The sequence below is a fragment of the Bubalus kerabau genome, chromosome X (assembly GCF_029407905.1).
Source record: "Bubalus kerabau isolate K-KA32 ecotype Philippines breed swamp buffalo chromosome X, PCC_UOA_SB_1v2, whole genome shotgun sequence".
Lineage (NCBI taxonomy): Eukaryota > Metazoa > Chordata > Mammalia > Artiodactyla > Bovidae > Bubalus > Bubalus kerabau.
Window position 1 is genome coordinate 129,495,538 of NC_073647.1, and position 144,179 is coordinate 129,639,716.

At 39.6% G+C, this 144,179-nt stretch overlaps 1 protein-coding gene and 1 pseudogene across 5 annotated transcripts; both read right to left on the bottom strand.

Annotated features, from left to right (window-relative positions):
* Nucleotides 1-9,294: 9,294 nt before the first annotated feature.
* Nucleotides 9,295-9,401, bottom strand: LOC129640514 (uncharacterized; annotated as a pseudogene).
* A 25,415-nt stretch (nucleotides 9,402-34,816) lies between these two features.
* GK (glycerol kinase) lies at nucleotides 34,817-109,740 on the bottom strand. 5 transcript variants are annotated; one of them, XM_055564280.1, is made up of 22 exons: nucleotides 109,435-109,739; nucleotides 97,615-97,688; nucleotides 95,150-95,256; nucleotides 87,549-87,626; nucleotides 79,410-79,493; nucleotides 75,632-75,708; nucleotides 72,947-73,084; nucleotides 70,768-70,877; nucleotides 70,082-70,148; nucleotides 68,948-68,965; nucleotides 67,170-67,205; nucleotides 66,727-66,794; nucleotides 60,314-60,356; nucleotides 59,542-59,622; nucleotides 45,431-45,509; nucleotides 44,258-44,354; nucleotides 43,378-43,462; nucleotides 42,393-42,513; nucleotides 42,140-42,283; nucleotides 39,887-39,967; nucleotides 36,827-36,913; nucleotides 34,817-35,004 (listed from the first exon to the last, which is right to left on the bottom strand). In XM_055564280.1, the coding sequence occupies exons 1-22, from the start codon at nucleotides 109,510-109,512 to the stop codon at nucleotides 34,994-34,996; spliced, it is 1,764 nt and encodes a 587-aa protein (XP_055420255.1). In that variant the 5' UTR covers nucleotides 109,513-109,739; the 3' UTR covers nucleotides 34,817-34,993. The 5 variants fall into 5 exon arrangements, with proteins under 5 accessions (XP_055420255.1, XP_055420258.1, XP_055420256.1 ...); XM_055564283.1 differs by lacking the exon at nucleotides 36,827-36,913 and having other exon boundaries at nucleotides 109,435-109,740; XM_055564281.1 differs by lacking the exon at nucleotides 68,948-68,965 and having other exon boundaries at nucleotides 109,435-109,738.
* Between the last annotated feature and the right edge of the window lie 34,439 nt (nucleotides 109,741-144,179).

A 144,179-nucleotide genomic window follows, 5' to 3' on the forward strand; every position in this document is an offset into this window, starting at 1 on the left:
GCTGAGTCCTAGCCTGTACATTTCTCTGATTGGCTGAACTCTAGCATACATTTTCCCCTGATTGGCTGATTCCTATCTTGTATTTTTCTCTCATTGGCTAACTCCCATCAGGTAGTTTGATTGTCTGACATTGCTCTGATTGGCTGACTTCTAACCAATACCTTGTTCTGATTGGCTAGGCTATACTTTGCTCTGATTGGCTGACTCCTAACCTGTTCTTTTCTCTTATTGGCTGAGTCCAAGCCTATACTTTGCCCTAATTGGCTGAGTCATAGCCTGTACATTTATTTCTCTGATTGGCTAAACGCTAACTTGTACTTTGCTGTGATTGGCTGACTCCTAGCCTGTTCCTTGCTCTGATTGGCTGAGTTCAAGCCTTTACTTTGCCCTTAGTGGCTGAGTCCTATCCTGTATTTTTCTCTGATTGGCTAACTCAAATCAGGTACTTTGCTCTGATTGGCTGTCTACTAGCCACTTCCTTATACTGAATGGCTGAACTCTAGCCTATACATTTCTCTGATTGGCTGACTCCTAACTTGTCCTTAGCTCTGACTGGCTGAGTTCAAACCTGTACTTTGCCATGACTGGCTAAGTCCGGTTAGAACATTTCTCTAACTGGCTGAACTCTAGCCAGTCTTTTGCTCTGACTGCTGCTGCTGCTAAGTCACTTCAGTTGTGTCCGACTCTGTGTGACCCCAGAGACGGCAGCCCACCAGGCTCTGTTATCCCTGGGATCCAGGCAAGAACAATGGAGTGGGTTGCCATTCCCTTCTCCAGTGCATGAAAGTGAAAAGTGAAAGTGAAGTCGCTCAGTCCTGTCCGACTCTTAGCGACCCCATGGACTGCAGCCTACCAGGCTCCTCCATCCCTGGGATTTTCCAGGCAAGAGTACTGGAGTGGGGTGCCATCGCCTTCTCCGTTTGCTCTGACAGGCTCGGACTCAGCCAATTAGAGTAAAGAACAGGTTAGGAGTCAGCCAGTCAGAGCAAACTGCCAGTCAGAGCCAGTCAGTTTGCTCTGACTGGCTGACTCCTAACCTGTTCTTTACTCTTATTAGCTGAGTCCGAGCCTGTACTTTGCCCTGATTGGCTGAGTCCTAGCCTGTACATTTCTCTGATTGGCTAAACTCTAGCCTGTACTTTGCTCTGATTGTCTGACTCCTAGCCACTACATTGTTCTGATTGGCTGAAGTCTAGCCAACACTTTGCTTTGATTGGCTGAATCCTAACCAGTCCTTGGCTCTGATTGGCCTAGCCGGAGCCTGTACTTTGCAATGACTGGCTGAGTCCTAACCTGAACTCTAGCCTGTTTTTTGCCCTGACTGGCTGACTCCCAACCTGTTATTTACTCTTATTGGCTGAGTCCGAGCCTGTACTTTGCCCTGATTGGCTGAATACTAGCCTGTACATTTCTCTGATTGGCTAAACTCTAGACTGTGCTTTGCTTTGACGCTGACTCCTAGCCACTACATTGTTTTAATTGGCTGAAGTCTAAACAACACTTTGTTTTGATTGGCTGACTCCTAACCTGTCCTTGGCTCTGATTGGCCTAGCCGGAGACTGTACTTTCCCATGATTGGCTGAGTCCTAACCTGAATATTTCTCTGATTGGCTGAACTCTAGCCTGTCTTTTTCCCTGATTGGCTGGCTACTGACGTGTACATTGCTCTGATTGGCTGGCTCCTAGCCAGTACCTTGTTCTGATTGGCTGACTGTAGGCTCTAGTTTGCCCTTGTTCAGATCAGATCAGTCGCTCAGTCGTGTCCGACTCTTTGCGACCCCATGAATCGCAGCACGCCAGGCCTCCCTGTCCATCACCAACTCCCGGAATTCACTGAGACTCTGACTCCTAACTTGTATATTGCTCTGATTGGCTGATCCTTAGCCTGTGCATTGCTCTGATTTTCTGACTCCTATCCTGTACTTTGTGCTGAGTGGCTAAGTCCTATCTGGTAGTTGTCTCTGATTGGCTGAGTCCTGGCCTTGCCTTGCACTGATTGGCTGACTTGAAATTGCTCTCTGCTCTGAATGTCTGACTTGAGCCTCTACATTGGTCTGAGTTACTGACTCCTAGTCAAACCTAGAGAAGGCAATGACACCCCACTCCAGTACTCTTGCCTGGAAAATCCCATGGATGAGGAGCCTGGTAGGCTGCAGTCCATGGGGTCTCTGAGGGTCGGACACAACTGAGCGACTTCACTTTCACTTTTCACTTTCATGCATTGGAGAAGGAAATGGCAACCCACTCCAGTGTTCTTGCCTGGAGAATCCCAGGGACGGGGGAGCCTGGTGGGCTGCTGTCTATGGGATCGCACAGAGTCGGACACGACTGAAGTGACTTAGCAGCAGCAGCAGCAGCAGCAGTCCAAACCTTGCTCTGATTGGCTGTCTCGAGCCTGTACTTTGCCCGGATTGGCTGACTCATAGCCCCTACTTTGCTCAATTGGCTAACTCCTTGCCTGTACATTGCTCTGGTTGGCTGGCTCCTAGCCTGCACTTTGCAGTGATTGGCTGACTCAAAGCTTGCATACTGTCCTGATTGGTTAAGTCAGGCTTCATATTGGTCTGGTTTGCTGGCTTATAACCAGTACTTTTCTTTGACTGGCTGACTCCTACCTGGTTGTTTGTTCTCATTGGCTGACCCCCAGCCTGTCCCTTGGTCTGATTGGCTACCTCCTGGCCTTTTTCTTCCATGATTGGCTTACTTCTTGCCTTTATTTTGTCCTGATTGGTTGATTTTAGCCTTGCATTTCTCTGATTGGCTGGTTTCTAGCATGTACTTTGCTCTGATTGGCTAACTCTTATCTGTTAATTTTTTCTGAATGGCTGACTCCTGAATTGTATTTGCTCTGATTGGCTAACTCCTAACATATATGTTGCTCTGATTGGCATACTCCAAGTCTGTACTTTGCACTGATTGGCTGACTTGAAACTGGTATTCTGCTCTGATTTTCTGACTCCATCCTTTGCTTTGGTCTATTTGCCGACTCCTAGACTGTACCTCGGAGAAGGCAATGACACCCCACTCCAGTACTCTTGCCTGGAAAATCCCTTGAACAGAGGAGCCTGGTAGGCTGCAGTCCATGGGGTCGCTAAGATTCAGATAAGACTGAGTGTCTTCACTTTCACTTTTCACTTTCATTCATTGGAGAAGGAAATGGCAACCCACTCCAGTGTTCTTGCCTGGAGAATTCTAGGGATGGGGGAGCCTAGTGGGCTGCCATTTATGGGATCGCACAGAGTCAGACACGACTGGAGCAACTTAGCAACAGCAGCAGCAGCAGCCTGTATGTTGTTCTGATTGGCTGACTCCTAGACTGTACCTTACTCTGATTGGCTCATTCTAGCCTTTACTTTGTCTTGATTGGCTGACTCCTAGCCCAGTTTTCTCTGATTGGCTGACTCAAAGCTTGTTGGGGGGCTGAACTGATTAAGTCTAGCCTTTATATTGGTAGGATTTGCTGTTCCTGCACTTTGCTGTGATGGTCTAAGTCCTTTCCAGTAGTTTGCTCTGATTGGCTGGCTCCTGGCCTGTATTTTTCCCTGATTGACTGATTCCTAGCACCTACTTTGCTCTGACTGGCTGGCTCTTGGCCTATTCGTTGCTGTGATTGGCTGACTACAGGCCTATACTTTGTTCTGATTGGCTAACTCCTAGCCTGTACATTGCTCTGATTGGCTAACTCCTTGCCTGCACTCTGCTCTGATTTTCTGACTCTATCTTGTGCATTGGTCTGATTTGCTGACTCCTAGACTGTACCTTTGGAGAAGGCAAGGGCACCCCACTCCAGTACTCTTGCCTGGAAATTCCCATGGATGGACAAGCCTGGTAGGCTGCAGTCCATGTGGTTGCTAAGAGTCAGACATGACTGAGCGACTTCACTTTCACTTTTCACTTTCATGCATTGGAGAAGGAAATGGCAACCCACTCCAGTGTTCTTGCCTGGAGAATCCCAGGGATGGGGGAGCCTGGTGGGCTGCCATCTACGAGGTCGCACAGAGTCGGACACGACTGAAACAACTTAGCAGCAGCAGACTGTACCTTAGGCAATGGCACCCCACTCCAGTACTCTTGCCTGGAAAATCCCATGGACAGAGGAGCCTGGTGGGCTGCAATCCATGGGGTCGCTAAGAGTCGGACACGACTGAGCGACTTCCCTTTCACTTTTCACTTTCATGCATTGGAGAAAGAAATGGCAACCCACTCCAGTGTTCTTGCCTGGAGAATCCGAGGGACGGGGTATCCTGGTGGGCTGCCGTCTTTGGGGTCGCACAGAGTCGGACACAACTGAAGCGACTTAGCAGCAGCAGCAGCGACAACAGACTGTACCTTATTGTAATTGGCTGATTCAAGCCTATACTATGCCCTGATTGGCTGACTCCAGCCCCCTACTTTCCCCTGATTGGCTGACTCCTAGATTGTTCTCTGCTTTCATTACTGATTCCTAGCATCTCCTTTGCTGTGATTGGCTGCTTCTTAGTCTGTACCTTGCTCTGGTTGGCTGACTCCTAGCCTGTGTTTTAGTTACCGAAATGTAAAAATTTCAACATTCAGAAAACTAGGATCATGGCATCTGGTCCCATCACTTCATGGCAGATAGATGGGGAAACAGTGGAAACAGTGAATGACTATTTTGGGGGGCTCCAAAATCACTGCAGATGGTGGTTGCAGCCATGAAATTAAAAGACACTCCTTGGAAGGAAAGTTATGACCAAACTAGATCAGATCAGATCAGTTGCTCAGTCGTGTCTGACTCTTTGCAACCCCATGAATCGCAGCACACCAGGCCTCCCTGTCCTTCACCAACTCCCGGAGTTCACCCAGACTCACATCCATCGAGTCAGTGATGCCATTCCAGCCATCTCATCCTCTGTCGTCCCCTTCTCCTCCTGCCCCCAATCCCTCCCATCATCAGAGTCTTTTCCAATGAGTCAACTCTTCGCATGAGGTGGCCAAAGTACTGGAGTTTCAGCTTTAGTATCATTCCTTCCAAAGAAATCCCAGGGCTGATCTCTTTCAGAATGGACTTGTTGGATCTCCTGCAGTCCAGGGGACTCTCAAGAGTCTTTTCCAACACCACAGTTCAAAAGCATCAATTCTTCGGGGCTCAGCCTTCTTCACAGTCCAACTCTCACATCCATACATGACCACTGGAAAAACCATAGCCTTGACTAGACGGACCTTTGTTGGCAAAGTAATGTCTCTGCTTTTGAATATGCTATCTAGGTTGGTCATAACTTTCCTTCCAAGGAGTAAGCGTCTTTTAATTTCATGGCTGCAGTCACCATCTGCAGTGATTTTGGAGCCCCCCAAAATAAAGTCTGACACTGTTTCCACTGTTTCCGCATCTATTTCCCATGAAGTGATGGGACTGGATGCCATGATCTTCGTTTTCTGAATGTTGAGCTTTAAGCCAACTTTTTCACTCTCCTCTTTCACCTTCATCAAGAGGCTTTTTAGTTCCTCTTCACTTTCTGCCATAAGGGTGGTGTCATCTGCATATCTGAGGTTATTGATATTTCTCCTGGCAATCTTGATTCCAGCTTGTGTTTCTTCCAGTCCAGCGTTTCTCATGATGTACTCTGCATAGAAGTTAAATAAATAGGGTGACAATATACAACCTTGATGCACTCCTTTTCCTATTTGGAACCAGTCTGTTGTTCCATGTCCAGTTCTAACTGTTGCTTCCTGACCTGCATATAGGTTTCTCAAGAGGCAGGTCAGGTGGTCTGGTATTCCCATCTCTTGAAGAATTTTCCACAGTTTATTGTGATCCACACAGTCAAAGGCTTTGGCATAGTCAATAAAGCAGAAATAGATGTTTTTCTGGAATTCTCTTGCTTTTTCCATGATCCAGCGGATGTTGGCAATTTGATCTCTGGTTCCTCTGCCTTTTCTAAAACCAGCTTGAACATCAGGAAGTTCACGGTTCACATATTGCTGAAGCCTGGCTTGGAGAATTTTGAGCATTTCTTTACTAGTGTGTGAAATGACTGCAAGTGTGTGGTAGTTTGAGCATTCTTTGGCATTGCCTTTCTTGGGGATTGGAATGAAAACTGACCTTTTCCATTCCTGTGGCCACTGCTGAGTTTTCCACATTTGCTGGCATATTGAGTGCAGCACTTTCACAGCATCATCTTTCAGGATTTGGAATAGCCCAACTGGAATTCTATCACCTCCACTAGCTTTGTTCATAGTGATGCTTTCTAAGGCCCACTTGACTTCACATTCCAGGATGTCTGGCTCTAAGTCAGTGATCACACCATCGTGATTATCTGGGTCGTGAAGATCTTTTTTGTACAGTTCTTCCGTGTATTATTGCCATCTCTTCTTAATATCTTCTGATTCTGTTAGGTCCATCCCATTTCTGTCCTTTATCGAGCCCATCTTTGCATGAAATGTTCCTTTGATATCTCTGATTTTCTTGAAGAGATCTCTAATCTTTCCCATTCTGTTGTTTTCCTCTATGTCTTTGCATTGATCGCTGAAGAAGGCTTTCTTATCTCTTCTTGCTATTCTTTGGAACTCTGCATTCAGATGTTTATATCTTTCCTTTTCTCCTTTGTTTTTCGCTCCTTTTCTTTTCACAGCTATTTGTAAGGCCTCCAGAGACAGCCATTTTGCTTTTTTGCATTTCTTTTCCATGGGAATGGTGTTGATCCCTGTCTCCTGAACAATGTCACGAACCTCATTCCATAGTTCATCAGGCACTCTATCTATCAGATCTAGGCCCTTAAATCTATTTCTCACTTCCACTGTATAATCATAAGGGATTTACAAACTAGATAGCATATTAAAAAGCAGAGATATTACTTTGCCAACCAAGGTCCATCTAGTCAAGGCTATGGTTTTTCCAGTGGTCATGTATGGATGTGAGAGTTGGACTGGGAAGAAAGCTGGGCACTGAAGAATTGATGCTTTTGAACTGTGGTATTGGAAAATACTCTTGAGAGTCCCTTGGACTGCAAGGAAATCCAACCAGTCCATTCTAAAGGAGATCAGTCCTGGGTGTTCATTCGAAGGACTGATGCTAAAGCTGAAACTCCAATACTTTGGTCATGTCATGTGAAGAGTTGACTCATTGGAAAAGACCCTGATGCTGGGAGGGATTGGGGGCAGGGGGAGAAGGGGACGACAGAGGATGAGATGGCTGGATGGCATCACTGACTCGATGGACATGAGTTTGAGTAAACTCTGGGAGTTGGTGATGGATAGGGAGACCTGGTGTTCTGCGATTCATGGGGTTGCCAAGAGTCGGACACAAATGAGCGACTGAACTGAACTGAATTGAACTGGTGTAGGTTCCAACTGCTTGCTTCTCAAAAGCCAACAAACAGGCCAGATTGGTGGAAAGGAAATATTACTTAATTTAGATGCTGGCAACTGGAGTGGGATGAGGAATGTCAGGCCCAAGGCCAACTCCCCACCACTGGCAACCTGTGGGGTAAGAAAGAGCTTTTATAGACAGAAGGAGGGGGCTATATGCAGAAATAGCATAGTCAGCTCTGATAATCATCTTAGAATGGTCATCAGTGGTTTGAGTCATCTTGGTTGTTTTAGGTACCCTTAATCTTCAGTTCCAGGGTCCATTTGTTCCCATTTCTTTGAGGCCGGTTCTCAGAATTGTGGCACCTTATGTCATGGGTATAGTATGGTCATCATGAAGTTAACTTCTTCACCCTAGTGTTTGGTATCTATATGACAGCTCAGAGTATTATCTCAAGTGTCTCAGAGTATTATCTCAAGGCTTTGAGAAAGATTTAAAGGTCACTGTCTATGCTTGATTGGTATATTATTCTTATTTGATCTTTTTTGAATGTTTTCCTTGTTTTCCACATGTTCTCATTTTTCTGATTAAACTTATTCTTTGACTAAAGTTTTCTACACACAAAAGACTGGCTGAGGACATGTTGCAGGGTGCCAGAGGGCAAGGATCATAGGGTTCTGTTCTGTTTCAACCCTCCCTTTTCTTGGATACTCATCAGTCTTGTATAGGGACAGGTACAGAAGAAGAAAGGGAATATTACTTAGTCATAGTACCTGGACAAACACTTGAAAATTACTAGACATGACAATGAGGATAACAATCAAAATGCATCTTTGTATTATTTTCTGAATGTATTTTTTCTTAATGGTTAAAGCATATGTACAATATATGCTTAATAGGCCATAAACAGGCTGTATTGGTTAGCCTAAAGTTCAAAATAAATCACATGCAGGCCAGAATTATTTCCCTATACCTCAGTAGGTGAGAATTTCTTCCAGCATTTTTCGCTTTTAATTATAACTCCTTTCACAGAATGTGTCAATAATCAACATATTTTTCCCACATTGGCAGAGTGGAAATCTTTTCCCTGTTCTGGATCCATCCATGTCTCTCAGTTCTAGTCCTCACTTTGATCTGATTGGCTGACCCCCAGCCTGTGATTTTCCCTGATTGTCAGAGACCTAACTTACTTTGCTCTGATTGGCTGACTCCTAGTCTCTACCTTGCTCTATTTGGCTTAGTACTAGCTGGTACTTTACTCTAATTGTCTGTCTCCTAGCCTGTACCTTACTCTGAATTGGCTCTCTCCTAGTCTTTGCTTGATTTGCTGACTTCTAACTGGTATTCCTTAAATCCTAAGCATCAGGAGAGATAAGAAGGCCTTCTTAAGTGAACAATGCCCCCTCCCCCCCAAAAAAAAAGAAGAAGAAGAAAACCATACAATGGAAAAGGCTATAGATCTCTGCCAGGAAAGTGGAGATACAAATGGAACATTTCATGCAAAGGTGGGCACAATAAAGGACAGAAATGACAAGACTTAACAGAAGCAAAGAGAAAAAGAAGAGATGGCAAGAGTACACAGAACTATGCAAAAAGGCCTTCATGAACGAGATAACCACAATGGTATAGTCACTCACCTAGAGCCAGACATCCTGGATTGAGAAGTCAAGTGGGCCCTAAGAATCGTTATTATGAAGAAAGCTAGTGGAGGTGATGGAAGTCCAGCTGAAACTGTTTCACATTCTAAAAGATTATGCTGTTAAAGTGCTACATTCAATGTACCCACAAATTTGGAAAACTTACCAGTGGCCACAGGACTGGAAAAGGTCAGGTTTTATTCCAACCCCAAAGAAAGGCAATGCCAAAGAATGCTGAAACTACTGTATAATTGCACTCATTTCATGTTCTTCAAGGTAATGCCCAAAATCCTTTGAGCTACCTTTGACATTACATGAACTGAGAACTTCCAGATGTACAAGCTGGGTTTAGAAAAACCAGAGGAACCAGAGATCAAATTGCCAATGTTCAATGGATCATAGAAAAAGCGTGAGAATTGCAAAACACATCTGCTTTATTGAGTAAACTAAAGCCTCTGATACTACACTTGATCTTAGCCAAAAGGCCGAGAAGTGATTCCAATCCCAAAGAAAGGCAATGCCAAAGAATGCTCAAACTACCGCACACTTGCACTCATCTCACACGCTAGTAAAGTCATGCTCAAAATTCTCCAAGCCAGGCTTCAGCAATACGTGAACTGTGAACTTCCAGTTGTTCAAGCTGGTTTTAGAAAAGGCAGAGGAACCAGAGATCAAATTGCCAATATCTGCTGGATCATCGAAAAAGCAAGAGTTCCTGAAAAACATCTATTTCTGCTTTATTGACTATACCAAAGCCTTTGACTGTGTGGACCACAATAAACTGTGGAAAATTCTTCAAGAGATGGGAATACCAGACCACCTGACCTGCTTCTTGAGAAATTTGTATGCAGGTCAGGAAGCAACAGTTAGAACTGGACATGGAACAACAGACTGGTTCCAAATAGGAAAAGGAGTGCATCAAGGTTGTATATTGTCACCCTGCTCATTTAATTTATATACAGAGTACATCATGAGAAACGCTGGGCTGGAAGAAACACAAGCTGGAATCAAGATTGCCAGGAGAAATATCAGTAACCTCAGATATGCAGATGACATCACCCTTATGGCAGAAAGTGAAGAGGAACTAAAAAGCCTCTTGATGAAGGTGAAAGAGGAGAGTGAAAAAGTTGGCTTAAAGTTCAACATTCAGAAAACGAAGATCATGCCATCTGGTTCCATCACTTCATGGGAAATAGATGCGGAAACAGTGGAAACAGTGTCAGACTTTATTTTTGGGGGCTCCAAAATCACTGCAGATGGTGACTGCAGCCATGAAATTAAAAGACGCTTACTCCTTGGAAGGAAAGTTATGACCAACCTAGATGGCATATTCAAAAGCAGAGACATTACTTTGCCAACAAAGGTCCGTCTAGTCAAGGCTATGGTTTTTCCAGTGGTCATGTATGGATGTGAGAGTTGGACTGTGAAGAAAGCTGAGCCCCGAAGAATTGATGCTTTTGAACTGTGGTGTTGGAGAAGACTCTTGAGAGTACCCTGGACTGCAAGGAGATCCAACCAGTCCATTCTAAAGGAGATCAATCCTGGGTGTTCATTGGAAGGACTGATGTTGAAGCTGAAGCTCCAATACTTTGGCCACCTGATGTGAAGAGCTGACTCATTTGAAAAGACTCTGATGCTGGGAAAGATTGAGGGCAAGAGGAGAAGGTGACGACAGAGGATGAGATGGTTGGATGGCATCACTGACTCAATAGACATGGGTTTGGGTAGACTCTGGGAGTTGGTGATGGACAGGGAGGCCTGGCATGCTGCGGTTCATGGGGTCACAAAGATTCAGACACGACTGAGCGACTGAACTGAACTGAACTGAACAGGGTTGGTAAATTTAGGCCGGCCACCACAGTCAGACAATGTACCCAAATTAATAGAAATCCACTGTAAAGCGTGTCAGAGAGTACCTCAAAATAAAGTCCTAGCTGTGCTACCATAAGCCAAATAAAAATAAATAATAAAATAAAATATAAAATATATAAACTATGCTATGCTATACTAAGTCGCTTCAGTCATGTCCAACTCTGTGCGACCCCATAGACGGCAGTCCACCAGGCTCCGCCATCCCTGGGATCCTCCAGGCAAGAATACTGAAGTGGGTTGCCATTTCCTCCTCCAATGCATGAAAGTGAAAAGTGAAAGTGAAGTCGCTCAGTCTTTTCCGACTCCTAGCGACCCCATAGACTGCAGCCTACCAGGCTCCTCCGTCCATGGGATTTGCCAGGCAAGAGTACTGGAGTGGGTTGCCGTTGCCTTCTCTGATATAAAATATAAATAAAATAAAAATAAGTTGTAAAACTGACCTTAACATTTCTGATTACACTACAGCCAAACTGGGGTTAGATATCCCACTCTGTTTAGCCCTAAACCCAAATGATTCTAACAACAGCATTATTTACTAGAGTACTACTGGCGGTAGCCTAAAACTCAAAGGACTTGGCAGTGTTTCATACCCTTCCAGAGGAGCCTGTTCTATCATCGATAAAGCCCGATAAACCTCACCAACCCTTGTTAATACAGTCTATATACTGCACACCCTAAAAGAAATAATAGTAAGTGTAATGATCAGGCATAAAAACATTAGGTCAAGGTGTAACCTATGGGATGGGAAGAAATGTGTTATACTTTCTACCTCAAGAACATAAAATATTTTCTAAGAAAGCTTTTATGAAATAAAAAGCCAAAGGAGGATTTAGTAGTAAATGAAGAACAGAGCACTTAATTCAATCAGGCCTGAAAGCACGCACACACTGCCCTTCACCCTCCACAAACGTCAAAAACTTCTTTTAACTTATTAACAACTATCAAACATATCAGCAGAGATTAAGTCACAAGGTAAGCATACTGGAAAGTGGGCTTGGATGAATCAAAAAGTGTGGCTTAAACAAATGCACTTACTTTATACCCAAGAGACTGCATGCTATGTGAACACTGGGAACTAAAACTAGCCCAAACTTCCCACCAAACTCAACTATTAAAAGGAAATTAAATAAAACACTTATTCAATATCTTAAGTATAGGAGACAGAAATTTTAATTTGGCAGTTTAAAGAAAGGACTGTTAAAGGAATGACGCCAAAAAGCAGTAAAAGTAGCAAAACCCAAAGTTTACCCCCTTTGACCTTTTGTACCGAATATGATGATTTAACTAGAAAACTTGAACAAAGAGAACTTCAGTTAAACCCCCTAAAACCAGAAGAGCAATTTATGAACAGTTTATAAGGACAAACTCACCTAATGGACAAAACAGTGAGAAGATCTGAGAGTAGAGGCGACAAGCCTAAAAGCCTGGTGCTGGCTGCAGTAACATGATGTTGTTTCCCCAGAAGTCAAGATCAGAGGGGAGAGTAGCTGAACGTCCTCCTTCCACTGACTCTTTCCTCCTGGATCCTCCACCCATACCTCTAAAGCACGGATTCCCTAGCAAGCTCTCCAGGCCCTGCAGTATTACTTCCGGTTGGCTTTGGGCTTCTAAAGAGGAAAGCTTGAATTTTTTTTGGTCTCCATTCTCTTGTATTTGACCCAAAGGGTTTCTGGGATCACTGTACATTTGCTTATGTCAGATTTCCATTATAAAAAAAATAGCCCAACAGACACAGCTATTGTATTGGTCAGTTATTAGCATGTAATTGATGAAACAAAATCTGTTGCATACAATCAACAGTGATTGTGCTCACAGGGCTGTGAGTCAGCTGGGGAGGCTGTTGATCTAAGAGCATCTGAGTCAGCTCCACGTCTCTTATTGTCCTGGATCCACAGGGTTAGCTAATCAGGATTTTTCAGTAATGACATCTTTTAAATCTACTGGCCATACTGAGTTCCCAGGTCGGTTGGTTTGCTTGTAGGTTTTTTCATTTGCCTCTTTCCCCTTCCTTCTGCCCCTAACCCGACTCCCCTGTGTTTAAAATGTGGCTTTATAAAAGTTTTAAAACACAGTAGCTTGTTTCTCTGACTTTTAAATTCCAATTTTTAAAAAGATTTTTAAAAAGATGCCTTTTCTTTTATCTACTACATTTATGAAATTTACAGAGACATTTTAGTTTATTATTTCTACACCTGTCAATTCCCAGAACAGGTGGGTAAGAAATCTGTTTATTACACTAAGATATCAAGGGCTCTTTTTATTACAACTATATCAAGACATTCTTTTCTTTTCTGGTATTATTATTCACAGAAGAAGGATCACCTTCTGTCCTTAACTTGAAATGAAAGTTCTAGCTAGACATTTATCAAACATCCAGCACTTTCAAAGGCTTCTCAGGCTATTTTGCCAGTTATCTGAGAAGGAATGGTGATGAAAAGAAGCTCTGAAACCTCCCCAGAGAATCAGTGATGAAAAAATAAATTACTCCTAGAATGGATAAATCTTCTGTGGTTGATGGGATGGGAGTTTGCTAATTTAGGGTCACCTACTTAGGAATGATTTCATATGGTTTACGGATTAATCATAAATATTAATGGCAGAGGTTACTGAAGTAGAAAATAAAGGCTTACAAATACATATATCTGCAAATATTCATCATGGAAACTTTATTGAATGAAAATGAACCACATTTCCAGCCTGGATGGGAGGGGGATTTGGGGGAGAAACAATACACGTATATGTATGGCTGAGTCCTTTTGCTGTCTACCTCAAACTGTTACAACATTGTTAATTGACTATACTCCAATACAAAATAAAAAGTTTAAAAGAAAAGAAAATGAGCCACATATCTAGGAAGCAAGCCTACATTAAAGACTAGAATATGGAATCAAAGTTCACCCAGTATAACTGCAGGGCATGTGGCTCAATTGCACGTGACCTTCTACTCTCCCACCACCATTTCTTGCTAACACTTCTGAATATGTACATCACCCAGCTTTAGGCCCCAGAAATGCATATGGAAGGACAACAGTTAATTGTGATCTGAAGAGACTCAGTCATGCTAAGAAGTCTGATAGTGTGGTTCAGAGCATCAGCTCTGGAGTCTGACATACTCAGACCTGTGTCTTGCTCTTAGACTTTGGGCAAATCACTCAACACCCCTGAGCCCCTTCTAGGGATTCAGAGAGCTTGTCTCTTCTGGGGAAGATTCTAGTCCTGGGATCAGCCTCCTTGAGCACCACTCCATCTGCTCCTCCCCACTCCTGCCCACCCATGAGGCCTCTGAAATTCCCTCCTGGGATTTTTGTAGGGAAAAGAACCTGAGCCTTCCCTCTGGTGGAGACTTGGGGCTCTGGGCCCTTTATTTCCTAACTCACTGCCTTTAGAAGCATTTATCTTTGTCCCTCACACCCCACCCAGTCAAGCATAAAGGCCTCCAAGCATTAAAAGGAAAAAAAACAGCAGAAAAACACTCAATAAATTATCTAGTCAGAGTTAAATAGTATTAAATAATTTTAAGGATATTGATGAGAATTCAACGTGATAATGTATGACAAAGCATATAAAGCACTTAATGTGGATATACAATAACATCTCAATTAATATTATTATTATTATTGTCTACTGATCACCTTACAAGAGCAACGTTTTATAAACCAGAGGATCAACACTTGGTACTGAACCTCTTGGGCAGTTTGCCTTCCCAGGTGGCTCAGTGGTAAAGAACCTGCCTGCCAATGCAGGAGATGCAGGAGACATGGGTTCGATCCTTAGGTGGGGAAGATCCCCTGGAGTAGGAAATGGCAACCCACTGCAGTATTCTTGCCTGGGAAATCCCATGGACAGAAGAGCCTGGCACGCTACAGCCCATGGACTTGCAAGAGTCTGACACAACTGAGCGACTGAGCACTCAAAGCACACACAAGACAGACTTAAATTCAAATTCAGGCTCCTTCTTTTTAAGGACACGCAAGGGCTTCCCTGGTGGTTCAGACAGTAAAGAATCCGCCTGCAATACAGGAGACCTGGGTGCGATCCCTGGCTTGGGAAGATCCCCTGGAGTAGGAAATGGCAACACACTCCAGTATCCTTGCCTGGAAAATCCCATGGACAGAGAAGCCTGGCGGGCTGTCGTCCATAGACTCACAAAAAAGTCAGACATGACTGAGCACACACACACACACACACACACACATCTTATCATGACTATTTTCCCTATCTACTAAAAGATAATAATAGTTAACATTTATTGAACAGTTACTCTGTGACACCCCTGTTCTAAGCAATTTGTTTAACCCTCACAACTCTTAAGAAGTGAGGATTGTTATTATTTTCTAGATGAGGCAACAATGCAAACAAGTTAAACAACTAGACGAACAGCACACAACTAATTATTGTATGTCAAACCCAGGCAGAGAGCCCAAAAGCTTAACCATGTCATCCTTGTTCCCCTTAGTTTTCCTCTGATGTTTTAGAAATGAATTTTATTTTCCCTCAAGATTCTTGCAAGTTGAGATTTGCTTTCTATTTGTTATCTATACAAGCTGCAATTCTTATAAAACCTTTTAAAAAGTCAAACAATGTAAATGTATATACAGTAAAAGGGAAGGGACTTCCCTGGTGGTCCAGTGGGTAAGGCCTCACACTCCTCATGCAGGGGGCCTGGGTTCAACCCCTGGTCAGGGAACTTGATCCCATGTGCCACAGCTAAAGATTCCCACATGCTGCAACAAAGATCAAAGATCCTGCATGCTGCAATTAATACCTGGTGCAGCCAAATAAAATAAATAAAAATAAATATTTAAAAATAAATTAAAAAAGGGAAAGTCTCCTACCCCACACTAGGAAAAGTATGGTCCTCTTTACACACTAGGAAAGCACCATAAATTGTTCAGTGTAGACCTTTCTTAAAAATCTCAATAGCATTCTCTACTGACATCACAATGGCCATAGTAGGACAAAACCAGTGTCATGAGTTTATAATAGCATGACAATAATATGCAGGAACTATGTCCAGAATTGCTTTCTGACTTCCGATCATTTGTTAAACTTTCTTCACTTTACCTCAACCTTTAAGGAGAATTTGGAAGAAGAAAAGTGACTCTGGAGGTAACTCCTAGGAGATAAAATGGCAACTGAGCCCTCCTTCAGACAAGACTCTGGGAAACTGAACACTCCAGTGACCAATCACCATATACATGATGAAAAATTATTACCCAAGCCACCAGAAGGCCCATTATTCATAAAGCAGCATTCAAAAATGGCCATTCCCAAACCACCAGAACAGTCTTTTGAAGCTAAAGGTAAATTCTTAGAATGTGATTCATTCATTTATTCTACACATATATATTCAGCATCTACTGCATTCTACACACTCCTATGTAATATGACTTAAGAAACAGACTTAATCAGAAAATTAGAAAAAAAACTCTTCATGGAGCATACATTCTAGAGAACGGTAAGAGAAACAAACAAGTAAAGTCATTTAATAAAATATATGATGTGTCAGAAGGTAATAAATATTATGGAGGAAAAATATCAGAGTTAAAAGTGTTGGATAGGCCCAAGATTTTATTCATTGCTTATTTCTCATTTAAGATATTTTCTTCTATGGTCTTAGCTATGTTTTAAATTTTTTGGCTTTCTTATTGTGAGATAGAATTGACATACAGAAAAGCACATAAAAATATAAATAGGCAATTATAAAAAGTATATATTATTATAAGGTGAACACCATGTACCCACAACTCCATTCATGAGATAGAATGGCCTGCTATACACTGAATATTTGTGTCCCCCCAGAATTCATATTGTTGAAGCCTCATTCCCAATGTGATGGTGTTGGGAGTTGGGCCTTTGGACATGATTATGTCATGAGGGTGAAGCCCTCATGAATGGGAGCAGTGCCCTTACAAGAGAGACCCCAAAGAGCTCCCTTGTCTCTTCTACCTTGTGAGGACAGAGTATAAAGATGGTTGTCTATGAACCAGGAAGCAGGCCCTCTTGCGACATCAAATCTGCTGGTGCTTTGCTCTTGGATTTCCCAGTCTCCAGAACTGTGAAAAATAAATGTTTGTTGTTTAAGCCACTGGTCTATGATATTTTTGTTATCACAACCCAAGTGGACTAAGACATGGCCCAATCACAACACCCTCCACAGACTTTCAGAGGTATCCACTATTCTGATTTCCACATTAGTCACTCCCTTGCATTTTAATAGTTTAACTATTATATATACCTTCCTGGGCTTCCCAGGTGGCACTAGTGGTAAAGAACATGCCTGTCAATGTAGGAGACATAAGAGACTTGGGTTCGATCCCTTAGTTGGGAAGATTCCCTGGAGGAGGGCATGGCAACCCACTCCAGTGTTCTTGCCTGGAGAATCCCCATGGACAGAGGAGCCTGTCAGGCTACAGTCCATGGGGTCACAAAGAGTTGGACATGACTGAAGTGACTTAACACACACACACATATACTTCTCTAAAAAAAGACAGTATAGCCTTTGGGATTTCCTCTGTGATGAGGTGCTTCTTCCATTCCTCTAACCATTTTTCTAAATTGGGTTGTCTCCTTTTTTCTTATTGATTTACAGAAGTTTCTTTCAATTCTGGACACAAGTGCTTGGTTATATATATATATATATATATATATATATATATATATATATATATATATATAATGCAAATATTTGTCCCTTCTCTGACTGGTGTTCTCACTTCTTACAATGTCTGTGACAGGCATGGAAGGGGCTCTGACCACCTGCGAGGAGGGAGGTTAGCTGATAGCCTCCTGCTGTTGGGTCCTCTGGGGTCCTTCCCAGTGTCTGAACTGCACTTAGGCTTTTTGGGGTGGCCACTGGCCCATGACTGAGCATGTGGTGGTACTCAGGTCTGGCCATTTCTTTCTCTTTTAAAAGTAAAACAAAAATTATTTTATTTATTTACTTTTGGCTGTGCTGGGTCTTTGCTGCTGTGAGGGCTCCTCTCTAGTTGCAGCGAACGGGGGCTACTCTCTAGTTATGCTTCTCAGACTTCTCACTGTGGTGGCCTCTCTTGTTGTGGAGCATGGACTCTAGGGCCCACGGGCTCCAGTAGTTGTGGCTCAAGGACTCTAAAGCTCAGGCTCAATAGCTGTGGCATATGGGCTTAGTTGTTCCATGGTATGTGGGATCTTCCTGGACCAGGGATCAAACCCGTGCATCCTGCATTGGCAGGCAGATTCTTTACCACTGAGCCACCAGAGAAGCCCCTCAGCAGGTTAATTTTCATCATGTCTTGTTTTCCGGTGGTTTCATGAACTCCAGGCTGGTAGGTGCCTTAGGAAAATTATTTCTGGTGGCTTCCAATGGCCTCGGATCGAGAGGCTTTGTGGTTTGATTAGGCCAGACACCTTGCAGGCATTTCCTGTCCAGATTTCATCAACTAAGTTCAGGGCTTGAGGGACCCAGCTCATTGAAGCTAGGAGTTCTGGGGGTACAAATTTGCATGAGACAGGCATGTGCCAACTTCTCAGGGGCTCTTTTCCTTCTCTCTTCTACTCTAGCTGTGCTCAGAGTCAAGGCAGACTTCTCTCTAGTCTCCTGGGATAGGGAATAAGGGAATGGATCCTGGAGGTTCAGTCTTCTTGGGTCCCTTCATAATGCTGCAGAATCACAGAGACTCCCTTTTATTGTGACTGTGTCCTGGTCCTGGACATCTGGATCCCAGGTGTAAAGCTTATTCATCTTCAGTGCTCTGAGAACCTATAACATGGACTACAGGCTACCATCCCCATGTTAAACATTAACCTGGGAGTTCATATATATATATAAACTTTATATATATATATATATATAAACTTTATAAAAGTTTATAAAGTTTATAAAACTTTATATAAATAATAAACTTTATAATATATAAAGTTTACACACACATATATATATATATATATATATATATATATATATATATATTTAGGTCTTCCATAGTTTTAAGATATTATTTCAATATTTCCAATGAGAGGGTTGATCCAAATCACCTAGTGTGATAAATATGGCCACGAATTGTTTGCAGCTCTTTCTGTCAAGAGACAGGAACTATTTTCCCTTCCTCTGACTTCAGGCTGGCATATGATCTGCTTTGACCAACAGAAAGCGGCAGAAGTGACACTGTAGGATTTCCCAAGCCGAAGCCTCAAGGGGCCCTACAACTTGCAGTTCTGCTCAGTTGGAACCCAGCCACCATGAGCACAGTGAGCAACCTAGGTGCCCTGGTTGACAGCCTTAGCTAACTGTCAGATGTGTGAGTGGGGTCAGCCAGGGCCAGCCAGCTCCCAGCCAACTTGTCATCTGACTGGAGGCCCATAAATGATCCAAGCAAGATCAACAAAACTGCCCTCAATGAGCCCAGGTCAAATGGATGGTCCACAGAATTGTGATCAATACAATTGTTGTTGTTTTAAACCACAAAGCTTTGAGGCAGTCTCCTATGCAGCAATAGATAACTGACACACCCAGCTCACCAGTTATTAAAAACTGCAACTACCCTAAACTGAAATTTTGATGCTAAAAACATAACTTAAAAACATAGTAACATAATTAATATTTTGAGAAGATATTTATGCAAAATTTGGTAATAAGCTAAGGATATTCTACTTTAGGAAGCACATTATTTGTGGCAGAATTGGATTTTTAATCTTTTTCCTTTTGATTCCAGAAAATCTTTAAGCATACATGATTAGAATGGCCAAGTCCATTTGGATATACTAAAGCCAATTAATCAATAAAATATAATAAGAAAAACTCTACCTTACTTTCTCTAATCCCTTCCCCAAGTGGCCTAAAAGTAGCTCCACAAAAAGCAACTTTAAAAATAAAAACCACTGGACCTAGAGTTTATCATACTAAGCGAAGTAAGTCAGAAAGGGAGTGACAAATACCATAGATATCTCTTGTATGTGGAATCTAAAACACAACACAAATGAACATATCTATGAAAGAGAAACAGACACACGGACACAGAAAACAGACGTGTGGTTGCCAAGATTGGGTGGGGGAGGGAAGGATTGGGAGTTTGGGATTAACAGATGCAAACTAGTATGTATAGGATGGATAAACAACGATGTTGTACTGTATGGCCAGAGAACTGTAGTCAATATCCTGGGATAAATCATAATGGAAAATATATGAAAAAGGATATATATGTATAACTGTATCACTTTGCTGTACAGCAGAAATTAACACACTGTAAATCAACTATACTTCAATAAAATAAACAAAACTCATTTTTTAACCTAGAAACCTGAGTGTAGAGAAAGGAATAGTCTAACTCTAAGGCCATTCACTTTGTTTCAAGTGAACATCCTAGTCACGTGTTTTGGATAAAATCCTTCTTAACATCTTTCCACAGCAAAGTGCAAAATATTTTGGGGAGCAAAGAATCTTTCACTATGTCTTCTTACTTCAGTATTTTTTTTTAGCATCTATGCATCTACAACTAAATTTCTTACTTATACTATATTGCAAAGCAGAATATCATTACTTCTCTTTGGCAAAAATTAATTTGGATGACTAAGTTCTAAAGTTGTTTATGATTCTTTTTAGATTAGTACATTCAAGGAAACTTTTGAAAAATGTTTTATTTTACAGAAAAAGAATTCCATTTAAAATACAATTTATTCAAAAGATACCTAAGGAATAAATTGTTAAAACAGTTGGCTCAACAACTATTTTATGATTGAAGGAATTTAATCCTATTTGTAGCTTATTAACAACAATATGAGTCTATTTTGATTTTTTTCAAAGTATACCCTTTATCTCATGTAATTGTATGTGGAAAGTGTTTACAAATTATTCTATAAATTATTCATCAATTTCCAGATGAGTTGTATTTTATTAGATTTGGATGCTAAAGTGCTATAGTGGATATACGATCAAAGTGCTGATGGACTACAGTAATAAAAAACATTTTCTTAGAAATTTTATAAAACTCAATATGTACAAAGCTAATGAAAATGATAATGGAGATTTTTTCCATTTAAAAATTATATTTTTTAATGAAAATCTTAAAGTTTATATTCCACTTACAGTGTTTACAAAATACTGGCTATATTCCCCATGTTGTACAATACATCCTTGTAGACTCTTACCTCCCACTCCCCCACCCCTATATGGCCCTCATCTCCCTCCCCAAGGATAACCACTAGTTTGTTCCCTATATCCATAAGACTGCTTCTTTTTGTTATAATCATTAGTTTGTTGTATATTTTTTATTTTTTAATTGAAGGATAATTGCTTTACAGAATTTTGTTGTTTTCTACCATACATCAACATGAATCAGCCATAGGTATACATGTCTCCTTCCTCTTGAACCTCCCTCTCATCTCCCTCCCCATCCCACACCTCTGGGTTGACGCAGAGCCCCTATTTGAGTTCCCTGAGTCATATAGCAAATTCTCATTGACTATCTATTTTACACATGGTAATGGATATGAGAGTAACTATATCTCACCCTCTCCTCCCCTCTCCCCATGTCCATAAGTCTGTTCTCTATGTCTGTTTTTCCATTGCTTCCCTGCAAAAAATTGATCAGTACCAGCTTTCTAGATTCCATATATATGCATTAGTATACAATATTTATCATTCTCTTTCTGACTTACTTCACTCTGTATAACAGGCTCTAGGTTCATCCACCTCATTAGAACTGACTCAAATGCATTGCTTTTTATGGCTGAGTAATATTCCATTGTGTAGATGTACCACAACTTCTTTATCCATTCATCTGTCAATGGACATCTAGGTTGCTTCCATGTTCTAGCTATTGTAAATAGTGCTTCAATGAACAATGGGATACATGTGTCTCTTTCAATTTTGGTTTCCTCAGGACATATGCCTAGGAGTGAGATTGTGAGGTCATATGGCAGTTTTATTCCTAGTTTTTTAAGGAATCTTAAAAAATCTTCCATAGTGGCTGTATCAATTTACATTCCCACCAACAGTGCAAGAGTGTTCCCTTTTCTCCACACCCTCTCCAGCATTTATTGTTTGTACACTTTTTGATGAGGGCCATTCTGACTGGTGTAAGTTGATATCTCATTGTAGTTTTGATTTGCATTTCTCTAATAATGAGTGATGTTGAGCATCTGTTCATGTGTTTGTTAGCCATCTGGATGTCTTCTTTGGAGAAATGTCTGTTTAGGTCTTTTTCCACTTTTTGATTAGGTTGTTTCTATTTCTGGCATTGAGTTGTATGAGCTGCTTGTATAATTTGAAAATTAATCCTTTGTCAGTTGTTTCATTTGCTATTATTTTCTCCCATTCTGAGGGTTGTCTTTTCACCTTGCTTATAGTTTTATTTGCTGTGCAAAAGCTTTTAAGTTTAATTGGGTCCCACTTGTTTACTTTTATTTCCTTTACTCCAGGAGGTGGGACATAGAGGCTCTTGCTTTGATTTATGTCATAGAGTGTTCTGCCTATGTTATCCTCTAAGAATTTTATAGTTCCTGGTCTTACATTTAGGTCTTTAATCCATTTTGAGTTTATCTTTGTATATGGCGTTAGGAAGTGTTCTAATTTCATTCTTTTACATGTAGCTGTCCAGTCTTCTCAGCACCATTTATTGAAGAGGCTATCTTTGCCCCATTGTATATTCTTGCCTCCTTTGTCAAATATAAGGTACCCATAGGTGTGTGGGTTTATTTCTGGGCTTTCAATCTTGTTCCATTGGTCTATATTTCTGTTTTTGTGCCAGTACCATAGTGTCTTGATGACTGTTTCTTTGAAGTATAATGTGAAGTCAGGAAGGTTGATTCCTCCAGCTCCATTCTTCTTTCTCAAGACTGCTTTAGATATTTGGGGTCTTTTGTGTTTCCATATGAATTGTGAAATTTTTTGTTCTAGTTCTGTGAAAAATGTCATTAGTAATTTGATAGGTATCGCATTGAATCTGTAGACTGCATTTGGTAGTATAGTCATGTTCACAATATTGATTCTTCCTACCCAGGAACTTGGAATATCTCTCCATCTGTTTATGTTGTCTTTGATTTCTTTCATCAGTGTCTTATAATTTTCTGTATACAGTTCTTTTGTCTCCTTAGGTAGGTTTATTCCTAGATATTTTATTCTTTTTGTTGCAATGGTGAATGGGATTGATTCCTTGATTTCTTTGATTTTTAATTGTTAGTATACAGGAATGCAAGTGATTTCTGTGTCTTGATTTTGTATCCTGTGACTTTGCTAAATTCACTGATAACTTCTAGTAATTTTCTGATAGTATCTTTAGGGTTTTCTATATATATTGTTATGTCACCTGCAAACAGTGAGAGCTTTACTTCTTTTCTGATCTGGATTACTTTTATTTCTTTTTCTTCTTTGATTGCCATAGCTAGGACTTCCAAAACTATGTTGAATAATAGTGGTGAGAATGGATACCCTTGTCTTGTTCCTGATCTTAGGGGGAATGCTTTCAGCTTTTTCACCATTGACAATAATGTTTGCTGTAGGCTTATCATATATGACCTTTACTATGTTGAGGTAGGTTCCTTCTGTGCCCATTTTTTGAAGAGTTTTAATCATAAATGGGTGCTGAGTTTTGTCAAAGGCTTTTTCTGCATCTATTGAGATGATCATATGGTTTTGATCTTTCAGTTTGTTAACATGGTGTATCACAGTGATTGATTTGCCTATATTGAAGAATCCTTGCATCCCTACAATAAACCCAACTTGCTCATGGTATATGAGCTTTTTGATGTGTTAATGAATTCTGTTTGCTAAAATTTTGTTCTGGATTTTTGCATCTATGTTCATCAGTGATATTGGCCTGTAGTTTTTTTTGTGTTGTCTTTGTCTGGTTTTGGTATCAGGGTATTGGTGGCCTCATAGAGTTTGGAAGTGTTCCTTTCTCTGCAATTTTTTGAAAGAGTTTTAGAAGGATAGGCATTAGCTCTTCTCTAAATGTTTGATAGAATTCATCTGTGAAGCCATTTGGTCCTGGTCTTTGTTTTTTGGGAGATTTTTGATCACAGTTTCGATTTCAGTGCCTATAATTGGGTTGTTCATAATTTCTATTTCTTCCCGGTTCAGGCTTGGAAGATTGAACGTTTCTAAGAATCTGTCCATTTCTTTCAGGGTATCCATTCTATTGCCATATAGTTGCTCATAATAGTCTCTTATAATCCTTCATATTTCTGCATTGTCTGTTGTCAGTTCAGTTCAGTCGTTCAGTTGTGTCTGACTCTTTGCAACCCCATGAATCGCAGCACGCCAGGCCTCCCTGTCCATCACCAACTCCCGGAGTTCACCCAGACGCACGTCCATTGAGTCAGTGATGCCATCCAGCCATCTCATCCTCTGTCGTCCCCTTCTCCTCCTGCCCCCAATCCCTCCCAGCATCAGAGTCTTTTCCAGTGAGTCAACTCTTCACATGAGGTGGCCAAAGTACTGGAATTTCAGCTTTAGCATCAGTCCTTCCAAAGAGATCCCAGGGCTGATCTCCTTCAGAATGGACTGGTTGGATCTCCTTGCAGTCCAAGGGACTCTCAAGAGTCTTGTCCAACACCACAGTTCAAAAGCATCAATTCTTGGTGCTCAGCCTTCTTCACAGTCCAACTCTCACATCCATACATGACCACAGGAAAAACCATAGCCTTGACTAGACGGACCTTTGTTGGCAAAGTTATGTCCCTGCTTTTGAATATGCTGTCTAGGTTGGTCATAACTTTCCTTCCAAGGAGTAAGCGTCTTTTAATTTCATGGCTGCAGTCACCATCTGCAGTGATTTTGGAGCCCCCAAAAATAAAGTCTGACACTGTTTCCACTGTTTCCCCATCTATTTCCCATGAAGTGATGGGACCGGATGCCATGGTCTTCATTTTCTGAATGTTGAGCTTTAAGCCAACTTTTTCGCTCTCCACTTTCACTTTCATCAAGAGGTTTTTTAGTTCCTCTTCAGTTTCTGCCATAAGGGTGGTGTCATCTGCATATCTGAGGTTATTGATATTTCTCCCAGCAATCTTGATTCCAGCTTGTGTTTCTTCCAGTTCAGTGTTTCTCATGATGTACTCTGCATATAAGTTAAATAAACAGGGTGACAATATACAGCCTTGACGTACTCCTTTTCCTATTTGGAACCAGTCTGTTGTTCCATGTCCAGTTCTAACTGTTGCTTCCTGACCTGCATACACATTTCTCAAGAGGCAGGTCAGGTGGTCTGGTATTCCCATCTCTTTCAGAATTTTCCACAGTTTATTGTGATCCACACAGTCAAAGGCTTTGGCATAGTCAATAAAGCAGAAATAGATGTTTTTCTGGAACTCTCTTGCTTTTTCCATGATCCAGCGGATGTTGGCAATTTGATCTCTGGTTCCTCTGCCTTTTCTAAAACCAGCTTGAACATCAGGAAGTTCACGGTTCACATATTGCTGAAGCCTGGCTTGGAGAATTTTGAGCATTACTTTACTAGCGTGTGAAATGAGTGCAATTGTGCAGTAGTTTGAGCATTCTTTGGCATTGCCTTTCTTGGGGATTGGAATGAAAACTGACCTTTTCCAGTCCTGTGGCCACTGCTGAGTTTTCCAAATTTGCTGGCATATTGAGTGCAGCACTTTCACAGCATCATCTTTCAGGATTTGAAATAGCTCAACTGGAATTCCATCACCTCCACTAGCTTTGGTTGTAGTGATGCTTTCTAAGGCCCACTTGACTTCACATTCCAGGATGTCTGGCTCTAGGTCAGTGATCACACCATCGTGATTATCTGGGTCGTGAAGATCTTTTTTGTACAGTTCTTCTATGTATTCTTGTCACCTCTTCTTAATATCTTCTGATTCTGTTAGGTCCATACCATTTCTGTCCTTTATCGAGCCCATCTTTGCATGAAATGTTCCCTTGGTATCTATAATTTTCTTAAAGAGATCTCTAGTCTTTCCCATTCTGTTGTTTTCCTCTATTTCTTTGCATTGTCTGTTGTAACCTCTCCTTTTTCATTTCTGATTTTGTTGATTTGATTCTTCTTTTTTCTTAATATGTCTGGCTAAAAGTTTTTCAATTTTATTTATTTCCTCAAGGTTTGTTGTATATTTTAGTTCCACATATAAGAGATCTCATACAGTACTTGTCTTTCTCTATCTGACTTGTTTCACTTAGCATATTGTTTTTGTCTTAGTCACTAAGGTGTGTCCGACTCTTTTGTGACCCCATGGACCCCACCAGGCTTCGCTGTTAATGGGATTTCCAAGGCAAGAATACCGGAATGGGTTGCCATTTCCTTCTCCAGAATAATGGAGTTTTAAGATACTTGCTTGGTATTGAGACAATAATGTTGTGATCAATATCAGGTACAATTAACACAATTTTGTCTTGATTTGGTCGTATTTGTGGATTGCTATAAACAGATTCTTTATAATGTTCTAGAACCACATAAGTGAGGCAGAAACAATAAAATAAAGAAGAATGTAAAGAATTTGGTTGGTATTAGGGAAAAGAATCAGTGCACAATTTTTCCTTGGAATTGGTTGATTCTACTATGTCATCCCAAGAGTCAACTATGAACAGAGGTATTTTAAAAAGCTTCTTTACATAAAATAGGCTAACTATGAAGACAGTACAATGCAAAGCAGAATATCATTACTTATCTTAGATAAAAATTAATTTGGATGACTCGATTCCAAAGTTGTTTATGATTTTTTTCTATGATTCTATTTTTATGACTGAGTAAGTTTAGGAGAGTAATAATGTGTAATTAGCAGAGATATTTAAGCTTTAAATTGTTAAATGTTAAATTATAGATGATGAAGAAAATTATCTATAAATCTTGAGTTTTTTCATGAGCTGAAAAGCCTAAGAAATATTAAAACAGTAGGAAAGTATAAGTGGAGTAATGGCTTCACTGAAGCCTTTGGTTTTTTATGATCCTAGCATGAAGGCCAGAGAAGGCACTGGCACCCCACTCCAGTACTCTTGCCTGGAAAATCCCATGGACAGAGGAGCCTGGTGGGCTGCAGTCCATGGGGTCGCTAAGAGTCCGACACGACTGAGTGACTTCACTTTCACTTTCCTGCATTGAAGAAGGAAATGGCAACCCACTCCAGTGTTCTTGTCTGGAGAATCCCAGGGACGGGGGAGCCTGGTGGGCTGCCGTCTATGGGGTCGCACAGAGTCGGACACGACTGTAGCGACTTAGCAGCAGCAGCAGCAGCAGCATGAAGGTGGAGAAGGCGATGGCACCCACTTCAGTACTCTTGACTGGAAAATCCCATGAACGGAAGAGCCTGGTAGGCTGCAGTCCATGGGGTCGCTGAGGGCCGGACACGACTGAGCGACTTCCCTTTCACTTTTCACTTTCATGCATTGGAGAAGGAAATGGCAACCCACGCCAGTGTTCTTGCCTGGAGAATCCCAGGGACAGGGGAGCCTGGTGGGCTGCTGTCTATGGGATCGCACAGAGTCGGACATGAATGAAGTGACTTAGCAGCAGCAGCATGAAGGCATCCTGGACATCATTGTAGTGATCGGACATGATCACTATAATGCTATCATGTAATTATGATTACCCCAAACAAGTATACCAGCCACTTCTGCAGCACACAATGATGGAAAGGAAGGCTACCTAAGAAGACAAATGCCTTGAGTGTTGAAGACAGCGCCACCTAGCGGTTTAATTTGTTTCTAACAAGCCAGCTTCTTTCTATTCCACATGACCTTTAGCAAGCCGACAAAAAATTTTAGACTTCAAGTGATGGACTTTGAAAACATAGGGGAATCTTGTATGGTACACACTGTGATTGTATATCTGAGACAATTCAGTAGAAATGGCTCAGCATCCTTCCATCTTCCATGTTATAATTACTTAATATTGCCATTACAGCTTCCAAAGTACAACTCAACTAAAGGAAAAAAAACACATTACATTTGAAATCCTGTCTACTATGATCAGATGAAAGAAATACATGTTAACACTTGTGCCTTCACCAGTTCTTCCAGTTGTGGGCCACAAATCCTTAAAAAATCTATTAGATAAAGTGACTAAATATCAGTCTTACCTCCCAGTGAGTAAAGAGAAGTGAAATACCCAGCCACAATGGGGAAAAAGAAATCCAGCACAGGTGAACAGCTCCCAGCAACCCATCCTCTCTGCTTCGCTGGCACCCTTCCCTCAGTGCAACACCTCCTTGGTTCTTACTGTGTATGACTTACTTCTCCAGACAGACCGCAGGGTCCTTGAAGGCAGGTCAAGCCCTCTTCTCTTGGGTGCCCTTGTGCTGCTGGTGCTGGGCTGAGCACCCAGCGATGGCTTATTGGTTGACTAATGTCATGGGGGGATGGGCTGGAGGGGCGGGCGATTGATTCCAGCTGAGGAACCTGAGGAACGAGGCAGGTGCAGGCTTGAAGGGAATGGGTGCCAAGAATGGAATGGTGGTGTCAGGAAGCTCAGTAGCTCTAAAGGAGTCTGTCCCCACCCCCCAAGGCTCTGACCTAGGAACTTGGGTTAAAAAAAAAAGTTCACAGAAGTAATCCCAGAGTGAATAAATAAATTACCGCAACTCCCGAGATGAAATATGACAGCCATTAAAAGTTCTTTGAATATTGTGGGGATAATTGTTCAGTTTCCAAGCCCAATTTTCCCTCCACAGAAGGTGTTAATCATTTCGATTGTCACTGCACCATTTTATTTTGCCCATGTCTTTGTGGTCTTTTAAACACGTTTGAAAGGAAGCCAATTTCATCCAATTTTATAATTAAGTGCTTTCTTTCAACTGTAATGAACTAGAACCTGAAATAGAATAAAACAGGTCTTGTGCCCAATTTGAAATCCAGTATAATGGCAGTGCTCTTTCTCCCTTGATATTAAAGCTATATCTAGAATGGAGACTTTCTGGCCCAGAAATTTTCTAGCCTTAATATATTTCTGAATGTGGTGGGCTGACAGTAGTACAATTCAAATTTGTTGGAAGGTTCTATACTGGAAATAAGACAAATAAGTATTTTTTTCTGAGTCGTGGAATTCACAACAAATGGATGGTTAAGGATATAATTTCTAATATACATTATTTATTCTGAATATTGATGCTTTATATGAGGTGCTTGAAATAATAGTGCCAGAAGATCAGTAAGATTTCAGCCCTTTTAATTGGGAAAAGTGTCAGGATAAACAAAATTACACTAATGGACTTTGATACATATAATTAGGATGATGATACATTGTCTTTTTTTTCACCTTATCTTTTTACTATGAAATAGTTAAAGCATACAGAAAAGTAGAGGATATAGTAAAAAAAAAAAATCCATACTCCCATCACTCAGTCAAATCTTAAGATTTTGCTATATTTGCTTTAACTCTTTTAATTTTTTAAGAAACACAGCTTTTCAGGTTCCAGTGAAGTCTCTTGCCTGATTCCATGCTCTGCCTTTCAGAGGTAACCACCATCCAAAACTTGGTTATCTACCATCCCTCTCCAAGTTTCATACTTCTAGTTCAACTGTATGTGTTCACATACATGATACGTTGTGTTGTTTTGCAGGTTAAAATTTTTATACAACATTTATGAACATCCAAGATCTGTGAAAATACCACCTTAAAGTTTAGGGAAAAAATAAAATAACCACAAGTATTATTTATGAGTCTGGATGATTTTGTACCCTTCTTTCTAACCTCTTATTTTCCAATTTTTCTAAGAACAGTATTATTCATTTCCAACAAAGAATTTGATCAAAAAATTAAACGGACAAGAATGCTCATTTTACAAAGAGGTCCCTTGGCTGTTGAGAAACCAGTGATGTAGAGAATGAACTTGCAAATATTCACTGTCATTTGAATTAGATTTACAATTATTTGAAGAGGTAGGTGGCAAACAGACATTGTTTTCTCCTATACACACTGTAGTAAAGAGAGACGTGGTGGTAAATTAATAAAAGGCTGAAGGTTTAAAATGAGCTTGAGGAGAAAGATGAGATTAAACCTTCAAGAAAAATAAGACGCAGCACAGTTTCTAAACTACAAGTTATTGGTAATTATTGTAATATGTTTTACTTAATATGTTCAGAAGACTGCCTCATTTACCAAGTCTTTGGGGAAAATGAGTTAGCTGTGTCCTTTTGATCAGTATATTCTATTGGACAAACCATGAAATTCCCTGGGAAGCTGAATGGGAGCCCAGATCTTCTATTTCTTCATAATCTTTTATGTATTAGTGACTAAAGGATTTTTCTTATTTCCAATATTAGATACTTGAAAAAGAGTTAGTGAAAGTGAAATAAAAAGGAGATATATTTATTAACCTCCATATTTTCGAGGAACAAATAAAATTTATTTCCTTCAGAGGGTTCATTTCAGGGACTATAAGCTCACATGCTGTCAGGGACTGGTCAAATGTATTTATTTTACATAAATGCAAATTACACTTTCGTTGAGGTATAATTCATATACCATAAATACACTCCTTTAAAGTGTATGCTTCAGTTTTTAGTATATTCACAAGGTTGTGCAATCATCAACCCAAAAGAAATCCTGTCCATTAGCAGTCATGTCCCCTTTCCCCTCCCCACACCCCAACTCCTGCCCCAGACTCTGGCAGCCACTAATCCACCTTCTGTCCCTGTGGATTTGTCTATTCTGGACATTTCATGCAATCTGAATCATACACTATGTGGCTTTTTGTATGACTTTTTTCACTCTGTGCAGTTTTCAAGATTCATTTATGTTGTAGTATGTGTGTGGTACCTTATCATTTTTACATGTGAATAATATTCCCTTGTATGGATATCTCACCTTTAATTTACCATTCATCAATTGATAAGACAGTTGTTTTCTCTTGCACTATTATGAATAATGCTGTCATGAACATTTGTGTACAGTGGCCTCTGAATTTAAGCTCAAAAATTTAGATTTGCAGGGGCTTCCCTAGTGGTACAGTGGTTAAGACTCTGAGCTTCTGCTGCAAGGGGTGAGATTTCAATCCCTGCTTAGGGACCTAACATTCTGCACCGCAATGTGGCATGGCCAAAAATTAATTAAAATTAATTGAGCAACTAGTTTTTAAAAACTTTGTAAAAAAACCTTTTTATTTCATATTAGGGTATAGCCAATTAACATGAGCAACTTGTTTTTAACCTATCTTCTGCTTCTCAGAATATTTATCTTTATAGTCCCCAAATTTAAGTTAATAGGTCATTTTCACTAAATCTGATGACAAGGAAATCTTTAGAAACACTGGTGAGAGTTCTTTGTCTGTGATACTTAACACATTTTATCCTTTAATGTAAGACCAGAGCTAAGATATGTACCTATAAAGTATAGATCAAGTAGCAATCAAGTTGGTTTTGAAACTCACTCGGTTTTCCAGTAATGCCTATTATGTGACCTGATGAATTGTAGGTTGCAAGAACAGATCAAGTAAACTTCCTTATTTAAAAAGTACAGTTAAAACAAGCTATTACAAAGTTCTAGTTAAAAACTAATTCTTGGAACACTTTTACACTGTTGGTGGGAATGTAAAATAGTGCAGCCACTATGGAAAACCGTATGAACAATTCCTCAAAAAATTAAAAATAGAACTACCATGCTGCTGCTGCTAAGTCGCTTCAGTCGTGTCCGACTCCGTGCGACCCCATAGGTGGCAGCCCACCAGGCCCCACCGTCCCTGGGATTCTCCAGGCAAGAACACTGGAGTGGGTTGCCATTTCCTCCTCCAATGCATGAAAGTGAAAAGTGAAAGTGAAGTCGCTCAGTCGTGTCCGACTCTCAGCAACCCCATGGACTGCAGCCTTCCAGGCTCCTCCGTCCATGGGATTTTCCAGGCAAGAGTACTGGAGTGGGGTGCCATCGCCTTCCATATGATCTAGCAATTCTACTTTTGAGTATATATCCCAAAGAATCGAAATCAGGATATCTACACTCCCAGGTTCACTGCAGCATTATTCACAACAGCCAAGATAATAGATACAACCCAAATGTCCATTGACAGACGAATGGATAAAGAAAATGTAGTATATACATACAATGGAATCTTGATCAGCCTTAAAAAGAAGGAAATTCTACTGTTTGCAACATCAATGTACCAAATTTGAAACATTGGTACAAATTTAGATTATGCTAAGTGAAATAAACTGGACACAAAAAGAAATATTGTGTAATCTTACTTTATGTGTGGAATCTTAAAAAGTCAAACAGAAATAGGAGATTGGTGGTTAGCAGGGGGTGGGGTGAGAGGGGAAATGGGGAATTGTTCAATGGGTATGAAGTTAGTTACACAAGATGATTAAGTCCTAGAGATTGCTGTACAACTTTTAGTGCCATAGTTAACAATACGCTATTGTGCATTTAAAAATTTAAGAGGGTAGATTTCATGTTAAGCATTCTTAAACATACAAACACAGAAAGCAAAAGGGACACAAGGAAATTTTTGGAGGTGATTGGTATGTTTATAACCTTGATTTTGGTGATGGGATAATGGGTGTATGCATGAAGTCCAAGCTAATCAAAGTATATACTTTAAATATGTACAGTTTTCTATATATCAATTATACCTTATTAAAGCTATAAAAATAGTAATTTTTGCACTTCTCTTTATGATTAGACACTATGAGGTAAAAACTACCTACGTGACTACCATTGCTGTTATAGTGTCTGTGCTATGACATCTTTTGTTTCATGGTTCCTCCTAAATTGCAATCATTCTTCATTCCCACAGGATACAAAATACCTATAAGCCAAAGAACTGAGACTTAGGCATTTTAAAAGAAACACACTAAAAAAAATTCTAAGATATTATTACAGAAGCAAAAATGCATTATTTATGTTACTGATTACCTGGAGAACAAAAGATTGAGGTGTTGGTGATTGAGTTCAGGGAATAATGGCATACTTGACTCCACCAACTCACCCAGGTAGACAGGAACTGAAGCATAGAGTGGAACCAGTAAGTCATGGTTAGCCATGACTGCAAGACCCTATTGAGAACAGCTGCTGACCTCACTGGGGCATTTTCTGGATGCTGAGATGGGGCAATGTAGTCTTTTTTGACAGAACAAGTAAGGTGCTCATCATCCCAGAAACTGCTTCTTCAGCTGTTGGCTAATTCTTCAGTGTGTGCCTTATCAAAGGCTAACAGCTGAGCTGAACGTGTCCTGAACCATCTTTCTCAATTAACTTTGATCTAAGTTCTAGTCTGTAAATGAGAAATGCAAGTAAGAATGAGGGTCAATTTATTTTAAGTAAATTTATCATTAAATATCAACGTGTATCATTTCAAACATTTATAAATATCACAATTTATAGAAAATTAATTAATCTTAAAATTATCAGAACAATGATTTTCACAGTTATTTACATTAACTCAAACTACCTTTGTAGAAACAAACAATGTTTAAAAGTGTCCTTGCCACAAAGTAATAATTTCATAGTACCTTTCTGTAACATTTATGTCACTCAAGTGGCAGCTGCACCAATAAAACCCAGCAGATTCAATAATTTACAAACAGCATAATCAGAACTGAAAATGCAAACTACCATTCATTCCAAACAAAACAAAACCTTTTATATTAATATATATAAATATATTAATATATAAATATTTTTCCATTTTCATCACTGAAGAAAATAACTAGGAGGCAGTATTTTCTTGTTTGTAGTAAAAAAATTAATCTTAAGATTATTTTAAAATTGACATTGAGAAGCTAGATTAGGTAAATTGTTATAATGCCTCACATTAAATTTTTTGAGAATTTCTTGGTTGTGGGTGCAGCGAGAAGGAAATTCTTGGGTTTACTGGAAGCTTTTTCTATCAATTAAACCATTTTTCTCTTGTATTAATAATATGTCCATAAGCAGAGATAACTACTTGTCATCTCAAACAGAAATTTTAATTGCTTATCAGCAATTTATAACACACTTAGATGGAAAGAGATTCTTGGCTTTTTTTTTCTACTTAAGTTTGTAAACTTTTTTGATATCCCCTCAAAAGGATCCTAAATAGATCTAAATATATGTCAAAGGAAAAGCAAACTTTATATGGACTCAGTGCTTGTATTTGAAAACAATATTTGCTATACTATTCCACAGGTTTTTTTTAGCATATAAAAGTATGGTATAAGAAATTATAGTCACAATAAAGTACATTTTCTTTTATTCACATAGAACATATACTTAAATTTTAAATGTTGGCTCTTCAAGAAAGCTTCTCCTGGTAAATAATATGTATAACCGTTGCCCAAAAATGTACACAGCTGTTTTCCCCAAAATATTTATACACATAGTGGTCCACTTAAGACCAGCCCCATTAGAATCCACTGAATACAATGTGTTCTTAATTTATAAATGGGCTACCCTCAGTATATAAAATATAAACGCATGTATGTTACACATACAAAGTAAGAAATATAAAAAGGAGAGATGAAAAGAAAAGGAAGTGTTCTTCCCTATAAGATCCTGACAGAAATTCAGTGTAATTAGTGAGAACATGTACTCTTAATTTATAAATGGGCTACCCTTATTATACAAACTATAGAGGCATGTATGTTATACACAATGTAAAAAATATAAAAAAGAGAGATGAACAAAAAAAGAAAGGAAAGTGTCCTTCCCTATAAGATCCAGATAGCAGCAATTCAGTATAATTAGTGAGACCATGTAAAATACATGAAGAATTTTCAGTTTTGGCAAATATTTTTTAGAAAAATGCCTAAGGAATGAGAGTACTAAATTTCTATTTTAAGAATTTAGTAAAGGCTTCCATTTAAACATTTAGTGAAGATGTTGTGGTCTCCCTAATAAGCAGAAAAGAGGACTTTGGGTAGGGGAGTCTGTTAAAAAGAAGCAAACAAAAAATCACAGATTTTTAGCCGGTTAGTAATAGCCCCTTAATGAAGTGTGTGTAGTGCAGGAATCAAATCCTGGCCCATCAGAGTCTGAATATATGTGATAAAAAATTCCAATGGACAGGATCTGAATTCTTCCTAGATCTTACAGGGAATGAGGCAGGAAATGATTGCAAAGGAGGGGGTCAGCCCCAAAGGTGGCTGGTCCAATCTTAACTAGTGCTGTTAAAAAAAACACCCAATGTTTCTATAGCATTCTTTCTGCTGCATTTTCTTTATTTCAAGCCACAGGTCTACTTGGAGGATCATGCAGCAAGTGGCTTATAAATAAAACCAGTTTATGAATAGTGTCATCACATTAAGAGACAGAATCACTGGATTCTCTCCATAGGTAAAGAGCTCGCATCTTTGGAATCCATGAGTTGGTAGTATTTACGGCATACCTAAAATTGGACAAAAACCATATATGTCAATAATAATATACATGCAATTTAGGAGTTAAAGCAATGAAGATGATTCAATCATTATTGAGCTAGAAATTCCATATGGTTCCTAAATATTGCTTCACAGGTAAAATGCAACAAATATAACTGGGCCAATTTCAAAATTAGCAAATGAACACTACTGCTAACTGTTTACCAAGACAAGGCATTCCAATTTTTCTCAAATCTCAGCATATGTTACCAAGAGAGATCCTAAAGATGGCAATCATATGTATTTTGGAAGTCTAGGAATTTGGACATTTACTGTATCCTTCAGCTTAGAGATATGTTATATATCCTATTTTTTTAAAGACCAAGCTTTTTCATTCTGTACTGGTATCAAAGGGAAACAGAAGGGGAAAAAATATCAATGAAAATATTCAGCTGCAATGCTATTTTCTTTCCTTTTCCAGACCACCATAATGCAGCCAAAAACAAACAAACAAAAAAAAAAACAAAAAAAACAAAAAAAACCTCAGGATAAAGAAAAAAAATAGAACTTTTTCTAAAACAGAATTTTTAAAAAATTAAATTACAGTTCTTCTGGGGAATACTCAGACAATTCCACCAAACATTCCTGAGAAGCAGAAAGGAAATAAGCATCTGCTAATTCTGTACAGATTTATGTATACAGAAGCCTTTTGTAGTGTGTAAAGCACTAATACCAACATAAGGAATGGTTATTACGGAAGAAAAATATTTGAACAAATTTATTATAAACATGAAGAATACAGAAAATGGTAAATCTAATTTTAAACTCTCATGTATGTAACTGAAATTTTATCATGATTTAAAAGATAATTTAATGTTCTGCTAATGTAGATAATTTTTATTCCCTTTCTAATATAAATAACTTTTCATTCCATATTTATATATAGTGCTTTAGTGATGATGCAAATCTGATTAATGCTTGTCAGACTTCTAAAAACAGATGTTCTCCCATATCAATAAAAAATTTTTACATTTTAAACCCAGGTCATCTTGTAATTAATTAAGAGAAATAATTCAACTTCCTAATTAAGAAGATTTTTTAAATGTTTCACTTTCTTAGCAACATGAAATACATCATTTCCATTTAGGCCACTAATTTGAAGAAAAACTGAACTATCATCAGGAACAACTTCCAAAAATGATTATTATATTTAAATTAATGCTGGTTACGCAGTGAGTTTTATAATGTACTGAGCAATTTTACTTTTATAAGAATATTCAGAATATGCAAAAATAATAATTCAGTTTGAATTTCACCAATTTATTTCAGCAATAATTAAAAAAAAATTTCAGTTCACCAATGTATTCTCTTAACTAAAATAAAAGTAACGATAAATTCCCCCAGGTTTAGAGTTTTACAGAAACTCTGCTAACATACTCTGGCCAAAAGTCTTACCAGGATTGAAATATTAAGACTTCTGTAGCAGATTTTCATAAGTATGAAAAACAACTTAGGTACATTTAAAAGACAGTTCAATTGATTTCAAATACTATACATTTCATCTACCACTCTGAACATCCTTTCATTTAAGCATGAACAGTAGTGCTTACTGCTGCACTTGCCAGCAGAATGTAGCCCCTCAAAGAAAATCATCTACTAAAAATCAAAGAGAATAAAAGCAGAGTCACAGTCCTTAATTCTGAATTAAATGGTCTATTAACTAGACCTTTAATAGATTTTCCAGGTTCCTAAGAACAGGAAGAAGGAAAAATACTGAAAACTTTCTGTTCATTTATACACAAATACATTAATGCTAACTCATATAATTGTCTAATTTAAAGAGGAACTGACCTGAGAGGTACCTTGCTCCGATTAACATTACCACGCTACTCACTATAAAAAAGCCCAAGGGCAGACTACAGAAGATACTAGGGTCACCTGTTGTCATCCGAGTAGGAGGGAATTCCAGTCAAGCAAACCAAAAGAGAGACACATAATTACAATATTTGTGTTAAGAATCACATGATAGCAAAAAAAAGTTATAAAAATAGTATATTCATAAAAGCTAGCAAAGAGTTATTACTTTAAATCAAAACCAGAATCAAAATTGAGGGCTTATGACAGTTAACAAACAATACAGAGAGCATGCCACAAATAGCAAGAACGTAGAGCATATAGACCAACATAAACCTTCCACTGGCAAAGCCAAAGAAAGCTGAAGGAGAACTTTCTTTTTGGGAGGCTGCTGATTTTAGCTTTCTTGGTTCTTTCCCAAAAGATACTAAGTGAGCAATACCATTCCCCATCCAGATTAAAATTATAGATCCTTTGGCTATCAGAGAAGAGTTATATTAGTCCAATTCATTAGTTTGAAAATGAATTTCAAACCCTGTTGGTTTCATTTTCTTTTTTACACACAGTTGGTATAACAAAATGAACCTGAAAATTAATGTTACTATATAATTTGAAAACTAAACTGTATTATCTATATTTAAAATATTGTCTGAGAATACAATTGTTTTGATATTTTCTAACCTGATTGAAAACATTTCCTTTAAAGAATAGCTAGATAGATACAGACATAGGCTTTTCTTGAATTTAAACATTATGTATCTGGAACATTTAACATTTTTTGAAAAAAAAAATGTTATTTTGGTGGGTTTAGAGTACAAAGTCATGAAGTCATTATTTATCATAAGCTCTCTCCAAAAAATATTAAATCTTCAATCATTTCTACATTTTAAACATATTAAATGTATGTTAAAAATTCTTTACACTCCATTCAAATATAGTTACAAACAAGAAAATAAATATGAATGCTTCAAAATTGGCAATATGCTTTGGAAATTAAGCTAACATAATATTCTTCCCATAAATTAAAACTATTTAAAGAGGATAAGAGGCCAGGTAGCAATTTGAATAGCCTTATGAGATCATCAAAATAGGATTCTATCTGTACTATTATTACATAGCTTACATTGGTTGAGGAACAATCAGCATTTCACTAATTGAATATTGTTATCTGGATTATTATACAGTTTTAGAGACTCTCAAAATGTTGTACATGACTGCTTTTCATAAATCTACTACAAATTGTTTTCACAGTTTGCCTTAAATACACTGCAGCCTAACTGAAACAAACACCAAGTTTGAAAAATCGAAAGCTCTCAAAAAATCAAATTATTTTATCATCAATTCTGAAGGCAGAAACAAAAAAATCGTGTAATTTTCTTTTATCCACTTTTTCTTGGCATTATAAGTTCCCTGACAGTAAGGTAAAGCAAACAGAAAATGATCAATTGGCTTTGTGGAAACTTGGCAATTAAAATTATATCCTCAACTGCAAGTAAGGAAGAAGTATGTGTGGCATTGACATGGAGGCAGATATGGCGAGGGAGGGGAACAGGTTGAACTGTGCCATTTTATTTATTTATTTAGCCATATAATATTTTTTTGGCCATAAAATAAATAAAATACATTTTATTTATTTTTGGGGAGCATGCGGGATCTTGTTCACTGACCAGAGATAAACCTGTGCCCCATGCATTGGAAGTTTGGAGTCTCAACCACTGGACTGCCAGGGAAGTTTCTATGCCATCAAAAAAAATACAACTAGTCAAAGAAATCACAGAACTCATTTTCATCAGCTTTTAATTGAGGGCAACCAGAAAATAAATCAGAGTGCACGGCTATTGCATCCTTCAAAGCAACAAGTACTGTGCTACAAAAAATACCTATGATTGAGAAGTTTAACTATAAAAGGTCTCAAAACTGCAAACAGTCTTAGCAAGAAAGGCTTTATCACCATCTTAGAAAGAAAGGTGGGTCTCAGAACAAAAGATTTAAAGACAATGGATATTAAGCCTAAAGCTTATTTAGGAGAATAAACAAAAGCTTCAAGTAGAAATAGGATGATCCCAGAAGCTTCTCTGAAAAGCTAGATACATTAAAAGTGGTTCTTGGGACTTCCCTGGTGATCCAGTGGCTAAGACTCTGGGCTCCTAATGACGGGAGCTCGGGTTTGACCCCTAGACAGGGAACTAGATCCCACATGCTGCAACTAAGCACCGGTGCAGCCAATAAATAAATAATTTTTTTAAAAAGTGGTTCTATACTCACTTTGGGGTTGGAAGGCAGGCTATATTTCATTTATAAACTCTTCTCTCTTAAACTATATGCTTCAAAATATTATTGGCCATTGTTTCATTCATTAAATTCCAAATCTTGTATTTAGCAAAGGATTATCAAGCCATATTAAAGGTATGTTAAAGGCTGTTTCAATATTAAAGGCAGCTCAGAGCTGTTTACAACTAAATATTTTATTTATGGTAGATACCTTTCCCACCTAAGTGATTAAAAACAAAAATCCTCTAATTTCTGCCAAGAGCATTTCCCAATTATGACATTTCTAATTTACTATGTTTGGTACTTTTCTTCCTCTGATTTCAATGAATTCTTACAACATACACTCACTAAGGACTTGGGGGCAGTCTAGGAAGTAGTGAAATGTATTCTGAAATCAATATAGCTTTTGGTTGGTTCCGGTCATGAAGACAGCCCCCCAAAAAGGCAAAGTCAGTCACGAAAAGGAAAAAAAAAAAAGTTTAGTTGATTTTTTTTTCATTAGGAAGAAACTAGAAATACTTTTACTTTTAGAAAATTAAGTTATCAATCGAAGTACCAGGAATAAACTAATAAGGAAAGGTATGGCAGGACAGGAGTTAAGCACATATATCAATCTGATAATTTACATTTTATGTTTAGAACTTTAAAGTGTTTTCAAAATGTTAGGAACTATGAGCATATGATAATGCTATTCTTCAGAGCAGCCTTGCTAAGTATAAACAGATACTTAAAGAAGCTACTTAACATACTAGGACAAAGTGGCAATAACAATAAAAACATTTTTACCACTTTCTGAAGACTGAGTTGTAACCCAACCCATTGACTTCATCACAGCTTTCTTCCATGTAGAATAACGAATTTCACTTTCTAGAAATAGAAGGTAGGAAAACCATACATAAGAAAGACAGTTTACTCAATGTTATGTGGCAGACTGGATGGGAGGGGAGTCTGGGGGAGAATGGATACATGTATATGTATGGAATAATCTGCCAGGAGACCCCAGTTCGATTCCTGGACTGGGAAGATCCACTGAAGAAGGGATAGGCTACCCACTCTAGTATTCTTGGACTTCCCTGGTGGCTCAGACAGTAAAGAATCCACCTGCAATGTGGGAGACCTGGGTTCGATCCCTGGGTTGGGAAGATCCCCTGGAGAAGGGAACAGCTACCCACTCCAGTATTCTGGCTTGGAGAATTCCATGGACTGTACAGTCCATGTGGTCACAAAGAGTCGGACACGACTGAGTGACTTTCACTTTCACATGTATGGCTGTCACTTTGCTGTACACCTGAAACTATCAATAACAACTGTTAGTTACTATACTCCAATACAAAATAAAAAGTTTTTTAAAAAAGAAAGTTTACTAAGATGTTCTAAGTACTATACTTATATTCACTCATCATTCTTGATAAATTGTTTCACTTATTAAACTGACGCTTATTACACTGTATTTAACTGACATGGAGCTTTACCAGGACTCAGATCCCGGTATGGTTGCCAAAGACTGCCAGTGACTGCCGAGAGAAGCTTGTGTGGAAGTTGGAGGGAAATTCAGCCTGGTCTGCAAAATGAAAGGAGATGCGGAGACAGGCTATCTGCTAAGACCAGGTCATTCATAAGCAGGTGGTGATGAATTAGAAAGGAGAATCCTATTTGATCTGCTTTCTCTTTGGGGGAGGGCAGAGGACCTTGGAAAGTAAGTCGCTCAGTCGTGTCCAACTCTTTGTCACCCCATGCACTGTAGCCTGCCAGGCTCCTCTGTCCATGGAATTCTCCAGGCAAGAATACTGGAGTGGGTAGCTGTTCCCTTCTCCAGGGGATCTTCCCAACCCAGGGATCAAACCCAGGTGTCCCGCATTGCAGGCAGATTCTTTACCATCTGAACCACCACAAAATCCACTATTATGCCATTTTTTAAAAATATAAATTTATTTATTTTAATTGGAGGCTAATTACTTTACAGTATTATATTGGTTTTGCCATACATCAACATAACCCTGTATGAGACAGCAAAAGAGACAGAGATGTATAGAACAGTCTTTTGGACTCTATGATGCCATTTTATACACAGCTTTTTAAAAAGGTTTAAAACCAAATTGAATATATAAAACCTGACTTTTGTACACAAACTTAATTACAGGTATTGGGGCTTCCCAGGTGGCGCAGTGTTAACGAATCTGCCTGCCAATGCAGGAGATGCAAGAGGCATGGATTTGATCCCTGGGTCTGGAAGATCCCCTGGAGGAGGAACTGACAACCCACTCCAGTATTCTTGCCTGGAATGGTTCATGGACAGAGGAGCCTGGCGGGCTACAGTCTATTGGTCTGGCTTGTGGCTTAGTTTTGTTTGTTACAACAGTGAGTCAAATATTTAATGCTCATTGATTTAAATTGTTGCTGCTTTTGTCAGGCTAGCCCTGCTGTGCTTAAAAGTTACCAGAATGGTCCTTAGCCAAGTTAATCCTGTCCTAAAACTGGTCATTGGCACTAAAGATGACCCAATGCAGACATGATGGGTCAGTGGTCTATATATCTCCCTTGTCACTGTCAGAAAAGGTTACACTAACAGGCTATTAATAAAACTAATAATGTGGCAGTGTTATCCTCGTACATGAAGAGACTATAAACAGTAGAAGTGAATGGTAAAAAAGTGATTATAGAAATTTGTTTTTTTTTAAAATAGGGAACTATTTCTCTTATTCACATTCATTCAGATATGAAGCCAAATATGTTTGGCAGCTGAATATGAAATTACCTTCACATTTGCAATCTTATTTCATTTCTTGATTTGTGACTAAACCACCAAACTCTCTCTCCCTTTTCACAGTACACCAATTTTCAGTCTTTACGAGTACCCTCACTGAAAAAGATAACTGTAGAGCACAGGGAACTATACTCAATATTATGTAATAACTTATAAGGGAAAAGAATCTGAAAAACATAGTATATATAACTGAATCACTTTGCTGTACTGCTGGAACTAACACAACATTGTGTTAGAAATCAACTCTACCTCAATAAAAAAATAAATAAAAGTACCCTCAGCGTTGATTTGAGGTTCAAATCGCTCCATTGTGACAGCCGACAAGTCCTCAGGCTCCAGACTCCAGACGCCAACCCCTTCTGCAGCCCCTGCAGCCATGGCAGCTCCCAGAGCAGTTGTTTCAGGCATGGATGGTTTCACTGAGGGGAGCGAACAACATCACTATCTTAGCAATTACATATGCCTGAAAACTCAGTTCTTCAAAAAAAACTTGACTATTGGGGTTTGAAGGAATGAGGGCTTACTGACCTACTGGAATATACAGAATGTCTGCTTGTAACTGCATAAGGATTTTGTTGTTGGTCATTCCACCGTCTACCTGCAAATGGCTGAGTGGAATTCCACAGTCACGGTTCATGGCGTCCAAAATCTAAAAAAAAAAACAATGCAATGAACATCATCAAAGTACCACACAGTAATATCTCAGAAAATAGTCATCTTCTACTTAAAAACATGCAAAAGCTCCCCAAAGCCTACAGAAGGAAAAAAGAGATTTCTTCTAGGTCCTCCTTGGTCTGGTTACCACCAACCTTTTCTCTTACCACTCCTCTGCACTCACCTCTATATCCAGGCAAGCCAGACAACTCTATTTTGCGCCCTGATTTCCTGCTGTGGTGTCTATGTTTGTGCTACTATTCAAATCCTTTGCCTAATATGTGTCACTCAGCATCCCCTCAACTGTAAAATGCCCAGTGCCCAGCAGCTAACAGGAACTTAGAGAGTAATGACAGCTGGGAGAAGAAAACAAACTTGCATTTATTACATTACTGTTTAGGCAGGCTTAATTAAAAAAATTTTTTTTTTCTTTTGGCCTTACTGTGCAGCCCATGGGATCTTAGTTCCCTGACCTGGGATGTAACCCGTGCCCACTGCAGTGGAAACATGAAGTCTTAATCACTGGGCTGCTAGGGAAGTCCCCAGGCTTAATTTCTGATTATGCTGGGAAGATTGAGCGCAAGAGCAGAAGGGGGCAGCAGAGGATGAGATGGTTGGATGGCATCACTGACTCAATGGACATGAGTTTGAGCAAACTCTGGAGATGGTGAAGGACAGGGAAGCCTGGCGTGCTGCAGTCCATGGGGTCACAAAGAGTCAGACACGACTTAATGACTGAACAACAAGAACAAGCTTATTAAATTTTCATAAATTTCTGGCATATATGTATATATATATATAATTTGTATAGGAATAATAAACATGGATTAAATACAGGAAAAAGGCCCATATTGATTACCTCTCGAGTTTGGAAACAAACAGCTTCTAATGCAGCAAAAGCAATATGGCATTTATTGGTGAACTGAGTGAGCCCACAGATGATCCTAAAAATACACACAAAGGTTTTTAAGATTAGAGCAGAATAAATGAGTTATTAATCGGGAATGTTCTAAATATGGAAAGGTTGAATTTGGTACATAGAAGTGTATGGGGGGAAAAAGACATTAAAAAGCCAAAACTGTACACAAACATTAAGTAGCTGGCAAAATCCTTATAGTCTACAATGTTGCATCCACATATGAAAAAGTTCATGATCTATCTGAATAGATGACAATAATATAAAACCAAATCAATATTCATCTAGATGATGGCCTTTTGATACATAACTTACAGGTGCCTTGAAGATAAAAGATAATACTAACATGAATAGGAATATAGCCAGGGCTTATCGTCAGATGACATAACTTCATGGAATTTTTTCTAATATTTATTTATTGATTTGGCTGAACCAGGTCTTAGTTGCGGCAGGTGGGATCTAGAACCCAGGTGCTCTGAATTGGGAGGGAGGGCAGAGTTCCAGCCACTGAACCACCAGGGAAGTCCCTGGAGTTCTTCTTTATATCATGCCATGGGACATGCAGTGCAGTAACTTAGTTCCTCAACCAGGGATCGAATCCATGCCTCCTGCAGTGGAAGCGTGGAGTCCTAACCACTGGACAGCCAGGGAAGTCCCAACTTCTTGGAGTTTAAAGGTTCTAAAATTATACTTCCCAAGTATAAAAGGTTTCCTCCATACTTCAAAATCATTTGAAAATAGAAAACTATTAACCAATAAGTTTTTAGCTAATATAGTAAATAAATCAAGACAGACAAAAGCATACCTTATTTTCAATTCTTACCCTCTTGCACTGGGCTCCCAATAAGGTGCATACAGCCCCGAAAATGCTGGGACGAAATAGCAGCCATAAGAAGTACCTACTTCTTTAGCAAGTTTTTCTAACGTTAAAAACAAACAACAACAAAAAAACACACAAAAAATCATTCCAATATATACTACTTTTTTTCATCAACAAGCACACATGTTTAAAAAATTAGGACAGGACTTTTGGTTTCCTAATATGCAGTACAGCAAAATGTTGCTAATTGTAGCAGAATATGAGGAACAACAAAAGCAAATTTCTCCACAAAATATAACCCAGTCCAAGAATGAAAGGAACAGGATTAGTTTTGTTAAGGTATTGTAGCTCATTTCCACTTTTTTTTTAAAAATATTTAATTTATTTTCGGATGTGCTGGGTCTTTGTTGCTGTGCACAGGCTTTCTCTAGTTGTAATGCCTGGGAGCTGCTCTCTAGACATGGGGCACAGGTTTCTCATTGCAATGGCTTCTTTTGTTGTGGAGCACAAACTCCAGGGCACGTGGCCTCAGTAGGAGTGGGGTAGGTAGGGGCTTAGATGCCCCACGGCATGTGGAATCTTAGTTCCTGGACCAAGGATTGATCCTGTGTCCCCTGCATTGGCAGGCGAATTCTTAACTACTGGACCATCAAGGAAGTCCCCGTTTCCACTATTTTTAAGGTTGCTGACTAGCAGATGAAGAAGTGGCCTTCACTGCATTCCTAATCAGAAATGTGTCCCTGATTATCTCACCTGAAATGAAACAAGCAGAAGGAGAGTGGGTAGGGAGTTCAAAATAATTACCAATCGTTTGAAAATAGCCATAGTAATACTTAAATTACAGGTTCTGGAGTTTTAATTCTCACTCTAATAAGAGTTAAAGCGCTTTCTTATCAGATAAATTTAACTGCAGATTCTGGCAATCTTCGGTGTTCAATTTTACACTTGGGTAATTTTTATGGCTTACCGTGCCTGTTTATGAATAAGCACCACTAATTATGTCAATTTGTTGTTTTATAAATCTTCACAAAGAGTCTTTTATATATAAATCAAACTCATAATAGGAATCCATATAGTTTAATGTCAAATACAGGGCAAAGCATTAACAGACTGCAAGGGTAAAATATTTACAATTTTCATTATTTAGATTCCAGCCCTTTGTTAGAAGATACTCACCAATTTCCTCGGAGCTTTTTATAATTCCAAGATTGTCTCTAAGCCAGCGAATAACAGCACCAGCTATAGCTACTGAACCCTATGGAAAATAAGGAATCCGAGAGAGAATATATTAAATATGTTATCAGTATATAAAGTTCTTATTGAGCATATTGTCTGTGTATGATTCTACCAGATGGATACAATTCAAAAATTTCAACTTTGGGACTTCTACAAATGTCATAAACCAGGTCTTTTAATATAAACATGGTTTTATCTAAGTCATTATAGAAATTTTTCATGAGGCAGAGAAGAGAGCCCTCCAGTAGACCTTGGACCTGTTCCCATAGATGGACATCACTGTGCTGAGCAATCTGTTTCTTGAACAATTGTTCTGTTGCTAAATGACAAAGGTATATTATCACCCAGAATACATTCCCATCGTAGCCACAAAGTTATTGGGAAATGTTACCCTGAAAGTTTTTTAAGCCCATTTCCCAAATTAAACAGTATATTAAATCTAGCAACCACACACAAAAAAAGTCAGCAAAGAAGGCTAACTGCAAAGTAATTATTCTTAGATAACTAATGAGGACCTAACTGTATAGCACAGGGAACTCTACCAAATGCTCTGTGGTAACCTAAACGAGAAGGACATTTTTAAAAGAGCAGATATGTGTATAACTGATTCGCTTTGCTATACAGCAGAAACTAACACAGCTGCTGCCGCTGCTGCTAAGTCACTTCAGTCGTGTCCAATTCTGTGAGACCCCATAGACGGCAGCCCACCAGGCTCCCCCGTCCCTGGGATTCTCCAGGCAAGAACACTGGAGTGGGTTGCCATTTCCTTCTCCAATGCATGAAAGTGAAAAGTGAAAGTGAAGTCGCTCAGTCGTGTCTGACCCTCAGCGACCCCATGGACTGCAGCCTACCAGGCTCCTCTGCCCATGGGATTTTCCAGGCAAGAGTACTGGAGTGGGGTGCCATTCCCTTCTCCGAACACAGCATTGTAAAGCAATTATACCCCAATAAAAATTCATTAAAAAAATAATTATTCTTTACAACAAAATCACCAAGGGATGGAGTGGAGGGGGAATGTATGGCTGTGGCAATAAGGAAGAAAACATACAATTTGGAGTCAGATGAACCGGGTTTAAGGCTGAATTCTATTTCTTAATAGATACATAATTTTCGGTAAATTAGTTGGGCTTTCCAAGACTCCATTTATTCGCCTATATAATGGTAATGACTATAATAATAGTTACCTAAAGAAATTACAAGGAGGCTTAATATAGGAAGTATACAGGAATATACAGGAAAGTTATTACTGAATGTAAATACTAGTTTCACTAGTTCTTTAAGTGTTAAAAAAACATATCAGCCAAATTCCATTGACTGATGTATGGATAAATGTAGTATATCTACACACTGGAAAATTATTTGACCATGAAAAAACATGAAATTCTGCTACAACATGGGTGAATGTTGAAAACATTATGCTAAATGAAAGATCATATATTGTATAACTCAATTTATATGAAATGTCCACAATACACAAATCCATAGGCACAAAGTTGATTAGTGCTTGCCTAGGGTTGAGGTGATGGAGTTAGTCTTTGGGGAAATAAAAATGTTCTCAGTTTAGACTGTTGTGATGACTGCAAAACTCTGTGAACATACTAAAAACCACTGAATCATACATTTTTAGAAGAGTGAATTGTGTGATACGGGAAGGACATCTCCATAAAGCTATTTATAAAAAAAAAAGATTCTGGGGCCAAAAGAAGTATTAGCACAAACCATTAGGAGTTCCAAAAAAGGTTTCTTGGTTCTGATGTTTCATTCATACACATTTGTTCATCTTCTGTGTTTTTTTTTTCATATAGATTACTAATGTAAATTACTTCCATAGCGTCACTCCAAACCAAAACATCAGGTAATACAGTAAGTGTAGGAAACAGAACTTTTTTATACGTTGCTTGCCTCTCTATCCTCAGTAAATTGAATTGCAAATGGTTATCCCTTCTTGCCATCAGTTTTCAGGATGTAAACAAACTAGACGCTGAACATGTTGCTATTAATACATTCTACCATTGATAGCTGCTATGAGAACAAGTCACTATATTCTACTGAAAAGCTGGCAAAACACCAGTTGCTCTTTTTACACAGTGAATTTTCAGCTATAAAAATCATTTGAGGAACTGATTTGACATCTCTGTGAAGATAGAACCAGATTTTAAAAGTAGGACAATAACAATTTAGCAAACATCTGACAAGGGACCCTAACCCAATGCCTCTCCTCAAAGAATACACTTCCTAACTTTGATATATTATATACTTAGGTAGAGAGGAGGACCATTAAGGAGAACTAAGTACATTTTTTGCTTCTGGAGACAATTCAACTCTGAAACATCCTTTGGAAGCAAACAGTTCAGAGATACTAGTTGCCAAAGACTAGAAAACACATAAGATTCTCTAGACCAGTGCTGTTAACAGAAATATAATGTGAGTTGCAGATATAATTTAACTTTTTTAGTTACCATAGTTAAAAAGGTTAGATTAATTATAATATATTTTGTTTAACTCAATATATTAAAAATATTATCATTGTAACATGTAACAATATAAACATTGAGATATTATATATATATATATATATATATATATATATAAAATTCACTAAGTCTTGGAAATCAGGTATATATTTTCTACTTACAGCACATTTCAATTTGGACTAGCCACATTTCAAGTGTTCAATAGTCAGGTGTGGCTAGTGGCTACTATACTGGACAGCACAGTTCTAGATCTACATGGAAAAACAGATGTTCTTTCTCCTTATACACTCAAAAAGACACTGGTCCTACATGGCATCTAACCAAGAAATGTGTATGTTTCCAATGGTTTTAGGTGAGTAAACAACGAATTTTAAAAAGCCATTAAGCTGGAAGTCTAGTGGAGTGGTCTTATGGCTATGAGCTAGTGGAACTTCATATTTTGGGAAATCAAATGTTGGTGTACCTCCTTTCCACTGATGAGGGCAATATGTTACACGCTCAGATAATTTTTTTTCAGAGGAAGCAATGTGGTTGTAATAAAAGGAAAATCAAGATTTTCATTAAAGGTAACTGATTGAGAACATTATTGAAGACATTATTTAAAGCCACTGTCAAGCTTCCAGAAGAAAATTATTTTAACTTTGGTCATCAGGAGTATAAAGGAGTGTTCTATTGTTGGGCAGAGAAGTAGGTTTAATATGAAAAACACTTATCTGAAATAAGTATATAATTTTGGTATCATGATATAATACTTGGTATAGCTCTTTACAAATTAATAAAAATAAGAGAAACCTCCAAATTCACAAAAGATGTAGTCTTCTGAATTCAAAGGCAGGAGATAAATTGGAAGGTGGTATAATGCTTTGAAGATGGGCAGGGAAAAGAGTACAGGAATGGAAACCTAAAATGATAGATAGAAGGTGACTGTCTACTTGTGATCAAATAAGTTACTGTCAATTATATCATAAATATAAAGATTCAATACTTCAGCTCATCAACTACAAATATGAATCAACTCTTATTCTAAGTCACAATCCACTGGGAAAGCTACACAGAAGCCTAACTGAGGTGTAAAACATAATAGAAATGAGAGGGCTTTCCCAGTGGCTCAGCGGTAAAGAATCCACCTGAAATGCCAGAGACGTGGGTTCAATCCCTGGGTCGGGAAGATCCCCTAGAGAAGTAAATGGCAACTCACTCCAGTATTCTTGCCTGGGAAATCCAGTGGACAGAGGAGCCTAGCGGGCTAAGGTTCATAGGGTTGCCAAGAGTCGGATACGACTGAGTGACTGAGCGCGCACAAAGAAAAACATAATAGAAATGGGTAAAAAGAAGAAGTTCAATGATAAATGGACAAGAGAAATAAATTACTCAAAACTAGACAAACAGCCTGGAAAGTGAAAAGCTAAGGAAAAGGCTATGTGAAGATTAGATTAAAAATAACCAGGTAGCTCCAATATAATGTCATAGCAGGCAAACATACGTTCCCTCGAAAGTTCCTTGAGATGAATGTTACTGCCATGAACAGTATTATAAAGTAGATTATTTCAGGATGTAGGATGTGTCTCACAATGCAGTTATGGTTAAAATCAGTACATGTGGAGAAAAATTATGTAAAATTTAGGTTATCCTTAAATTGCTCACAATCAACCATTAGGCACAGGAAATAGTTTTGTGTATGCTACAGTAATACACAACACTATATAATTTATACTGTACTTAATTTATATATGATTACAATGCAAAAATCTAACTACAGCATTTTTAATTGCAAAGAGAAGACAACAGGAGCAGAGAGGTGAATTGGGGAAGCATTTTTGAAATGTAATCTGTATCATTAATACTTTGGTAACAAGTTAGAGAATTAAAATTAAAAGCACTCATTTGTCAGAAATTATACACCTGTGGCAGATTCATGTTGATGTATGGCAAAACCAATACAATATTGTAAAGTAATTAGCCTCCAATTAAAATAAATAAATTTATATATATATATATATATATATATATATATATATAAAGAAAGTATACTTTCTAAGAAAGTACATTAGAAAAGTCCATAAACAATGTTTACAGGCTCCCATGATCCTCAACTCCTGCTATTCATGCTCTTCCATGATGCTTTCCCTTTAAGTAAGGTGGGATCTATGACTTGCTTTTAACCAACAGGACCTGTCAAACGTGACAGGATGTATGTGGCAATATATATGTGATTACGTTGCATAACATTATCACACCTGTTTTCTGGACTCTCTCCCCGCCTTGCTGGTGTTAAGTCCTCACATAGGAAGGAACTGCAGGTGGCCTCTAGGAGCTGAGGGCAGCCTCTTGCTGACTGCTAGTAAGAAACTGAAACCTCCAGTCCTACAACCACAAGGAACTAAATTTGGTCAATAACCTGAGTGAACCTAGAAACAGATGGAGTCTCAGATGAGACTGCAACCTCAGTCTACACCTTGTGCAATCTCAGTCTAAATCTTGACTGCAGCCCAGTAAGACCCTGAGTAGAGGATCCAGCTAAGCTTTGCACGGAATCCTGACCCAGGAAAACTGTAAGATAATAAATGGGTATGGTTTTAAGCCACTTGCATCAGTGGTAGTATTGTTATGCAGCAACAGTTAACTAATAAATAAGGCTTATACCTAAAATGAATATCTGGCTCAAGAGAGATGAAAAACTCCAAAAAAGAAAAAATTTAACACCAAAAATCACAAATCACATCAAAGAGATGAGAAAAAGGACTTTTAAAGAAAACAACAGGTGGGGGGTGTTAGCCCCTATGGAAGATGGTATGGAGATTCCTTTAAAAACTAGGAATAAAACCATCATATGACCCAGCAATCCCACTCCTAGGCATACGTCCTGAGGAAACTAAAACTGAAAAAGACACATGTGTCCCATTGTTCATTGCAGCACTATTTACAATAGCTAGAACATGAAAGAAACTTAGATATCCATTGACAGATGAATGGATAAAGAAGTTATGGTACATATACACAATGGAATATTACTCAGCCATAAAAAGGAACACATTTGAGTCAGTTCTAATGAGGTGGATGAACCTAGAGCCTATTATACAGAATGAAGTAAGTCAGAAAGAGAAAGATAAATATCATATACTAATACACACACACACACACACACACACACACACACACACATATATATGGAATCTAGAAAGATGGTCTTGAAGCATTTATTTGCAAGGCAGTAATGGAGAAACAGACATAGAGAACAGACTTATGGACATGGGGAGAGGGGAGGAGAGGGTGAGATGTATGGAAAGAGTAACATGGAAACTTATATTACCAAATGTAAAATAGATAGAATTTGCTGTATGTCTCACAGAACTCAAACAGGGGCTCTGTATCAACCTAGAGGGATGGGAAGGGGAAGGAGATGGGAGGGTGGTTCAAGAGGGAGGGGACATATGTACACCTATGGCTGATTCATGTTGAGGTTTGACAGAAAACAACAAAATTCTGTAAAGCAATTATCCTTCAAATAAAGAATAAATAAATTTAAAAAAAACAATGGGGTTGTTATAAGGAATCCTCTTTGGAGCTCATGTTTAAATAGGCAAAAATGGCATAATATAGGATTTGGTATATAAACAATACCTATTGAGTGTCTACTATATGCCAGACTCTGGGATAGAGTGGTGAACAAGAGAGGTAAGTCTTCTGACCACAGAGAACTTATATCCTAGTGACAGTATACAGAACATGGAAGTATCAAACCCATAGTATGCTCAAGTTCATAATCAGATCAAAGCTCCCCAAAAGCATTTTGTTTTGGGAAATAACATTTAGAAAAAGAAGATGAACGAGGAAGGGAGAAGCACAGCTTGGGGAAGATGGCACACAGATGGCAGAGGGAAGGTAGAACTACTCACTCTATTTTGGTAATTCTTGCTCTATTTTGCTTCAGTATCTTCCACCACTAATAAAAATTTCCAACTAGCAACAGTGGGACAAATTTAAGCAGTTTAATATGAGTTTAAAGTCTCAAAACAACTGAAGGATCATGTGTCCCACTTCCTTTTTACTAACAATGAAATAGGGACCCAGAGATGTTAACATTCTTAGTGATAAAATCCCTATCAACAGAGATAGTTGAGTTTGCACTTTAAAAAAAATCACCTGTGTCCCTAACAGAGGATAACAGGCAAAATATAAAAAGAGAAAAACAAAACAACACATGCTAACTCAAGAAGAGAATAGCACCAATGTGGACAGAAACAGAAATGCACAGTCAAATAGGGTTTGAGGCCACAGGCATGATGGATTCTGATTCATTGTTCTGTATGTGTCAGGCAGCAGGAGGGGCTGGAACTGACTCCTGCAGAGGAAAAGAATTCAGAGTGCTTCATGTAAGACCAGGAAGAGTGTCAGTGCTTGAAGCCAGGGGCTCGGTGGCACTCTCCTGCTTGTGTAGGGGTGCTGGAAAACAAGCAGTTGTCTTCCTGCTGACTAAGGCTATTGGCTTAGTGGAAAATGAGACCAGAAGGGAAAATTTCAAAATACATGAAGAAATCCAGTATTAAAACATCAGACATAGTGTTCGGAAAACAGAACACCTACATGCAAAAGAATCAACCCAGACTACTTTCTCACACCATATATGAAAATAAACTCCAAACAGATTTAAAATTTAAATGCAAGATCTCAAAGTATAAAACTTCTAGAAGAAAACATAGGCTGTATGCTCTTTGACCTCAGCAATATTCTTTTTGTACTGTCTCCTCAGGCAAGGGAAACAAAGGCAAAAATAAACTAAAAAGCTTTTGCACAGTGAAGGAAGCTATCAACAAAATGAAAAGGCAGCCCACTGAATGGGAGAGAATATTTGCAAATGGGGTTAGTATACAAAATATACAAAGAACTCATATAACTCAATGTCAAAAACTATCTGATTAAAACATTGACAGAGGACCTAAATAGACATTTTTCCAAAGAAGACATATAGATAGTAAATAGCCCCATGAAAAGGTGCTCAACATTACTAATCATCAGGGAAATGCAAATCAAAATCATAATGCAATCTCCCCACACCTGTCATGATGGCTATTATCAATAAGACAAGAAATAACAAGTGTTGGGGAGGATACGGGGAAAAGGGCACCCTTGAGCCCTGGTGTCCACTTCTGAGTAATTTTTCAAAGGAAACAAAAACACTAGGTAGAAAAGATATATGCACCAGCATGCTCATTGCAGCATTATTTACAATAGCCAAGATATGAAAGCAACCTGAATATCTCTCGATAGATGAATAAAATGGATACTTTTATAATATATATAATGGAATATTACTCATCCATAAAAAGGGGTGACATCTTGTGATTTGTGAAAATATGGGTGGACCTAGAGGGTACTTGCTAAGTGAAATAAGCCAGAGAAAGAAAATATAGCATGGTATCACTTGTATGTGGAATCCAAAAAATAAAACAAATGAACAAACAAATTAGAAAATAGACTCACAGAAACAGAGAACAAAATGTTGGTTGCCAGAGCGGAAGAGGGTAGGAGGATGAGTGAAAGAGATGAGGGAGATTAAGAGGTACAAACTTCCAGTCATAAAATAAACAAGGCATGGGACTTCCCTGGTGGTCCAGTGGTTAAGACTCCATGCTTCTAGTGCAGGGGGTATAGGTTCGATCAGAAGCTAAGATCCCACAAGTGGTGTGGCCAATAAATAAATTATTTAAAAAATAAACAAGTCACAGGGATATAATATACAGCACTGGGAATATAGTCAATATATTATAATAATTTTGCACGGTGACAGATGCTAATTAGACTTATTGTGGTGATCATTTTGTAATGTATAAAAATACTGAGTCACTACGTTGTACACTTAAAAGTAAGTTAAGTGTAAATTAATTACACTTCTATTAAAATTTGATTAAATTAAAATATACAGACTTTTTAGTAAATTAGATATTACTGCACATCATATGCTAGCTTAGAAGCATCACTTCTAGTAAAAATGTATGGAAGGGGAAGAAATGACATCAGTCAACAAAACTTAGCAGTTGGAACAGATTCATTCCAATCTGACAAATAAGTCTTTAAAATAAGTATGTGCTAAATGTATTCAAAGGAGTGAATTAGGAAACTTCCCTGGTAGTCCAGGTTAGGACTCTGAGCTTCCACTGCAGGGGTACAGGTTCAATTCCTGGTCAGGAAACTAAGATCCTGCATGCCGTGTAGCATGGCCAAAAAAGAAAAAACAAACAAAAGCCAAAGAGGTAAATTAAGGTATGATTTCCATGAAAATAAAATGAATTACAAACAAAAAGAAAAAGAGAAATAAAACAGAATCAGGTGAAAACTAACCAATTAAAGATTCTAGAAATGAAAGTACTGAGTGAGATTAAAAAAGGTAGTAGTTGAGATAAACCATGTAACAGACAAGAGAAAACAGGTAAATTATTGTTCTTATACACTGCTGGTGGTATTTACATATGGTAATGAAAAAGAATGAAACAATAGTGGTGAATCTCACAAATAGAATGTTGAGTGAAAGAGACCAAAGTTTGCATACTGTATTACTCAGGCTCACTCTTTTGTATTATTAACATATAAACTATTAAAAACATGCAAAACTAACTCTGGTGTTTAGGGTTGCACATTTAAGTGTTAGAACTATAAAGAAAATAAGAAAGTGGTTATGATAAAACTCAAGGCAGCGGTTACCTGAGGGGAAAGGAAAGAGGCTGTGGTTGGGAGTCGCACATAGTGGGTTCTTGGCAGTTCTCTGTTTTTTGACCTGGGTGAGGTTACATGGGGTCTTCATCTTTAATATTTCTTTTTTCTGGCTGTGCAGCATGTGAAAACTTAGTTCCCTGACCAGGAATCGAACCTGGGCCCCTTGCAGTTAAAGTGTGGAGTCTTAATCACTCGACTGCCAGGGAAGTCCCACATGGGTCTTCTTTAATAATAATGTGCTAAGCTGTACATTGATGGTTTATGCATTTTTTTCTACATTTTACATTTCACAATTAAAATGTTTTTGTTTTGTTTGTTTTAAAGAGAAAATTTTGAAATGTAGATACTGAGAAACTCACCAGGGATACAGCACAGAGATACAAAGAGATTAAAAATATATAAAATGGCAGTTAAGAGACATGGAGGGAAGTTCCAATATCCAGACAATAGCAATTCCAGATGAGGATGGAGGCAGTGGTAGAGAAGCAATATTTGAAGAGATAATTGCTGAGAATGTTTCAGAACTGAAGACTTGTATCCAAGTACCTAACAGAATAAGTAAAAATAAATCTAAACTAAGGCATATCATAGTAAAACTGTGGAATGTCAATGATAAGGATATAAAGTTTAAAAACTTTTATATCAGGGCAGCCAAGGTCTGATTGGCAGCAAAAAACGGACGGAAGGGATGTAGCTACAAAAACTGAGATTTTTATATTCACTCCAGAGAGAGGGCACAATAAAGAGAAACCTATAAAGAATAGGCTTATTACCCCAGATTCTATGAACTTTGAAAGGTTGTCCCTCAGCAAGAAAAACCTGGGGGTGGTGAATGGGGACATAAAAGGTCTGGGACCAAAGCAATGATACTGGACACAGAAATTGATAAATATGTCAATTAATATGATTTATGATTGATTGAAAATAGTATGAATTACTGTATGTTTAAGAAAAGGGGGAAATGAAAATTGTAAATTCCATGACTGCTGGTGGAGGTGGTAGGTATAAAGCATTCAAGGTCCTCATCATGGTTGGATGGTTATTAAAAATATTAAACAATTATAAACACTCTTGGAAAAATATATAATTATTATTTTGAAAGTACTACTAAAAAACCCCCAAACAACAATTAGAAATGCCTATGTTGCTTCCTAGTCAGCAGAGGCATAATGAAAGAAGACTAAAAACTAAGAGGGGTAGGCATAGTTTCTGTTTTCAAAGAGGGCACTTTTAAAAATTTTTATTTATTTATTTATTTTGGCCTCACCAGGTGGCTTGTGGGATCTTTGTTCCCTGACAGGAGATTGAAACTCTGCCCCTGGCAGTGAAAGCATGGAGTCCCAGCCACTGGACCACCAGGGAATTCCCCAAAGAGAGTACTTTTGAAAGTAAAGAAAGTTACTTTTTGACACCTCAGATTGCAAAGCCTAGCCAAAATCTGTCAAATTACAGAAATGAGTATTAAATACCTGCTTTATAAGCACTTTCCCCAAAAATGAAGCAGGGCGACTAGATGGAATTTGCATGAATTCACTGAGAAAAAGTTATACCAATCTAGCTTAATTCTCTGCATTCTTTTTTGATTTTTAAAAAAAAATTTTTTGTGAAAAGAGTTAGAAAACATGGAAAAGAAATTCTCTCTGTCATTAACAAACTAGTGTGTGTGTGTTATGGCTGAGTTGCTAGGTTAGCAGAAGGGTGTGACATATGGGGGATGCAGTGAGAAGAACACTGGACTGGGGAGACTGAAGCCCTGAATATTCAGATATATAAGGAAGGAGATGGTCCAGTGGGGCAGCCTAGGCATCTAGACTCTGATGTCCAATAATGTGGATTTGCATCAAACTACCTTGGCCAAATGACTCCAGTTTCACTTGCCTTCTTCATGCATGAAACAAGGGGAGAGCAGGGTGTAGCAAAGCTTGTTGTCATCTAATCCACTGCTTCCCTCAGCTTTAAAATTCTATGAAACTAAAAAAATTTACATGAATCAAAAGAAAATCATATGGTAATATGTAAGCTGGTGCTCTGTGACAACACGGAGGGAGACAGTAGGGAGGGAGGTGGGTTCAGGATGGAGGAGACACATGTATACCTCTGGCCAATTCATACTGATGTATGGCAAAACCCATCACAGTATTGTAAAGTCATTATCCTCCAATTAAAAGAAATAAATTAAAAAAAATCATAAAGCTAATGTGTTAAGTCTCCAGATAAGACAAAACTGGAAGAGTAAGGGTGAAGAATGAAAAAGCATTCAGACTTGTGTCAGAATTGGCTGAAATCACTATCATGAAATTTAATAGGAAGAAACAAAGACCTCAATTTAGATGAACAAAAGATGGTCTGTGCAAATATTAATACAAAATGGCATAGACGTGGCTTGATAATTCATTCAAAAAGAGCTAGATATTTTAATATATGCTCTTGGAGCCAATGATATGATGGGATGATTAGATTAAATTAATGAACTCTCAGGCTAGAGTAGCAGAAACAGTATTTATGGTCATGGAGGCACAAATCCCACAGTGGGCATATTTCATTTTATTATTTTTTAAACATTTATTTATTTGGCTGCACAGGGTCTTAGCTGCAGCATGTGGGATCTAGTTCCCTGACCAGAGTTAAACCTGGGCCCCCGGCATTGGAGCATGGAGTCTTAACCACTGGACAACCAGGGAAGTCCCAGGAATACCTTATTTTACTGTGCTTCCCAGATACTAGGTTTGTTTGGTTTTTTTTCCCCCACAAATTGAAGGTTTGTGGCAACCCTGCACAGAGCAAGTCTACTGGTACCATTTTTCTAACATTTGCTCACTTTGTATCTCTGTGTCACATTTTGGTAATTCTAGCAATATTTCAAATTTTATTATATTTGTTAAGGTGATCTGTGATTAGTGATTTTTGGTGTTACTACTGTAATTGTTCTGGGATGCCACAAATTGTTCCTATATAAGACGGCGAACTTAACGATAAATGTGTATGTATGTTCTAACAGCTCCACCGACTGGCCATTCCCCATTTCTCTACTTCTCCTCAGACCTCCCTATTCCCCGAGATGGAACAATATTGAAATTAGGTGAATTAATAACCCTACAATGACCTCTAAATGATGCTCAAGTGAAACAAGGAGTCCCATGTCTCACTTTAAACCAAAAACTCAATAGAAATAATTAAACTAGTGAGGAAATAATATCTAAAGCTGAGATAGGCTGAAAGCTAGGCCTCTGGCACCAAATGGTTAGCCAAGTTGTGAATGCAAAGGAAAACCTGAAGTAAATTAAAAGTGCTATTCCAGTGAACACACGAATGATAAAGAAGTGAAACAACTTTACTGCTGATATGGAGCAAGTCTGAGTGATCTGGATAGGAGATCAAATGAACCACAACATTCCCTTAAGCCAGAGCAAGGCCCTAACTCTCTTTAATTCTATGAAGGCTGGAAGAGAAGAAGCTTCAGAAAAAAATGTTTGGAGCTAGCAGAGGTTGGTTCACGTAGTTTAAGGAAAGAAATTGTCTCTGTAACATAAAAGTGTGAGGTGAAGCAGCAAGTGGTGATGTAGAAGCCACAGCAAGCTATCCAGAAGATCTAGCTAAGGCCATTAATGAAGGTGGCTACGAAACAACACATTTTCAATGTAGATGAAATAGCCTTATATTGGAAGGAAAGGCATCTGAGACTTTCACAGCTGGAGAGAAGAAGTCAATGTCTAACTTCAAAGCTTCAGAGGATAGGCTCTCTCTCTTGTTAGGGGCTAATGCAGCTGGTGACCTTAAGTTGAAGCCAATGTTCATTTACCACTCTGAAAATCCTAGGGTCCTTAAGAATTACAGTAAATCTACACTGCTTGTGCTCTATAAATGAAACAAGAAAGCTTAGATGACAGCACATCTGTTCACAACATGAAGTGCTGAATATTTTAAACCCACTGTGGAAACATAATGCTCAGAAGAGGATTCCCTTCAAAATATGAAGGGAACTGACAATGTATCTGGTCACACAAGAGCTCTGATGGAGACCTACATTAAGATTCATGTTGTTTTCCTGCCTACTAATGCAACATATGGGCTTCCCTGATGGCTCATGGATAAAGAATCTGCCTGCCAATGCAAGAGATATGTGTTTGATCCCTGGGTTGGGAAGATCCCTTGGAGAAGGCAATGGCAACCCACTCCAGTATTCTTGCCTGGAGAATCACATGGACAGAGGAGTCTGGTGGGATACAGTCCATGGGGTCAAGAAGAGTTGGACACGACTAAGTGACTAAACAACAACAACAACTCAGTATACATTCTGCAGCCCATGAATCAAGGAGTAATTTTGAATTTCACCTCTCACTGTTTTAAGAAAGACAACTTGTATGGCTACAGTTGCCATAGACAGTGATTTCTCTGATGAATCTATCCTGGGCAAACTATAATGAAAACCTACTAGAAAGGATTCACCATTCTAGATGCCATAAGAACATTTGTAATTCATATGAAGAGGTCAAAATTACATTAACCAGAGTTTAGAAGAAGTTCACTCCATCCCTCATGGATGACTTTGAGAAGTTCAACACTGTTTCTAGGAAGTAACTAAAATTAACGAGAACTAGAATTGGAAATGGAGCTTTTTTGTGACTGAATTGTTGCAAAGTCATGATAAAGCTATAGCGACTGAGAAGTTGCTTTTCATTCTTACAGATAACACATTCATTTTGATATATGGCAAAACCAATACAATATTGTAAAGTTAAAATAAAATTTTAAAAAAAGAAAATAAATAAAAAGGCATATTTATGAAAAAAAAAAAAAAAAAAAACACTGATTTTCCTTAGCTTTGAATGTCTGTCATATTATCTATACTGATTGAAATGTACTTACTTCTAATGCATAATATACGGGTTTATCTCTGCCGAGTTTGTAAGCCACTGTGGTCAGAAGGCCATGTTCAGAAAATACACACTGTAGGAAAGAGAAAAAGAGTTAACAGCCAGGAAAACAAAAAGACAGCATAAGAAGATTTTTAAAGCAAAAATGATCTAGTTATAATTCAATAAACATGACAATTTAGAAAATATATCTTAAAAATAAAAATTACCAGTATTAAGAACAATACACTTGGGAGACTGGGATAGAGATATATATACTACTATATATAAAACAGATAACTAATAAGGATAACTAATAGCAAGGAAACTCTACTCAACACTCTGCAATGACCTACATGGGAAAAGATCTTTAAAAAGTGGACATTCTTTGCTGTACACCTGAAACTACCACAACATTATAAATCAACTATTAACTTCAATAAAAAATTATTTTAAAAAGAACAATACACTCAAATAGTAAAAAAAGTTTATCCCTTGTTGGAAATTGGACTTGAATTAAGAATCTGACAAGCTCCTAGTGAGATATTCTACTAACACAATTAAAAACACACATATAAAAGTTAAAGAACCTAAAATGGTTCTTACAAGAATGCTTCAAATGTAGTGATACTCATCATTTTTATTGAGCTCTAAATTAAACCCTGATAAAAAATTTTTAAAAAGCTGCTGACTCAAAAGTTACTTAATAGCAAATTATGTTCAAGTATTATTTATATGAAGTTAAAGAAGACTTCCATTAATCTTTTAATTTGAAAAACACCAACCTTACGGCCTGTATTACATAGTAAGAAGCAGCCTGTTCCATACCTACAGTTAGGGGAAGAATGAACAGTAGGACAATTTTATTAAAAGTAAATGCTGAAATGTTAATAATACAACATTGACATTTAACATAGAACAATAAAAGAAATTAAATTTTTGGAAAAGTTTCAAAAGTTAACAAATATCAATACACTCTTGGAATAATGTTTTAAAGAACAGTCTAGGGACTTCCCTGGTGGCCCAGTGGTAAAGAATTCTCCTGCCAATGCAGAGAACACTGGTTTGATCCCTGGTCTGGGAAGACCCCACATGCCACAGGGCAACTAAGCCCATGTGCTACAGCTACTGAGCCCACATGCCTCAAAGCCCGTGCTCTGCAACAAGATAAGCCAACCCAATGAGAAGCCCAAGCACCACTAGAAAGTAGCCCCCACTTGCCACAACTAGAGAAAGGCTGCACAGCAACCAAGACCCAGCATGGCCAAAAATAAACAAAATATTTTAAAAATATGTGCTTCCTTAAAGAAAAAAGTCTAGAATAAAATGTACTTAGTGGAATCCTAATGGAAAAACTCAACATTCAAAACACTAAGATCATGGCATCCAGTCCCATCACTTCATAGCAAATAGATGTGGAAAAAATGGAAACAGTGACAGACTTTATTTTCTTGGGATCCAAAATCACTGCAGATGGTGACTGCAGCCATGAAATTACAAGAGGCTTGCTCCTTGGAAGAAAAGCTATGACAAATCTAGACAGCATATTGAAAAGCAGAGATATCACTTTGCCTAAAAAGGTCCATATGGTCAAAGCTGTGGTTTTTCCAGTAGTCATGTACGGATGTGAAAGTTGGACCATAAAGAAGGTTGAGCGCCAAAGAATTGATGCTTTCAAACTGTGGTGCTGGAGAAGACTCTCGAGAGTCCCTTGGATAGCAAGGAGATCAAACCAGTTAATCCTAAAGGAAATCAACTCTGAATATTCATTGGAAGGACCAATGCTAAAGCTGAGGTTCCAATACTTTGGCCATCTGATGCAAAGAGCCAACTCATTGGAAAAGACCCTGATGCTGGGGAAGATTGAGGGCAGGAGAAGGGGACGGCAGAGTATGAGATGGTTTCATGGCATCACCGACTCAATGGACATGAGTTTGAGCAAGCTCCAGGAGTTGGTGATGGAAAGGGAAGCCTGGCATGCTGCAGTCTATGGGGTCGCAAAGAGTCGGACACGACTGAGTGACTGAACAACAATGAAAAAATGCAAGTATAGTATTTGGAGCTTAGTCGTAACCCAGGTTCATGTTTATATTAATAAAATAGCACTGAGTTACAATAAATCCTAAATTCTCTCACAGTTACATCTCTGCTAATCCACATGGAGTGAAACATCATGGCTAATAGCCATTCAGCAATGGGGCAGGCCAGCCTAGCTCCATCATTGAAAGTGAAAGTGAAAGTGAAGTCACTCAGTCGTGTTCGACTCTTTGCGACCCCATGGACTGTAGCCTATCAGGCTCCTCCATCCATTGGATTTTCCAGGCAAGAGTGCTGGAGTGGATTGCCATTTCCTTCTTCAGGGGATCTTCCTGACCCAGGAATCAAACCTGGGTCTGCCGCATTACAGGCAGACACTTTACTGTCTGAGCCATTAGCTCCATAATTAGGCAGTCGTAAACCTCTGGCATGAAGAGGGTGTAGGTCCAGCATGGGTGAAAAGTGTAGCTGGACTTTGGCACAAGAGTAGCTAGGAGGGAAAAGCTATTGCTGATCTATCTTCTCCCTTCCCTACGCAGGATAGGGTGTTCTAACAGTGTTCCGAGAGTCAGAGCCAGCACGTAGCACAGCTGCCGGGGAAGAACTGAATTTACTTTGTGGCGGCCTTATCAGCAAAAGCTTTGGACTCTGCAACAAATCTGGCACTTGGACACGCACGAGTGGTTCTGAATTGTGCCGAGCAGATAAGTGGTTCAAGCTGATATCAGCAAGGGTCCCATGGCAACACTTTTCAAATAAGTTGGCTGTCATCCCTGGCTCACCACAGCTGTCCTAACCTGCCTGGGATTCCCTCCCCACAGGCCTTGCTGCTGTGCTCTGTGACATTCATTAGCCCAGGTGGGAGAAGGGGGAGGCCTCAGCCCAGGGGTGCGCAGACAGATCCCAGCAGATGCTGCTATTAATATTAGTCAGTGCTAAGCCAACAGACCCCACTGGCTGTGTTTGTCTTATGGAGCAAACAGAATGGAGGCAATTTTTTCTGAAAAACATCTTTCCAGGAACCACTGATGTGAAGAAGAATTCGCCCAAGACCATCCATCTCTTTTGCTTGATTCAAGCATGATTGTGGGCTGCTTGATGACCAGCCAGCACATTCAGGGAGCATGGCATCCATCAGTATCTACCTCAGTTTTCAAAGACACCAGTAGGCGAGAGTACTGGAATGGGTTGCCATTGCCTTCTCTGCAAGTAACACTAGGTTCAGGTAATAATACATTTATGAAGTCAAAACACATAAATCTCTACGGACCTTTTTACTTCTGTGATGCTGAAAAAGCTACATGTTTTAAGTCAATCTCCGTGAACAAATATTCATAAAAGTGGAAGTTAATTATCTGTTCCACACTTTATAAAGGAGAAATCTGTACTGATTTAGTCCCCATATAAACACTACGTATACTGAATAGTAGTGTACAAGTCCTAAATTACAAAATTGACACAGAGGCTCAAGGTACTTCATAGAAGTAAATTCTTAAGTTCATGTACACTTAATAAGTAATTAATGAGCATTATCAACACATGAAGAGACTTCTTTGCTACATTTAGGCCACAGCATTTTTTTTTTTTTTTGTGGCCAAGCAGTATGTGGGATCTTAGTTCCCCAACCAAGGATAGAACCCAAGCCCCCTGCAGTAGAAACTTGGAGTCTTAACCACTGGACCAAAAGGAAGTCCCTAGGCTACTGCTTTCAAAGCCATATATAGCCAATTATTTTCCTCTCAAATGTTGTTTTTTTCTTCCCAGTCATCAAAAATATATGGGTTTTTCAGCATTTATATGATCTACCAATCCTTTCTCAAGACAGTGGGGGTGGTGGGGTAGGGGTGTGTGAGTGAGTGGTCCTAGTTGAATCTGTGGAAGAGACAGGAGGCCTCTGCTACTATACTTAGAGCCTCTGGGAGAGAGGAGGCGCTTAAAACACAAGCTTAAATTAAAAACACAAAGAAACAAAATTCCCCAAAGTTGGAAAGATCCTATTAATCTAACTAACTGTCTACTTCACTCCCCCTTCCTGGATGGTTGCCTTTTTGCATAGCACATTCTGTCCTGCTGTCTCTATCATCTACTTACCTGCATCTCTTCCGACCATTTGTAACCTGGCTTCCATCTTGAGCATTCTATTAAAGCTTCATTCTTGGAGGTCACTACAGAAGACCTGATTTCTATGTCCTTTTTGTTCTATTTTGCACTGCTGACCAGGCCCCTCTCTTAAAGAGAGACCCTGGATCTCCACATTAATGACTCACTACATTCTATTTGTCTGAATTCTCCATCCAGTCATCTCTTCCTTCTTCTAAATATCTCCTCTACCTATATACTTTTTCTTGGTAATTTCATCAATTCTTATTGCTTAAAAAATCACCTCTAAATATGGGAAAATAAAAATCTATACTTTTATACTACATTCATTCCCCATGACCATGTATGTATAATGTATAGCCTACCAGTATCACCAACGTATCCCAAACACAAAGTCTTCTACTTGAACCCATTCCATACTTTGGCTACATCTAACCACTGGGATCAGCTGACTAGACTCCATACCTGCTTCCTGTCTCGTGTTCCTCTGCAGTGCCATGGACATCCACCCATACCTCCATCTCAGTCCTCCTCATCCTTCATAGTCCTTGTTGCTGTTACTGAGATGCTGTAGCAGCCTCCATGTCCTCTCTGCCTCTAGTTTTTCCTCACTTTATTTTTTAAAAAATTTTAGTTATTTATTTTTGGCTATGCTGGGTCTTCATTGCTGAGTGGGCTTTACCTAGTTGCAGCAAGTGGGGGCTCCTCCCTAGTTACAGTGCTAGGGCTTCTCATTGTGGTGGCTTCTCTGGTTGTAGAGCACAGGCTCTAGGTGCGGGAGCTTCAGTTGTTGCAGTATGTGGCTCAGTAGTTGCGGCTCCTCGGCTCTCGAGCACAAGCTCAGCAGTTGTGGCACAGGGGCTTAGTTGCTATGCGGCATGTGGGATCTTCTGGGATCAAGGATCAAACCGTGACTTCTGCATTGGGAGGCAGATTCTTTACCACGGAACCACCAGGGAAGCCCTCTCCTCACTTTAACCCAGGACTGCCGTATCATTAATGAACAGCTCCAGTCATCTCTGAATAGAAGCCCCCAAACCTTCAGGAAGTATCTCTTACTCTGGAATTTAGGGTGTCACACCAACTTAGCCTTATTTCCCCACAATCACTTCCCTACCCAACTGTTCTCTACATTCTCTAAATAAATTTTCCATTTCTTTCTCTAAATAAGTTTTCCATTTCCTTATTTGCATCTTGGTTCAGTGTTCCACGTGTTCACCAATACTGCTCAGTCTTCAAAATGTCTCACTACTAACAATCTTTGTGATTTTTCTTCCCTCCCTTTGAAACCCAACAGCAGTACTTCCAAGTTTCTTATGGCACATAAGTTCTGATCTATACTATGATGAACTGTATATCTGTGATCTTTTCCTTCAGGAAGAGAAACATGAGCCAAAGATCTTACAATTCTTCCCCTCTTTCAACCTGCAGGGGCTGCTGAGGCACTCAGCCTGCCCTCCCTAAATTAAATCCCGCATTTCCGGAATTGGCTGATAATGCTTAAGAGGGAGGGGAGCATAAACAGAAACAAAATCAGGCAACTTTACTGGGCACCTCCCATGTGCTCTACAGTGTCAGGTACTTGCCAAAGAGAGATAGCATCTGCTTTACTAGCATTAGGGTGCCAGGCAGAGGAGGAAAGAAGAGGGTAGTGGGGATAGCCTACTTTTCTATCTATCATTTCTCTGACTCCTGACTTAGCTACCTGGAATCCAGAATTCAAAGAATATGTTTCTAGACCCACAGGATACCATGCATGACCTGTGAAGAATTTTCCTATCTCTCTTTTCAGAAAAACTGTCACCCAAATGTCACACTTTTGCATGAGGACTTCTGACCCTACTAGAGTATAAGAACACTACATCTAAAATACAGAGACATTCCGTTACTGACAAAAAGGAGAATGTAAGCAGTGAAGTTAACATTAATGAGAGAATTAGAAAACGCTCATCAGGACTTCCCTGGCGGTCTGGAGGTTAAGACTCCACACCGTCACTGCAGAGGGTGTGGGTTTGACCCCTGGTCCGGGAACTAAGGTCCCACATACTGTGGGGTGTGGCCAAAAAAAGAATCCTCGAGATATAAACCATTAAAAGTAGACAGCCTGCTGCCAGGGCTATGGAAATCTTTTCCACACAGGGGACAGTAAAGTATAAAGGTCAAGTGCTCTAAATCGAATCAGCTGGATTTGGATGCAAAGACTGCTTTCCTCACTTATTAGCTTAACTTCTCTGAGTATCTGTTTTTCTCATCCTAAAGTGGGAGTCATCTTATCACTCTTAAATATGGGGCTTGTTACAGACTACATGTGTGACTATTAAGAAGATAAGATGAGAAGAAAAATGCACCAAATCTCTACTTCTGTCATTCCTTCTGCTTTGTGTTGAGGCAGAAACTTCAAATGATGGGGGAAAAGCATAGTGCCAGAGAAATAACTTTGAAAAATCCCACAAAAATATGACTTTGAAATTAGTGAGAAAGTCTTGTGCAGGAACAATATGTTGAAAATTAGAGTTTCATTGTGGCTTTCTTCCCTCTGCTCAGCCTCCCTCCAACAACCTCTGCAAAGGGCAAGAATTTTTTTATTTAATTTAATTTATTAAATTTTTTATTATTTAAAATTTTTTTAAAAATTGTATTCATTTTGGCTGCCTGTACGGCATGTGGGGTTGTCACGTTCCCTGACTAGGGATCGAACCCATGCCTCCTACGTTGGACATGTCTCAGTCTTAACCACTGGACCACCAGGGAAGTCCGTCCAAAGGCAAAAATACTTTAAACCAGCATTTAGTTTCTGTATGGGAAAGGTTTTGAATTTTATACATTAAGGTTTTCACAAGCTTCATCAGTGTGTTTACATATGCCATGGTTTGATTTATGTGAAGGAGATGAAGAAAAACAAATGGCAAAAAGTGTAAACATATATAACGGTACTGGCACTCTTGAACTATTAATTTTCGGTCTGGAGAAACTTCAAAAGCTTTTCCTCATTCTAAACACCAAAGGGAAAAACAAACAAATGAGACCCCCTTGGTTTGCAGGTCTGTTTCTTAAAACTCACGTGTTTTTGGCTTGTCCATCTTGGAAGCACATTTGTCCTACCAACGCAGCAGACTGGTCTCCCAAACACTGAAAGGATATATGACAGTAAAGAATACTAAGACAATATTATCCATTTTCTTTTTAGGAGACCCATAAGATTTATTTTTTCTTCTTCATTTAAGAAGGAGCGAATTGTCTTATATTCTTTGTATTGCTTCCATTTGGCCATTGCCCTATGTGTTAATGCTCCGAACAGGGATAGGAAGGGAGAGTTAGAATTAATTTACTCAACAAAATTCTTAATAGCCCACACTGCGTCCCGTCAAAACAAGAATTAGCCAATTCTTCTGCTCTTACTTATTTTCCATAGTTAAAGAAGGAACAGATTGATTAAGGCAAGCCAGAACATGAAAGGGGGTGGGGTAGGGAGGTGGTAGGGAGATGTTCGGTGATGAAACTTACCCCAGATATTGGCACACCTTCCAAGGCCCCAGCTTTCTAATGAAATTTTAAAAAAGGATTATGAATAATCACAAATTTGGCTCTACTAACATAACTGTAATAGAAATGAACACAAATAGCAACATGCCAGAGCATGTGGGCAGACAAGACAAAGCAAGTGTTTCAACTACATGAGTGGTTCAGAGAGAGAGATACTAGAAATATTCCTTGAAGAGACATGGACATGAAACACTGGACAGGGAGCCAGGAGATGCAGGATCTACTCCTGGTTAGTTAGTTAGTCACCGAGCAGGCTGCTGAAACTTCTCTATACCTCAATTTATTCATCTACAAAATGGGCCTGAGCTTATATGAATGCCACAGACCATTAGTTCTTTGCTATTATTGCTGTTACTATGAACAGACTAATACATCCTTCATAATGAACACAGAGCTATCAAACCAGCACAGAACATGTTTATTTTGGAAGGCTGAATTTTACCAACTGTTCTTCCTACCCAAACTGCTCTTGATAAATAAGAAACAAGAGAGAGGTTCAGGAATGGGGCATTATTTGTTCATAGCCAACATCATTCTTCAAGTTTTCATAAGCAAGAGTTAATTTGTGTCATGAATAGTGGTTTTGATTTTGAGCCAGTATGGCTAGCACTCTAAGGAAAAAATGAGATTTAAGTGGCTGACTGTGAACTTTACCAAATTTAATTTTGAAAAAAATACTTACACTAATACAAACCAACATGTAGTGATATCAAGGAATTAGGGGAAAGGAATATGATCCCCAAAGTACCTGTGATGTATTGGATTGGCTTAAAAGTTCATTTGGGTTTTTCCATATCATCTTACAGAAAAACCTGAACAAACAGTATGATGAACCTGATATTCGGAAGAGTACCAAACAAAAGCTTTCACCTGACCTTCCAGCCTGCCATTTCTCTGGGAGCTTTGGGTTCCCCCTCTGTGATAGCTAGGGGAAGAAGAGAAGGCACCTCACACAGCTATGGTTAGGAAGTAAGAGCATGCATGTGGAAACCATTCACAAAATAGAAAATACCCACTAGATAGTGGGGTGATATTTTATTTCTTTTATGCTTTTGGGTTAGTCCAAGACCTTTTATTTACTGTATATATTCTTGGACAATCTGAACCTGGCTTATAAGTGAAAGTGAATCAGGAAACCTAGAGACTGGATATGTAAGGTATTCAGATACTGGAAGAAGTCTTTGCTTACACTATTCAAGTTATTATCAAACTACCAGCAGAATCTACTATGTGTGGTCAGGCACAGAAAGCGCTCTTTTTTCTTTACAGGGAGGGGGTCCCTGGAGGATTCCTGGGAATATTCTCTGGTGAAGCATGCAGAAAAAGTGACAGTGCATTTCCAACTAACTGGTCTGAAAGGTTGGGCAAGATGTCATTTAAGAGACGTAGAGAACATATAAAAACTATACCTCATTTCCCTATTATGCTACAGCCCAAAAGCACATGACAACAGTACTTTGTAATAGGGTCCATCAGAATTTCTCATTTCAGAAAACTATCTTAGTCTTTTATTTTGAAACATCACTCCTAGTTTTATGGAGGACTTAAAAACAAACAAATAAGATTATGTTTTAATAATAACTAAAGCTTCATTAGAGCTTATAATAATTTGGAGGGTCATGGAAGAGTCTGGATTAATTTGCTGAGTAAATGGATTTCTGCTTATCTAAAACTAAATGGAAATGCACTGTATCTTTTCCAAATGAACGGGTAGCATCATTGGTGGGCAACCTACTCACCGGGCTATGAGAGATTTTCTATAGTCAGCAAGGGGGAGAGAGGGGGACAGAAGGATAATATTTTAAATGCAAGAGAAAACTAGGCCAGTTAAATGTTTTTTCAACCATCCTCTGAAACTGTTTTTCAAGAACAGTTTTTTTTTCCTCTGACCCAAGTCAGTTTATAGGTAGCTATGAAATTATCAAAGCACTTTTAAACTGTAGATAAGCAATAATTACGCTTCCCTTAAAAAATTCCATGTTGTCTTAAAAAGGCTTTATTATAAATGAAACACTTAAGACTTCTTGATTAAGCTTTAATCAGAACACTTGGGTATTCTAGTGTATTAAGTCTATAAGTAGACTAATATTTTTTATGAAATGTCCAAACATTAATTTTTGGTAATTAATCATAGACTTTTCTTAATTTTTACCATACGTTCTAGATTTTTGAGCTTAAACACCAGTTCAAATCATCCTAGAGGTTTTCATTCCTGGTGTGTAATCAGAAATACTCAGTGATGTGATGTGTAATTTGTGCTTAGACTACTTCTTCTGTGGGTTTCAATGAAAGCAACGGTAAAAATGCCCATGATGAAAACCAGTTTAATTAACAATCACAAATCAGAACAGACTCTTTGCTTTCAGCTTCTCTGCTAAAGTGTTGTTCAGGCTGACAAAGAATCTGAGACATGGTCTGGCCATTAAAGGAGATTCAACAGGAAAAAGAATGCCACTAAAATGTGAAGAGACCTTCCTATAAATTAAAAGCAGGCAATGCAACTACTAAACAGTTATTTGGATTAAAAGAAGAAACTGGCTCAAATCTTCCCTTATCACCTACCACAGTTAGATTATCTCATCAATACTTTAAAATACTCAAAGAAAAGCCAATAAAATTCATAGTATATAAAGTTTTATATGTAGTTTTATATAAAGTATACATAAAACATAAATTGGCAAGAAGGACTCAAGAATTTGAAGTTATAAAATTATTTAGACAATACTAAATTCTTACTTTACATACTGCCAACATTCATAAAAAATTCATGGGTCTCAAAATATAAAACATAACACAACTGACTTTTGAATTCTGGATAGTAAGGTTTTTATTAAGATAAAAATTAAATTTAAAAAATTTCTTTTTCTTTTTACCATTAGGCCATAGATCTCTGAAGAACTCCGGACATTTGGAAGAATTTTCATTGGAATTTCAAAAAATCTAAAAAAAAATCAGTAAAATAAGATTGGGTACATAATACTATTTTAAGTAAACATCTAGAAACATTTATATGAATTTAAAGGCATGCAAACAAAAATTTAAAATGGGCATATTTGAGAGTTGAGTTAAATGGGAAGAAATAAATAAGCCAGCAGTAGGCTTAGATATTTAACACTCTAACTTTACATAAAGAAATCAATACAAAAGCAAAAGTACACAAAAAACAAAGTACTTTTATAAAGGAACCTAATTTTCCTTGAAGAATAATTGAGACAATTACTTAATTTGGCCTGTTTATTATATATGCAATAATAGTCTCTTACAGGGAGCCCAGTCTTGTGCTCTGTGATGAACCAGAGGGTGGGATGTGGTAGGGGAGGGAGGCTCAAGAGGGAAGGTGTATATATACATATTTGCATTGTTGTATGGCAGAAACCAACACAACATTGTAAAGCGATTATCCTTCAATTAGAAAAAAAAGTATACAACATAGACTTGTATATTGTAGTTAAATATCAACAAAGTTTGGTGCTCCACTGACAATCTGAAAATAATTAAGATTTAGGTTATTGACAGGCAACAAATTGGAAAACTATTCTGAGGGCAAAACACAACTCACTCGCAGAGCTCTTTATCCCATTCCAAAGAATGGATGTTGAAAAGCATTGTCCTGCTTGCATTTGTTACATCTGTACAATGTACCCCTCCACTGGCTCCTCCTGTCAAGCTCTGGACAGAAGAAAATGACATGTTAAATCTGTACTTATTTGCAATTTAATTTCTACTTTGTCAAGAGCCAGAATCTGTTGCAGAGCCCATACAGCAAGAGAATGGAACATTTCAATTACTTCATCTTCTAGTGTTCTTTGGTATCCAACAGAAATACAATGTAACAGAACCACATTGACCCACACATGTAATTGGATATTTTCTAGTTGCTACAATTAAAAAGCATAAAGAAGCAGGAGAAATGAATAATACTGTAAGTTTTATTTAACTTAATATATTCAAAATATCCTTTCAATGTATGAAACTATTACTAAGACATTTTACCTTCTTTTTTGTATTAACTCTTTGAAATGCAGTGTATACTTTACACTCATGCACACCTCAATTCAGACCTGCCGCATTTCAAGTGCTCCATGGCCATATGTGGTCAAGTGGCCATCATAGTAGACAGTAGTTCTAGTTGATGGTTAATGAAAACAAAAAAATCAGTTTTGCTTTCATCCTCTTATCTTTGGAAGATGCAGAGTCTTATTAAATTTGATGTGCCTACCTCTTGGGATGTTATTGACCTGTGTTGCTCCTGTTCTTGTTGTATGTGTGCATGTGTGTGTGTGCACGCATGTGTGCCAGTTTTGAAGTAACAATTCTCACCGGGCTGCACTGCACTGATCCAAGCACCTATCCTGAACGCAGAGCTTTAAACTCTCTTATGTTAATACCCTTGGACCTGAAATACAAGGACTGCTGCTTTCTTTTATGTAGAAGCAGTGAGAAATAAGAAAGGAACACAAGTGCAGCAATGGCATCATGTGGGAACAGGGGAGGAAGGGGACAGCTCAATGTGCTCCCTCGAGTGTCCTGCAGCTCACAGTTCAACATACTGCCTTACTCTGGCTCCAGGCAATGGTGAGAACTATTGTCTGAATTATTTCAACTGTGACTAAAACATATGAAAGCTGCTGGCCATGAACACAAAGCATAGCGTGCCCTGGCCAAGACAGGGAGGGCTGGGGAAGGCGCCACTTCCTGATAGAGGGTTTTGTCTGATCTGTTCTGTGGATCTGGCAAGTGACAAGAGGGGCAATGTTCCTTTAACGTTCTCCTGAATGTTGAAAAAAAATAATAATCCCACACTTACAGAAGTGTTTGCAAATGAAATTATATGTCTGGGATTTGTTTTAAAATTATCCATGGGGAGAAGGAGTGAGTATAGTGGGAACAAGTTTGGCCATAGCCAATGACTGTAGCTGACTCATTATTCTAGAGGTTCATGGCACTATTCCCTCCATGGTTTGGGTGTATTTGAAAATACCCTTGAAAATAACTGAGAATAAGAAAGGCAGGGAGATAAGGAGAGGGAGGGAAGAGAAGATATGTATGTATCTGGGAAATGTTTGTTTCTACTCATTCATGTTCAGTTTAGGGAAGAAGATTATATATCAGAAATTTCCACTATGATTTTTCATATCGTGGCCTAATTGAGTAATAGACAGCTATATTATGTTGAAAGCAAATGCTAAAAAGTAGTCCCAGGTGTATTACCATGTTAAATAGTAGAAAATAGAAGAGACAATTTCTTCTAAGAAATGGCTAGTGGAAAAGAAGTACAGTTAACCCTTGTACAACACAGGTTCAAACTGTGCTGGCGTGCTTATATGTAGATTTTTAAAATAAAAACTATAGTATTACACAATCTGTAGATACAGACTGCTAACTATCTCTGGTGGGTCCTAGAGCCAGTCCCCTGCATGTACCAAAGGAGTGAATAATAGGCAAGGGATACAGGCGACTGAAATTTACTACTTGATAATTACCTAAATTAGTTATGCTAAAGGTAACAGACATGAGATATGGCTTTGGCAATCATCCTTCATTTTTACTGAAACAAGGCAAGAAAAAATCAAAAGGAAGTAGCCAAAAATGCCTCTCAAATGGCAGCTGAAATTTTCTGCTATTTCTTGAGTGGCTTTTCTTAATGATGCTGCCAACTAAGAAGTTTGAAACTCTCCATAGAAAAAAGATAAGCAATTTAAAAATGTTTTCCATACATACATGATTTTTAAACATACCCAAATAAGCCATGAATCAATGGTCCCAAAAAGAGCTCTATCTTCTTCAACGGCCTTTTGAACTTTTCTCACATTGTCAAGGAGCCAACGAAGCTTCACCGCACTGAAATAAGTGCTAAGTGGAAGGCCTGTCTTGGACTAAAAACAGTTATGACATTCAGCCAGGAAATGAAACTCATAACAGCTTAAAATAAAACACCAAATCAAAAAGGTCAACAAATTACAAAATATGCAATGACCCTAAAGGCAATCTCAAAGTATTATGGATAAAAAACACTTTTCCTATCTCGTGGCACAGGAAAGCATGTTGGTGAACAAAAATCAGAGTGATATGTTTGCAGTTCAAAGAGCATCCATGTAGCCAGATAAAGAGAAAATTAAATGACACATGCCCTGAAACCTAGATAGCTCAGCCACAGATGTTAACTTTTGTGATAAGTTAGTATTACACACAGAACCTAGTCCCAAACCCTGCCTTTTATTTTATATTCAGTGAAATTAATATTTAAAACTATTAAAAATCAGAGTGCAAGTTTATCAATTCATAAACTAATGACCACAATCAGAAGATTGTTTTAAGATAGATTAGACTTAACAAAAACAATATATTTGTGTGCTAAAAATATAATAAATACATAGTCAAACACACATACATATTCAAATAACATAAAATTGGTGGACGATAGAGCTCAAAGACACGCCAGATGAAAGCAACTCAAAGTTGTTCTATTTAAGAAAGTAGTTGCCAGTTGAAATACAGTGTTGTACACATGAAACTTATATGATTTTACAAACCAAAGTTACTTCAATTAATTTACATAGTGTGTGTGTGTGTATATATATATAAAGATTGAGTTTGCATAAATTCCACAAATACATTCAACAAAGGGAAGGTTAACTGAATAAAGGATAGAGGGTAAAAATGAAACACAGGTTTCCTTGAGAATGGATCCAGTCCAATTCATTTTAGTTATCATATTAAACACTATATTTAGAAGGGCTGGTGAAAGTGATTAAAAAAATACATCAAAATAATGCAACTATCTTTTCCTTCTCAATCCCCATTCTCATTTAGCACCTCACCTAACTGCAGGAAGTGATCCCTTTTCCTTCTCACCTCCCATGGATATGCATAGTAAAAAATCTCTATTTAACACTGTAATGCAACCTTGTAAGTTAAGAATCTTAGCTCACAGTTTACTGTGAAAAGATCCATGCTCAAAAATTATAATAGAAATGACATATGGGCTTTAGAAATAATAGAAATAACATATGCTTCTTTCATTTGAGGGACCAAGGGTCATCCCACAAACCAAAGAGTAAGGTAGCATATTAAAAAGCAGAGACATTACTTTGCCAACAAATGTCTGTCTAGTCAAAGCTATGGTTTTTCCAGTAGTCATGTGTGGATGTGAAAGTTGGACTATAAGGAAAGCTGAGCACTGAAGAATTGATGCTTTTGAACTGTGGTGTTGGAGAAGACTCTTGAGAGTCCCTTGGACTGCAAGGAGATCCAACCAGTCCATCTTAAAGGAGATCAGTCCTGGGTGTTCATTGGTAGGACTGATGTTGAAGCTGAAACTCCAATCCTTTGGTCACCTGATGCAAAGAGCTGACACATTTGAAAAGACCCTGATGCTGGGAAAGATTGAGGGCAGGAGGAGAAGGGGACGAGAGAGGATGAGATGGTTGGATGGCATCACCGACTCAATGGACATGAGTTTGGGTGGACTCTGAGAGTTGGTGATGGACAGGGAGGCCTGGCATGCTGTGGTTCATGGGGTCGCAAAGAGTCAGACACGACTGAGCGACTGAACTGAACTGAACTGTGGCTCAGCTGGTAAAAAATCCGCCTGCAATGCAGGAGACTTGGGTTCAATCCCTGGGTTGGGAAGATCCCAACCCAGAATGGAAAGGCTACCCACTCCAGTATTCTGGCCTGGAGAACTCCACGGACTGTATTAGTCCATGGGGTCGCAGAGTCAGACATGACTGAGTGACTTTCACTTTCACACTTTCACTTTCAGAATCAACAACCACAAGAAACTACCATTTAAGAGTCCCACTGACAAATATAAAGGGAATAAACCAAAAGCCCCAAACAAACAAACCAAAAATCAAACAAACAAAAAACTCTGGAATTTCCTTTTGGATACTAGGAGAACTTGACCTTGCTAACAAAAGTACCTCACCTGTTTCAAAATTTTTCTCCCCGTTTGTCTGAAGAGAGATCTATATAAGGACCGAAAACTAGGCAATTTTTTGGCATCTTCATGTGAAGAAAATTGGAAGAGGAATTCACGTAAAGGCTGGAGTGTATTCTACTTTCTCTCCCTGAGTCCAGATGCCTAAAACCTCAAAAGCACCCAGAACTTTCTTTGATGGATGGTGAAAAAGCAAGAGAGAAGGATCTGGAAAGCATGGTGGAATTATAGAAGCACTCCCTAGAGAGTATGGTTTAAGCCACTGGGACACTTTATCATCCCCTCCAGCCTATTTATCTTGGAACATTATTTCTCCAATTAACCACAGGGCAAGGAAGACAGGTAATTATCTGTAGAGAAATATTCTATAAATTGTATTAAATAACAATTGTGCAATAAGACAGAAAGACTGGTGAAATCTCCAAGCTTTTTTTCTGTTAAATGAGCATTTTAATAGCATATTTTTGAAGAGATCTCTTACCTTGACAAAGTTATTATTTCCTGGGATTCTTTTACTAAGACTCTCAACAGTAGACTGGGTTCTTAGATCAAGCCACACTATAGATCAAAACACAATAATAAATATGAAAAACTTGATTTTAAAAAAATCAGACCTTAATGAAATCACTGTCAAGGATAGGAGACCGATTAGTTTCTATAAGCAATTAAAATGCTGTAGCTTACCAAAGACAGAAATTAGAAAATTAGAAATGAATGGGCATATTGTTAGAAGAGAGGATAAATTTATGAGGGAGAACTTAAAGCTTTTATGCAAAATTATAGACCAAGTTAGGAGAATAATACATACCTTAGGGTGCTGATTTTGTATCCTTTTTATAGAAAAAGATGAAAAAACTGTTTTGGATATGGACTTTTTATGCATACACGAGTGCAGAAAAAAATCTAAATGCAAGGCAGGCTAGTTGCCAGGGCAAAATGCACAACTCAGGATCACTGTACTAGGTATAAAAGGCTGTACCTTGGAAAAACTGGGTAGCAATTTGTGACAAAGTAGAGAACCTGACACTATTATAGAGGGGAAAAATTAGATTCATTTGCTTATGTACAGAATGCTTATATTAAACTCTTTCAAAGTAGACTAGAATCCAGAATCATTACACGAATCATTTAAAGGTCACCATTCTTTCTCCTTGCTAGATTATAAAGTAAACTCTCCACTTTAACAGATCAACCTTGTTTTCACTGAGTAACTATCACTCGCTTTCTGATCTCCCTAAGTAGGAAGTTGTGTTCTGATTTACGACAGAAGGCTTGAGAAAGAGAACGCATTAAAGGGTATACAAAGCAATTGTGAAAGATAAACAATAGTATCAGCTGAGCTTTATTTGTCAGATTTCAGTTCTGAACCAAACTTTTGTAACTTTGAATATGTGAGTGCTCACTCGATATTTTTAGGCACTGACTATGCTCAGATGCCTCCTGAAAACAGTCTATTTAAAGGGCACCAGGAAGATCATGCATGCTTGTCTGCTACCCATGTGAGTGCTGGCAGTTATTGTCTAGTTTGGTTCACCCTTAACTATACTATGCCTTTCTCTTCATTTAAAAACCAGTTACTTCCTGTTGTGGATTTTAATCAATTCTTTTTAATTACTTAAAGCATTATTTCCCTTGAGGGCAGTCTGTGCTTGATTTTGATGGTGGCTACTTTGCAGGAGAATTGAATCAGGGACTTCAGGATACTATACTGCTGTGGTCCCCAATCTTTTTGGCACCAAGGACTGGTTTCATGGAAGACAATTTGTTCCAGGACAAGGGAGGGGGAGAGGGGTGATGATTCAAGTGCAGTAGGGTTCGAGCTCCTACGAGAATCTAATGCTGTTGTTGATCTGACAGAGGCAGTAATGTGAGGGATGGAGAGCGGCTGTAAATACAGGTGAAGCTTTGCTTGCTTGCTTGCTTGGCCTCCATTCACCTCCTGTTGTGTGGCCCAGTTCCTAACTGGTCACGGACCAGTACTGATCCACGGCCTGGGGGTTGGGGACCCCTGCTATACTGGTTTCCAAAGTAAAAAACAAGGCTCTTCATCACCAAGGAAACAGGAGGCAAAGAGGAAGCCCATGGAAATACACGGCCAAGCAGTGACCCCTGCTTTTTGCTGCCAGGCATCCATTCTTTTTGCTGCTGGGAGCTGTAGCTCTGATTCTCTTTAGGAAACCACCCCTCCTTCAACCTCAGCCTGAGATTCCACCCTACCCTCGGCTCTAGGATCTTGTGCCCAATGATTGATTTTTGTGCTTAGTCCGCAAGAGTCCCTGTTCTCAGCTCAGCTTGGGAGTGTGCAGCTGGGACCTGCTGCGCCCTGGAAGAGAGCTGAATCAGCCACAACTGGAGTCAACCTCAAAGAGACAGACTGGTGGGGGACCCAGGTGATACTGTCTGACCCAGGAATCAAACAGCCCCTGAACAAAACTACTCACAGAACTCCTGTTTTTTTCCCCTTATAACTTCATTTTAGTTGGGGCTGACTTTTCTATGACTTGCCCTGGGATGGATACAAGCCATTAGCAGAAGCATCATGGAGTCTCCAAGGTCTCCTGTGTCCAGGGAAAATGACAATCTATCCACTTTGTCCACAGAGGCAGTGGTGTGTGACTGTGACCCAAGTGGACCTTCCTCATAGGCAAGCAACCCTAGCAGGTGTTAACGGCTGGACCAGAGTAGTTGGGCAAAGTAGAGGCATTCTAGAGAAAAGTTTTAAATCTGTGACAGGTAGAATTCACAAACACATCTCAGTCCTCCATGTTTCAAACTACAATGGGCTAGGGGTTTAAAAATCAATGTAAATTTGATTACCTATGCAAAAAAAAAAATGAAATAAGATGGGTTAGGATGGAAAATGTCAACATTCACTGAACTCAGCAGGATAAATATTGACTTATGAAACTTTGTTTTAGTTATGCTGGTTTGCTGAATCATGAGGCAAAATTTATTTTTTATCAAGTGACACTGCTCTAGGCTTTAGGCTTTTTTTGCTTACTGATTCAAAGCCTTCCAGATCAGCATTTTTCTATATTTTAATGGACATAAAAATTACTAGGGAGTTTAAAGATAAATCCCACTGTCAGAAATTCTAGGACAATAGTTCTGGGGAGGGGGCCCAGAAATTACACCTTTTAAATAAATGTCCTCTCTTTAAGAAACACTGCGAGACTCAACAGCAGTGGTTCTGATCCAGAAAGCTCACCTGAACCACCTGGAAAACTTTGAAATCACATCCTGGTCCCTACATCAGAGGATTCTTATTTTATTTTTTTCCTTTTGTGGCCATGCTGCATGGCATGTGGGATCTCAGTTCCCCAACCAGGGAAATGAACCCGCACCCCCTGTAGTAGAAGTGTGGAGTCTTAACCACCAGGGAAGTCCCTGCATTGTAGGAATCTGGTTGTGAGTCCAGGCAAGGAGAGCCTGAGTCCTCCTACCTGTGTTATTCCGTGTTCTGCTCAAGCTTGAGAACCTCTTTTTTAGGGCATGTTCTTTAGGACACTGAATTTGTTCCAATTGTTAATTTCAAAACAAAACTAGACACACACTGATGATCAAGTGGCTCTGTGACTCCACTGCTCTTGGACAAGGACTACTTAAGTTAACGGGGCACCATGCTCCTCCCTTAAAAGCTTCGAAGTACCCACAGTACTGGTATCTGGTACCAGTATCTGGTATCCATAGAATGAACTGAAGAGAGTCAAAACACTGGAGGTGAAATCTACATTTTTGACTTGGCCGCCAACAAGCTATGTGACTCAAGCAAGTCTCATTTCCCTTTAGGACCTGGGTTTCCAAAATATAAAATAAGGCAGTTTAGACTAGCTGGTTTCAGAAGTCCCTCTCCTTCCATTATCCCATGATCATGGAAGGCTGGCAGAATTTTTGTTTTTATAACTCAAGTATAAAGTGATTAGAATACATGGAATGAATTAGTAAAACTGCCAAAGAGGAAAATGTCAGTGGTTGGTACACTACCAAGCAATACACAAATGCTTGAAATTAATTGAATTAAGAACAAAGGAAAATTAGAAAACTCATTAAAGGAGCTAAGATGGCAGAATTACATGAGCAGAATAAGAGACCAAAAGCCAAAGAGAAGATCCCGAGCAGGAGGACTAAGCCCCATGTGGAGGTAATTTCTGAGAACAATCAGAAGAGGTGCTAGATCCAGAACCAACAGCAGCAGTCAATTTTCCCCAACACGTCGGAGTTGGAAGCTGGGGCGTGAGCAAGAGCCAGAGCACCAATACCTGAGGAAGCGCCAGCAGCTGGAACTGAAGAGCCAGAGGGAACAACGGCAGCTGGATCTGAAGGACCAGGAGAAACTGGAGCAGCTGGAGCATTAGGAGAAATAATGGCAATTCATGCTAGAGATGGCCAGGTTCAAGGTTTGCGTTCTCTTCCTGACCATTTAGGACATGTGGGCTCACATGGGCAAGTTCATCAATGAACAGTCTTCTACCCATTTGAGTGTAGAAAAAGGTAAGGAAGAGACGTGGAGCAGAAGGGGAACAGAGGCTGTCCAGTCAGTCTCTGGTTCAATAGCATTTCCGGCTGGACAAAGATCAGGTCAATTCCTGCCTCTTGTTCAGATGACTCTTCCCTACCTGGCCACACAGTCTGTGTCTGGCTCAGTTGGTTATTGACTGCTGACCCAACTGCAGAACTGAAATGCTGTGTGATGCAGTGAGTGAGTGCATCACTAGGGGACGTATGAGTGGAATGTTAAGGGAACTGCTCGTCTCTGCAGAAGTGGGCAGGGCACCCATAGGAAGACAAGTGGCTTTGGGAAGGCAGTGCCCCAGGAAAGCACTTCCCTGGAAGGGTGGCAGGAGGAAAAGTCCACAGAAAGCAACAGCATGTCTAGAGGGAACAGGGAATTGCTCAGTCCCAAAGTGATTCAGAAAAACATCGGAAGGAAAACAGAGTCCAGAACACCATACAGCCTGTTTCTAGAAAACACATCCCTTACTTAGACTAAATAAACTGGATTTAAATGGTTCCCACCATCAAATGAATAGGTTCCAAAAACCCAACTTAGGTGACCTGGAATTTGTCTTTGTATTAAATGAAGTCATATCCAATATATGTCTCATAGATTTAGTTTGTTCTGAAAAACAAAATTTTAAGAGTAAAGAAAAATGCAGTTGCCTCAAAGCCCATGGGTCAAGGTTAATTGAGTGATGTAGTAAAGAGTATAGGGGAAGAAATCTGTTTTAGAATATTTAGAAATTTGAATCAGTTTTGGTTAGTCATAACAATAGAAGGGAAATGTACCAAAGGGTGGGGGGAAACCACACTAGAGATCATCTAAATTATTTTCAGTTGACTAGAAGCAAAGGCAAATAATACAGCTCCTAGGGATGGTTTGCTATGAGGTGCTACTAGCCTGACAGTGAGATAAGGTAAGGCCACAGGTTATGGAAGAACTAAGCAAGGACTGCTGACAGTTACACTCAATGTTATTGGGTTGCTTTCCCCACAATGGACATTAAATCTAGGAAACTAGATTTAACTGCTATGTGTTATGGTGATTAGCCAAAAGTTAAGCTATTATAATTAAGCTGAGTATGAGGTCATTTGTAAAGGGGAAGAGACTGTCCCTCAGCTGATGACATTTTCTGAAATCAGGTGGGGCCCAAAAGAAAAATGGAGAGTTGGGGGAGGGGGCGGTGAATGAAAACATGTATGTCAAAATTTGGGGGCTGAAACCTATTTCAGCTTTTAGGTGTATAAATGTCAAGATGCCAATGGCTGACGTGAGTGCATGTGACCCCTGGTAGGCTCTGCGTTTCCCCTAAGAAAGAACACCTGCTGTTTAAACCAGCCATTTCATCTGGCGTTCCTGGACTGAAAAGGTCATCAGCCAATTCAGAATAGTGGCCACGTTCTGAACACTTACTGAAGCCTGATAGTCTGCTAGGCATTGTTTTAAGTGTCCCATGTGTATTAATTCATTGATCCTCAAGCCTATGAGGGCCGCTTTTAATTTCTCCAGGTTAATCACTCAGGAAACAGGCACAGAATGGCAGTAAGTGGAAAAGGCAGAATTTGAACCCAGAGTCTGAGTCCAGAATTAAATCTCTATGATATAGATGTAACCAAGAAGAAGTCATAGCCTTAAATAGAATATGAAAAAACATAGCTCCAAGTTGAACTCTAATTTAGATTCTTTTTGTTTAAACTGGCAGAATTGAGGAATCCAAGCACCACAAAATATGGCAGTATTTCTTTACCCAGGATTGAAGGAGATGTAAGGCATTCAAAGAACTATGTAACAACAGATATGACAAAACGAAAAATAAGTGGATTGTGACAGAGTGGAATACTCCATATTTTAACAAAAAATAACAACCTGCTCCCTTCCCAAGAAAAACAATACAATACAAAACCACACCTTTGTTGTTTAAGACCAAGCCTGCTTAGGAGTTTTAGGAAGTTTGCCAGCTATGGTTTTCTTTCATGTTGATACTCTGAAACATATCCCAGTTCCCAAAAAAGATAAAAGAATGGAGCTTATCAAGGTTCCTTCAGATTTCAACAGATGACTAACCAGATTTAATCATTGGCCTGGGGTGAACTAATATGCAAAAAATTTTTAAAAATGCAAAGGGAATGACCAATGTCTAAAACTGTCACTCTCTGCATAAAGAGTCCTGTGTCACAGGAAACTTTAAATCCAGTACCTTAGAAAAAATGTTTGTAATACCATTTAAAGAAGGAATAATGGTTGAGAGACACATGATTTTTATTGGTGGTTTTCTGTAATATACTACAGGGCTCACATCAGTGACTCTGGCCTCCCTGGATATTAGTCCTTACTATGAATAATATTTTGACATTAAATCCTGAATTGTGTTCGACAGAAAGCTACCACGATGAGGGTCCTATTGTACTTGGCTTGCCGTGCACACCAAGCAACTTCAGTAGTGAGTGACGAAACTTAGCCGAGAAGTGGGGAAAGAGCCAGGCCATCTGAGTCAAGCCAGAATGTTTCCCCGGCAGCATCAGTGAAATATGTATATGAATTTGCAAAAATATCAGTTGCTTCAAGCCTTCCCCCACTCAACATCTGAACTACCTGTGGAGCTTTGTGCTTCTTTATCGGTTTAGTCTGTGGTACATTTGTCAATATAAACCTCCTTTTTAATACTATTAAGAAGACAGCAAAGCCTGTAGACCACTAAAAAAAAAAAAGGTGGTTCTGGAAGGAAAAGGCTTAGAAAAATGGTGGGGAGAGGAGTGGAAGGAATTCTTTGGAAAATATTGATGAAGATAATGCTGAGAGGGAGAGAGAAAAGTCAGAGGGATGAGGAAAATGAAAGACAGGCGAGAGAAGGCAGAGGCCTGCTTCAGATCCAGGGCCACAAAGCTGCTGCAATCCACCTGTGAGACCATCATGGTAAACGGCTGCATCATGCCACAGGGACTAGGAAGGAGGGATGTGTTTTTATCTCCACCTTGGGTACCATACCAATGTTCACCTCGCCAATCACAGAACTAACATAGAAACGCTAAGACAATATGAAGCTTCTGAAACAGACCATCTGTGCCTCAATGGATACCTTTGCATGTTTTTCTATCTCATAAGCATACCGTTAGAAAAGATGTCAAACGACAAACACACCCTAATGACAAGGAAGAACAAATAGCCTGTCTTGGTCTTCAGTGTCTTCCCCAAGCCTGTTTCATGTCCACTAATAGGACCCCGAATTTCTCCTCTCTGTTATTGTACAGGGGCTGAGTGAGTAGATTACCTATCCAGGACCCCATAAAAATGGTGACATAGTAAAAAGCAATAAAAAAAAGAAGACTGTCCCTCTCTTGTGCTTGCCTATAACAAATACTGTTCATCGGTTATATTATTTACTAAGTAAACAGAGAGAAAAATGAAGAAGCACAGGATAGGCATCGAGTTAGAAAAGGTTTACATGAGGAAGGGACAAGGAAGGAATAAAATATATAGAAAGAGAAAGAGGGAAAAAGTTGAAAACCCACAGGCCATGATATAAATGAAGACAAAGAAGCTCAAAGACAAAGATATGTAAAAAGCTGATTCTGTTTTCATCAATTCCCTTTCATGTTGTTTCAAGATAAAGCTGCTAAAGATTTCATATTGTGTTGATATTCTCAACTGAAAACTTGCATGGACATATGCCACCTTAGTATTTCCTGGGTGGAAGAAAATTGGAGGCAGAATTTATCCTTGTCATGACTTAGTGGCGTCTCCTCCCAGCTAATTACTCTCTGTCCTCCTTTTCTATTCTCTTTCCTTGTCTAGCCTCCAAATTTCTACCCCTAGCCTTCTGTGTCACCAAGGCAAGCATAGTAACTGCCTGGTTTGTCACTATCTGCCTAGGAGTCATCACAGAACCTGTCTACAGAAAGGCACTTAAACTTGAGTTGCATAAATTAACATAACCTTCATTCTTATGGTGAATTCATCTATAATAAACTGAGACTATATTAACAACTTTTTTTTTTTTGGATGCACCACAAGGCACGCAGGATCTTAGTTCCCTGACCAGGGATCAAACCTGCACCCCTTGCACTGGAAGCGTGGAGTCTTACCCACTGGACCACCAGGGAAGTTCCTGTTATCAACTTTTAAGTCTACATTTTGAACGATCTCTTTATAACAGAGCCACAAATTCTAATTGTCCAGAAATGAGCTTTAATTCCAAGTCCCATATTCAACTTGTCCAAGAGAGAAAGTCATTTTTCTCTCATGTTGGCACTCTTTAAATATTACTTAATTTCCTTCTGTTTCCTCAGGCTAAAAATCTTATAGCCGTGTTTTATTTTTGCCTCATGTTTATGCCCTATTCAATTTCCAAACATACCAGTTGTATCTTTCCTCTGAAAGGTCTGGCCAATTTGTCTCTCCAATCTTACTGTTCTAATCCCATCAGCTCATTAGCAGTTTCAATTAACTCCTTTGCTAGATTTTACTGAAGAGAGTAATCTTGTCCTTTTTAATATGGACTTTACCTTACTTACATGGTAGGATTTAAATGCTTCCTATTTGTCCTTCCTTCCTGGTTCTATTCCTTTTTCTTTCCTTTCCTGCCTTCTTTTTAAAAGTAATGCCATTTTCCCCCTTTATTATACATTATTTACTCTTTTACTGCTTAGCCTAGAGACTACAACATGCATCCTTGACAGTACTGGAACCACAAGACACTTTAACCTCATCTACTAAATATTCCTTTCATGTACTATTGTTGCCATGTAGTATTTAAAATTTTAATATATTTTGAACATCACAATACATTATTATTTTATACAGTCAAAATTCAGCTAGAATGACCTACATATTTTCTCTTTCTTGGCCTCTGTATTCCTCCTTGCATTGCTGAATTTCTACCTGAGAACATTTTTTTCCTTTTACCAGAAAAAAACTGTTTAGTTTTTCTTTCAGTAGGGGTTTGCTTGTAATGATTTTTCTAAGTTTTGGTTTGTCATTGCCTTTATATTTTACCTTCATTTCTTAAGGATATTTTCACTAAATATAGAATTCTAGGTGAATATTATTTTCTTTTAGCACTTCAAAGATTTCATTCCGCTGTACTCTGTTTCCATTGAGAAATCAGCTAGAAGTTTTAGTGTTGCTCTCGTCAAAGTCACGTCCTCTGGCTACTTTAAAATTCTTTTTACCAGTCAGAATGGCTGCGATCCAAAAGTCTACAAGTAATAAATGCTGGAGAGGGTGTGGAGAAAAGGGAACCCTCTTACACTGTTGGTGGGAATGCAAACTAGTACAGCCACTATGGAGAACAGTGTGGAGATTCCTTAAAAAACTGGAAATAGAACTGCCTTATGATCCAGCAATCCCACTGCTGGGCATACACACTGAGGAAACCAGAAGGGAAAGAGACACGTGTACCCCAATGTTCATCACAGCACTGTTTATAATAGCCAGGACATGGAAGCAACCTAGATGTCCATCAGCAGATGAATGGATAAGAAAGCTGTGGTACATATACACAATGGAGTATTACTCAGCCATTAAAAAGAATACATTTGAATCAGTTCTAATGAGGTGGATGAAGCTGGAGCCTATTATACAGAGTGAAGTAAGCCAGAAAGAAAAACACCAATACAGTATACTAATGCATATATATGGAATTTAGAAAGATGGTAACAATAACCCTGTGTACGAGACAGCAAAAGAGACACTGATGTATAGAACAGTCTTATGGACTCTGTGGGAGAGGGACAGGGTGGGAAGATTTGGGAGAATGGCAGTGAAACATGTAAAATATCATGTATGAAACGAGTTGCCATTCCAGGTTTAATGCAGGATACTGGATGCTTGGGGCTGGTGCACTGGGACGACCCAGAGGGATGGTATGGGGAGGGAGGAGGGAGGAGGGTTCAGGATGGGGAACACATGTATACCTGTGGCAGATTCATTTTGATATTTGGCAAAACTAATACAATTTTGTAAAGTTTAAAAATAAAATAAATAAATAAATAATACATCCAGACTGTGAAAAAAATATAATAAAATAAAATAAAATTCTTTTTATCTTTAGGTCTCAGCCTATGTTTGTGTATGGCTTTCTGTGTATATATTTTGCCTGGGGATTCATAGTGCTTCTTGAATTGGTGGCATATTTTTCAACAGTTTTGAAAAACTTTTCTCCTCACTTTCCTTTTCTTCTGGGTCCCCAATTAAAAATATGTTGAACCTTCTTATCTTACTCTATATTTCTCTTACTTTTCTACATTTTCTAAACATTTGTGTGTCTGTGCCTCAGCTGTGTCTAATATGATGTAAAAGTCATCAATGGAGTTTAATACCATTATAAAATTTCTATCCTTAAATTTCTAATTGTTTGCTAAGATTATCAATCTTCCCCATGAATTTCTTGAACATGCAGATCATGGTTAAAGTCTGATAACTCTAGTATTAGGATTTCCTATGGGTCTGTTTGCAATGTCAGTTGTTTCTCTTGGTTTTCAGTCATTCTTGTTTTGAACACCTGATATTTTTTAAATAGAAAACTAGAAATTGTAGAAGAAAAAGGAATGAATAAACAAGCACATCACAAAAAGTCTTCCTGGCAAAATATTTACTGAAATCCTTCACTATAAGTATAACTTCAACTAACCTAGTTGCATTATTTTAAAATGACAACTCAAAGTCCAAAGCTGCATTTCTACAATTCAAAGTTTACAGTTTAACAAGAACTTTCTGGTTTCTGTGAGTAGGCCCTTCCTTTCATGAGGGGGAAAACAAAAAGTAAAACCCTAACTTGTATAAAAAGTTGGCTAACATTTGTCTGTGAAAAAATACTCTCCTAGTCACTAAAACTGTAATATTCTCCTTATATTCAAAATGAGCTGCTCATGAGAATGAGAAGAAAATAAAGATTCAAAAGAGGTACTTTGTCTAATAGGACCTTTGGCTGCAATTCTTTCACCTTTTCTTTGCATCTTTAGTTTTTTATCACCAGTACAGAAGACATACTAAATACTTTCTTATAACACTGTAACATTAAACACCTTGATTTTTTATAAAGATTCTTTCCAAAGGATTCACACTACTCTTACAAAACACTTTTTAAGCACATTTTCTGCTTGAACGTCACTTTTTCCAATCTACACTAAAGTAACTGCAAAGTAAAAATTGCTCACTCCATAAATCATTCCATCTCTGACAACTTCTGTCTCCACTCCCCAACCCATGACCTGTTACTTTATTGACCAAAAAATGGTGCTTTTCTATTTGTGACAGAATGATGCCTTTTAGTGATTGTATATTTAGAACAAAATCTTCCTTTTAGTAAGTGAGAGTGTCATTCAGTGCTCAATTGTCATATGCTGCTAAGAGTGAGACTAAAATATACATGGTTATTTCCACTGAATAAAGCATGATATCTAATGGTGGTATGTTTGAGATTCAGCCTTTCCACCCTGTGGACACAGCCACGTTTATAGCAGAAGGAGCTAAAATGATGAGATTTTTGTTTTCATAAGCTCAGTAGAGTTGATTCAAGTGCCTATATGGGAAGAACAAGTACACAAGTACTTTACGGAGAGGTAGACATGGGACTGGGAACATGTGTAATCTTGAGTTTTGAGGGGAGGAGGAGGTAAAATCTCTTTTAGGTGTCAAAAACAGCAGGGATCACGAAAAGTTCTAGCCATACTGATTCATTTGTCTAATACAAATTATCAGGAAGGGGAGAGCAAAAGAAAGAGTTAATTCAACATGGGAATAACTATCTGAAACTGGTAAATATATAACAACCCATTTCTTAGAAGACTCTTTGAGATTATAGGAAACATGACTACATGCTTTTTGAGCCAGATGTTTTAGCATGACCACATCTGCAAGTAGAAAAAGGCCTTGCATTTGACATCCACGCACAACAGCTTACCCACAGCGTTGTAGAGAGGTTCTCCAGTTAACTTGTCCCAGACTACAGTGGTTTCCCTCTGGTTACTGACACCAATAGCTTTTGAGAGAAAATTAAACAGAAAAGAATTAAAAAAAAAAACCAAGCAAAAATCTGAGGATAGTTCTCTTTTTTTTATATAGGCACAAGTAAACATAACAATGTGGGGAAAAGAAAAAAAAAAAACATTTGGAACATTAGTAGTGGTATTGAGTTGATTTTCTTCAAATGGCCCCAGGAAAAACAAACCTCCAAGTCAAGCTTCTTTTTCTTTCCTACAGACTCCTTCCCTCTTTATTATCAGCACACCATGACATAGACCCAGATCAATAGTGAAAAGAAAGACTCCCAGGTTGGCTTATAAAAAAGGAATGCAATAACTTCCCCAGTTTACAACACCCTATTTATTATGCTGAGGCGACCAACAATAACCTCATTCATTTATTTACTAACTGCTACAAGAAATTTCCATCTGTGTGTGTGCACACACACATATGCATTTAAAAAAAAAACAGCCTTCGATAGAATCCTTCATGCTGGGTAAACTCATATTATGGTTAGTTAGAAATTCAATTTTTTCATGTATTTTAATAATAGTTTACAAGACATAGAGTTTGAATCAGGTATAAGTACAATATGTGATGGCAATTACCTCATACTAACCTATATACAACTCAAGGGCTATAGTTACAGTAAGTTACTCTAAGTAAAATACCATTCCATACCATTTTATTCAGTTTAGCTTGATTCAGCTAAATTGGAGGTTTTCAGACTTGGCTGTACATTACAATCAACTGCAGAGCTTTTATAGAATTCCAGTGCCCAGGGCCTGGAGCAAACATTTTCATTTAACTACCTGGGGTAGCATCGGAGCATTGGTATATTTTTCTTAATACTCCCCACATGCATAGAGTTGCATACGCTGGACTAAAGGGCTCTTTCAGAATTTAACCTTAAAGGCAATATAATCAACCCATATTATGCTCAAATCTCTGGAATTGCCTGTTACGAGACCATTCAGACACCTTCTAGTGAAAAGATACTACCTTTCACAAGGCAAACCAATCTATGCCACACAGCTTTTCTATTTGAAAAAAATTCTTTTCCTCGTCGCTTCTGCCTGTCGATCTTTGCCACACTCTTTGGAGATACAAGAATAAGGTGACTCCTTCCACAGGTCAGCCTTTCACACTTGAAGCAGTTATTCTGTCCCTCCAGGCTTCTCTTCCCTTGCCGAGGCTGAACAATCCAATTTCGATCCACTGCCCCCACCTCCATACGGCATGGTTTAAAGTCCCGTCACCACCTCCCCTAGGAACATGCAACTATCTGTCCAAATTACTCACACTGTACCCCAGAATAAACACACTAGCAATGTTCTGACCAACAGAGATCTGAAGGGGACCAGCAGCTCCCTTGTTTTAAATCATCTTCATCCAACGCAGAGTTACTCATTGTAACACCTTGCCTAGACATACAAAGATGAATGAGATTCCATTACCAGGAAACTTAGAGGCACAGGGTGAAAGGAATAGATTTGGGGGTGATTTTTTTTTACAAAAGGAAGACAAAAATGTTTGCAGGAATACAGGAAGAGAAAGAAGAATATGGGGGTAGGGGAGGAAGGGGTCTGGAAATGAATGGGACACCGTCCTGATTCTTACAGTAACAGAGGGGATGAGATTAACACCCAGGGAGGAGCTTCACTAGGGCAGAAGCTTATTTGCTGACCTCATGGTGGAGGGAAAGGAGCAAGAGATACAGACATGTTTCTCTATGAAGTGGCATACAAGGCGATCTGCTAAAACGGGGATTGTGCAATTGGGCACTGTTCAATAGAGCGCAGGCTCCAAAGCCAGACTGCCTCTGCTTTCTAGCAGTGTAACCCTGGGTCTCAGTTTTATCTTCTATAAAATGGACATCACCAATAACTCCCACCTTGAAAGTGCAAGTGTTAGTCACTCAGTCTGTCTGACTGTTGCAACCCCATGGACTGTAGCCCGCCAGGCTCTTCTGTCCATGAAACTTCTCAGGCAAGAATACTTGGAGTGGGTTTCCATTCCCTTCTCCAGGGGATCTTCCTGACCCAAGGATCAAACCCAGGTCTCCTGCATTGCAGGTAGCTTCTTTACCATCTGAGTCACCAGGTAAGCCTTACCAGGTTCCAAAAAGAGAAACTGGAATTGATGCCTATTAAAACAGTGCCACAGCCGGTTCATGTTGATATATGGCAGAAACCAGCACAATATTGTAAAGCAATTACCCTCCAATTAAAAATAAATAAAAAAAAACCAGTGCCTGGCACACAGTAACTACTCCATACATGTTACTTATGGCTGCCGTTCAGTGTCATCATTGCTATGCAGACAGTGGAGTGTCAGTCACAAGGAATGGGACTGAACGAAGTGGGACACTCAAAGGTAAAGGAATTCCCTAGCAGCACTGTGGGCACAGCAGAGGCTAGAGACCTCAGCAGGACCTTGGCAATGGTTGTTAAGGTGACCTTCACCATGAGGACTCATCAGGAATTCATGCTGTACTAAACTCTCCTATTCTTCCCCACTGCATTAATTAGTGGTTAACTAGTTGTCTGCTTCCTGAGTTGCAATCTTGGAGTTTCTATTCTAAGCCCTTCAGGCTACCCTTCTTTATTGGCTCATTTCCTGGTGGCTCAGACAGTAAAGCATCTGCCTACAATGTGGGAGACCGGGGTTCAATCCCTGGGTCAGGAAGATCCCCTGGAGAAGGAAATGGCAACCCAGTCCAGTACTCTTGCCTAGAAAATCCCATGGATGGAGGATCCTGGTAGGCTACAGTTCATTGGGTCGCAAAGAGTCAGACACGACTGAGCGATTTCACTTTTTACTTTCTTTCACCTGGTATTTAGAACATTATCTAGAGCTATTGCCATCTGAGTCATCAGTCACAGGTTCCACTCTGACTACTCCTTCTTTCCCCTCTCTCTCAATTTGGTTCCTTCGTGCCAAGCAAAAGTGCTTTTCTTGCAGACAAAGTCCAGTGAACCAGCTTTCTCAGAACTTTCTTCCAGACACAAACACTTCTGGCACTGCTTTCTCTGATACAGGTCTCTGAACTTCTGAACTTCCTTCACAAGCTGATTACTTGCCATTTTTACCCTAAAATGCTCTAGGTTTTTCTATGCTCCTGAAAGAAACCTTGTCTGACTGCACAGGTACTTATCTTAATAGTTTCCAATTTTAATTCCCTCTTTTTCAGAATACATGTTTAGGTTTCATAATTTGCCACCCTAGTCAAGCTACAATAAGAGCATATGACATACAAGTCTTTTAGCTACAGATATTATAATCATTGGCACATATAAAACCCATTGTATAAAAAAACAAAAACAAACAAACAAAACAAATAAAATACCCAATGTATTACTCTTGTATCTGGCAGATACTTTTTTAGGATTTTGTTTTCCTCAACACTGAGTGTCACTATAAAATTAACAAGTTAAATGATACATTTAAAATCTGGTTAAATTTTGCTTAAGATTGCCTATGAAAAGTTATAACTGCAGTTAAGAAAATATAATGAGGAAAAAGCCTTTGGAAGTAGTCCAGAATGTTATAATTGTTGTCTTTGTAGAATTATAGATGACATGCATACTTATTTAAAAATAAGTTATAATTTATAATTGGAACATATTTCTGAAAAAAAAAATGAAAACCACACATAGTAAAACAAAGTGGCTCCACAGTAAAGAGTACACTTGCCAATGCAGGAGACGCTGGGTCAGGACTATCCCCTGGAGGAGGAAATGGCAACCCACTCCAGTACTCTTGATTGGAGAATCCCATGGACAGAGGAGCCTGGTGGGCTATGTCCATGCGGTCGCATAGCGTCAGACACAACTGAGTGCACACACACAAAATAATACAATCCCTAGAGGAAGGCTCTGGGACTACTGGAAGTTCCATGTGGGAAGCAGTATAAAGCTTTTTAAGAAAGTAGCATCTGGAAGATGTGTGCTTATGGCAAGTTGTAACAATTTCAAATGATATCTGGCTACTGCTGAGAAGTGCTTTGGGACCAAGAATACCTTTTCTGAGAGGCCAAGTCTGAGAGGTGAAGGAAATGTCTGTGGATGTGTTGAGTAGGGTGAGGCAGTGGGTGTGGGGGTTTCCTTGTTTTGCAAGGGTGTGAGAACTACTATCTAATCACTTAGGATTTGATGCTTTCAACTTTGTAACAGTGTATTTTGTGTTCTGTTTGTACCTCCTGACAGAGGATGAAAGAGATTATCTGGTTTTGTCACTCTGTATACTTTTTATTTAAATTTTTTATTGGGGTATAGCCAATTAACAATGTTGAGATAGTTTCAGGTGAACAGCAAAGGGACTTAGCCATACATATACCTGTATGCATTTTTCCCCAAACTCCCCTCCCCTCCAGGCTGTCACAGAACACTGAGCAGAGTTCCCTGTGCTATACAGTAGGTCCTTGTTAGTTATCTCTTTTAAATACACCAGTGTGTATATGCCCACCCCACACTCCCTAACTATCCCTTCCACCTATCCTTCTCTTTGGCAACCATGAGTTCGTTTTCTAAGTCTGTGAGTCTCTGTTTTGTAAGGAACTCTACTTGTACCATTTCTTTTTAGATTCCATATATAAGGGATGTCATACAATATTTCTCTTTCTCTGTCTTACTCCATTCACTATGACAATCTCTATGTCCACCCATGTTGCTGCAAATGGCATTATTTCAGTCTTTCTAATCGCTAGTCAGTCTGTATACTTTGTATTTCCTTCAGTCCAGTGACAGGCAAACAGAACTGCCTAGCTCTCTAAGCCAAGAAGGAAAGCAGCAGCCTATTGTCTTGGGCTCCTGTGAGCTGTTAAACTGGAAAGTGAACTCTGATTTTAGAGACCTTGTTTGTAGGGACCTGAAATCAACACTCTTCGGCTGATGAGGACAACTAAAACCAATGAAACTGGAGTTTGTAAAAGAAATACAACCAGCTATGATAAGCTCAGTGATTACCAGGTAAGTGATCAATGAGTCACTCTTTAGTGGGGGAAAAAAAAATCATTTATTTGCCACACTGGAACTCAAAACTCAAGCCATTTTGAGGTTAACATCTGTGTAGCTCAGGAAAGACAGGACTGGACCAGGAGACAGGGTGGCTGAGCATGCACGTTATCCACCACTAAAGAGCTCCACGACCTGTGATGGCTTCCTGTCCCCTCATCCACAACTAGGTTTGGGTGATGGAAAATCCTTTACATCATGAGGCTTCTGTTACCTAGAGCTCTAGCCAAAGCTTGGCTCTTGACAGTGCCCATTCAAGAAATTATCTGGGAAAAAAGTTTTTTTTAGCACAATCAGCCTGATATGGATGGGCTTGTGGAATGTTCTCTTCCTTGGCCGTAGGCTGGGAGTTGTTGAGAAGGAAGTACTGGGTCACTTTGGTTAGGGTATAAGTTTCACACTGGCCAGACACGGAGGAGCAGAGAGCAGGGAGCTATGTGTTCAGTGCTCTTGCAGACAGTGCAAGTGGAAGACAAGTCACTTGGACTGCAGTTATGTGTCATCTTCAGGAACACCACAAAAACAAGAGAAAAAAGAACCACCTGAGTAGGTCCAGAAGGCTAACACACCGCAGCCTACCTCACCTGTAAGGGAGGTAGAAAGAGGTCAAAATCATGGCCAGTGGCTCTGGAGGCTACATCCTGAACATGGCGTTCAGCCACCTAGATGATTAATGTCACTGGTAATGGATATTTTGACAACAGAGTGTGCTGGTGAATGCCTCATATGTTTACACTGTTTAGACTGTGAAAGCTGTGAGGACAATTCAAGAAAACTGAGCAACAATCACTTCCACATGCAACTCATCTAAAACTTGGTGAATGCAACTCTAAAAGAAGTGTGAAGTTCTTCCCTTAGATGTAGGAATAAAATGAGGGTAGGATATTAAAAAGCTGTTAACCTATATCAAACTGCCTGTGGGTATTTCTTGTAAAAATCTGCAGTAACAGAAATATCACTGTTACAGTATCCCATGAATTTGTAATGGGATTGACATGTTTCTCCCATTTGACAGCTGTATAACCCTATTTGTGCTCCACTGTGTCCCAAGGGCACTTAGCACATTGTAGGCATTCTGAGTTTGCTGAATGACTAGTTTTGATTGTGCTTAGTCTTTTTTTGAAATGACTTTTATTTAGGGAAATAAGGGAAACTCTGGAGGAAAAAAAAATCAATGTTTCAACTTGGGAGTGTGAGTCAATTTCAGAGCCAAGATGACATGAATTAAGGAACCATCACCAACAACTAATTATTCCCTCTATCTAGAGACAAATTAGCCAAGGAAGAAACAGAATAGCCCTTGAATGATGAGCTAGAAACATTTAAACTCTAAGGAGATGGCAATAACCACATTGTGCTTTCACCCTTTACATTAGTAGCACATCAATTTTAGATGTCTGGGTTATTTTTTCCTCCATGTATGAATGAAGCAAAGTCAAACATAGGCAGATATTCTATTAAAACTACTAGGAATGAACAGAGGTGTCTATAATAATCTCACACTCTCAATTATTTTAGGGCAACTTCATACATGAAGTGCTTTGATTTCAAATCTCTGTCTACTCCAAGCTGTTCCTTCTTTCTCTCCTCAGTAAAGAGCATCTCTATCCAAGAGCTCCAGGAAAAAAAAAAATCAAGTCTCATCTGTGACCCATCTCTCCCCCTCACCCCAGTACTCTCTCTGCTCCCCTGATATCCAATTCATCAGCAAGTTCTGGCCCTTTCTCCTCACCTTCGCTACAACCACTGTTGATCAAGTCATCGTCCTCTCTCTCTCAGGATGCCCAGGGTGGTCTCCACGCTGGTCTCTTTGCGTCCACACTTACACCTTTCCTATCCACTCTCCACACAGCAGTCAGGGAGTTGTTTCTAAACTGCAAGTCAGACCCTGTTATCCTCTATCAGCTCACTTAAAGCCTTCTCATGGCTCCTTGTGACACTAAGAACAACATCCAAACTCCTAACTGACCAACAAGGCCCTATCCACTTTCCAGATTTCAATTCCAACTGAAAGCCTTTATCAGGTTGTAAGAAACAACCCTTCTTTTACGTTGTTTTTGACATGCTGGCCTTCTTTCTGATCCAGGAATTGGCCAAGCTTATACCCACTCAGGGCCTTTGCACATGCTACTTTCTTTTCCTCAAACATTCTTCCCCCAGATATTTGTATGGCTGGCCCCTTTTGACCTCCGGGACATCAGAAAAAGTGTCACATCCTCAAAGAGGCCTTCTCTGGCCTTCTAATCTAAAGGAAGCCTTTCTCCGTATACTCTACCATATCACTGGGTTTTTTTTTTCTGCATGGAACTTATCCATATCTGAAATTAGCTAATATTTCTCTGTTGTTATTGGTGGTCTCAAATGCACCAAAAGCAAAGAGAAAAGGGACCTGATCTTCCTGTTTATTGTTGCATCCTCAGTTCTTGAAGAAATGCTTGCCATTGCACAGGCACTCGAGTATGTGCTGAATGAACGAATGAATTTAACTGAGATAATCACAGAGAGAGTAAAACATTAAAAATACCTTTTATGTTGGAAATATCAATATTGAGCTGCCCGAGTTTCTCACACGTTTTCTCTATACACTCATAGACAGACTGCAGAATTTCCTTAGGGTCCTGCTCCACCCACCTTCAAACAAAAGAAAGTATTTTGGTTAGTCCACAAACAAGCAAGACAGATATAATTTATTTCTCTAGAGATGTTCACTTATGAGGGTGTGGCTGAATAAACTGAAGAAAATTAGATAAGCAAAGCATAGCCAATATTCTAAAGCAATGACTTAAAGAAAGGCCAATTTCCCTTACATTTTTATTATTCTTCATACAGTAATTAACCATTTCAAAGGAGGTAATACTAGGCCACAAACAGCAGATATTCTACCTGTTTTAAAATCATTTTTTCAAATCCAGTAAGAAATAAGTTCCCCAATTCTTTATATCTTGTAGGTCTGATGAAATCTGATAGTATTCACGTTTCACTAGTCATTAGTCATTTTTAAACAGACTAAATATAGATATTATTCTTTTGACACACTGACTGATTTCCTTGCTTATATATTTGTTTGTTTGTTTATTTATGAAGCACAACAAATTCTAAAGTCAAAGAAGTATATTAATCACTTTTGTCATGATTTTTCCTAAAATGTTTTGTTAGAAAGTAGGGAAAAAATTTTTAATTCCTTTCAAGAACTATTTCATGTAGACAAGTGATTGGTCCAAGTTTTCAGACCAAATCCCAGTGCAATTGTACATAAGGTACAAGGACCTCAGAAGGATGAATGGCTCATAATAAATGACAAGGGTGAATATCTGGGAGAAACAAATGGCATACCTTATCTATGGAAAAGTAGAAATGACACAAGTTAAAAGACTCCTATGCTATGATCTGGATGTAGCAAGGGAATGCCAAATGCCTTTCTTCTCAGCCTTCCTCCAGGTCTGCCCAGCTTTCGCCCAGGCCTGCCCAGCTTTCCCAAGCTATGAATTCTGTCTCTAAATTTTCTCTTTCCAAAAACCCGATCTCCTTCCACATATTTCTAATTTCTATCCTTCCAAGACTAACTATCCTCTCTCTTAAACTGCAATGGGATCAGGTCTATGGACAGTCATTCCAATGCTAGTAACATGTCAATAACTTTTATTATTAAACAAAGGAATTCCCTGAAACAGAGGAGAACATTTTTAATGGAAAATCTGGTAAGGTACTGCTTTTCCTCTTTCTTAAATTGAAGTAAACTTTACAATATAATGAACAAATCTAAAGCACACACATTTGCTGAGTTTCAACAAATGCATATACCAATCTAACCCACATCCAGATGTAGACTATTTCCATTGCACCAGAAAAGTTCTTTCATGCGTTCAAGTCAATCACACACTCACAGGCAACCACTTTCGGGATTCCTATCATTCTAATCAGTTCAGCATTTTCTTAAATTTTAGATAGTCATATAGGATGTAGTCTCCTACGCCTAGCTTTTTTTCATTTTCCATGATATCAGAGATTCAACCATGTTGTTGCATGTATCAGGTCACTGTTTTAAACCTGATGAACAGTATTTGTTATTGTTTACTGATGAATAGTATATTCATTGTTTACTGATGGAAAACATTTGAGGGGTTTCCAGTTTTATTATGAACAGAGCTACTATAAGCATTCAGGTAGATAAGTCTTTCTATAGGCATATGCTTTCACTTCTCTTGGATGAATTCCTAAGAGTGGAATGCAGCAGATATATGATTCATTTGATAAGAAACTGCCACATAGTTTTTCAAAGTGGTTGTGTCATAAATATCAATTTTTGAACACTGTACAGTACATGTACATGTACTATATAGCGCATATATATTAGTAATACCACAATTACTACATATGAACATTATTTCCCAAAAGGATGATTTAGTAGCAGATGTTAAGATATATGAATTAAAAAAAAAAAACATTTCTTTATTTAAGGAAAAAACCCTCACGTGCAAATCAGGAGAGAAGCAGCTTGACAATAATGAAGATATAAAACTAAATGACTTCAAAGTCAATATGGACTTTCTGATATCTAATACACCTTTGCTTTATTACTTTACTACTCCTTTTCTGTCCCTGAATTTCTAAGCCATCAGTCAGTTACACTTTTGCTGACCTACCAAGTTAGTGCTTCTTTTTTTATATATATATATTTACTTATTTATTTATTCTTTTTGCTAAGCCAAGCCTGAGTTATGGCACATGGGCTCAGCTGCTCCTTGGCAAGTCAGATCTTAGTTCCCTGACCAGGGATAGAAACCAAGTTCCCTGCACTGCAAGGCCGATTCTTTACCACTGGACCATCTGGGAAGTCCCAAGTTACTGCTTCTTTTCTTGACTAATACCTATTACTTGTCTTCTCAGGAGGGTGTTTGGTCAAGTTTACTTTACAGAGACATAGGGCAGGTGGGTTGAGATGGACTAATAAATATGAGGTATCTTTACATATTAAATTAGGAAACATACCCTTCTCTTGGAAACTCTTGTTTTATTTCCACTTGATGATGACTAAGTAGTTCGGCTGTTTTTGAATTGAAAACCTGAAAAATATATTGCAAGAGTAGAGTAAAAAATGCAGGTAGACAGCAAAGATGTTCAAAAGTTATTTGGCAACTGAAGTTCTTATTCACTGATAGAAAAATCATTTCAGAGGAAATGCCTAACAATGCTCTCTTCAGATAGAATCATGCAAGTTATAAGGTAGCTTCAGAAATAACTTCTTTTTAGATAAATGAAAATCTGTTAAAGATAAAGCTGAAGAGGCAATTCTTCATTCTTTAAAAAAATGGTTCCAGATGTAGGAAATTTAATACATCAACCGGTGAATAGTATGGATTTCGTTTAGAGATTAGGAAAACCAAAAATAAAAGAGCTGGATCAGTGCTGATAGTGATAGTGTCAGGTTCCATTCTGCATCCATCTCGCATGTAGAAACAGGAATCATAGATGCCCAGGCAGGAAAGCATCCTGTGTAAATTCCTTTGAAGGAAAGTGTAACAATGCATCTCACTCTTATGAGAGCCAAGGAGAGTCGTTATCAGGAAGGAGAGAAGAGGACCGACCGTGGCATCAAGCTGAGTGCTCTCTGTGACATGAATTGGTGACCCTTGATTATAAAACATTAAAACCTGTGGAGGAAAGCTACCAAAGAATAAGTGCAGTACTAGCCTCTGCAATTTTAACACCATTAAAATAACGCTTCCTAAAAACCTAACAACTTCTTTTCCAAATATTATTTTTCACCTGGGTATATCTATATTTAAGTATTACATGACTTAGCCTTTCAGAGTTAAGAGTTCATTTTTTAATTAAAATTAACTTCCCCAATCACTCTAATTGCAGCAGTAAAGTCACCTCCAATTAAGAAAGTGTTTCCAGGCCTAGGTTTCCTGTGGGAGAAAATTCCTCGCTGAAGACAGACTCAGAAAGACAAAGTAATAAGGGGAAACATATGGTGAGTCTTGTTGCTGCTCACCTCCTTACTCACCACACACATCATCTTTTGGGGAGGAAGTGATAAACTAATGAAAGCAAGAAGGAAAATTCTCAAGTCCTCTGAGGAGATAAAATATCTCACAAGTCAAAGGTTAACCTGACACATCATAAATAAAAGGCAGTTGGCAGAAACCTGGTGTAATATACCAGTAATTTACAAGTTTAGCATTAGTGTAAGTTTCTAGGATGTCCACTCCATTTGTCCCATTTTATTTTCTAAAGTTTCTCTAGGGCCTGGGATAGTGCCTGGCCTAGGGTCAGTAATTAATAAATATTTGTTGAGTATCTAAAACACTGTGGTCTATCAGGTACTTATTAGGAGATACATTATTAAATCAAATGGGAAATGGTTAAATGGCAGAAACTCTAATAGGAAGCCATAGTTGTATGTTTCCTCATATTACTCCTGTTCCCAAAATCTGCTGCTGCTGCTGCTGCTAAGTCGCTTCAGTCGTGTCCGACTCTGTGAGACCCCACAGACGGCAGCCCACCAGGCTCCCCCGTCCCTGGGATTCTCCAGGCAAGAACACTGGAGTGGGTTGCCATTTCCTTCTTCAATGCATGAAAGTGAAAAGTGAAAATGAAGTCGCGCAGTCGTGTCCAGCTCTTCACGACCCCATGGACTGCAGCCTACCAGGCTCCTCCATCCATGGGATTTTCTAGGCAAGAGTACTGGAGTGGAGTGCCATTGCCTTCTCCATCCCAAAGTCTACAAGTTCCCACAGGACCCTGGAACAAGAAACAAGAAGGGTGGGATGGGAAGGGGGAGGGAGGCTTATGAGGGAGGGGATACACATATAATTATGGCTGATTCGAGTTGTTGTACAGCAGAAATCAATACAATATTGCAAAACAATTATCCTCCAAGGAAAATTTTTTTTAAAATAAGGTGTGAGTTTTTGGTGGATGGATTCATAAGACTTCGACAGTGGACCTAGGGAGCTATGAATGGAGTAGGCTTCCTCTTCCATCACCCCCTAGTTTTAAGTAGGCTAATGTCAGGACCCTTATGCACACACACAAAAACGGATTTAAAGGTTGTTGAAATAGACACAGAAAAGGGAAGTAATTTGGCAAATCCTATCTGGCATATTAGAGCGTGATGTCTGATCACAGAACATGTGGATGTAAGAGGATGAAGTCTGGACCTCTCTACTTCTTTAGAGCTCTGACTCTGAGGAGAAAATGGACATCACCTTTAGGTGTTTAGGATCTGACCCCGTGCACCACTCCCCAGTGTATGGGACAAGTTTTAGATTTACTATTTTAGAATCTGCAACTTGCTTCATGGATCATCATCCAACAAAAATATAATGCAAGTCACAAATGCAAGCCACATATAATTCATAACATAATTTTATAATTTAAAATTTTCTCACAAAAAAACAGTAAAAAAAAAAAAAAGCTGGTAAAATAATCTTAACATTTTTAAACCAATAAATCTAAAATCATTTCAACAGGTGATCAATACAAAATTGATTAGCTTGTCTACTTTTTTAGTACTAAGTCTTTGAAATCTGGTATAGACTTTATACTTCTGGTCCAACTCAATTCAGACTAACCACATTCAAAGTGATCAATAGCCACCTAAGACCAGTGGCTGCCATATTGGACAGTGAAGTTATGGAGTAGTACTTTTCTCATATACCTAGTTCATGTGAGGAATTGTAATGAAGCCTCCTGATTATCCATTTGTCTGCAGGTGGACAAGTATCCAAAGTAAGCTAAGGATGTTTCCATAAGACTCTATGGCTGATGGGTGAAAGTGAAGTCGCTCAGTCGTGTCCGACTCTTTGCAACCCCATGGACAGTAGCCTGCACCAGGCTCCTCCATCCATGGGATTTTGTAGGCAGGAGTACTGGAGTGGGTTGCCATTTCCTTCTCCAGGGAATCTTCCCAACCCAGGGATCGAACCCAGGTCTCCCGCATTGTAGACAGATGCTTTACCATCTGAGCCACCAGGGAAGTAGGTAACTCCAATGACAACACATTACCCAGGAGCAAAAATGCTAGTCTGTTCTTTTCAGGTAGATTTCAAAAGATGGCAATGGCTATACAATTTGCTTTATAAAATGAGTAGCATGGTCATTCGTGTAAAAACGATGGCAAAGGAGAAACACCCCTGAGTTACAGATGCTCCTCATCTTTTTCACCCTTTTCAAGTTTGAAACTCATTTTAAAGATCAGTCCAAACTGCAGATGCACAATGGCACAGAACAGAAACTCTTTTAAAAAATTCATTTTAAGAAAATTCATTTAAAGGAATACACAAGAGTTTATGGGATCTGGAAGAGATCTGGGCCAGTGTTCAGCATCCTCCCCGCATCTCTAGGACCTTTCAGAAGCCGGGAGGGAGGGAGGGACAGAGAGTTTTAGCTCAGTCTCTGGACCACACCCTACCTTAGATTTCATATTTTATTGACTTCAGCTTCCAGATTTAAACTCTTCTAGAAGTGCGCTTAACCATGGAGTTCCAAGGCAGAAAGCAAAATGACAATACAAGCTGAAACCCATGGACCTAATGGAAATGCTCTCTTACTTACCAAGTAAGCTCCAAGAGATGGGATGGAACTGACAAAACAGGGCTAAGCTCTAGGTTTTCTAAATACCAGAGCTTTTCCAGTACAAAATCATACCAGGACTAATTGTGATGTTTTCATCCATTAAGTGGCAGCAAATAGGAAGAGGTTTTCTAACATAGGGCTGCCTATGCTATCAAGAGGAGGAAGGACATCTAACCCAGATTTGGGGGGAGTCAGAGAGGGGCTCTCAGAAGATGTAATTTGCAGACGAAGACTGGGAACAGTGGGGAAGGTAGGCTGAGGCAGGCAAAGCAGCTGAGGATGTATGTGTCTGCAGTGATCCATGTAAGATGCCTAGAGGTGTCTTGGCAGCCGTGGGTACTGAATGAAGTGCGTTGCTGAGATATTCAGTTTAGGAGGTATAAGTATTTAGATGCATCAAGGGCTTGGATAGGGAGGAATGACAAAAAAGGAGGAATACTCAAGGATGACAAGTTACAGGTTCCAAGTTAAGAGTAGGCAGTGTTTTTCTATATTCAAATGGATAACAAGGACCTACTTACAGCACAGGGCACTGTGCTCAATGTTATGTGGCAGCCTGGATGAGAGGGTAGTTTGGGCGAGAATGAATACATGTAGTATATGTATGGCTGAGTCCCTTCGCTGTTCACCTGAAACTACCACAACATTGTTAATTGGCTATACCTCAATATAAAATAAAAAGTTAAAAAAAAAGAGTAGGCAATGTTACAAAACAAAAGTATGGGAAGGAGCAGTAATTACAGTATGAAAAGGGGTAAAGAGATTGCCAGTTTCACTCTAAACAACCTCTGTTTGAGTGAAGACACCAGCAGTCAGTTGCTAATGTTTGAGGACATAGCTGAAAGAAAGAGATCCATTAAGGGGAGAAACTTGGAACTAGTAGATAAATAAGTTCTGGAGAGCTGATGCACAGCAGAGTGATTAGAGTCAATGGTAATGTACCAGAAACTTCAAAGTTGCTAAGAGACTCGATCTTAATGGTTTCCACCAAAAAAAAAAATGAGTGAGAATTATGTGACAAGGCAGAGCTACGGAGATAATGCTACAGTGGTAATCATATGGCAATATACAAATATATCAAACAACACAGTGTACATCTTAAACTTAAACGACCTTCTGTGTCAACCATATGTCTATTAAAAAAGAGAGAGAGAGAGTTTTAGAACTGCATGTGAGCCAGAAAGGCAGTTGAGAGCCTCATGCTTGATGTCATATGAAGGAAGAGCTAGGGCTGGGGGTCAAGCTCAGCCCTGTCCATATCAGTTTTTTGGTTGTGTTTTTTTGTCTTTTTTTGACCATGCAGCACAGCATGTGGGATCTTCCTTGACCAAGAACAGAGACTGAACAGGTGCCCCCTGCAGTGGGAGCATGGAGTCTTAACCACTGACATGTGTGCTAAGTCGCTTCAGTTGCGTCAGACTCTTTGCGACCCCATGGACTGTAGCCCCTCCAGGCTCCTCTGTCTGTGGGGATTCTCCAGGCAAGAATACTGGAGTGGGTTGCCATACCCTCCTCTAGGGGATCTTCCCGACCTAGGGATAGAACCTGTGTCTCTTATGTCTCCTGCATTGGCAGGTTCTTTACCACTAGTGCCACCTGGGAAGACCTTAACCCCTGGACCACCACGGAAGTCCCATGTCAGCTGTCTGACTTAAACTTTTCTAAGTTGCTGATTTTTCCATCTGCAAAGGACTAAGTAATGCATGAAAAGTATTTCATACAAGGTGAGCACATAACATGTATCCCAAAGATGTTACCATTACTGTTGTTATCAGTGCTACTATTTTGATTACTGTTCCTATTATTACTACTATCACCAGCACAGCAGATAGGTGATAAGAGTTCAGATTAAAAAATAAAATCGTGCATCGAACCTGGACTGGCGACGATGCACAATTTTTTTTTTTTAATCTGAACTCTTACCACCTATCTGCCAGAGGGATGGTACGGGGAGGGAGGAGGGAGGAGGGTTCAGGATGGGGAACACGTGTATACCTGCGGTGGATTCATGTTGATATAAGGCAAAACCAATACAATATTGTAAGTTAAAAAATAAAATAAATTAAATGAAAAAAAAATCACCAGTTCTGTATTCATCTCTAAGCGCAAATCATGTCTCGGTTCCAGAGTTTGTTTTTGGTGGAGGAGGGCAATGAAAACCTGAAGAAACAAGTTCAGGTAGGAAAAGAAAAGTTCAGCATAGTGCTGGCACATAGTAGAAACCCAAAAGATGTTACCTCTACTGCTGTTGCTACGACTACTACTGCTGCCACTTACTACTACTATTTCTATTATAAGCAGGAGAGTTAGAAGTCATTAGTCTATATTCACCACTGTGCCTACATTATGATCAATTTCCAGATTTGGAAGAGGGGGACACTTAAAAACCTAAAACAAGGAAAATTACTTCTATAAGAACTGTTTAAAAAGAACTTTCTGAAACAATGCTCACCTTTTCTGTCTCAGCCAAAGGGGAGTAGTGGAGACACGAAATACAGTCCTTACTAAGTAACTGTCTTTAAGGCTTGCTTCAACCACCCTGTGACTAACTCAAGCATCCCATCCCCACGTGATTTCCCCTCTAGCCTACTCATGCCACACTCTACTGGGTAAGTAAGACATTTTTCAGGAATGCAAACTCCCTCTCTAAAACACCATGATATTATGTAAATCCGTAGCATCTAAAATAAAAATACTAGCTACGAACATGTTACATTGCAAACTTGACCACAAATGGCATCATGGCATCTTCCCAAAGCCAGAGAAGTAAAGAAAACATAGCAAATGGCATATTTTTCTTTAAAAAGTGAGGTTATATTCAATAGCATATATTTATACATACCTCTAATATAACTATAGTTGTTAACTCCAACTTTTCCCAAGACCCCACAAGTTTTCCCTTTCTAGTCTTTCAGTCCAAGAGTTCTAGACAACACATCAAGCCCTGGAGGCCTCTCTCTACTGATGTCTATTCAAGTAACAAGCACCTCTGTTGCTGCTGTTGTTTAGTCGCTAAGTTGTGTCCAACACTTTGCGAACCTATGGACTCTATGTAGCCCCCACCAGGCTCCTCTGTACATGGGATTCTCTAGGCAAGAAACCTCGAGTGGGCTGCCATTTCCTCCTCCAGGGATCTCCCATGATCAAACCCATGTCTCTTGTGTCTCCTGCATTGGCAGGCAGATTCTTTACCACTGAGCCACCAGGGAAGCCCAAGGAGCACCTACCAGATGCCAAACGTTGTGTTAAGCTTTGGAGAGGGGCAAAAAAAGATACCACTCTGCCCCTCATGGAAGTCCAAACTGAAGGCTTTAAACATTTATGTTTATGAGACAAGAGGACAAGAGAGGGTGGCAGCCCTCTGATGAGATGTTCTTACCATTTCTGTAATGTGATGGGCAAGAAAGAAAACCAACTTAGTGGGGGTTGGAAAACACAGTTACATTTATTGTAAGAGGGGTCTCATTCCAGCTGTGGGCCAAATTCATTTTACCAAATACACTGTTCATTAGTTCCTGTCCCATAATGTGTGCTTAATATTTATGCGTTGAATACATAAATGAAAGAAAGCGGAAACCCATCCCTTAACCTTGAGATCTCTAAGTATGATGAGACAACCAGGGCCAAGGCAATGTTTCCTGCCAAAATAAGCATAGAGCTACAATTCAAGTCATTCTTCACAGATGCTGGCTATTGGAACAAAATGGTTACGCAACCATTATCCACGGTGCCTACACCTAAGCCCTGCCCAGGCCCCACTTAATCTGAGTCACAAGATGATCAAAACCAGCAGTACTTATTCAAAGGCAACCTTTAAAAAAAAAACATATTGTGAAACCAGTGTGTAAGTCTGTTTTACTTGGTGAAGATTCATCTGTGACCATAATCAGAACTGGTAAGTGCCCAGCCTCCTATCTTCCCTCCACAGAAGGTCTTCCACATCCACGGTTCTGTTTCTACAGATTTGAGCAACTGCAGATCCAAAGTGTTTTCAAAAAAAAAATTCCAGAAAGTTCCAAAAAGCAAAACATGAAGTTACCCTGTGCCTGTCACCTATGTGCATGGCATCTACACTGTATTTACAACCTTACACAGTATTTACATTGTGTTAGGTATAAGTCATCTAGAGAGGATTTAAAGCATAAGGGAGAATGTGCCTAGATTATATGCAAGTGATATGCTATTTCATTATATAAGGGATGTGAGCATCCTATGATTTTAGTATCCATGGGGGACCTGGAACCAATCCCCTGGATACGGAGAAACAACTGTACTCAGAAAACTGGGGAACCTACTGAAGGCAGGAGGAGTTAGGAAGGTAGGCTTCTGACTGGGAGAGACCTGGATTTGAATCCCAGTTCCACCAGTCACTCTGCAACCTTGGGCACATTCCCCAACACGTTCTAATCACCTGTGTAATGGAGCTCAATAATACTACCTACATCACAGTTGCATGAGGATTAAATGAGATAATGTTGGGAAAGTCCTCAAAAAGTACCTGACACATCACAGGCACAACACAATCCAAGCCTTTGTTTTTTAATGTATTTTTAATTGGAGGATAATTGCTTTACAATGTTGTGTTGGTTTCTGCCATACATCAACACCAATCAGCCATCAATATACACACATCCCCTACATCTTGAGCTACCCTCCCACCTCCTACCCCATCCTACCCTTCTAGGTGGAGTCTTTTTTTAACAGTCAATCTAATGGGGAAACAACAAAGCTACCAAATTAAAGAAGGAAGTTGACTGTTTAAGCAGAAGCTTTTGACTTATAAAGAAACGGCCCCTCCTTCAAACCTGTTACACTAATTCTCTTTCCAAGAAGTTCCTACTCTGCAATCTGGGTAAACCCTTGCCAAGCCCAGCTCACTTTCCTATCAGACAAGTTGGAAATTTTCTTTTGGTGCAAAACATATGCCTAGGGTCCCCAGGTTAAGTCTTTGACTACTAGAGGAAGAAATGAAGACATTCTAAATTTGCAGCTCTACTACTAAAAGAGAAGCAATTAAGTAATCAGACAGAGAGGTTTAAGATGTTTTGACAAAATAAAAAGGAGAATCTGAATTCAAATTCAGTTGACCTATAAAAATCTTTTCAAGAAATATGTGTAAAGCACTCCCTGTAGAGAAGACAGGTGTTCATTTCTCATGTTGACCAAGATATTTTAAGGAATACAAAGATGAACAAGTCTCCAAAAGGAGATTCCTGCTTTAAGTTCAGCAGATAATATAATAACACAAAATAAAGCTGATAAGAGCTATTAACAGAGACATAAAAAGAATGCTCTAGGAAGGGGGAGAAATTCTGAGAAAGGGTTTGAGCAAAGACTTCCACCAAGAGATGGTAACTGAGCCACTATTTGGAGGAAGAACAGAATTTCAAGGAGCAGATATGGGAAAATGGGGAGGAGGCATTTCCCTTGGATGAGAGAACGTGAATAAACAAATCTTGTGTCCTTTATGGGGGAAAAAATGTAACTGGCATAGAAAAAGGGACAGGGAAGCTCAGTGAGGTGATTGGTCCTGTGAACACTGAATGAGACATGCAAATGCAATGAATAATGGCCAGGAAATTATTTTAATACTTTTCACTTTATAAGCTTCCTTATGACAGTTCTTATTTGTTGTATTCTTTCCTGAGAAGATAAGCAATTATTTCTGAGTCATAATTACGATGTGGAACAATATGACTGGTACAACCCCTGGGGATCACTTTGTGACTGAAGCACTTGTTCAGCAAATCTATTATCTGAATTTTGCAGACAGTGGTTTAGCAACTTCTTTCCTTATAACCAAGGGAGAAAAAAAAAAAAAAAAACCTTTCTAAACCATTGCCAGATTTTTCTCTACTTCACCCAGAATCTCTTCACACAAGTAGTCTTCTATCTACCTCTGAAGCTTTCTTGAAGAGTTGTTTCTCAAGGAGCAGGAAACTTTACTGATCAACTTTTAAACATCACTCTGTAAGCGGGATGGGAGCCTTCTGAATGTGCACCTTAGCTTACTCATTGAGATCAAGCCACAGTAAACAGCAGCCGACTTCTTAAAGGCTCCTGCTATTCATGTCAATCGCTGAACAACCAACTATGATAATATAAAGTTGATTCATTCCTTCCCCACCAATGCAGAAAGACACTCCTCGGGCAACAGAATCTGAGGGGCCAGGAACAACCTGCAGTAGATAAAGAAAACTGCTGGGCTACATGCATGGCAACAGTGTTAGTCTCTAAGTTGTGTCCGACTCTGCGACCCCATGGACTGTAGCGCCTACCAGCCTCCTCCATCCATGGGATTCTCCAGGCAAGAATACATTCCCTTCTCCAGGGGATCTCCCCGACCCAGGGATTGAACCTGGGTCTCCCACATTGCAGGCAGATTCTTTACCATGTGAGCCTCCAGGGAAGCCCCATGTACAGCAACACTGACAAGTCAAAAGGAAGACCAGCACAGTCAGGCTGGCAACTCAAAAGGCAGCCTACAGAGTTAGGAAATATTTTACCCACTTTCACAGAGGGCAAAGGCTGTATAAACTTGGGAACAACTGCCATGTTTGGTTTGGCCCCTACAGTCCATTAGCAACTAGTTGCCAACATTTAAGGACAGGAAGATTTCACTGAAAACGCTTGACTACCAATTTTTCTTAAAGAATCTGAAGCTTGTGCAACATGAGGTGAGTGTTCCCGCCTGGCAGCTAGAGGCTGTCCCTTTAGTCTGAGTCCACTCTCCAGCCTTCCTCCTCCCTCTACCTGTCTGTCCCCTGCAGGCATTTGTGTGGGCAATTCTTGAATGTGGCTTCAAAACTCAACCCACAGTTAGTCAACACACATGTCTTAATGGTCTTTCTTAATCTGGGAAGATGGTAGTGATGACTGCATACTTTATTAATCAAATCTAGTTGGGTGAACTTTCTTACTTATGATTCAGGGTTACTTTATAAATATTTATATGAAAATAAGACAAAGTAAAACCTGCCCTGTCTGATCAAAAGATAAACAATGTAAGAAACAGGAGAATTAGGTCTTGGCAGCTCAAACCAGCATAAGTCATTAAATAAGAACCAAGCTAAAACTGGACTGAAAGCTTCTGACTTTAGACAAGAGAGATGAGTATCAAAATGAAGGTACAGATGCAGGTTTTAGTCAAGTGGTCAACTAAATAGAGTTCTGAAAAATATATATATAAGGTATATACAATGTATACATACATATACATACTAAAGAAGACATCAAAACATGAATTGAGACAAAGAAGTGAAGAGAGAGCTAAGCAATCATTAAATATTTATATCAACTTGCCAGGTTAGTCAAATGTCCATTGTAAGAATGAGCTCTTAACCAATAACAGTTTATTTCAATTACTTTTAAATGATCTTACTGAACTCAGTACTAGATTACTTTAAGAGCAAGTTTCCTAATGGCGCCAAACAAATCAATCAGCAGAGAGTCACTTAAATAGCACTCCATTATGGCAAAACTCTGCTGTCACACATGGCAAATAAAAAGAGAAACAATTTCCCTGTCACTTTATGTTGTGAAGTGCCGAGAGGACAGTCATCTTTGTAACAGGCAAAGTATCGGAACTGAAATTTATGAAGCTTCGAAATGAAATCAAGATTCCGGTAAAAACAGTGTAGTGTGACTTTTCCCTAATGTGTTCTGCCACTCGCCAGCCCCCTGAGCATTCTACCTTCTGCAATGTCTGTGGGAGACGATGACAAGGCATCATCACGCAAATACTATATTTGTTTGACTGCTCCACAGACGCTGTGTTAGGCTCCCACAGCCGTGACACAGCTTCCCCCCATCCAAGGACGTCCTGAGCCGGGCAGGCCAAATGCTTCTGGGGAAGACTGCAGCAGCGGTCAGTGTGGCCACCTGTCCCCAGCTGCAGGCGGGCCGCTCTGAACGGATGCTCGATGAGTCCTAGCTCCCTTCGGGGGAGGAATCCCCCCATCAGTAGGCGGCCGCGCTCCACCACCGAGGCCAGGGCTACTCAGCTCAGCCGCGGGGGTCGCGAGAGGCCGCGTTCCCCCAGGCCCGGGCGGGGCGGCTCCAGCGTGGCAAGTCCCACTACGGAACCCTTGGCCTCCTCCTCTTGCCCCGTAGCCGGGGCCCCGGGCCGTGGGAAGAACGGGATGGGGACGCGACACCCAGCCCCGGCGTTCCAAGGCTCCCGCCCCGGTTCAGCACCTTCTCAAGTGGCACCCACCCCGGGCTCACCAGAAAGCGCGTCGAGCTGGTGCCCTGGTCCACTGCTCCCACCAAGGGCCCCAACACTGCTTTCTTCGCGGATGCCATGAAACCAGCTTTGGGTTGGCGGGCGGTCTTGACCCGTTTCCCTGGTGACGGCGACGGGCGGGGAAGGGGCGTGCGGCTAGCCTGGAGGGCCTGCAGGCTGGCGGCAGTAGATGGCTCGGACCGCGCTTCGAGCGGCCCCTTTACCGGCGCGGAGCCTTCTCGCCCCGCCCCTCCGGCCCAGGCCCCGCCCCCAACCGCGTTCCCCACGACTTCGGGGGCGGGGTGAAGGGGGGGGCGCTGTCTGCCAGGCCGGCCAATGACCGAAAGCGGAAAGAGAAGGAACGTTCAGACAGTCTGAGGGAGCGTGACGTCATGGGGCGGGGCCTGGGCGCGGCGGAGGCGGTGTCCCGCGCGGCAGGTCACGTGGGCCCGGCGAGCCGGCAGCCAAGCCCGCCTGCAGCAGGGCCGCAGGGGGAAGCTGGTGCTGCCCATTGCAGGGAGCATCACTGGCCCGCAGAAAGGGCACAAGCCCACCTACGCCCTGGGGCTTCAGCTCGCGGATGGGTTCCAAAATGCGGAACTGCTCGCTCCTCTGGTGGGCTGTGCAGAGCACGGCGTGAGTCACTCTTTGGACCGACCCCGCCGGGCCTTCCCGCGCTTCCGATGCCCCGCCCACTTACCCCTTCCTCGTCCCACTTAATAATCTCCTTCACTGGGGCTGACCCTAGGTAGTGTCACCTTCAGGAGCAGCGCGAATCCTTCGCCTCTGGAGGTTTTTTAGGGATAAGGAACTCAGAAGTTCTTTCGGTTTAGCGTTTAAGGAAAGCGCTCACAAATCAACCTCCTCAGGTCATCAATTGACTATCCAGAAAGTCCCGGGGCTCCCCCCTGTCCTGATGCGCCCTTGCTCCTCGCTTGACCTCCCTCTGGTGTCCTCTCCCTTACCCGCCATTTCGTCTCCCTCCGTTAAATGCTGTGGACAGAAAAAGGAGAGGAAAGGGGCCTGTTCATTTAACCTTGAATTTACTTTGCCGGGTTCTTTGGGATCCTGTTTTTCAGGAATTTTCAAACTCTGGACCGAGACCTACTATGAGAAATAGCTAACAAAACAACCCCAGGCATATGTTCGAGTGTGTGTGTGTGTGCGTGCGCACGCGCGTGCGTTTATATTCATATAGTTACATGTTATATATATTTTATATATTGTTACATATATTCTAAATGTTTCCAAAACAATATTTATCTTTCAATCCTATGCATTCTGTATTTTTGTTATTCTATTGCATATCATCTTGTTAAAATGCTGGTTGAAAAATCACTAAATTGATTTTGTAAACCAGCGTGCTCTATCAATTTCAAAAGCATTGTACTATTTCCACTCTCACACTTTTTTCCACCCCATTTCCTCAGTGTTCCTCTCAGTGTTCTGGAACATCATTTTTATTTTTTCCCCTTTTGCCTTACTCTCCACCACATCACTTATTCATCTCTTGTGTTTACAGTTTTCTCACTCTTGCTCTGGAAGCAAATTTTCCTATACTCTTTTTAGAAATCAAATTCTAGTGTTCCAGATGAGGCCTACTTCTGGAGATGCTGGACTTGGTAAGTACTGATAAACTGACCTGCTTTAGGAGTGCAGATGAAACAGTATTTCTGAATTTCCTGGAAGAGGAAAAGACACAGACAGGCATACCAGCAAATGTAAAGGAATTAAGATAACTTGCCCCAGATGGAAAACCCTGAAAAATGTTAATTGATACAGATAAAGATTTCCTAGACTCTAACAGGCAGTAAAAAGAAAGTCACCAAACCTACCACATTGATCCATTAAACAAAAATCCCTGAGTATGTCTGAACTTTCACACACTTTTGACTCTCAGATTCTAACAGGACGGCAAATCATTTGTTCAGCAGTATCGTGTGATCAGAATTCAGACATTTCAGAAAAAGTAGGGCTAGATGTACCCGAGAGATTCTGAAACTTATTGATCTTGTGGTTCCCATGATAGTCTGTGTGTTCCACATTGTCATTCCTTTACCAAAACAGAACTTACGTCTTTGAGGAAAAGTGACTTACGCATGTCTTATCCTGGATGGAATCTAAACTTTGAACCCTTCTTATCTTTAACATAGGCATTCAGAACATCTGCCCAGTGTTCCAGAAACTCAAGATACTTATCGAACACTTACTGAAATGTAACTCACGATTCCTTAAAGACAAATATTCCCATTCTTATGTTGGTTCACTTGTAATTCTTGAACCACCTTGTGGCTTTTGCCTGTATAAACCCTTTACTCTTTCTCTTTCCCAGAAGAGAACCTGAATCTGTGTCTCTGGAAATGCAATTCCTAAGATTCCAACTAAGCTCTTTGTTTTGCAGGCCTTGATATTGATGACTGATACCAAGGGTATCAATGGGTCTTAAATGGGAGAATCCAGCTCAGCCTTATCTCAACGCCACACCTTAAATATTTACTCTGACTCTCAGAAACTTATTTACTCTCATCCTTTTGGAATCATCCCTGTTTGCATACTGTTTCCTATCCCTTACCCCAGCTACAGTCTGGAAACTTAAATCTATTATGAAAGTGAAAGTGAAGTCGCTCAGTCGTGTCTGACTCTTTGTGACCCCATGGATTGTAGCCTACCAGGCTCCTCTCTCCATGGGATTCTCCAGGCAAGAATACTGGAGTGGGTTGCCATTTCCTTCTCCAGGATCTTCCCGACACAGGGATCGAACCCTGGTCTCCCACATTGCAGGCAGACGCTTTAACCTCTGAGCCACCAGGGAATAGATTTATATATAAATATAGATTTATATATAGATTTTTAATATAGATTTATATATAAATATAAAAATCAATCAATATATATTCTGATTCCATTTTTCATCCTATGAGAAAAAGTTGGAAATAACTGGTGATGCAAAATTAATTAAGGGACTTCCCAGGCAGTTCAGCAGTTAAGACTCTATGCGCCTAATGCAGGGGGTGCAGGTTCAATCCCTGGTCGGGGAACTAAGATCCCACATGCCATGCAGCGTGCCCTCCCCCAAAAAAGAAATTAATCAAAAGTCGATTCAAAAAAGAAATGGAAAATTTTTCTGAGCCAACCTGAGGATTATAGCCAAGGAGACCATCTTTTAGAAAGCTCTAAGGCCTGTCAGAAGACAGAGCACAGTTATGTTTTTGAGACTAAAGGTGATATGTCAAATGACATATTGACATGTTTACACAATCCAGATCTGCATGTAGAAAGCTAGTAGTGGGTCATCCTGACTGTTACAAAGTTAGGAAGGAATGGTATCTCCTAAGGAGGTCTGTGATGCAGATGCACAATACACACTAAAGGGGACAGAGGAAACCCAAACACGCAGAGAATAACATCATGTTTAAATTTTTCTTGTCTTGCCATAAAATGCCATAAAATGAATTTAATCTCATCATAACAATGGTCCACGTGAGGCCCAGAGTGCATAAGTGACTTGTCTGAGACCTTCAGTGGTAGAACCAAGACCAGAATTTCTACCTCCTGACACAAGCAGAGTGCCCTGATGGCAACCTGAGGAAAATTAGGAAGAGAAACGGATAAAAAGGAAGAAGATAGGATGCTGGTCCACCTTGATCTCCCCAACACCCACTGAGATTTGTAAGCAAAGCGATAGAAGAAACACTGGATTGGAAAACTAAGGACCTTGGTTTGAAGTTGACCCTGGCATTTAACACTTAATCTTCCTGAACTTGAGTATCTCATTGCCTCCCATGGCTTTCTTTTGCTTATCTGTAAAATAGGGAAAATATCTCTGACATGGGTAGATTAATGTGAGACTTAAGTAACACAGTATCTGTGAAAACACTCTGCAAGTAGCACAGTTCATCATGAAAAGCAAGATGGAAGCTTAGTAGCAGTTGTGTTTCTATCAAAGAAATCCAGAGGTAAAGACCAAGGTCCCTCATGCAAATGATTTAAGTAGCTTGAATCATCGAAAGCTCATTGTGAAATATCTCTGACTGGTACAGCAAGGAATCAGTGTTAACTCCACCCTTCCCCCCAAGAATTTCCGGGTGTTTCATTTATATTTCTCCTCTAGTTTTTCTTGTTCTTATTAATTTACAAAGAATTTACATAAGCAGAAAGGCCACATTTCCTTAGAGAATTTTTTTTCTTTTTGTCCAGTAACACTTCTTGGTCTTTTCATATTTGCCCGACTTATTTTTCTACTCTAGTCTATTTTTTTTTGTTTGTTTCTCACTGCCTCTTTGATCAGGTCTTTATTCAAAATCAGTTGTCCAAAATGATTTGATAGTCTAGTCTGTTTGGAAAGCTAGCTTTTCCTTAACCTCTCCGGGTTTTTCTAATGATTACTTGGATATGGATAGACAGAGATACAAAAAAATAAGTATAACCTGGAAAGTTAGTGCTGGAAAGGATTATAATTAATAGGAGCAGTCCTTCTATATTTTATGGGACTGGAACGATTTAGGCAGACACACGAAGTGCTGTGCCCAAGGTAGCAAAGGAAGTTAAAGATAGATTCAAAATTTAAATATACTTGATAATAACAGCCAGATTGAGGGCCTTCCCCTCTTGCTATGTGAACTGGACAGTCTCCTCGCAGGCATGTTAACAATCTAAGTATAACATCACTTTGCCGACAAAGGTCTGTATAGTCAAAGCCGTGTTTTTTTCCAGTAGTCATGTATGGATGGGAGAGTTGGACCATAAAGAAGGCTGAACATCGAAGAATTGATGCTTTCGAACTGTGATGCTGGAGAAGACTCCTGAAAGTTCCTTGGATAGCAAGGAGATCAAACCAGTCATCCTAAAGGAAATCAACCCTGAATATTCATTGGAAGGACTGATGTTGAAGTTCCAATACTTTGGCCACCTGATTTGAAGAGTTGACTCATTGGAAAAGACCCTGATGCTGGGAAAGATTGAGGGCAGGAGGAGAAGGGGGTGACAGACAATGGATGGTTGGATGGCATCATCGACTCAATGCATGTGAGTTTGAGCAAACTCCAGGAGATAGTGAAGGACAGGGAAGCCTGGCATACTGCAGTCCATAGGGTCACAAAGAGCTGGACAAAACTGAGTGACTGAACAACAACAACAAACTCCCTAGCATTATATATCATTTAATGCAATGTTACTGTTATAATAGATATGGTGATCATTCTCAAACTTTACCTACATTAGAACCACCTAGCAGCGGTCCCCAGCCTTTCTGGCACCAGGGACTGGTTTCATGAATGGTAATTTTTCCACAGACGGGGATGGGGTTTGGTTTCAGGATGATTCAAGCCCATTACATTTATTGTGCACTTTCTTTCTTTTATTATTACATCAGCTCCACCTCAGATCATCAGACATTAGATCCCAGAGGTTGGGGATCCCTGATATAGAGGACTTGTTAAAACCTGGGCCCATAACCCCAGAATTCCTGGTTTAGTAGATGAGGTCTGAAAATCTGCATTTCTAACAAGCTCCCAGGTGATGCTCCTATGGTACAAGGACCACACTTTGAGAGCCACTGTGCCATGCATATGCTAGAATATCTATTTTTCTGGGATTTGGCAAAACTGTGAGACATGAGAAATTTGTCTTCTGACTTGTATAGAACTCTTTTGTCCCAAATCTTAGTTCTCTGTTAACAATCAAATAATCCACTTAGAATACTGGTAGTAAAGGTCAGAGGCAGAGATTCTCAAACATTAGTCTGTGTCAGAATCACCTAGGGCACTTATTAAGGATGCAGATTCCTGACCCCTCAAATGCAATGTACAAGGCTCCCTGGTACCAGGGATTTTCTCCTGATCATTATTATATCCCTAGGGTGTGGGTGTTCTATAAGTGACTGTTGAATGAATGAATGAATCTATCAATATGATAGACTGTTATATAAGTGGCTCCTAATGAATTGTGCCTTTTGATAATAATGTCCTTGTGTTGTACCTTCCCACATTTTGGCGGGGGAGGAGGGTGGCTATTTTAAAGTTTTGTTATAGACTTTGCTACTGGATACAAATAAAGGCTTACAACTGTCATAGGTGTGATGGGCAGTATGTACAAAGTCTAAGCTGTAAAAAAGCATATCAAAATATAGACTTGTGTTTTGGAATACATTGTGTCAGAGGCTGCCCATATTAATGTTTTTGGTATAAAATGGTAACATTTCCCTTGATAAGCAGACAAAACCTAACCACTACTTTATAGACATTTACATCTCCTGTAACTATTCTACTCTCCCTTACCCAAATTAGTCGCAACTCACTTCTGTCCCTTCACAGGTACAGAGGACACTGGGCTTGGGCCATGTGACTTTCATGATTAATGGGATGTTAGAAAATATGATGCAGGCAGAGACTTGAATAAGTCTTTGTACAAGAAACATATGCCCTCTTGAAACTGAGCCACCATGCTGTTAAGAAAACCAAACTAACCTGCTAGCCAATGAGAAGCCATGTGAAGGAAAACTATGGCATTTTTGTTGACCAGCACCAGCTTCCAGATACATGAATGAAACCATCTTGGATATATCAGCCACAGCAGAGGTCCCAGCTGATTGCAGCTGCTAAATGAGGGACCAAGCTGAATGAGTGACCTTAGCCAATATCACCCAGAGCAAGAAAACCAGCTATGTCTAGCTCATTCATAGAGAGTTATGAGAGATAATAAATGGTTGCTGTTTTTAGGCACTTGATTTTAGAGCACCAGAGAAATGATATGATGAGTACATTTTGATGTCTTCTCTATTCCTCACAGAATATAATTCTTGGTCATATTTGGTTACAACAGAGATACTGGCTCTTTTGGAAAAGTCAAAGTAAGAGCATCCAGAAGCTTTCTCGTCTTCTAAAACCTTTGAACTAAGTTGAGAAGCTTTCAATTGAAAACCTGTTCCTGATAAGGTTCTGGGCAAGGGTGATACCTGGAATGCCTTTGAAGCCTTGATTCGATCTGTTAAATGCAAGTGGTGCTTAAGGTGGGACCATGACACTTTGCTTGCTTTGATTTCCTTCTCCTAGCATCTGTTTGGCTCTCTAGGCTCACATTCTCTTATATCCCTCATGCTTTCTCTTTCATGTGCTTGTTTGCCTTTCCCTCTGCATATGCTCACCTCCAGGCCTCCAGTGGCTAACAGAAGACAAAGATGTATGCTCCTTTTTATTTTCTGCTTTTGGCTACTATATATAAAGATGGGATTTTCCACGTGGAAAATGCTTAAAGAGATGGGAATACCTGAACACCTGACCTGCCTCCTGAGAAACCTGTATGCAGGTCAGGAAGCAACAGTTAGAACTGGACATGGAACAACAGACTGGTTCCAAATAGGAAAAGGAGTACGTCAAGGCTGTATATTGTCACCCTGCTTATTCAACTTATATGCATAGTACATCATGGGAAACGCTGGGCTGGAAGAAGCACAAGCTGGAATCAAGATTGCCGGGAGATGGTATGGGGAGGGAGGAGGGAGGAGGGTTCAGGATGGGGAACACATGTATACCTGTGGCAGATTCATTTTGATATATGGCAAAACCAATACAATATTGTAAAGTTAAATAAAAAACAATTAAAAAATAAAAAAATAAAAATATTAATATTATTAAATTAAAAAAAAAAAAAAAGATTGCCAGGAGAAATCTCAATAACCTCAGCTATGCAGATGACACCACCCTTATGGCAGAAAGTGAAGAAGAACTAAAGAGCCTCTTGATGAAAGTGAAAGAGGAGAGTGAAAAAGTTGGCTTAAAACTCAACATTCAGAAAACTAAGATCATGGCATCCAATCCCATCACTTCATGGCAAATAGATGGGGAAACAATGGAAACAGTGACAGACTTTATTTTGGGGGAGCTCCAGAATTACTGCAGATGGTGATTGCAGCCATTAAATTAAAAGACGATTGCTCCTTGAGAGAAAAGCTATGACCAACCTAGACAGCATATTAAAAAGAAGAGACATTACTTTGCCAACAAAGGTCCATCTAGTCAAAGCTATGGTTTTTCCAGTGGTCATGTATGGATGTGAGAGTTGGATCATAAAGAAGGCTGAACACTGAAGAATTGATGCTTTTGAACTGTGGTGTTGGAGAAGACTCTTGAGAGTCCCCTGGACTGCAAGGAGATCAAACCAGTCAATCCTCAAGGAAATCAGTCCTGAATATTCATTGGAAGGACTGATGCTGAAGCTGAAACTCCAATAGTTTGGCCACCTGATGCAAAGAACTGACTCATTGGAGAAGACCTGATGCTGGGAAAGGCTGAAGGCAGGAGGAGAAGGGGACGACAGAGGATGAGATGGTTGGACAGCATCACCGACTCGATGGACATGAGTTTGAGCAAGCTCCAGGAGTTGGTGATGGACAGGGAAGCCTGGCGTGCTGCAGTTCATGGGGTCACAAAGTGTCAGACATGACTGAGCGACTGAACTAAACTGATATAAAGATGGAAAAAATATGAATAATGACAAAAATGAGCTCAATGGCATATATCCACTATTGATACTATGTATAAAATAGATAACTAATGAGGACCTACTGTATAGCACAGGGAATGCTACTCAGTGCTCTGTAGTGACCTACATGGGAAGGAAATCCAAAAAAGAGTGGTTACATGTATATATATGGCTGATTCACTTTGTTCTACAGTAGATACTAACATAACATTGTAAAACAGCAGCACTCTAATAAAAATTAATTAAAAAAAAGTGAAGTCAGTGTAATCACAATTATGTTCAATATTGTGTTCAATTATGATTAGAAATTATCCATTACATTTATGATCATGGGGCAATGGCTTTTCAAGTGCTCCATTCACACATTCCTATCAAACAAAGAAAAGAAAATTGCTTTAGTGCCTTTCTGAAAAGTCCCATAGTAGGCATGGGACTACATGTTTGGATGAAGGAATTCACCAGTCTCAGTGAGATTACAATCATTCATTTGCTTATTCTTTGACAGAAATGTGTGCTCTTGAAAAGAAAAGGTAATTTTACAGTTTGTTTGTCTAAGCTCCCTATTTAAACTTGACTAGGGGAAAAATGGAGGAAAACCTCATTTATCACTCAGTAAGCGCATGTAAGAAAGGAGGAACAATGATGTTAATTGAAGTATATTCATTGTTATTTTAATGGGAAACTCTATTTTTGAAATATTCCACTAAAGTCATCTGCGTCTTTCAGGAAATTTATATGAAAAGAGACATATGTATGTATTTAAATTTTTTTTGGCCTCACTCCTTGGCATGTGGAATCCTTATTCCCTGACCAGGGATTCCCATACCCCCTGCATTAGAAGCAAGGAGTCTTAACTACTGGACCACCATGGAAGTCCCTGGATTTCTTTTTGTAATTAAAAGATTGGAAATATCTTTTCAGATTATCTAGCTCAACTGAACTTATTAGAGTAGGAGAAAATAAAGGCAAGAATCTAAGTTGCTTGTCCAAAGTCACTCAAACATATGAGGTTGGTTACCAAGTACTGAGATACACATGTGTGTCTTATGTGTGTGTGCTCAGTCATGTCCAACTCTTTGTGACCCCATGGACTAAAGCCCACCAGGCTCCTCTGTCCATGGGATTCTCCAGGCAAGAATACTGGAGTAGGTTGCTATTCCCTTCCCCAATGAATTTATTACTATTCATGAAAAAAGAACTCAGAGTATAAGCCAACCTACAAGGAAACAATAGTGCTATTTTTCCAAAATACTGCAAACATATAAACATTATGTATATAAATGAGTAATCACTGAAAAAAAATTGTGGCCTCTTTTCAGAGTCATTCTACCATACTTTTTGTTCTCCATTCTCCCAAGGCCCCATTTCTCACCACTACACAAAACCAAAGTCTTCATCTCTGTCACCAATCTCTCTACGTTATAGAATGAGTAATTAAAAACCGCACAGAAACACTGGATGCTGGTGAGGATGTGGGGCAGTGGGAACTCTCATTCACTGCTGGTGGAAATGCAAAATAGCACAGCCACTTTGGAAGACAGAATGGCAGTTTCTTACAAAACTAAACATACTCTTACCACTGGACTCAGCAATTGTACTCCTTAGTATTTACCCAGAAGAGCTGAAAACTTATATCTACACAAAAACCTGCAGCAGATGTTTATAGCAGTTTTATTCATAACTGCCAAAACTTGGAAGCCATCAAGATGTCCTTCAGTAGGTGAATGGATAAGTGAACTATGGTACACGCAGACAAGAGAATATTATTCAGTGCTAAAAAAGAAATGAGCTACCAAGCCATGAAGAGACATGGAAGGATCATAAATGGACATTGCTGAGTGAGAGCAAGCAATATGATTTCAAGTATAGGACAATCTGGAAAAGGCAAAATTATGGAGACAGTAAAAAGATCAGTGCTGGCCAGGGGCGGGTGCGGTGGGGATGTGTGGGGATGAATAGGTAGAGTACAGAAGATTTTTAGGTTGGTGTAACTACTCTGTATTGATACTATAATGGTAGATACATGTCATTATCAGTCAGTTCAGTTCAGTTCAGTTCAGTCGCTCAGTCATGTCTGACTCTTTGTGACCCCATGAATCGCAGCACACCAGGCCTCCCTGTCCATCACCAACTCCTGGAGTTCACTCAGACTCACGTCCATCGAGTCAGTGATGCCATCCAGCCATCTCATCCTCTGTCGTCCCCTTCTCCTCCTGCCCCCAATCCCTCCCAGAATCAGAGTCTTCCAATGAGTCAACTCTTCGCATGAGGTGGCTAAAGTACTGGAGTTTCAGCTTCAGCATCATTGCCTCCAAAGAAATCCCAGGGCTTATCTCCTTCAGAATGGACTGGTTGGATCTCCTTGCAGTCCAAGGGACTCTCAAGAGTCTTCTCCAATACCACAGTTCAAAAGCATCAATTCTTCAGCACTCAGCTTTCTTCACAGTCCAACTCTCACATCCATACATGACCACTACCCACAGAATGTAAACATTAAGAGCAAACCCTACTGTAAACTATGGACTGTGGGTGATAATGATGGGTCAATGTAGGTTCATCAGTTGTAACAAATATAGCACTCTGGTAGTGGATGTTGATAATGGGGGAGGCTGTGGGTTTGGGACAGTGGCCATATAGGAATTCTCTATCCTTCCTGTTCAATTTTGTTGTTAATTCAAAACTGCTCTAAAAAAAATCTCTTTTAAAGAAACTAGAAATACTTCTAATAGATATGGATGGCTCTGTCCCTACTTATCCTCCTCAGCTGACTGTACATTACTGGGCATTTATTACTTTGTTTGAAAAATCACCACTTTTTCCCTCCCATTGCCATTTTGATTCTCTGGTCTTGACCTCCTTTATTACTTTATTTATTGCTGCACCGCATAGCTTGTGGGATCTTAGTTACCCAACCAAGGATTGAACCCATGCCCCTGCAGTGGAAGCTCCAGAGTCCTAACCACTGGACTGTCAGGGAATTCTTTCAATCTCCTTTATTTTTGACCACATTGCTTGCACTGGTGTATTTTCTTGCTTATGATAAAATGAATTTTTAGAATTCCTTTTAGTTGTATTTTAATGCTGTTGTTCAGTCGCTAAATTGTGTCCGAGTCTTTTGCAACCCCATGGGCTGTAGCCTGCCAGGCTCCTCTGTCCATGGGATTTCCCAGGCAAGAATACTGGAGTGGGTTGCTATTTCCTTTTCCATGTATTTTAATAAGCTTATGAATTTAATACTTTTTTTTAAAAAAAAGCTAAGACTATTTTAAATATTTTGTGAAAACTGGCACAAGATGGAATCACTAAATTCTGGAGGACAGAGGGTTTTTTCCCTTCTTTTAAGAACAGTTGGTCCCTAAATCCTTGCTGTTCAGGAGAATTTCAAGAATATTTTGTACTTCCATTTTCAAATATACCTCAACCTCCCCTCTCCCCTTTATGCCCTTTCCCCCGGTTGCTGGTTCATGACACTAAAGTCCACAAATGGAAATTCTTTCTTTGTAGTTTATGTCTGGCTGCCTGGAAATGATGGTGATGTCACAATCTTTGGTTAGGCAATCTAGCAAGAGGAACCTGGTTAAAGGGAAGATAACTTCTATCTGTAAATTAGTATTTGTACAATGAGAAAACCATCAGTTTCTCAGTTCAGGACTTCGTCTTCTTTTGGATGAGGAGATAGGACATCTCTGCCCATTAAAGAGAACCTTCGTTGATGTAATGCCAATGTCTAGATCCTTTGAAATGCCTGCCTATTCTGCAGGTGACGGAGTCCAAATTGCTTCATCCTTTAGACATTGCCAGTCAACAAAATCTCACAGATAGGGACACCCAGACTGGCATATGTGTTCAGAAATAGAGAACAGAGTGATCACTTCGAACTCATGATTCACAGCTACGTGGTTACAAAGTTTAAAGGAACAAGCCCCATTTCAAGTGAGGGTCTGGTGCCTTCTTCAGTACTCTCAGTGAAGTGTTTTGCAGTAGAATAGCTTTTCCTCCTATAATTGTGTTTATTATGTGGGAGCCTTCTCTGCTAACAAATATAAGAGGGCTTGTGACATGGCCTGCATTCAGGAAAGACTATTTTCAATCTTTTGATTTTCCCCGTTTAATTCTACTGATACTCTTTTCTTCTAAAGAAGAAAAGGCAGATCATAGATTCCAATCAGAGTGAAAATACTCAGATACTTGTATATTTTATAACTATTTTTCTTTCTTTTTTGAAAAAATTGAGATATAACTGACAACATATTAGTTTCAAGTGTACAACACAATGATTCGACACCTGCAGACACTGTAACATGATCACCACAGTAAGTCTAGTCACCATCTATCACCATAAAAAGTTACTAAAATAATGCTTTTCTTGTGATGAGAACTTTCAAGATCCAGGCTCCTGGCAACCTTCAAACACGTGGAACAGTGCCACTGACTGTTGTCACCATGCTGCTCACCATCCCCATGACCTATGCTTTTTACAACTGGCAGTCTGTACCTGAGACCCCCTTTACACATTTCACCCACCCCCAAACCTTCCTCACTCCTGGCAACCACCATGCTGTTCTCCACATCCATGAGTTTTGTTTTGTTTCTGTTCTGTTTTACAGATATCACAAGTGAGTGACATCATATGGTATTTGTCTTTCTCTGTCTTACTTATTTCACTTAGGATAATGCCCTCAAGATCCATTCAGGTTATCACAAATGGCAAGATTTCTTTTTCTTTTTTTGGCCATGCCTTGTGGGATCTTAGTTCCCTGACCAGGGAAGAAACTTGTGCCCCCTGCAATAGAAGCATGGAACTTAACCACTGGATCTCCAGGGAAATCTCTACATTTTTTTTTTCATAGCTACTTAGATGAGTGTTTCTGTGGCTTTAGAGTCACACAAGTCTCTGAGTTAAAGTCTTGTTATGCAGGACAAGTTGTAGCAAATTGGAGGTTTTCTTAGACTCACCCCTTTAAAAATACCACTTTCCTGGCCTTTGGCCCTTGCTCACAGGCCCTTGTTTAGCAGTAGTCCCTTCTCCTTCCCTGCCCACTGTAGCCTGTTGTGTGTGCTGCAATAATGGCTTCCAATGTGTTCACTCCTCCCTGTCTCCAAGCCCTTGCTTAGTCTCCATCACCCTAGGTCTACACTTGACCAGGTGACTTGCTTTGGCTAAGGGAGCAATAGGAACTGTGATGAACGGACACTTAAAACGAGCTTCTTCATTTGGGCCAGGGCTCCTTTGCTTGTAACTTCTCTGGTGGTCAAGTGGTTAAGACTCCATGCTTCCAATGAAGGGGGCACAGGTTCAATTCCTGGTCAGGGAACTATGATTTCACATGTCTTGTGGTGCAGCCAAAAAGAAAAAAAAAGGGGGGGGGGGAGAAAAACCAGCTTAACAATCACCGGGGATGTGAATGAGGCTATCCCAGAATGTCCAGCCACAGCCCAGCCAGCCTAGACCACAAGAGCCATCACAAATGTCCCAGTCATCACAAATAATCCACAGAACTGTGAGCTAACTAAAATATTTTGTTATTCTTAGCCCCTAAATTTCAAGATAGTTTGTTTTGCAACAAAAGCTATGTGACACACAGTCTCAATCAGTTTGATTTTCTATCATGTGAGGGAATACCAATCACATAACTTGTTACTCACCTTTCCTCTTTTTCCATTTTGGACAATACTTAGTCCGGTTCTTTAGTTCCAAGGAACAAAATCCACTTAAGTTAGCTAAAAATAAAACTCTGTGTGTATATATGCGTGAGTGTGTGCACAGGTGCACACGTGAATATGCTAAGTGGGAAATTAAGTGATGGTTTTAAGGACAACAGACAACTTCTTATACACAAGACCTGCAGCTCAATCAGGCCTTATGTTTGCTGGTGATGAGAAGCCTCTGAGAACTGAGTCTACTCTAATTTTCATTTTTTTTGGCCTCTATGTGAGTCTTCTCTGAAACTCTTTGAGCATCTGCTCTGTTTTCCTACTTAAAGAACAGCTTTCTCTGTTTATTCATCAAGTGGTACAGGGCTCCAAATGACACCTCAGTCTCTACGTATAGAAGACTCCATTGCCTTTTTTTTTTTAAAGATTCCTTTTGATGTGGACCATTTTAAAAGTCTTTATTGAATTTGTTACAATATTGCTTCTGTTTTATGTTTTGGATTTTTGGCCACTAGGCATGTGGGATCTTAGTTCCCCATCCAGGGATCAAACCTGCACACCCCTGCACCGAAAGACAAAGTCTTAATCACTGCACCACCAGGGAAGTCCCTCTATTGCTTACTCATTGCAATCTTTTACAAACTCTCAAAAATTTAATTGACCCTGGACTTCTCTGGTGGTCCAGCGGTTAAGAATCCATCTGGCAGTGCAGGGGATACAGATTCGATCCTTTGTCTGGGAAGATCCCACATGCTGAGGATCAACTAAACCCATGTGCCACAACTACTGAGCCTGCCTTTTAGAGCTTGGGAACCGCAACTACTGAGCCCATGTGCCCTAGAGCCCATGCTCCACAACAAGCCAAGCCACCACAATGAGAAGCCAGTGGACCACAACTGGAGAACAGGCCCTGCTTGTCACAACTAGAGAAATCCTATGGGTAGCAACAAAGACCCAGCACAACTAAAAAATTATTTTTTAATTGACTCAATTCATTTGCCTTCTGCTTATGAGTCAGCTTCCCGTTAACCACCCTGATCTAGTCACAGTGGTGACATGGGACAGATAGGTTGGGCAAGAACTCTTGTGCATCTACTGGTTGACTTGGGTTCTGCTGATCTAGGCTGGGCTGGGCTACGTGCCCCTGCTGTGGTAGCCTGGGTGGCCCTTTTTTGCGCTGCTGGTTGTGTATTGTGTGTGCAAAGTTGTTTCAGTCACGTCCAAGTTTTTGCAACCCTACGGACTGTAGCCTGTGGGTTCCTCTGTCCATACGATTCTCCAGGCAAGAATACTGGAGTGGGTTACCATGTCCTTCTTCAGGGGATCTTCCCAACCCAGGGATCAAACCTGCATCTCTTGTGTCTCCAGCATTTGCAGGCAGGTTCTATACCACTAGCGCGACCTGGAAAGCCTGGTTGTATATTAGATAGGCTCTACTCCACATATACTCTTTCCTTCTTTGCTTCAGTGAGATAGCTTGTTCTGAGGCATGTTTATCTCCTGGAGAGGGCAAAAGTGCAGAACAAATGGAAATGTGCAAGGCTTATTAAGGCTAGGCTCAAAACTGTCACACTGGTACTTCCATCCAGATATCATTTATCAAAGCAAGTTACATGACCAAGCCCAAGGTCAAGGGGCAGGGAAATCCACTCCACTCATGATGAGACCATAACAAATGTCTGTTTGCAGGGAGGGCTGAAGAACTGGAATCAGCAATGCAATCGGATACATCTTCCCATTTCCACACCTTTGAGCTGCTCATCATTGGACCAGCAGAGATGGCAGTGGTGGTGACTAATGGTGAAGAGCAGGAAGACATAGGTCCAGGGGTTAGAGAAACTAGTCTATGGGAACGGCTTCTAAAATTGTTAGCAGTCAAAATGACACAGTTTAAAGGGACATGGTAGATATGGGCTTGCTCTGGATCAATACTATTATTCCAGGAGATCCAATGTGGTACCATAGTTGCAATCTCAGAGAAGGCAATGGCACCCCACTCCAGTGCTCTTGCCTGGAAAATCCCATGGACAGAGGAGCCTGGAAGGCTGCAGTCCATGGGGTCGCTGAGGGTCGGACACGACTGAGCGACTTCACTTTCACTTTTCACTTTCATGCATCGGAGAAGGAAATGGCAACCCACTCCAGTGTTCTTGCCTGGAGAATCCCAGGGACAGGGAAGCCTGGTGGGCTGCCGTCTATGGAGTCACACAGAGTTGGACATGACTGACGTGACTTAGCAGCAGCAGCAGCAGTTGCAATCTCCAGGCCACGGCATGAGCCTACTGGAGAGGGCCAGCCAAGTTGTTCAGGGTGGAGCCCTTTTCCTTGGAATGAGAAAACTGCTGTGCACATCAGGAAAGCAACACAGATATATACAGTCATATAGCTGACTGATACAGAAGAGGTCAGAGCTGAAGTGGCAGCATGACAGCAAGCACTGGCCCAAGGCTAATAGCACAAGACTACTTCGGCCCCAGGCTTCCCAGGTGACTCAGTGGTAAAGAATCTGCCTGCCAATGCAGCAGATATGGGTTGGATCCCTGGTCCGGGAAGATCCCCTGAAGAAGGAAACAGCAACCCACTCCAGTATCCTTGCCTGTAAAATCCATGGACAGGAGAGCCTGGCTGGCTACAGACCATGGGGTTGCAAAGAGTTGGACACAATTGAGCAATTGAGCATGCACTTCAGGCCCCAGAAGGTTTACTTTGGTCAGGCTTGGCTAGTGCCAGAGATGAAAAGTTATTGAAGTCCTGAGGGCCTGGCAAGGAAAAAAAAATGGACTAATTCTGCTAGCTCACAATGTTTTTTCTGTCTTGTAAACCCTCTGCCTCCAGTGCCCAGCCTGCTATACAGCTTGTCTAAATGATTCAGTTGGCAGGTATCATGTTCCACCTTATCTGTTTCTTACTTGTCATGTGTAGATTGTGTGGAAAATCACATGACTGTTTAAAATGATAAAAATCAGAGCAGGCCTATGTCCATGTAGTTGGTTCTGATTTTTTAAGGAACAGAAATTAGGGTAACAAAGTCAGAAGACCCAGTAGGTGTAAACAGGTGGTAGGAAGAAGAGGCAATAAAAACCAGAAATCATTAGTCAGGGTTCACTTTGATAGGCCCAGAAGAGGCTCCCAATACAAGCGAGTTCCTAATGGCAAAAAGAGCCTGTGCCCTGACTATGTGTTAGGAGAAATGGGGGGGAAGCCTGTTTTGAGCCCTTAGGGGAAGAAATGGACATTGGCCAAGCAGTAGTGGGAACTCTTTAAAACTTCCTCATCTCTGAATTCAGAGTAAGCTCCTGTTCATTTCTGCAGTCTCATTCCCCACAACTTCCCCATCTGTGCTCTACCCACTGCCAATGAGCATGCATTTTGTTTCTCAAAGATGTCCTGCTCTTTCCCTGTTCTGTGCCTTTGACTGGGCTGTTCTCACCATCTAGGATGCTGTCTTTCTAACTTTTGCTGATCAAGTTATTCTCACCCTGTGATATCTACTATCTCTAATTCTACTTCTTCCATGAAGTGATTCCTCAAGCAAATGTGACCTGTTCTCACTTTAGCTCCCACAGGACATCTCACAGTCTGCCTTTTATTATTATTTTACTTGTACTTGTTTTATCCATCATTTCTCTCGCCTTCCTTCTGTATGCAGTTCAGTCACTCAGTCGTGTCTGACTCTTTGCGACTCCATGAACTGCAGCACGCTAGGCCTCCCTATCCATCACCATCTCCGGGAGTTTACCCAAACTCATGTCCATTGGGTCGGTGATGCCATCCAACCATCTCATCCTCTGTCATCCCCATCTCCTCCTGCCCTCAATCTTTCCCAGCATCAGGGTCTTTTCAAATAAGTCAGTTCTTTGCATCAGGTGGCCAAAGTATTGGAGCTTCAGCTTCAACATCAGTCCTTCCAATGAACATTCAGGACTGATCTCCTTTAGGATGGACTGGTTGGATCTCCTTGTAGTCCAAGACTCTCAAGAGTCTTCTCCAACACCACAGTTCAAAAGCATCAATTCTTCGGCACTCAGCTTTCTTTATAATCCAACTCTCACATCCATACATGACCACTGGAAAAACCATAGCCTTGACTAGATGGACCTTTGTTGGCAAAGTAATGTCTCTGCTTTTTAATATGCTGTCTAGGTTGGGCATAACTTTCCTTCCAAGGAGTAAGCGTCTTTTAATTTCATGGCTGCAATCACCATATGCAGTGATTTTGGAGCCCCGAAAAATAAAGTCAGCCACTGTTTCCCCATCTATTTGCCATGAAGTGATGGGACCAGATGCTGTGATCTTAGTTTTCTGAATGTTGAGCTTTAAGCCAACATTTTCACTCTCCTCTTTCACTTTCATCAAGAGGCTCTTTAGTTCTTCTTCACTTTCTGCCATAGGGTGGTGTCATCTGCATATCTGAGGTTATTGATATTTCTCCCAGCAATCTTGATTCCAGCTTGTGCTTCATCCAGTCCAGCGTTTCCCATGATGTACTCTGCTTATAAGTTAAATAAGCAGGGTGACAATATACTGCCTTGACATACTCCTTTCCCTATTTGGAACCAGTCTGTTGTTCCAAGTCCAGTTCTAACTGTTGCTTCCTGACCTGCATATCGGTTTCTCAAGAGGCAGGTCAGATGGTCTGGTATTCCCATATCTTTCAGAATTTTCCACAGTTTATTGTGATCCACACAGTCCAAGGCCCTCTGTATTAGTTATCTGTTATTGTTGTTGTTGTTCAGTGACTAAGTCCTGTCCCCATGGACCACAGCATGCCAGGCTTCCTTGTTCTTCACTATCTCCTGGAGTTTGCTAAAACTTAATCCCACCGAGTCGGTGATGCCATCCAGCCATCTCATTTTCTTCTGCCCCCTCCTCCCCCTCCCTTAAATCTTTCCCAGCATCAAGGTCTTTTCTAATGAGTCAGCTCTTTGCATCAGGTGGCCAAAGTACTGGAGCTTCAGCTGGGCATCAGTCCTTCCAATGAATATTCGGGGTTGATTTCCTTTAACATTGACTGGTTTGATCTCCTTGCAGTCCAAGGGACTCTTAAGAGTCTTCGCAGCACCATCCTCTTTTATCAGGACCTATAAAGATGCTTGTTCTCAAAGTCTCTGCCCTCAAAAGACTCTAGTTTGTCTAGAGGAAGATATAAACAGATGACCGGGGATTGAACATATGGTAAAGATTAAACAGAAGGGAGAGTAAGCACTACGCATCCTGTAAGAAGGGAACGCTAACCAGCCTTCAGGAGTCAGAATGCAGAGGGTAAAGGGCAGAAGTCATTCAAGCAGAGTTGGCAGCATATGCAGAGACCCTGGGATTATTCACAAATTTCTGTAAGAAGCAGTGCATTAAATATTTATATTTAGATCTTAGAAAATTAATAACCCAAATGTATCAATTATATAAAACTTTCTTATTTGTCACATCTTCTGGCAACCTTCAATAAGCTATCAGTCACTGAAATTTATAAATGAGGAAACCAGGCCCAGGGTTCAAATGATCAACCTGGAGTCAATCAAATTCAAAGCAGCAGTAAGGGTAACAACACAGATCTTCTGATGCCAGGGTCATGCTCTTTCCTCTACATTCTGCCTCTCAGATCCAGCTCCTCTTGAAAGGAGAGAACTGGGCAAAAGGTCAAGGAGAGGCTGGAGGATAAATGACATAACTTTCATGGCCTGAGCCCAAGACTAACTCTGCTTAATAAAGTATAGAAAATCCAATGCTGGTAGTGGGTAGACCAGAGTGCCTTTTAATCTCTTCCCATGGACTCTTCTGCTTTCAATGGTTGGCACTGCTTTTCACACAGGTAATAAGAAAGGTGGTGGTGGAGGATGACCTCTAACCTACTTAAAGAACTGATATGCAAGCGGTGATGGTAGCCAACAAGAATGTCATAACATTCAAGTGTAAAGAATTACTTGGTAGTGGCACAAATCACCTGACTGAAATTCTAACGTCAGTACAAATGACATCTCAATGGTGAACTTTTTTTTTCTTAATAGGATACTACTATATTATAACTCAAAGTTTCCACTTAAAAATATACATGTGCATATACATGTATATGTGTATATACATTCATAATATTTAAGTGGGGTAATATAGGTAAAATCTAAAGGGATTGCTGTACTTCCTCAAATTCTGGTCTCTACAGAGATCAGCACTGCCACCCTCTGTAAAAGGTGGAAACTGCAATTATCTAGTAATGATACTGTATCCTTAAATGTCAATTGCTTCCCTTATTAATAGCCCTGAATGATGGGATATCTGTGTTGGATAAAACCTTGGCGATCACACCTCATTTTCTACATTACAAATTAGATTCAGAGAAATTTGATGATTCTCCTGGGCAACATTTCTTTGAGGTTTTCATATATGTGATGCCATTTCATCACTGAAATCTTGAAAAGTAGAATGAATGGTATTCAATTTTACAGACGGGAAAAAAGAGCTCAGAGACTTTAAGCCTTGCTTATGAGCACAAGAGTAATAAATGACTATGCCAGCATTTTTGTGCTTTTCCCTGTACCAGGTGACCCTTCATGAATTTCAATTGATCTGAAAGAAATGACAGTTAAGGAATAACATTAATTAAAAATTGGCATTTTACTGTTTTCTGATGCAAGATAATAAGGAGGTGGAAAGGGTTCTATATTGGAATATGAGACATTTCTAGCAGCTACTGGCCAAGTAACCTTTGGACTAACTTCTTACATGTGTTCATCTCCTAAGTCACAAGGCTGGAATTTGACCTGTCTCTCAGGGTTAGTATGAAGCTCAAATGAGCTAATTGCTTGAAAAATGCTGTGTAAACTAGAAAATGTTACTGATTATATGGTGATTCCCGACAGACTACTTAACAGAACTTGATTATCTGTAAACTTTTTATGGAAAAACATTCTAACCAATGTTTTTATATAAAAAAAGACAACTGTAGGATTTGCTGTCAAAGTTTTAAATGATTGTCACAATTTTCTGGTGCTATCTTAAGTAGAGAAAACAGAACTATAAAGTAGAACAGATATAAAAAATAGACTAATAACATTTTAAGATGGCAATATATGGCAAGTCAAGTGACACAAAGTAATAAAAATGAATCATTAATAAGTGTGCTGAAGAAAATGGACAGGAATATGAAGAAAAATTAATTTATAGTGATATTTATATCATATCCTAAATATATTTCAAATTAGTTGGTTAAATATTAAACAGCCATCTATGAACAGAGCTAGAAGAAAATAGAATCATAAATCTTAAATTAATTGTGAAAGGGAGATAATTTCTTGATAATTAAACTCAGAAATATCTATGGTAAAATGCATAAAATAAGAAATGAAAAGTTTTCCCACAACAATGAATAATAAGATGAAAACAACTGAGTGAGAAAGGTATTTGCACTTGATATGCGGGAGTAAGAATTTCTGACCCAAAATATATATGTAAAAGAGAGACTGGTTTATAAAGGCAATAGCTACTTTCCAATGCAAGTAGGGTCAAAGAACATGATGTACAGTTACATAAGAGGAAATACATGTAGTAATCAAATCTTATTCACTTATTTATTTAATTTTTGGTTGTACTACATCTTTGTTGTGGCGAGTGGGCTTCGCTGCTCCGAGGTATGGGGGAATCTTAGTTCCCTGACCAGGAATCAAACCAACATCCCCTGCATTGGAAAGTAGATTCTTACTCACCAGACCACCAGGGAAGTCCCCCAAACATTATTCAAAAGTTAAGCTCCCAGAAGAATTTAAAATTTTGTGAATTAGAGCAACTCTAAGGTGTCATTGTAACTATAATTCACAAAAATAAATCAATTTAAACAGGTCATTGTTTGACAGGGGTGTAGGGGAAAATGCTAATCTTATACAGTGCTGACAGAATTTAGGCAATCTTTTCCAAGGAAGTACTTCAAAAGTACATCTTTTACAAAGACATTTACGTTTACATCTCATATTATAGTCAAAACTTGGAAGTTTCTGAAATATGACTGCGTAGAAATTACTAGGCCCATTGTGATCTGTTTGGGCAACAGATTAATAGTCCCATTAGAAATGACAAATGTTTGAACCATATAAATATATGAAAATAAATATATAACATAATTCTGTATAAAACAAATCAACAATGTACAGACATTGATATCAGTCTTATAAAATTCACAGTATAAGCAGTAGGGTTGGAAGGGACCCTGCTCCTCAGTAACAAATAATTTTAAATGAAGGTTTCCCTTCTCATGTAATTATTTGGTTCAACTTTATTTTACATAAAAATATGAAAATACAGTTTAAAAATCAGAGATAAATATGATTCTTCTATGGGGCTGTGGATTATTATTATCTTAAGAATTTGGGGGACATCCCTTGCAGTTTAGTGGTTAAGACTCTGTGCTCCCAATGCAGGGGACATGCATTTGATCCTGGGTCAGGGAACTAAGTCCCCACAATGCCATGTGGCATGGCCCCCCAATTTCTTTTTTCCACATCTACAAATTGTGGTTTATTTACTGCTGCTGCTGCTGCTAAGTCACTTCAGTTGTGTCCAACTCTGTGCGACCCCATAGATGGCAGCCCACCAGGCTCCCCCGTCCCTGGGATTCTCCAGGCAAGGACACTGGAGTGGGTTGCCATTTCCTTCTCCAATGCATGAAAGTGAAAAGTGAAAGTGAAGTCACTCAGTTGTGTCCAACTCTTAGCGACGCCATGGACTGCAGCCTACCAGGCTCCTCTGTCCATGGGATTTTCCAGGCAAGAGTACTGGAGTGGGATGCCATTGCCTTCTCCGTATTTACTGCTATCAGCTGAATTTTGTGTCCCCCAAAATACACAGGAGATGTAGGTTCAATTCCTGGGTCGGAAGATCCCCTGGAGTAGGAAATGGTAACCCACTCCAGTATTCTTGCCTGGGAAATGCCATTGACAGAGGGGCCTGGTGGGTTAGAGTCCCTTGGGTCACAAAGAGTTGGACACGACTGGGCAACTAAACAGCAGCAGTATAATTACACTGTGCTCACTGAATAATCTAGGAAAAATTTCCTATCATAAGGTCAGGTGATTAGCAACCTTAATTCAATCTGCAACCATAAATCCCCTTTGCCATGAGATTAGGACATGGGATTATTCAAGGGATTAGAAAATTGACATTTAGGGGGGGACCTTTATTCAGCTTATCACAAGACACGAGGACCATGGCCACTCTGGGACTACAGAGGGATGCTCCCAACATGAGCCAGAGGGGCTGGAATGTTAATAATTTATAGAAGCTGAATGTGGTTTTATAATCTCACACTGACAGTACCTCTGTCAAGTGTAGCCTGAAGGAAAACTTGTTATGCTAGTTTGGCACTTGAGCTGAACCTGGGACGCAAACAGGACTGCCAAGTGTTTAATTCCTTTATTGTTTCTCTCTTCCTTTTATTTTGAGAGTATTTGTTGGCCCTATGTCTGCATCCGTGCTTTTGTCCTTTTGTGGAGTCCTTTACCCACCAACACAACCACATTCTATTGTGAATGTGTCCACGTTACTGTGTCCTTACCACACTTCTTGAGAAAGTTCCACCACTCATGAAAGCCCTTGCTAAAACACACGTATCAACATCACTCTTTATTGACAAAAGATGTTAGTAATATTTATTTGAGGTGCACATACATGACATGCCCACAGACACACATACACAAAATTTATTCTAGAGGTTCAGGTGGGAAAAGAAAAGGAAAATATAATTTAACTTGAAATAGAAACCCCATGTAAAATTCAGGAGTAAAAGGTAATCTGGGGATAATAAGAGAAATTGCTTCTGTAAAAGCATACTGTTTAGGAACATTAATTCTTTTTTAAATTAAATTAAATTCTTTTTTATTGGCATATAGTTGCTTTACACTGCTGTGTCAGTTTCTGCTGTATAGCAAAGTGAATCAGCCATATGTATACATTCATTGTTGTTCAGTTGCTACGTTGTGTTCAACTAAGTCTCTAAGTTGTGTCCAACTCTACTGACCTCATGGACTACAGCACGCAGGATTCCCATACACACACACACACACACACATATGTATATATGTGTACATATTTCCCCTCCCTTTTGGATTCCCTTCCCATGTAGGTCACCACAGAGCACTGAGTTCTCATTAGTTATTATATCTACTTCATACATAGTATCAATAGTGTATATATGTCAATCCCAATTTCCCAATTAGTCTCACCCAGGAACATCAATTCTTTTCTAAGGTCCCAGGTGCACATTTTCATCAACAGTTATATATAATTCTGCTCCCCCTCCAAGCTTCATCTTTCCTTCTGATGTTGTGGCATTAGTAGTATCCAACTCAGAATTTGAAAAGGGGGTTAAAAAAACCACCATCTGAAATGGAGGCAACATGTATCAAAATGTGGGAGATTAATCACAGACAAGAGTGATCTACCTAGAGAGGTGTAAGGGTTAGGAAGGTTAGGAGAGAACTAAACCGGAACTTAAGTGGACGTCTTTGAAATTCCAGTTCTGTTAAGTTTTACTCTTTAAAAAAGTGGAGATAAGGGCGCCCCTGGTGGTGCAGTGGATAAGTACCTGCCTGCCAAGACAGGGAACACAGGTTTGAACCCTGGTCTGAGAGGATCCCACATGCTGTGGGGCAACTAAGCCCGTGCACCACAACTACTGAAGCGCGCGATCCCTAGAGCCTGAGCTCTACAACAAGAGAAACCACCGCAGTGAGAAGCCCGCGCACCGCAGCTAGAGAGTAGCCCCCGCTCTCCACAACTAGAGAAAAGCCCACGCAGCAGTGAAGCCCCCGCACAGCCAAAAATAATAAATAAATACAATTTAAAAAATAAAGTGGAGATAAAATGCTGACTAGTTGCATTTCAGAGGGATGGACAAAACTTCAAGGCTGAGTGGCTGTGCAAATAGAATCCCTCATGGTTGGCAAAAGATGGGATTAGAATCTCCTGTTTGGGCTGGCATTTCCTGAATTTGCTCTGCCTGGTATTAGGTAAAGGTGTGGGGCTGTAGCAGTTTCTCAGCACATATTCACTTGTAATATTCTTTTCACCCTGCTATAAAAGTGAAAACTACTAGGAACCAGGTGACTGTCTCCACAGTGGTTGGTTTCCAAGGAGATCATGTCAGGAGAATGGGGCTTGAGGAGGGGTTGGAGTGAGATGCAGAGTAGAAGTTATACATGGCTTTGGGCATGTCAATCCAGGGAAAGTCATCTGAGAGACACACAACTACTGTGTCATTTTCAAGGCAAGACATAAAGAGCTTCTTTCATCTGCATGGGGCTCTTTATGTAAAGTGGCTGTGTGTGTTGTGTTGGGAGGATGAATAGGGAGCACACACTTGCCTTTCTTCAAGCAGGCCTATGGGAACATTCTTGTCAGCCCTGCGTCTCTCCTATCTCCTCCCACTCTACCCACCAAGAGTAAAGACGAGAAGCACAAAGCCCACTTCAAACCACGCTTACTAAAAAGCCAAGTACCCTTGTGCGGTTAGCATACGTTATTTAAGTATGTTGCTGCTGCTGCTGACATATCCTGAAAAGATTATGTAAACTGCTTGTGAAACACACAGCAAAGAAAGGTAATATCTTCATAAATTTTTTTTTTGGCCATGCCATGTAGCATGTGGGAATCACAGTTCCCTGACTAGGGATTGAACCCATGCCACCTGCATTGGAAGCAAGGAGTCTTAACCACTACGGCACCAGAGAAGTTCCAGAAAGGTAATATGGCAATCATTCATAAGTTGTATATCTTTTTTCCCCCACCCCCAACCTCAAAGACTGACTGTATATCAACTTGCCCATTGACTTTAGAATTCATAACAAGGGGCAAATCAAGTGAAAGACAAAAGAGTTTTCATTTTGCTAAAATCTAAAGAAGCTTGACCTTATAATTTTATAAAGCTTTATTTCCAGAGTTAATGGAAAAAATCTTTAGCATTAGAAATTTAATGGTGCTATGCCTTTTTCTTTTCCAAAAAAGGTTTATGTCATAGCTTATCTTTCCTGTCTGTGCATCCTTCTTGTTAGCAATTTTAAGCTTGCACTGTGCTTATCCTGACTATAGATCCTTTCAGCAAGGAACAAGACATTGAGAAATCACAAATCATTGCTTTGTTTACATTTCTAGTGTAAGAGTTGAATATTTGTTTTAAATAAGATACTATTATTTTCAGCCACTTTTTTTTAAAGGCCACGCCATGTGGCATGTGGGATCTTAGTTCCCCAACCAGGGCTTGAACCCGTGCCCCATGCATTGCAAGCATGGAGTCTTAACCACTGGGCTGCCAGGAAAGTCCCTCAGTCACCTCTTTTAATGAAAGTCATTTAGTGAAGCCACTTCAAAGTTATGAGAACAAGGAATTTCTGTGCCTATTTCTTATTCCATTTAATAGCAGGAATCAAAGTTTAGTCAATGCTCTAACTTGCAAAAACCTCTAACTAATAAAGAACTAAATGTTTTGTGTATTTAGTCTTTGTCAGGCAATATTTAAGGAATTTATGAATTGTTCTTTGGAAATTAAGAGGTACAGAAGACCAAGTGGAGGGTGGGAAAGTTCAAAAACTTAGTTTTAAGGGCATAGTTTATTAACTGCCTAACCTTGAGCAATGGATTGATCTGACTTACCTCTCTGATTTGAATTATATGAACTGCACATGAATTAAGGGACTTGTAGCTGTAAAACCCTAACGTGGAATGATTAGTATACTAATTAGGTCCTGAGCCCAAGGATTCTGGAATCAGACTGCCTGGGTTCAAATCCCAGCTCAGTTGTCTACTGCACTGTGACCTAGAGTAAATTACTTAACTTCTCTGTGCATCATTTCACTATCTATAAAATACAGATGAAAATAACACCTACCTCATAGAGTTGTTTCAATGATTAAATAACATAGCATATGAAGATCACATAGAAAGTAGTATGTAAGTGTTAGCTATTATGCTAAGGCTAGTTTTAATGTATAAATTGGTTAACGGTCATTCACAAAATAATCTGCCACAATACCATTCTTGAATTGGTTTGATTACCAAGAAGAAAAAGAGAAAAAGAAAAAACTCCTTATGGATGACAACCAAAACTATGTACCCACCCAGCTTACTGTCTACAATCATTAATGTGACTGTATTCCTCCATACTCCACTGTCTTCATCACCATAATTTACTATCTCAGCAGACTCTTGCCCAAGAAGGTAATATTTGCAGATAACTTTATTGCCTATTCTGGGAACTTTCTGAAAGACATACTACACACCCAGACTTTTAATTCCTTGCCCTGAAAATTCTCACCTTCCTGTGTCCACCAATCCTAAAATCATGATATTGTATATCACAATTCTTACCTAATCCTAAACCAAGACTCCTCACTGAAAGGCCTTCCTTAATCCAGACTTCCAAATCTCATAAATATCCTGGTTTTCCCCTCCTCAATGACTATTCTGTCAAGTTTGCTCTCTTTCACTGCACTAAGAATAAACCCAGCTACGTCTTGTCAATAAGACATCTCGGTGATACTTACGGGGAGCCAGTATTGCATATGATGAACTCTGGAACTGGAATCAGAAGGTATGAATTGAAGTCACAGCTCTGCCAGATGGACAAGCCACTAATTTTCAGATGCACATGTACATTAACACATATAATATTATAAAAGTGCCCACTCTAGTATATGGTAATGAATACTTGAGCTTTCCTGGTGGCTCAGTGGTAAAGAACCCATCTGCCAGTGCAGAAGATGCAGGTTTTATCCCTGGGTTGGGAAGATCCCCTGGAGAAGGAAATGGCAACTCACTCCAGTATTCTTGTCTCGGAAATCCCATGGACACAGGAGCCTGGTGGGCTACAGTCAATGGGGTCACAAAGAGTTGGATGTGACTTAGCAACTAAACAACAATGAAGAATACTTAATGTTTCTTATGTTACTGTTCCTTTGTGATTGCCAGCAGGGAAATGACTACAGTATTAGTCTGTTCAAGCCATCCTCTCTAGTAAATGCTCCTGGGCTGCTAGTAAATCACCTTATACATACAGCCAGTGAGAGCTGAAGAGCCTGGAGGATGAGGTCTTCTGAATGGAAGGACCACAGCACCCAAAGCAAATACTGAATTGTTCTTACCTGCAGAGAGCTAGTGAGTGTGTGCACGCTCAGTCGTGTCCAACTCTTAGGAGCCTGGCAGGCTACCATCCATGCGGTTGCAAAGAGTGCTAGGAGCTGACTCTCAAACTTTATGGGTGGGACTTCTCTGGTAGTCCAGTGGTTAAGAATCTGCCTTGCAATGCAGGGGATGCGGACTCGATCCCTGGGTTGGGGAACAAGTTGCAGAGCAATTGGCAACTACTGAGCCCATGCGCTCCGGTGCCCATGTGCCACAAACAAAGAGTCCACATGCTGCAACTACTAAGCCCATACGCCACTAGAGAGTTGCGTGCTACAACAAAGATCCTGCATGCTGCAACTAAGACCCAATGCAGCCAAATAAATAATATATAAATAAATAAAATATTTTAAATACCTTATGGGTGGAGGGCTGAGGAAGACTAGCCCACACAGCTTTCTGTTCCCCAGAAGCTGGTGGCTCTGTGGGAGGTGTGCTGTGTGGACACTTCTTAGGCCTTCATCACCTTGCTCACAGACTCCTCTGCTCCTCCTTTCTCACTTCCTGTGCCAGTTACTGATAAACTGACTCTAAGGTCTGCCTGTTGTAGGAAAATGGGTTTGGACCTTTAAAATCTTCTTCCTTTGTCAGCTGCACAATGTTCAGCTTTGTCAGTAGAAGGTGCTGGAGACACACTGTGGGGGAAACGGATTCTATGTCACGGTCTGATGTGCTTGCTCAGCAAGCTCCTAAAGGATGCTGGGTGTCCCCAGTGAGGGTAACTTCTCCAGCATCCAGCACCCACAGTGCACTAGAGCCAGCAGCCTTCAGGGTCCAGAAACTTCCCTTGGTGCCCACCTTGAGTGGTTTTATATCAGAGTGCCTCCCATGAGACACCTCCCTGTTACCAGCTTCCCAGGAACCCTGGAATATAGAATTTCCCCAGCAAATTACAGATAGAGGGTTTCTATAAAGTTCTTCTGGCGTGACCACACAATGACTTCTCTGTCATCCGGTGAGTCATGGTCATACTTCTCTGCAAGTTCTGGATTGGGTCTAGGAGTGGTAGCTGCTTCTACTTCTATTTCTAGATACTGCAAAGTTCTCTATACCTTTCACCAAGCAATCCCTCATTCCCCCAACTTCCTGTGATATTTAATGGGCCTTCTAAAATTTTTTATTAGGCATTTTTATTTCTTACTCTCTGAAATGTCTCTTTGCATTCTTTGCTCATTAAAAAAACTATTTAAGTATGACTGACATACAAAAAGCTGTAGATAATTAATGTATACAACTTGATGAGTCTAGAGGTTTTATACATCCATGAGATCATTATCACATTGTATTTTAAATGAATAACAACTTCAATCACATATAACATTTCTACACATGTACTCCTCTTCCTTTATGTTACTAATACCAGTATTGACTTCTTTTTATATTATATATCTACTAACAATGGGGAAAGGAAATGGCAACCGACTCCAGTATTCTTGCCTGGAGAATCACATGGACAGAGGACCCTGGTGGGTTACAGTCCATGGGGTCGCAAAGAGTTGGACACAACTGAAGCTGAAACTCCAAAACTTTGACCACCTGCTGCGAAGAACTGACTCATTTGAAAAGACCTTGATGCTGGGAAAGATTGAAGGCAGGAGGAGAAGGGAATGACAGAGGATGAGATGGTTGGATGGCATCACCGACTCAATGGATGTGAGTCTGAGTAAACTCTGGGAGTTAGTGATGGACAGGGAAGCCTAGCATGCTGCACGGGGTTGCAAAGAGTCGGACACAACTGAGTGACTGAACTGAACTGAATTGAAGTGACTTAGCATGCATGTGTGCATGCATCTACTAACAAATTTTTGTACTTATATTTAATCTTAATGCCTTTGTCTTTAACGTTTATGCCAGGGTCAAATGTGTCCTATGTACCACTCTTACAGTATTACATTATTCTGTATTTGCCTATTGGGCTTCCCTGGTGGCTCAGATGGTAAAGAATCTGCCTCCAATGCAGGAAAACTGGGTTCAATCCCTGGGCCAGGAAGGTCCCCTGGAGAAGGGAATGGCAACCCACTCCAGTATTCTTGCCTGGAGAATTCCATGAACAGAGGAGCCTGGCGGGCCACAGTTCATGGGGTAGCAAAGAGTCGGACATGACTGAATGACTGACACTTTCACTTTCATATTTGCCTATATATTTCCTTTTACCAGTGAGATGTATACATTTCTATGCTTCTATGTTGCTGTTCAGTGTCCTTTCATTTCAATTTACAGAACTCCCATTAGCACTTCTTGTAAAGCACGTCTAGAGGTGAACAATTCTCTGTTTTTGTTTGTCTGAAAAGTTTTATCTTTCCTTGGCCTTTAAAAAATTAGTTATTTTTGGCTGTGCTGGCTCTTTGTTGCAGTGCACGGGCTTCTCACTGTGGTGGCTCCTCTTGCTGTGGGGCATGGGCTCTAGAGAACAGACTCAATAGTTGTGGCATTCGGGCTTGGTTGCTCTACAGCATGTGGGATCTTCCCCAGGTTAGGGATTGAACCCATGTCTCTGCACTGGCAGGCGAATTCTTCACCACTGAGCCACCAGGGAAGCCTTTTCCTTGACTTTTAAAGGAGAGTTTTGCCAGGTATAGTTAGTATTACTGGCTCATAGCATTTTTCTTTGAGCACTTTGAATATATCATCCCATTCTTCCCTGGACTGCAAGGTTTTTGCTGAGAAATCTGCTGCTAGTTTTATGGGGGTCCCTTTGTATGTAATGAGTCACTTTTCTCTTGCTGCTTTCAGGATTCTCATTATCTCTAACTTTTGATAATTTATAGGCATAAATTGATAAGATATTGTGGGTTTGGTTCCAGACCACCACAATAAAGTGAATATCACAATGAAGTGAGTCACATTTTTTTTTAGTTTTCCAGTAAAAGCTATGTTTACATACAAAAACTGCTAGAATTGATGAATGAATTCAGCAAGATAGCAGGATACAAGATCAGCATATAGAATTCTGTTGTATTTCTTTCCACTAACAATGAAATATCAAAATGGAAATGCCAGAAACAATTCCTTTTAAAATCACATAAAAAAAGACTTAGAAATAAAACTGACCAAGGAGGTCAAAGACTTATATGCTGAGAACTATAAAACACAGATAAAGGAAACTGAAGTTGATTTTAAGAAAAAGGAAAGATATCCAATGCTCTTGGATTGGAAGAATTAATATTGCCCAAATAGCCATACTGCCCAAAGCAATCTACAGATTTAATGTGATCGCTATAAAATTACTCATGACCGTTTTCATAGAACTAGTACAAATGATCCTAAAATTTATATGGAATCATAAAAGACCTAGAATTGCTAAATCAATTCTGAGGGAAAAAAACAATGCTGGAGACATAAACCTCCCAGACTTCTCAGTACTACAAAGCTGCAGTAATCAAAACAGTATGGTATTAGCAAAAAACAGACATATGGATCAATGGAATAGAATAGAAGGCCCAGAAATAAAGCCTAATCCCTTCAGTCAATTGATCTTTAACAAAGGAGGTAAGAGTATATGAGAAAAGATAGTCTTGTCAGCAAGTGGTGATTGGGAAAGTTGGAGTGCTGGATGCAAATCAATGAATTTAGAACATATTCTCACACCATATACAAAAATAAACTCAAAATGGCTTAAGGCCTTAAATATAAGACATGACACCATAAAACTCCAAAGGAGAACATAGGTAAAACATTCTCCGAAAGAAATCATATCAATGTTTTCTTAGGTCAGTCTCCCAAGGCAATAAAAATAAGAGCAAAAGTAAACAAATGGAACCTAATCAAACTTCAAACTTTAGCACAACAAAGGAAGCCATCAACACAATAAAAAGGCAATCTATGGACTGGGAAAAATATTTGCAAATGATGCTACCAACAAGGCCTCAATTTTCAAAATATACAAACAACTCATACAACTCAAAACAAAAAAACAAACAAACAAACAAACGGGCAGAAGACCTAAATAGACATTTCTCTAAAGATGACATACAGATATCCACTAGGCACATGAAAGGATGCTCAACATTGTTAGTTATTAGAGAAATGCAAATCAAAACTACAATTAGGTATAGTTGTATACTATACACACCAGTCAGAATAGTCATCATTAAAAGGTCTACAAATAACCAATGCTGGAGAGGGTGTGGAAAAAAGGGAACCCTCCTAGACTGTTGGGGGGATCGTAAATAGATGCAGCCACTATGGAAAAGAGTAAGGAGTTTCCTTAAAAAACTAAAAATAGAGTTGCCATATGATCTAGTAATCCCACTCCTGGGCATATATCTGGAAACTCTAATTCAAAAAGATACATGCACCCCAGTACTATGTACAATAGCCAAGACATATAAGCAACCTAAATGTCCATTGACAGATGAATGGATAAAGAAAATGTAGTGTACACACACAATGGAATACTACACAGCCATAAAAAGAATGAAACGATTTCATTTACAGCAACAGGGATGGACCTAGAGATTTCCATACTAAGTGAAGTAAGTCAGAAAGAGAAAAACAAATACCATATGATATTGTTGTTGCTGTTGTTCAGTCACTGAGTCATGTCTGACTCTTTGAGACCCCATGGACTGTAGCCTTCCAGGATCCTCTGTCCATGGGATTTCCCAGACAAGACTACTGGAGTGGATTGCCATTTCCTTCTCCAGGGGATTTTCCTGACCCAAGGATCGACCCTAACAAACATATCATTTACATATGATATTACTTACATGTAATATAATATGTAAAATCTAAAACATGATACAAATGAACTTGTTTGCAGAACAGAAAGAGACTCATAGACAGTAAACTTATGGTTACCAAAGGGGAAAATGGGAAGGGATAAATTAAAAGTTTAGACAAGTGGATAAGAAAGTGTGGTACATACACACAATGGAATATTACTCAGCTATTAAAAAGAATGTATTTGAATCAGTTCTAATGAGGTGGATGAAACTGGAGCCTATTATACAGAGTGAAGTAAGTCAGAAAGAATAACACCAATATAGTTTATTAATGCATATATATGGAATTTAGAAAGATGGTAACAACAACCCTATATGTGAGAGAGCAAAAGAGACATAGATATAAAGAACAGACTTTGGGACTCTGTGGGAGAAGGCAAGGGTGGGATGATTTGAGAGAATAGCATTGAAACATGTATATTACCATATGTGAAATAGATCACCAGTCCAGGTTTGATGCATGAAACAGGGCACTCAAAGCCAGTGCACTGGGACAACCCAGAGGGATGGGGTGGGGAGGGAGGTAGGAGAGGGGTTCGGGATGGGGGGACACATGTATACCCGTGGCTGATTCATGTCAATGTATGGCAAAAACCACCAAAATACTGTAATTAGCCTCCAATTAAAATAAATAAATTAATTTAAAAACAAACAAAAAAGTCTAGGATTAGCAGATACAAACTACTGTATATAAGATAAACAACAAGGTACTACTGTTTAGCACAGGGAACTATATTCAATATCTTGCAACAAACCATAATAGAAAAGAACATGAAAAAGAATATAAACACACACACAGACATATATATCTGAATCACTTTGCTGTACACCAGAAACTAACACAACATTGTAAATCAGCTATACTTCAATTTTAAAAAATGTTGTGAGAATTACCTGGTGGTCCAGTGGTTATGACTCTGCTTCCACTGCAGGGAGCAGGGGTTTGATCCCTGGTCAGGGAACTAGATCCCACATGCTGCAACTAAGAGTTCACATGCCATGAAAGGATCTCACGTGCTGCAATGAAGACTGAAGATCTCACATGCTGCAACCAAGACCTGGTATAGTTCAATAAATAAATAAAAATTAAGAAAGAAAAAAGATCATTGATCAGAGATCACCATAACAAATAGTAACACAGTCTGAAATGTTACAATGATCAAAATGTGACACTGAGACATGAAGTGAGCAAATGCTGTTGGAAAATGCACTGGTAGACATGCTCTATGCAAGGTTGTCATAAACCTTCAATTTGTCTTTAAAAAAATAAAAGCAATGTCTGTAAAGTACAGTGAAACAAAGTAAATTAAAACAACGTATGCCTGTAATGATCATGTGTAGCAGTATAGACCTCTTTACATTCAGCCTGTTTGAAGTCTTTGGGTTTCCTGAATCCAGATGTTCATTGTCCTCCCCAGATCTGGGAAGTTTTCAGTCATCATTTCTTTTAATAAGCTTTCTGCCCCTTTCTCTTTATCTTCTCTTTCTGGGATTTCCACGATGCCTGTGTTGACATGAGAGCTGAGATCTCCTATTCCACTCTCTTGCTGATGTCACTTCTTATTAGTAATTCTTTATATGGCAAACTTTCTTTGTGGACCTTTTCTTTCCTGATTTGACTCAGACTAATATGCTTTCCAAAGCATTTCTCTCTCTTTATTCTTTTTAAAAATATTTATTTTTATTCATTTATTTATCTGGCTGTGCCAGGTCTTAGCTGCAGCACATGGGAT

Bases quoted from the DNA above. Each gene is read 5' to 3' on its own strand.
- GK (XM_055564280.1), bottom strand. From the start codon at position 109,512: ATGGCATCCGCGAAGAAAGCAGTGTTGGGGCCCTTGGTGGGAGCAGTG. The intron at 97,689-109,434 runs GTGAGCCCGGGG...TATATTTTTCAG, and splicing joins CCAGCTCGACGCGCTTTCTG to GTTTTCAATTCAAAAACAGC. The intron at 95,257-97,614 runs GTATGTTTCCTA...TTTTGTTTGAAG, and splicing joins CAAGAGTTTCCAAGAGAAGG to GTGGGTGGAGCAGGACCCTA.